General features: G+C 34.4%; 4 protein-coding genes across 4 annotated transcripts; 2 read left to right on the forward strand and 2 right to left on the reverse strand.

The window, feature by feature from the left end:
* Positions 1–5,714: 5,714 nt before the first annotated feature.
* Positions 5,715–14,909, reverse strand: LOC132553781 (uncharacterized). Its single transcript, XM_060218057.1, has 14 exons — positions 14,798–14,909; positions 14,157–14,366; positions 13,236–13,475; positions 11,912–12,072; positions 11,359–11,481; positions 10,810–10,921; positions 9,891–10,048; positions 9,279–9,380; positions 8,681–8,755; positions 7,671–7,794; positions 6,991–7,100; positions 6,546–6,722; positions 6,131–6,236; positions 5,715–5,797 (listed from the first exon to the last, which is right to left on the reverse strand). Exons 1-14 carry the CDS (start codon positions 14,907–14,909, stop codon positions 5,715–5,717), a joined length of 1,893 nt encoding a protein of 630 aa, XP_060074040.1.
* A 7,821-nt stretch (positions 14,910–22,730) lies between these two features.
* Positions 22,731–29,938, reverse strand: LOC132553780 (uncharacterized). The gene is made up of 4 exons (XM_060218055.1): positions 29,914–29,938; positions 26,909–29,499; positions 23,934–25,243; positions 22,731–23,055 (listed from the first exon to the last, which is right to left on the reverse strand). The coding sequence occupies exons 1-3, from the start codon at positions 29,936–29,938 to the stop codon at positions 23,948–23,950; spliced, it is 3,912 nt and encodes a 1,303-aa protein (XP_060074038.1). The 3' UTR covers positions 22,731–23,055; positions 23,934–23,947.
* A 3,025-nt stretch (positions 29,939–32,963) lies between these two features.
* On the forward strand, positions 32,964–49,622 carry LOC132553777 (carnosine N-methyltransferase-like). The gene is made up of 8 exons (XM_060218053.1): positions 32,964–33,049; positions 33,779–33,980; positions 34,471–34,640; positions 36,083–36,223; positions 36,641–36,819; positions 37,956–38,069; positions 40,109–40,212; positions 45,550–49,622. Exons 1-8 carry the CDS (start codon positions 32,964–32,966, stop codon positions 45,649–45,651), a joined length of 1,098 nt encoding a protein of 365 aa, XP_060074036.1. The 3' UTR covers positions 45,652–49,622.
* Positions 49,623–59,041: 9,419 nt separating this feature from the next.
* LOC132553776 (multidrug resistance-associated protein 1-like) lies at positions 59,042–82,514 on the forward strand. The gene is made up of 30 exons (XM_060218052.1): positions 59,042–59,211; positions 59,476–59,604; positions 60,008–60,130; positions 60,755–60,816; positions 61,336–61,476; positions 62,496–62,756; positions 63,375–63,561; positions 63,991–64,132; positions 65,346–65,524; positions 66,288–66,425; positions 66,911–67,057; positions 67,348–67,432; positions 67,998–68,067; positions 68,244–68,370; positions 69,086–69,262; positions 69,887–70,054; positions 70,474–70,663; positions 71,216–71,254; positions 72,891–73,002; positions 73,961–74,126; positions 74,678–74,909; positions 76,042–76,352; positions 76,917–77,116; positions 77,916–78,039; positions 78,805–78,906; positions 79,083–79,229; positions 79,482–79,640; positions 80,041–80,207; positions 81,134–81,328; positions 82,062–82,514. The coding sequence occupies exons 1-30, from the start codon at positions 59,128–59,130 to the stop codon at positions 82,207–82,209; spliced, it is 4,512 nt and encodes a 1,503-aa protein (XP_060074035.1). The 5' UTR covers positions 59,042–59,127; the 3' UTR covers positions 82,210–82,514.
* Positions 82,515–107,680: the final 25,166 nt, after the last annotated feature.

Raw genomic sequence — 107,680 nt, forward strand, 5'->3', positions numbered from 1 at the left:
CATTTGGTTGTATTAACCTTTACTCTATAGACCCCCTGCAATCGAGATATATCTCAATTATTTCTAATTTTCTTTCTGTGTATCTCCGATACAAATCCTATGTTATTCACAAATAGGGGAAATATTCCTATTACTTACGTAACGATAAGTGATCTTAATTAATCATGAGTTGAATTACTGAACATAATAGATAGCGTTATTCAAACAAACCTCATCTTACATAGTTCTTATCAGTAAACAATGTGTACACTAGTATTGATAATTTTACGTGTACAAAAACGTGTGATATCTTATCTGCTTTACATAGTGTACCATCAGGCGATGTACAAATATCATGGCCAGGTCACTTAGCGGACCTGTGTATTCCTAAATACATTAGCGTGTTTGAATTGAAGTTAACGTAGACTTCGTTTCGTTTGCCTTTTCAACGGACTTGTGAACATTACATAACCTTACATTTTTTCTTTATCTACAAGGATTTTAATATCTATATATATATATATATCCTTTACGGTATGATGAATGCAAATGCGTGATCTCTATAGAGTTAGGTTTACAGACCACCCATCGCAAAAAAAAACCAACTTCCATATACAAATTTCAGACATGCTTATTTTCATACACTCAAAACTCAGAGACAAGACGACCTCGAAATTAATCCTACACTAAAAATAAGCCCGAATATTCTTACTGAATAAATCTGCATCTGCCTATAACTAAAACGTATAGCCACCGTCTTATTTTCAAGATTGTGAGGTATACAGTATTTTATAAACTTCAGTTGACTCTATCTGTGCGCGGATCACCTTCACTCATCCTATTTAAACCTGTTTACCTCCATCCCCAACCCACCCACACTCCACAACCCTAACCCTAACCCCTGTTAATAAATTGTAGATTTATTTTGTTCGATATTTGTTTTAGCTTGTTTGCTTTGCTTCCGTTGTGGAATACATACGAAACAAAGTAGCCATTTAAACTTACTGTAATGTCCTCTAATTAAAATAAATCTCGGTCTACTAATAGGATACTAGATATAACTTTCTATGAGTACAATGTATACGAGTTGATAACGAAGTTTAGAGACTGTCTAACCGTAGTTTGAAGTAGACCGACTTTTCCACGTACTCCGTGTATAAGTAAAGACAAGATTGACCGAAGTCAAGGTTAATGTGATATCTGGATAGATTAGCATTACGTTATCATTATGTCAGTTTAGTAGTCCAGACATGTCTTTTTTCAATCCTCCTTTTTCATTCATACAATAGTATTATCAGGTTTTTCACATATATACAACTGCCAATGCTCTACACGCTAATTGGTATAAAATGCATTAAACTGTTATATATTCATTATCTCAAACCCGGTGGGGCCATGGAATATTTCGAAATAACCGAGTATTCGATTTAAGTGAGAACGAATGTTGTTTGTAAAGTTAGACAGGGACCGGCGAAATACTCTGAATTGAACGGGGTCTTCGAATTATTGAGTTCGAGATAGCGAGGTTCAACTGTATTGAAAAACTAATTAAGCTTATCTTTATAAAGAAAGCAACTGTGAAGCATCGAACACAAACGGATTTACTCTGTTTACCCTATGAACATTTGAAACGGTTCTTACGTGAACAAGTAGGTCATCCTTTTTTCCGTGAATCGAATTCCTTTAAGTACCACCAACAGCGTCGAGGTTGAAAAGAAAGGTTTCTAATTCATCCTTAAACAGGTTTTTATATCTAGTTTGCATAAAGAAGTCTTTTGGACTTGGACTGAAAAGAACAACAAGAAGGAAAATCAGGACTTAAGGCCCCGGAACGGTTGCATAAAGAAGTCATTTGGACTTGGACTGAAAAGAACAACAAGAAGGAAAATCAGGACTTAAGGCCCCGGAACGGTACAAGGAGGATATGACCATGTGTTAGAAAGTTAATAAGCAACGTCTTCATCTACCACACCTAGCAAGCAAATTTCAAGGCTGAAACATGAATTAATTATTCCCCGTTTTGTTCAAAACACATATTCATGGTTGCACGAAAGCAAGTGGGATAGCAAACGATAGGTAGGATGGCATAGTAGGAGCACAATCAGACTGATCAATAAGCCTTCATTAATCAGTCTTCATCAATAAGCCTTTATCGATACGCCGTTATTAATCAGCCTTTATTAATTGGTTTTCGTCAAAAAGCCTTCATTAATCAGTCTTCATCGATAAGCCTTTATCGATACGCCGTTATTAATCAGCCTTTATTAATTGGTTTTCGTCAAAAAGCCTTCATTAATCAGTCTTCATCAATAAGCCTTTATCGCCTTTATCGATACGCCGTTATTAATCAGCCTTTATTAATCAAAAAGCCTTCATTAATCAGTCTTCATCAATAAGCCTTTATCGATACGCCGTTATTAATCAGCCTTTATTAATTGGTTTTCGTCAAAAAGCCTTCATTAATCAGGCTTCACCAATAAGCCTTTATCGATACGCCGTTATTAATCAGCCTTTATTAATTGGTTTTCGTCAAAAAGCCTTCATTAATCAGTCTTCATCAATAAGCCTTTATCGATACGCCGTTATTAATCAGCCTTTATTAATTGGTTTTCGTCAAAAAGCCTTCATTAATCAGTCTTCATCAATAAGCCTTTATCGATACGCCGTTATTAATCAGCCTTTATTAATTGGTTTTCGTCAAAAAGCCTTCATTAATCAGTCTTCATCAATAAGCCTTTATCGATACGCCGTTATTAATCAGCCTTTATTAATTGGTTTTCGTCAAAAAGCCTTCATTAATCATCGATACGCCGTTATTAATCAGCCTTTATTAATTGGTTTTCGTCAAAAAGCCTTCATTAATCAGTCTTCATCAATAAGCCTTTATCGATACGCCGTTATTAATCAGCCTTTATTAATCAATCAGTCTTCATCAATAAATCTTTATTAATTGGTTTTCAATCATCTTTCATCACTAAACCTTCATCAATAAGCCTTTAACAAAAAGTCGTCATTAATCAGCCTTTATCAATCGATTTTCGTCAAGAAGCCTTCATCAACCGCTTTCATTGAAAAACCTTCATCTACAGATTTCATCAATAAGCCTTCAGCAACCTGTTTTTATCAATAAGACCTCATTTACCGATTTTTGTCAAAAAACCTTCAGCAACCGACTTCCATCAAAATGGCTGAATATATTGATCTGACATGAAAAAGGTTTCGGTTATCTTCACTACTTCGCGATTTGTTTTTCAAATCCATTCGAGCAAACAAGATTAATTAATACAAGTCTTGTTTCGGCCATTAGACATTTAAACATTTCGCTGGACAGATGTTTGGTCCAAGAGATAGGTACATTTTGTATCTAGAGGTAGGTTGTTATATCCCTTAACAATGATATAGGTATGTTCTGATAAGTATACCTCATAAACATACATTTATAAGTGTGTCACAGATACGAAATATCTGTTAGACCCAGATATCAATTTGTACATGGAGATAACTTTTCTCATATCAAAAAAGATTTTATCGATATACAACCTCGCCAATTTACTTTTCTGTAAGATCATACAACATGTATACAAGCGAATAGCAAATTTACGTATAAATAAGACTCAGTAGAGCCCATCCTCAATACTCCAGTGGTTACTCTTACCGTCGCTCTCTGCAGTCCTTAAAATTTTGTGGAAAAACTGAAGAAAGAAAAAGTTATTTCATTAATCTAGATCGGGTTTCAGGTGAAACAAAACTGACCAATCACAATTCTGATACGCTCCTTTGAGGACTGAAAGGAGTAACGTCAACGCAAATACAACATACTGTTATGCTAACCCGAAATTCGTTTGATGAACATCAAAAGATCAAATTAGTCCTGTCCAGAAGATGTTCCACATGAAAATTGTTGCCATGAAATGTTCCAGAGGTGCTGAGAGCAATAGTAAGCATAGCTATTGTATGGAAGATGAGTAGAGCCAAACAATGTAGACGAAGAGATGCACTAGCCTGATAATCTTATGGATTTAGTAATTTTTACATACCAGATAATTTAGAACAACTTCATGTACAAGTGTATATTATGTACCAAGTACTATGCGACTAAACTGAGTTGTTTCGTCCTTCTGTAAATTCAGATATAAAATTTGATATCAATGAAAACGAATGTAATTTTAAATATATCTATTAGCAGAGGTGTTAAAAAAGACATATCTCACATTTATTTTGTGTTTTAATGAATTATTTGGTTATACCGTGTATAGTTTGTGAAATTGTGTTTTAGTATATTTGTATCACGTGGTTCTTTTTCGTACAATCTTTACTCATCCGATAGCTTTGAGATCTGAAAAATAGTATTAGCACTTTATCGGACCGGAATATGAAGTGTTTTGTCTTTTAAAAGTTGAAACATTAACAGTCATCCTACCTTGAAATTTATTATAATTTTAAGGAAAACATGAAGTACCTGGTGGATACCTCAAAGGAGACCCATCGTGTGCCATGTAGAGCAATTACTTTGCCCATGGACACAACCAGGACACACAGATCTGTTCGTCTCACAGTTTTCAAAAAAATACCTGCCACAGGTACATTGTACATTGATGAAGCTCCAAACCACGTAACCCAAATCCTTACATGGTGTTACGAAGCGATATGTCACTGACTCGATAATTTTATGTCGTCACGTTAATAGCAAAATCAACAGAAACAAATGATATAAGAAACATATATTTTTTATTATCTCTCCAATTGTTTGAATAATTGATATATTAACAAAATTTTAAAACATTAATTTTTAAAGTTAAAGTTAGCAATATACACAACAGTGCTCAGTCATCCCCTTATAAAATACCTTAGTAGGGAGCTTAAGGAAATTTTATAGAATTGCAGTTTGACACACAGACCTACATCACGGAAGAGCTTCTAGTTGAAAGTTTTAGAGTAGCTCTCTCAAAAACAGTTTTCATTTCATTTACACAGAAATCTGCAACGGCTACTTATAGAATTACTGACATACCACATTTATTTGAAATATATATTTATGAACACTATTATTATCATCATAGAGCAGGAATAATTTTATAAGACGAAAGTAAAAATACACGATCACATTGGAGATATCGCAGATATTCTCCTTCGCTTTGTCATTACTTATCGGATATCCTTTTAACACACACTCAACACACGCGTTCGACTATGAATGAGGAAGTCATGTTTCAGCAATATCGATGTCAAGTCCCATTACTAAATTAATTATTGCAAATATTGTTTTTGTTGATAACACACCATTTGGGAGTCTTTAACACGCTGTGTAAAACCTGCCAGATCCACGGTTTTGATGTTGTTCCTATTGCAATGGTTTCAAGGATGAAGAGTCTGGTATGATGGCCTTCCTGATCACTGACAATCTGTTAACAGGGAAATATAACAGATGATTTTTCCTCTTTTCGTATTAATTTGTTTCAGTAAAATGGACACAGGACATTCTTACGATTTATCTAAAAAGAAATTTTGAATTTCTAAAAATTCCAAAGAAGTATGTTTAACAGATAACTGTCCATGGTAGCCAATATCAAATATTGTACATAAGACACAACTGAATAGCACAATTTATATAAATAAAGAGTCTAATAGAGTAGAACAAAATAATGCGGAATATCAAATCAGATACTGTTTATTCGATGTAAAAATAGTTTTTAACAATTAACCATTTTATAACTTACGAATGAATGTTTTACCTTTTATTTAAAGAAGAAGAAAGCAAGCACTCCTCCAAAAGCTGCTGAAACTATTGGAACAACAACTCCTACAGCTGCCATTACACCTATAGATAAAGGAGAGAATAACATTTGGTAACATGTTCATATCTTCTATAGAACGACCTAATATTTTCGAAATCATTAAATCATTAAATTGATTGACAATTAAGTAAACTATAGCTCATTTTTCATCAAAGACCACAGAGAATTTACAAGAATAGAATCAATCGAGGGAATTTTTTTCATCGAGGACGACCGCAACGTAATTTAATCAAAGAAATGTCACGTTCCCAAAATGCAAGCAATTTAGATTGTATGGAAGTTAGGGTTAACCCTAACCCTAAGACAATGGCTGACGATATACATCATTTAATTGTGTAAATTGCGATGGATCTGACCTGCTCCGTATCCGGACGATGACTGAGGAATGGCTTTTCCCGTCTGACTGTTCCACAGGTAAGTTGTTTCAATCAAACTCTGGGTTTTAGGTATCATACCTGTAAACTGTTACCAATAAACAATACACACACCTGTCAGCTATAAATATACAATAAGTACAATGCCAGCATAGTATAAACAATAGACAATTTCTTACTATAAACTATGACCAGTCACAAATAGGTGAAAAATTTACGATATCCAAAACGCATCAGATCTGTAAGCTATTTACAACGTATTATCATATTTCACCAGTATTTGGAATATGTATGACACACTCATGGTCGTTTAAAAATTGTTCCAATTAACTTATTGAATTAATCTAGAACAAACTATGTATATTAAAATTTAAAAAATAAAAGACATTATTCTTACGGACTGAAAGTTGTCAAAATGCATAGCAATGAAAAACTGTCCAGAATTGATTTTATTAATCAGAGCGCTTGCAGCTTGGGCTAGAGGTGTTTCCGCCTTGTATTTCGTGACATCTCCCTTTATTGGGGCCACGTCCAAGACTTCAAAACTGACGACGATATCTTTGTCGAAAAACACCTGGAAAACACAAGAAAAACTATTATAATATTTATCGACGCCGCATAACTCGCCTCACATCATAGTGATATAATTTCGCTTTATTATTATGTTTTCAGACAGAAATAGAATACAGTAATTGGAAATCCAAGTCCTTTCTCAGCATTTAGCTAGCTTAAATGAGTAATTTTGTACTGACGAAATGTCATTATGCAATATAGCCTTTCAAACGTATGCAAGTTTTTCCTGACTTCATTTCCTGAAATGTTATGGTCAGGGAAATACTTACCTGGATGTTTGAAACTCTGAGAGGCGACACAGACATGGTTTTTGTCAATGATACCAGGATGAAATATTTGAACTGATCAAGGTTGGAATCCACAACATGTGTGTATTGACCTGACAAAATCAACATATACTGTAAGTTACGTTGTATTCTATGTTTATTTATTCATTTTTTTGTGCTAATATTTACAACTAGGCACTAGTATCGCAATCCAATTGATTTTATCGATTAAAAAAACTGAATTATCTCAAAAGTACGTCAAGTTGTATATGCTGAACAATGGCGATGTTCGAAAGGATTGAAAAGTGATTATGTTTCTAGAGCTCAATGACCATTTGTAGATTGTTCTGACAAATCAGTGAGGTTGAAGAAGAAATTTGCGATTTAATAAGATGATTTTTCAGCTTTATCTAGAAAATTTTGATTACATAATAATGCTGGATCTCTGCAATGTATTGTAGATAATGTAATTTTCGATATTTGAAGCTCAGAATCAAAAATAGGATTAGATTACAAATATCCGGTTCCTTCGGGTGAATTTGACAAGAATAAACCACAATGATATATTACAATACAATTTTCAGTTTTGTAAAGAATCAGAGATCGTACAGTAAATTTGATTCATGAAATCGCCATGATCTGAGCATTTTGACAATCGGTGATTTCGTGACGTAAGAGCTTACCAGGAAATTTCATTTGGAACATCCTCCTGTCACGGCTGACATAACAAGCACTAACATCATACTTGAGGAGGTCTGGTACGCTGCTTTTAAAGTTAAACATGTGGTACTCGTAGCTCATACCAGCCTGTATAAATGCAAGAACCGATTGATTAAAAAGAAAAGGAATATCATACCAAGAGGAAAATACATGACAAAAAGATTTTTTCGTAGTCCATTCAAGCAGAAAGTTTGGTATGAGTAGACGAATTCCGGAGGGGAAAAAGCATCGTTAAATTTAACCTAATTTTTTTCAAATCGTTCAATATTTTCGCTTTATTAACGTATTTATATGTCCACGAAATAGTAAAGTGTTAGAACTGACATTATTTCTGTATAAGGAGTTCCCCAAAAAAAATAAAATGCAAATGAAAAAGTATTTTCTTAAATACCCTACCAAAATATAAGATATCACCGTACTTTACAGATTATATGGAATGTTTCATGTAATTTGGATCACTCAGTGATACATATCTACAATGCAACTTATCATCTAATTCTGATAAATTAGTAGTTAAAGGAATAAATTGTAAATATGATCCTTTATACAGTTACACTTATCAAAGGAAAATATTGGAAGGTATGAACAGTGAATTTCACACAAAACGCTATGTTTTTATACGTTAAACGTTAAAATATAGATTAAATTCAATATTGGCAATGTTCTCAACGAATTGATCAAGAGAAGGTAAGTGACGAGCACCTTGCAGTATATGCAATCGTGCCTAACCTGTCAACACTGAACTGATGCAAAATCCCCCTGGGTCGAAACATTGCAGGGTTAAAGAAGGAAAGATTGCTTACTGCATCACCCTAGAATTTGTTTTCTCTATATTTGAATTTTGAATGTAAATCTAATTAATTTGATTAATTAATATGCGGTGTTTTTTTCATAATTAAGATTAAATGACTCCAAAGGTTGTATTATTTCAGAAAATGTGATATATATAATAGTAAAATAAAAAAGTACTTACATTGGGAGCATCGATGTTCATCTGTATAGGAACACCTCCTTGTGACATTCCAGTGTTAATCTCAAACCAGTTATCCTGATACGAAAGAAAATCAGTTGTTGACCAATGTATGTTTACAATGTTTTATTCATTAGTAGTATAATTTGACTGTGAACGACAAAATTTAATGTTGAAATATAAAAGAGGTTGCAAAACCAGATATAGCTTGAGGACTGAACATTTAAATCATCAATTTGAATTAAAAATTTCCAATGTTAAAACTTTCTTGAATGATTAACTACGTTGATTTATCGGTGAAACACAGACAAAATATTAGATTAGAATGTGTTAAACCAATGAAAAACACCTAGACAAAAACGAAGGAGAGATAAGAGAAAGCAAGATAACAAGGTGCAATGATTCTAAAACTGAACTAAATTTTTAATATGCACGCTTGGTAAACATTAAAACATGCAACGAATCAACACACAACAAGTCTACGTAACAAAGAATCGAGTCATGTTTTAGGAAATCATTTCAAATTTGCTATGTTTTTAATGTTGACAGTTTTAACACCGAACGGTCTCGACTTTGTTCCAATACTTTTTCACAAACTTACCGTGGCAAAATACCACTGCCAAGTGGATGAACCTCCACTACCAGGAGGGTAGTTTGGTCGCTGTCCTACCCACGTGTCCGCGTCAATAAATCGAATCTTATTCTGCAATATAATATCCATTCTTCAAAACGACAAATAAAGAAGACGTCACATGATAAACAGATATAGAACGGTTTGTGGGAGCAGCACACTGCCAAGTAGCTGAACTCGTGGCTATAAAAACATCAAGAAAATGCCATCAAGTGAAGATAAATATAATCCAATTTCAAATTCAATAAAACGAGGGCAAAATACGAACACAAGAAATATTAACTTGGAGACTCCTGAAAAAGGAGAATAAGACCAGGTGTTCCGGAAGAGTAAATGTCTTCTTCCTCATTGACGACACCCGACATGTAAATCTTGATCACTCAAAGGAAGTAATGTCACGCTCTCAAATAAGAAAACACCTCAATAATCAGATGTCGTAAAAAAACGATCGAATGGTATGCAGCAGCAACGCCAGACTTTTTAGAATAGTAAGACACATCCGCAAAAGCAACATGCTTTGTAAACAGAAAGAGGAGGAGGAGAACTCAAAAAATAACTTTCTTTTCCTTATCTAGATCTTACCACTCCTTCATAGGTAAAGTTGATAGCGTTAAAATAGAAAAATTCTCGGGAACTTCTGAGTCGTAGTGTAGAGGCGCTAGCTTTGGATCCGTCAAACGTCAGGTTTATCGTTGTCACTGTGCAGTTACCGTGCGATTTATCCGTAATATAAGCAACCCCTTCAAACAAACAGAAATACAATTATATTATCCGTAACATTAGCTATCATTCCAAAAGAAATCCAATTATATTATCCGTAACATTAGCAACCCTCCCAACTAACAGAAGTCCAATTGTATTATCCGTAACATTAGCAACCCTCCCAACTAACAGAAGTCCAATTATATTATCCGTAACATTAGCAACCCTCCCAACTAACAGAAGTCCAATTGTAGTATCCGTTACATTAGCTATCGTTCCAAAAGAAATCCAATTATATTATCCGTAACATAGGCAATCCCTTCAAACAAACAGCAATCCAATTAATCCGAATTAATCCGTAACATAAGCAACACATTTAAACAACCAAACATTGTTATTTTTCAGTAACATAAGCAACCACTTCAAGCAAGCAGGAATCCTATTATATTATCTGTAACATAGGCAACCCCTTTAAACAACCAAAAATTATGTTTTTCATCAATAACTTAAGCAATTCCTTCAAGCATGCAGAAATCCTATTATGTTATCAGTATCGAAGGCAAACCCTTGAAACGAACAGAAATTCTATCAAACATTTTGTGCTCCAAAGTGCTATCAACTTGGCTGTATGATAATATCTAAGAATGTTACATATCTAGAAAGGCATATCATATGCCCTTTACAAAAGGTTTAAAACTATGTATATTTGTAAAGTCCATAATCAACACGGTTTTTTATCGTTTATTTAAATGATATCTAAATCGGCCTTGTTCCAATGATTATGGTTGTCGTAACTTACCAGTGTTAAAATCGTGCACTTCTATAAGGTCGTTGGTTCCGTATGGACTATTTTCCATGGGTGAAGGTCGGTGTGTATATCTCACAAAGTTGTTGATGGAGTCATAATATTCCTGCAAATCATTTACAATACAATTTGCATACGTAAGTATCACTTGCATATGCCAGATTCTAGAAATAGGATTTTTGTTCATAGAAAAGGAGATAGGAACCTGAATATGAAAAAAATAGAGTTTTCGGCGATATATGCCGTTCTATATATGCTGACGTCATCATTAGTATGAAATCATGCGTATAACGCTGCCAATCACTGTCCCCTCCATAAGTGAGGATATTACAATATCAGGTCGATACATTCTTATGAGAAAAAATGTTGAGTCTGAATATTATTTTTAGTTTCTTCTTTTCACGCTAAAGAAATTCAAAACTATAAAGTTCAATAACAAAATGACCCGGCGCTTTAAAATTTGTAATCTATATCACCTGTATACTTAGATAATAACCGTGATGCTTTGCGTCAGTTGACATCAGATATTGGCGCGCTACTTACCGTCATGTAGGAGACAGTACCGAGCGTTTTGTCCACTACTTCCACAGTAAAGCTGAACGCGTCTGACACACTCGGGACATGTTTTGTATTCACACGGTTAGAACAAAGCACTCCTGGGGGAGTCTGAAATCCGATACATACATATCTACAATTAGTATACATGACACAGGAAAATATCAGGCGTTTCCAGTGTTCGTCTTTCGTTCTGTTCTCGTCCCTTTGATATCGTGACCAGACATTATATTCCGAAATCATCCATTAAAAATGAGTTTGAAACAAAACCCTTCGGACAAAAGCGCAATTTGTACTCGAAATAGATATCGAGGCAAAACCCCGAGTTATGTTCATAATTGTAGATGAGGAATATCTATTTCGTGAGAGTGAATATCAAGATAGTTTACGTAAGAGTTTGTATGCCAGTGCTTAAGCCTTAGTCTGTATGTCTGTCTGTATACGTCTCAGCTTACTTATCTCTTACTAATCTGTCGAAGGTTTCACTAACCCTTCTGAACTACAAATATTACAACAGGAAACAAAAGTAAAAAAAAATTACCTGGAATACCACGTCAGGTGGACTTCCAATCCTGAAATGAAAAATATCATAATAATGTTCAATTGGTCGAGGAGAAGATGTAGGCTTGTCCCATACGGCTCCTTTAATGTATGCACCCACAGGTACTGCTTGACCGACAGCTGTGTCCCATTCTGACGCCGCTGTAACGAACAAATGATTCGTAATATTATCACAGGGGTCGTTAAAACGCAATCAAATCTTTATTTTACAGAATATCAGACGACCAAGTTGCTACTAGTCCATCAGGCAAAAGACAAGACTGAGGATCTCTATATTCCGACAAGCACAGAACAATTGGCATTTGGCACTTTTTGAAAAGTAAGAGGCCAAGAGCCTTCGCAAAGAAATCTAAATATCCTGATCAATCACCTGCCTGATCAGTCTGTGCTACATGATTTTATCTTATTTCCTTAAATCAATTTTTGTATCAATGTAAACATTACACCAAATCTGATAACTCTCTACAATTTCAGCAATTCAAGGTATAATTATCTTTAAAAATGCATAATTTAAACTCGTGTCTTAATTGCCTTTTTATTTAATATGCAAGTCTTGTTTAAGATCCTATATTAATTTCAATATCTTCTTATCTCTGATCTCATTTATTGCTGTGTTGTTGTACTCTGATAAAGTCTTTGTATGACTGTACTGTATTTAACTCTAAATTATCAAAAGAAACTTTTCACCCGTATATTTATTGTACAGTCTCCGATTTAAAGTCGTTTTCATACCACATCTTTGAGGTAATTATAACTCACACGAATTCGTGTTCTTTGGTAAAATAAATGTATATATAACGTAGAAATGAAGTATCTGCTATTTGGTGTGTTGTATGATAACTCTTACAGTCTGTTAGAAGCAAATCAGATGGTGAAGTTACCGTAAAAAACTTTAATTTTCGTGGGAATATATTTTTGTTTATTTCAGTTAATAAATTATCTTAACCCGCCAATTCTTATATTCTCAAAATGTTAAAATTCGTTTAATTTGATTAATTCAACTATATTTATGCCAGAAATGAAGAGTACAGAAGAATTTTTTATCTATTTTTTTCATTTTTGAGATAAACAATGAAATTCAAGCCCAACAAAAATAGTAATCGTGTAATTTACAATATAGGGGACGGTAGTTTGAGATGTTTAAGCGTCAATAAACTAATTCAGAGAATAAACTTTGGCCCTTTCCTGAATCGGTTGAAGGGAGATTTAACAATCGATATTTTGGGGAAAAAATGCCATCGTACAAGACTGCATTAATTAATATTACTAATTTGTAACTATAAGAAATCATTATTAGACTGCACCTGAGAAATACCAGTAAACGGTCATTGTGGCGTCAAACGTGTCCCAGTATTGACAAGATTTCCATACATCGACAGCAATCCCTCTAACCATTGACCTGCCCATGTAAACCTCTTTAGCATCTGTCGTGAAGTGAAGAGCTTGACCAGCTGAGAATATATGTCCAGACGAACCGGTCTGTGTCTGGTATCCAAACAGGAATCTCTGGTTAGAATCGCTCAATTTTGAAGCCGTACAGAGAGCTAGAAAAAAAGGCTTATTTCAGAGATGTTCCAGTCTGTAGTAGTAATAGTACTGCTATGTATTCGATGGTTAATAAGCTATTGAGAATAAAACATGATTTCTTAATTTCTCATCAGACCTATCTGAACAAATTTTAATTCTTGATTTTAAGTTTAAAACTTCACTAATTAATCTTGAGAGACCTACATATTAATATAAACTTTCGTTAAGGTTCTCAAGTAACCACACTATCTCTTTGGAAAACATTCATCACGCAGGTCAAATAATTTTGTGCGCTATAAGCCATAAGCTATATAATAGAAGACTTTCATCTGCAGATCGGTTTGTCTTAGAGTTTTGTTCTGTATAATACATTCTGTATCAGTTTATGTATTATTGATTTATCTATTTAGTTGCTGCAAATCAATAGATTTTGAGAATACTTTTTTTCACGCACTTACCTCTTCAGACATATTCGCGTATACATGATTTTGCTAACGATGATTTAGAAATGACTTTCAGTTCACAAATGATGAGCTATTAGACATATGTAATCTGATATCGATAAAAGATTTTTTTCTGTACAAATAATCGCGAGGGATTTGAATTCGTGATTGACTCTCTTCTTTTAACGCGAAAATAAAACCCACGCGATATACAAGTAATTTACAGTATTTGTTTGTTTGTTTATCTATACTTACATAATGTTGGAAAGTATGAGATGAATTCATTAATACTGTAGTCGTACCACGCCATGTATGATTCGCCGTCCTGGTACTGAGAGAGAGCGCCTCTGTTGTTGGTGTTGTCGAAAAACTCGTGCATGTCAATTGTCATATTCTTATTTTTAATCGTACACTCTATGTTAGCGCTGAACTGTTCAGGAATGGTAGGCTTCGGCACGGGAATAACTGGTAATATATTTAGATAAACAAAATATCTTAACATATACCACATCAGGTTGATATTTACCCATTAAACAACCTGATTTAAATTTGATTTGCATTGAAAAAATAAATCCTTTATAAAATCGATTTCGAATAAAGTAGTTTATTATGGATTAAAATCAGATGTAGTAGTCTGTATATTTTATTGGTTCGTTTCGACATTCAATCAATCAGTTTCCATTCACTAACTCCATACCCAGTTTGTCACTGGCTTGTCTCGTCAACAATCCGGGAACTTTTCAGGTGGTTGTAAAGTTGGTGTTTTTTTTTATCTATTTATTTATTTATTTATTTCTTCCGGTAGGTGCTACCAGATCATGGTTTGCCATTGGCCTGTGCCATCAACAGCCAGTTTATGTCTTTATCTGTTTATTTATTTATATAACATTACTTACCACCCGCAGGTGCCACCGGATCTTGACAAATAGAGCTATCTTTGCCATGTTTCGCCACTTGTCCAACTACGGCGCTCACCACGAATGCCAGTAATAATACTCTGGTTACCATGGTGATAGTCTGCTGTTGAAAATGAAGAAAGAACAGGATTATTTTCTTTGCCAGAGACATATGCAGATCTTACCAAGTGTATCTGGTTTTGTTTAACTCTTTACTAATTCGGTTTAATTGAAGAAAAAAAAGCAATATATCTTTACATGTTGTAGTATGGTTCACAGCGCACGAGGGGTCTTATTGTGAGAGAAATCAGATGTAGCCGTGTTGAAATCAACAAAGTCGGGTCGATGACTACATTTTTTTCACTTACGATCGCGGAATCGAACACATGACCGCGTAGGTGACAGACTCGGTACAACTGCACCACCCGACAATGTGAATGGTACCAGCAGTGGGGACTTAGATATTTCAGTAGCTGTCTTGATAGAAACGTTGAAGACATTTCTAGATGCACTCAATTACCAAAGAAGATATAAAGTCACAGTATTAAATGTCGTACGTAATGGTTACTTGTGTTTTGTAGGATCCAGTCAGGTTTTATCAACCAAATATTTCCGTACTGAATGGGTCGATTTCATGTCGGCCATGTTAGATCTAATCACATGCTGTATTTTCGCTAAATACAATAGACATGCATATGATTATACGTATTATTATGCCGTGATTAGAATATCAAAAATGAACAATATGAATATATAAATTGACATTTGATTGATGTAATAAATTGATGATGTTAATATACAGAATAAATATCATATATTGACTTACCGTGTCTCTGATGGTTCGTTTACACCCCAGGCGCCGTACCAAAGTCCAACTACCCGTTTATCAAGAGATCGTGACGCATCATTCAGGTTCATATTGTAGTTACATTCTTGGACACGCACTTCGCTCGTTATACAAACGTATCAATTTGATAAGATATCGTGAAAAGCTATCGGATGGTTGACAACATTCAGTCTGTCGAAGGTGTGAACCTAAATAGCGCAGATAGAATACTCGGTTTTTTCCACGCCTGTTTCGAATGACCAATGCGATCTTATGCCGTAACACGTTGTCCGTCCTTCGTCCGCCGACTATTTAGAATCCTTCTTCTCCTGAACGAATAAATGTTTTGTCAAAATGTGGTCCAGAGGGGCAGGGCCTTAAAAATCCTTAAATCGGCAGTAAATTCAGTAGATAAAGCAGTTTCAGATGTATCATTTGAATGATACCGGCCCTTTCGGCCTCTTATATATTGTCCAGCATCCCATGGTCATTTTAAGTATAGTCTCCACTATATGTGTAATGATCTGACGTGTCTAGTATGTGTTATCGGAAGGGTGCGGTTTGTTCAAGTAAGACTCCAAGCGTGGGCACGGTATAGGTTAGGTTCTGGATTACGGAAGGCGTACATTATTCCCCGAATTCTTTTAAGGAAATATTGCTGATAGGGCATCATGAAATTTATCCAATATTGGGGTTGGTGTCCACCATATCTTTTTCACTGGGGAGTCCATTAAGGATGAAACAGCTGTATGATGCATTTTAATTCATTGTTTGGCTCTACTGTACCTTACTCTAAATCTGTTGAGAGATTTTCTGTTTACATGATTGTCTTTTGCACGATCTATCAGATATCATGTGTCTTTATTAAAAAGCAATCACAAGAGGCACAATGGGCCTGCAGCGCTCACCTGGTATATATGTACCAGCCACGTATCATCTAGTTCACAAGAAGTCATTTAAAGGTTTTAACAAATTTAACCTCTGTGACCTTGAACATCGGTCAAGGTCATCTTTTTTTTCAAATTTTGTTGGGGTTCATCCTAGGAACATACCAGTCAAAAAGCATGCCTCTAGGACTTTTAGTTCATAAGAAGTCGTTTAAATGTTTTAATAAATTTGACCCCTGACCTTGAATACATGTCAAGGTCATTTGTTTTCCTTAACTTTGACGGGCTTCCTCACAGGAACATGTGTCTTTATGATAAATCAATTAAATTTTAAAAGAAACTGACCAAAGACAGACATGGGATTTAACAGTTAAGAATAAAAAAGGGCATTAACTCTTCCTAAAATTGTTGAGTTTACAACACCCATGAGAGCACAACTTCATGCTATGATCTATCTTTTTAATCTCTCTGATATAGAGTAGAAAGCTTAGAAATAAAGGGTGATAACTCTTCCAATGATTGTTTAAATGTCAGTCTTTCATTTGCTTACTGTGCTGATTATCAAACCTATCAAACTTCAAACAGGTCATCTGAAAACTTGAAAGACGAAATTTTTAGACAAAGTTTTAAGTTCATCATAGGGACAAATGGAAAACACTCTAAAATGTCCTGTCATTTCTTGAAACTTCTTGGTACTATGACTAGAGACAACTTTGGCTACAGGGAAATTATATATTTGTGGTCTGCTATAATCACGTGTAGTTTTGAAGATGTGTACTGCTGACAAGTTTTCTCCTGTCCTCGAAACTCTAGAGGTTACGATCACTTTCTCTCTCTGCACCCCTGGAACATGTCATGCAAAACTGAAGGTACAAGCAAAGTAATTTGATTGATTCTAAGAGAAAAATACTGACCAATTACAGGTTCCATTTGAAGATTACAAAGGAGCACACCCAACTTGTTACAATATACAGTTTTGTTTGATGTACATTAAATGATCAAACTAGTCTTTTTGTCTTGTCCACCAGGTGTTGCACATAGAACCCTCGATTTTGCCATGATGTGTTCCAGGGGTGGGGGGTACAGAAGTGATCATTACTCCTACAGTATCAAGGATGGTTTCCTTAACACCATCTTAACACCTTACTAGTAATACCACTATGATAAAATGAGAAAAAACTATGAAGTAAAATGGAACAACAGTTTTATCTATAAATTTCTCTTTTTATTGTACTTTTATAGGAAAATTCAATAATATTTTCTGTTCTACAGATACAACTGTAGTAAAAACTGTCTTTTTAAAACAACATGATGGTGTGATTTGGATTTAACCAACTGTATAACATCAAACATGTAAAAAATCTCTTGGAGATATTAAATTACATTACTAAATATGAAATAAATTTGTATTTTGAATACCACTAAATCTTATCTTAACAGCACACTTACATACATCTGTTATATAAACAATTAATATATGAACCACAGACTTAATACATCTATATCTAACTCCAGCCTTAAACAAATTAAAATGAGACAAATGATGCGTAACCTGAATCAATCGTAAAATAAACAAATTTGATTTTAATGTGGAAGAATATCAGTAAACTTTTCTGTTCAAAATTGATGGTGATAATTTTGAATTCTAAATATGAATATTTTAATGAAAGTGTTACTCTGATTGCTGAAACATTACAGAGAACTTTCACAGCATTAAATACAAATTATACTCCAGGTTCCACTTTACAATAATCATTATGGTCTTACTATTGCAGGATTTTCAGTCAGAGAAGAGGCAAGATCATTTTTAGGCAAAGTCTCTATATTGCAGTTGGTGGCTTCTTCTCTGAACAACATACAGGAGGCCCACCACAGGTCATCTTGAGCAATCAAGGTTGAGTGTCTTGCCCAAGCACGCTGGACTGCACTGCCTGTTTCTCAACTTCCTGAGAAACACATACCACAAAGATGGGGAAAGTTAAAACAAGTACCTTCAATAATAAGTAATATTTATTTTGGCCTACAAGCTATCAATGCCTATACATCAACTGGTTTCATTGTAATTATAAACTGTAACATTTTATCAAACTGCATTGCATATATTATAACTTACTATACAAACTGATATAAAAATGATTAGTTATTGTTACATGGCAAAAGTTTAATATGATATGGATATTGTCAACTCTTCCTTGTCATATCACAAGCTTAAGGTATTGAGACACAGTATTTGGTTATTCCTCCAATAAAAAAGGAGTTGGAATTTCTCTGCCATTTTACCTGACTTGGATTTGCTTTCATTACCACATGAAAAGTGATGATTTAGAAAACAAGAATGTTCTAAAAATAGTAACAGTGACCTTGACCTTAGAACCATTAAATTCAAGGACTCTTCAAAAGAGTAAGAAGTTTGGTTTAAAAAAATTGCTGTAAGAATGAAAAGGCTAAAGTACTGATAATTTGGTGTGATAATATATAGATGTACTGTATGTAATAATTGGACCATCGGGTACCATTCCTATTTCCCTCTAACTTGCAAAGGGGATAAACATGTATTTTTCATGCTTTATCTATCTATAAATACATCGTGACATCCTCGAAAGTTAATATTGATCCCGAAACCTCTTGCCATTGAGATGAATATTTGCTTATGCCTGCAATAAGTAAACACAGTGATGGGAATCACTACAAACAGTATCACATGTATCAATTAGTGCCATTTGAGAATTTCTTACTAAAGATATTATTTTGTGATTTTACCATATGAGCTTTCCTTTTATTAATTAATTCTGAATTTCTTACAAGTGTGAGATTTTTGCTTGATCTAATAAATCAGAAATTTAATCATTATTATTTTTTTTTGGCAGTTGAAAATTTATCAACACCTCCAAATTGGCTCAAAGTAAGGTTTAAAAGACTCCAACACTTTCTCAATTTATAGTACAATGCTGTCTGTGTTATAAGGCAACACCACTACTATATAATACCTGTCAATAGAAACTAACATACATCCACCATCAAAATACATATAATAGCAAGCCTAAAGGGTCTGTATTATTCATCCTTTTCTAACATTTAAAAGAGAATACTTTATACATACTACTTTCATTATTTACCTAAATCATACAGGTATTTCCGTGTATGAAATTAACAGTCATAAAACACTTGGCCAAATTTAAGGGTCACTAAAACTACCTTCTTTGTAGTTGTATAGATCTGACTACACTTACCAGAAACAGGAAGTAAGGTCATTGAGTTGAAACTAAAAAAATTGGAAGAAAAAAACCCCCAGATAGTCCTTCACTACAGAATGCTACTGGACAAATATAGACTTCTTGGTTTCTTATTTTGTTTTTACTTTCAAACTGCTCAAAGGTTTGATCCCTATGACCTTAAAAGCAGGACAAACCATTCATCTGAATAAACATGATAGCCATTCGAAGTTCAACTAAGTAGGCTTCTTATGTATACTGACTCCATGTAATGACAACAGACTGTTTTAATTTCTATTCAGATATATTTGTGTGAAATAAAAGCTGACATCAGACAACAGATACCATGCTACAGCAGTCACACTATAGCATAACTTACATGACAATATACACCTCAACATTGCATATTTACTTCTGTATAAGAAAATTTACAACTGAAAAATACTTTTACAAATGAAATTTATTTTAAGACATGCTACGTATCTCCAAATCATTACTGAAAAACAAATAAAAACAATCTATATTTAGACTAGGGTAAACAATTTCACATTGTGTGGTGCATTGTAATAGCAAATTATTACATGTATATATGTATAAATAGCCCTGTTTCTGCATTCATGGTAATGTTAAAATGTACAAAAGCTAAAACCCAGTTGTTGGCTAAGTAGCAAACACTATTCAGCAACTTTTAAGCCCCAGTATAACCATAATTTGGCAAAATTTACTTGTTTCAAGAAGTTTCTGAAAAACTACCACTTGATATGTATGAACAGATAATATTAATAAAGACTTCAGCTGTGTCATATATAAACAATTGGTGAGCATATCAAAATAAATTTTTAAAAATAATTTAAAGAGAATACCATTTAAAATACAAAGTTCCAAAAGACACCATAAAAATAATAATGGGACCAGTCTAAAAACTCTGAATACAAGAAAAAAGCAATGTCATACCTTCTGCACGCTTTTCGTGATATCATATCGCAGATAATCTACCAGTGCATAGTCATTCGGCAATGATCGTAAATGGAATCATGTTTACACTTAGATAAGTTAATTTTTACTATATCTACAGTATATAAATAGATTAATTTTTCTCTTAGATTTTTTCTTTAAAGTTGTGTGTACTGGGAGATTGAGCAGTATTTTTCAATATATCTTATAACCGTATGGGTGGGCTTATTACATTATTAAACACTGGATGTTTGCCAGATAAGTAAGATTTTAACCAGTAAATACTACTGTTTGCACTGACCCTTAAAGGGCCATTAAAATACACCTTTCAAAATCCCTTAAAAACCCCTTAAATTCAGCGCTTAATATTGCTACATTTAAAGACCATTACATTTAAGGGGTTTTAAGGGTTTTGGTGTACAGTAGTGAAAGCCGAGACATATTTCTTAAGCCCTATAATCCTATACATGACAAAGAACAAAATGGAACCTGTGATTTCTAAATAGTAAGTAATCAAGTTTTTGAAATGATAATCCTAATTACACTGTCATGACATATTTGTCAATATTCCTAAACGTCATGTTATAATGCTTTGTAAGTTTGTATAAATCACAGTCACAGGTTCATTGTTTTCATCTCACGAACATCACAATACCGGTCTAATATGCAAGTCATCCATGAAGATATGTTAGGTTGAAAGGTTAAGCTTCTCTGTGCCGGCCAAAAGTTGGGAATGATGACCATGGAACATGGATGCCCTATTATGTAATCCCTGAATCTCGACAAAATCTGTGCAGCTCCAAATGTGATGTATGTTCTATGTCAGAATGTACCGATTAATAGTCTCCAGTATACACCATGACCAATACATCCGTCACCTTTTTTGGTCAAGGCAAGGTCAGGTCAGGAGTACCTTACTTGCACAAACTGTCCTGCTTGACCTTTGCATTAAATGACATTTCACTATATATGATATTAATACATGTATATCTCTATGGCAACTGAATTAAACATTGAGATTTAAAGTATGAAATCAATTGATATCATTAATTATAAATTGCTATTTATCCATGTCAGTTTGTTACATTCAATGTATTAACAAATTGGTAAATGTAGTTTCATGAGGAATCCTGCCTTGCTAATATATTTTTAACAATGTTTAGTCTAGTTTGATGTTGACTCTGAAAGTCTGAACACAAGTTTTTCTTAACAAGCTTCTAAAGTTTGAGATTTGAAAGAGATGAATTGTCTACTGAGAATTGGCTAGAAAATGATGGATTATCTGTTGAGAATTAGCTAGAAAATGATGAATTATCTGTTAAGAATTAGCTAGAAAATGATGAATTATCTGTTAAGAATTAGCTAGAAAATGATGAATTATCTGTTAAGAATTAGCTAGAAAATGATGAATTATCTGTTAAGAATTAGCCAGAAAATGATGAATTATCTGTTAAGAATTAGCTAGAAAATGATGAATTATCTGTTAAGAATTAGCTAGAAAATGATGAATTATCTGTTAAGAATTAGCTAGAAAATGATGAATTATCTGTTGAGAATTAGCTAGAAAATGATGAATTATCTGTTGAGAATTAGCTAGAAAATGATGGATTATCTGTTGAGAATTGGCTAGAAAATGATGAATTATCTGTTGAGAATTAGCTAGAAAATGATGAATTATCTGTTGAGAATTAGCTAGAAAATGATGAATTATCTGTTGAGAATTAGCTAGAAAATGATGAATTATCTGTTAAGAATTAGCTAGAAAATGATGAATTATCTGTTAAGAATTAGCTAGAAAATGATGGATTATCTGAAAATTGGCTAAAAAATGATAACCTACTGAGAATTCATTTGAAAACGGATCATCTACTGAGAAAAGCTACATGTTGACAGTTTATTTTATGTGAAAAAGCAAGAAGTTGACAAATGATCTTCCATGAAATCATGTCAAAGGTTTATCAATATACCATAAGAATAAAGCTGGTTTGGGAAACATGTTACTGTTGACTTATTGTTAATATATTTATATAGAGATTGCACCTATAATCAACAAACAATCTATGTACATCTGCTTTTTTCCAATTACATGAATTTTATATTAATTTTTCAGAGACTTAAATAAATAAATGCTAAAGCATTGTCATAATAAATAAAATGTCAAGAAGTAAATTTAAAGCAGAGGTGAAATGTTAAAGAAAAAGGCGCAGGAGGTGTTCACTTCAAATATTTTGCATGTTTCTCATCTTGTTAAATTCATCTTCACAGGAAAGATTATACATGTCTCTCGTGTAGACAAGGCATGCTCTGTTGATCACTAGAGAAGTTCAATCTGGCCTGACATTAACTTGATTGCTGTCCCATTTCCTCTTCAATCATCACCTAAAATAGAATGAGAATATGCATGCAAAACATTGCTTTGAAATATGGCGGCATTAATATTGTTTACAGTGTATGACTGCCACTAGATGTCACTGATGTTAGCACATTTCCACCAATCAGAAAGGTAGGATTGTTTAGTAACAGCTAATTCTAAAGGTTGTGACTATTGGCTAAAAATGTAACTGCATTATGTTAGCCTACAAAGCGAAACCCATTATTAAGTATAAAGTGTGTCTATCCCATTAAAACCAGTCAACCTTAACTTCAATCTACATTAAGTATGAAGTGTGTCTATTCTATTAAAACCAGTCAACCGTAACTTCACACTCAATTAAGTATGAAGTGTGTATGTTCTATTAAAACCAGTCAACCATAACTTCACACTCAATTAAGTATGAAGTGTGTATGTTCTATTAAAACCAGCCAACCTTAATTTCACAGTAATTTGAGTTTAAAAAGTGTCTGTTCTATTGAAATCACTCCACTGTAACTTCACAGTCCTTTGAAATGACTTAATATTGAAAATCATCAATGACTCTATATCTACATCATGTATTTTGATATTCATTTCAATCAAATTTGATAATACTTAAGGCTGTTATCATCACCGACAATTGACAAGCCATACCGGGATGAAACAGCTGTATGATGTATCTCAGTTCATTAGTATGTTCTACTGAATCTAAATCTAAACTTGTATTAGATGGTTATATTGTCTTGTATAGCCATTTTAAATCCTTCAGCACAAGTTTTTTCCAAGACAATGTTAAATGTCAACTAAGAGAGGAATATTTCATTAAAACAAATCTAACATCATGAAAGAATATACGAATGAATCTTAAGTATTCATAGTCTATAATAATGGTTTATAAACATACCTGTTATTTGTTAATCATTGCAGGTTAAGTGAGTTATATCCCTTGGATGTCACATCACTTCCTGTCTTTAACAGCTGCATTATTTCAGGGTAAAGTCTCCGTTTTTTGATTGGCGATATTGCACTATTTTGAGACGAGGATTTCTCTCCATTGTAAAATCTGTCATTTCCCTCAGAGCCACTACTACCATTGTTACAAATGCCGTTGAATTCTCGTCGCTTATTGCGACCAGTTCCTGTGTCAGATAGATTTAGTTCAACTTGAATGTATGCTTTATTTGAGGGGATATTCCCATGGTTCAGCGGGACAGACTCTGATCTTTGGAAAGAATCACGATCATTGTCAGAATGGGGTTCATCACTGTTTGAACAATCACCCATTTTTTCCAGATCCTGGGCTCTTTCACTACAGCCATTAAGTTCAGTTTTCACGAAAGTTCTGCCAGTTAGTGTTGTAGAAACTTCCGTATCAAGATATGATGCTTGATGGTGTGCTGATATAATTTGTTGTTTGAACTCTGAACTCTGACCACTGATTTCATTAGAATCTTCATGTCTATTGCCTATAGTGTCACTGTTGTCAGAATTTGTAGGATATGGATGACCCTTGTCTACATCTAGATCATTTAAATCAGATTCTGTCTCCCTTTGGTATTGATATGGATGACCTTCACCTTTCTCTGGATGACTCAAATCAGAATGATATGGGTGACCTTGACCTTTGTCTAAATGATTGAAATCAGATCCTGTTTCCCCCATATTTAAATCCAATGCCTCCTTCTTGATGTCACTTTCATTAAGATTTTTCCACTGGCCATTCACAGTATTGCCTGGTGGTTTTACCCGACTGCCATTTCCCAAGTTCTTGTTACTTTCATTATCATCAGCAAACTGTCCCATCCCTTCATCAGACTGACCTGCCCCTTCATAAGACGACTCTAACTTTTCATCAGACTGTGCCATCTCTTCAGGATACCAGTCCCCAGGTTCATTCTTAATCACAAATTTCTCTTCTCCACTATACATATCATCCCCATCAGATATAACAGACTCATCGTTGTCGTCATTATCATTAGAATCGCCAAAGTCACTACTAGTTTCACTGGACTGTTCCTGGTCTGTTTCACCTACCCTACCATCTTCTCGTAATTTTTGGAACTTTCTCAATGAAGTCTTTGAAGTTAAAGATCTCTCGTATGTGTCAAAATGGGTACACTTGATGTGGTTCTGTAGGGTTCTCTTGTGTTCAAACACTGAGTCACAATCACTGCACTGATACCCTCTTTCTCCAGTGTGAAATTGCATGTGGTTCTGAAATGAGATAACAAGCAAATGTGATGATGGGAGATTAACACCAACAACAAAATTGAACAAGATGTTTATGATCTAATCTTTACAAAAATAATTCAATTAATTGAAAATCGTTATTTAACTTATCTCAATATAGTAAAACTGACCTGATTTGTATGTTATGGCCCGTCAATAACGAAGGTAATTTTGTATATACCTGATTAAGTAATGAAGTACTGGTTGATAACAATACTTGTACTTAAGTGTCTTTTCTCATGTTCCTTATAACTCACATAAGAATATCTGTAATTTTTATCTTCATGTTTTATTAGTGGTTGTGTTACTTTAACATGAATTTTGATTCTGAACTTGGATATTTTCTTACAGAGAATACAGTAGGTATTTTCTTTGGACTTTTTAGGCTAATCTTGGGCCTTGTTATGAAATGATATCATTTAGTACACCTGTGTTATTTCCCTTAATGAGCCTTGCATTAACTAGCACCTGCAGTCTGCTTCCCAAATAAAGTATGACTGCTCCACAGGACACAGTACAGTATAAGGATCAAGTACAATATTTTCCATTAGTATACACATAGAACTCTTGCTTTTATAGATGAGGTATAATAATATTCTAACAAAAGATACATATGAATTATACTTTTTAAAGTGCTATAGTATTCTTAAATGATACAAAGGTAAGTGTGTTACCAGATCAGAGAAACAGGTCAAGGGAGACAACTCTTCTTCAATATGTGAAGAAGTATCTGAAACCTCATTTGACAGTTAGGTGATGAGATATCACTAGGACCATGCAATTGAGATAGAATAGGCATGTTTAGTATGTTATCATATATATGCTAATATTACATGAGCCATTAGTCAAATTACAATGATGAAGATATTGCCATGATTTTTGGGACTCCAACTTGTCAGTCCTGGACTCATATTTTTTTCTGTGGGAATCACTCAAATTTTGTGAACTCTCTTTAACTCGACTCATGAGAAATTTTAGAATTCATTCTTTGTAATCATCAGAGTAAATCCTACAAAAATGACTATGTTGTAAATGATGTCCAATCAAGCCTTAGCCAGTGGACTATAAATTCAGTTATATAGCAATTTTAATGACTCAATGTACACTTGAAATTGCTAGAGGTTCTTACTGTAAAACAAGTAAAATGTTAGGACAGAGGTCAGTTTTAGTGGTCGTAGTGTTAAACTGATCATTGTCCATCCTGAAGTAAAATGATTTTCTATGGAAGAAATTGGGAATGCTGATGGGAGACAACTGTTTATAAACAGGTAACCACTCGGGCTGTACAATTAATCAACAGAAAATGCACAGTTTTTATTTTCTGCAATAAGCCACAGAACCTAGCACATAACCTCGGACTAAAAATTAGGGGGTGGGCTTTTTACAGCAAAATGTCATATCTATTGAGTATTCTACCATCCAGGAATAGTTTTGTATGTATTTTCCTGTGGAACTCAATAAATTTTGAGAACCCAATATATCTTTTGGTATTGGGTCATATCAAAGTTCTTGAATATGTATTCAGGACTTCCTCGAATTACTGAGGATGAGAAATCATAGATCAGTCCCAATGATAGCTTTTAAATGACAGGGTTTGAAAAGTGCAAATGGGCTAATTACCATATAATACAGTAATATAATAGTTAATACCTTTAGATGTGTCGCCTGATTATACCCTTTTCCACACAGATCACAAACATGATCTTTCTTCTGGTTGTGGATTTTAAAATGTGTGGATAAGTTAAATTTGTCAGTGAATGCCTTCCCACAAACGCTACAATGGAATGGCCGCTCTCCTCGATGCCACCGCATGTGTTTTTCATAATGAGATTTTCTTCCAAAACCAGCCCCACAATTCTTACAATTATAGGGCTTTATTTCACTGTGTGTTATCATATGTAGATTCAGGCCGTTACTTTGGCGAAACGTTTTCCCGCAGACTTCACATTCATAAGGTTTCTCTCCTGTGTGAATTCGCATGTGGATTGCTAGTTGTGTTTTTCGTGTAAATCCATTACCACAAGTTTCGCATTTGTAAAGTTTTTCTCCGCTGTGCATCCGAAGATGGATCCGTAAGTTTTCGCTCTCACTGAAACTTTTCCCACATACATAACATCTGTTTAGATCCTCCTGTGACTTCTGACTAACCAAAGGATTTTCCTGTTGTGTTGGAAGAGCCTCCTCACAGTGATTATTGCCGTATTCTTGGCGATGTGTTCGCATGTGTATCAACAGATATCCTTTCGCTGAACAGACCTTTCCACAAATATCACACTTAAATTCTTGTTTCTCCATGCTGTGTGTTCTCATATGCACTTTTAAAGTTCCTTTATGTGGAAAGGCTTTTCCACAATAATCACATTTGTAAAAATTAAGGAAATCTTTTCCAGGAAGAGGTAACTGTGCTACCAGTTCATCTCGGGGCTCCGCCAGACTCCTCTTCAATGTTTCTAGCAGGAAGGCCTCACGTTCCACTTTTTCCTGTTCCTTGTGAATTTTTTCTTTCACAAGAGCTTTAAGTAAAGATGGTCTCTCTTGGTGCTTCTCTTTCGTCAACTCCTGATAACGGTTCTCTGTACTTGGTGATGGAGTCATATGAGGAGGTAACTCTGTTTCAGATAGTTTACTTCCTTGTATAACTTTATCCACCAACATGGAAGAAAGCTTCTCAATAGTTGCATCAAGTTTTCCTGTTGTTTTACGTTCAGTATTTGGATGAGGACCACTAAATTTCAAACATTCTTGAAAATCTGACTTTAAATTTGACCTATTGTCTACTTTTTCAACAACTTCATTTTGTTTCCGTCTATGTAGAAGTTTTAAAAGTGCACTAGAAGTGTTATTATGTGTTGATTTTTCTGTTAAATTTGTAGTATTTCCCGATTTTGTGTCTTTGGTTTCTGTATCAGATGCCTGGCTTTGCCTGACATACCCACTGGGACCTATAGTAAGAAGTTGCTGGAGGAGGACACTATTATGCTTATTGTTTTTAATCATCAGAGCTACAGTATTTGGGTCAGAAGAGTTCTGTGTATCATTTGTCTTTACAGGAGCAGAAGAGATGGTTGATGAAAGTGAAGATGACGAAGGTCCTGACAATAAATCTGATAACCTTTTATGTGATTTCTGAAGAACACTGACTGATGAGCTGGTGTTTGCTCGAGTCCGATGAGGAACTGATGGCAGATATTCAGCATCATCTTTACTATCCACAGTATCCAAAGTATATGCTCTACTTCGATGTCCTCTTTCTCTTGTTTCCATAGTAACAGGGTGGTAAATATTGTCCTGGTAACCAGATAATTCCACAGGAACAGGTCTGGTGTGGTCTTGTTTACTTACAGTGTCTAAAATTACAGGAACATGATTATTTTGATGACTGATAGTATCTATATTATTAAATGAATTTCTATAAGCTGGGCCTGATTTCAGAAGTGAGAGAATTGAGGAATTTTTCTGTGGACGTGACACTGTTGAAGATTTGTCTCCATGAACACTATTTTGTTTCTCAGATAGACACGGTTTGTCATAGCACTCCTGGTAATCATCTTCATTCTCAGTTTTGATGTACATATCACATGTATCCATATCAGTCTTTGTGTGCATTCCATTTTCAAGTGTTGACACCAAGGGTTTACTTTGAGCATCTGTGGTTTCTAATGCATCTTGTGATTGACTATTTTGAATGTTTTTGGTTCTTAATGCTGAAGACTGTTCTCCATATTGCCTCTCAGTCAATTCAAATCCAATCAATGATTGATTATGGTGTTTGATAGTGACTGGCGATGTGTTCAATGACTGGCTGCTTTGTTGAAATGAAGAACTGAAATGACTGCTTGGTTGGCCAGTTCTATTTGATTGGGTTGCTGATTGGCTGCTTTGCTGGTGATTGGTTTGTAACAGTGCTGGTGATTGGCTGCTTTGCTGGTGATTGGTTTGTAACACTGCCAGTGATTGGCTGCTTTGTTGGTGATTGGTTTTTAACAGTGCTGTTGATTGGCTGCTTTCCTGGTGATTGGTTTGTGACCATTGTACAACCTGACTATCTTGGTGGTTAAGTGTCGCTTGTTGGCTACACTGTTCAGTAGTGGTCTGTAGGACATATTTTGGTTTGCTGGCCAATAGTTTGCTCAGATGAGAATAATTGTTTGAACTATTAACAATTTCTTCTTTTCCAAACAGCAGTGTTGTTAACCTGGGGTGCTTCCGTTTAGGTTCATCTCTTCCTTTGGATCCATTTCCTGAAGAACAAAAAGAAAGAAAAGTCTTGAAAATGACAAGACAGAAATTTGAGATATCAAATAACTGAATTTCAGGACAAAGCATTTTTTTTATAACTTAAGATACTGTACACTAAATAAAGGATGGAGCATCAACACCACGGATTCTGTGATCAGTAGTTTTATTAGGTTGATAACAATACAGTTCATTACACTATACAATTATATTATATATAATCTATAGCTACCTTTGTTCCTTTACTTTATATAGTGTAACAAACTCTATTGTTATCATCACCTGACCAAGACAATGCGTTATTACGTCACAACTGAACTGTAATTTTAATCTTAGCTATGCCAATACATGTACCACTGTTCTGATGATGGCTAGCCTAGCTAGCCGAAACATGTCAACCTAATAAAACTACCGATCACGGAATCCTTGGTGTTGATGCTCCATCCTTTAGTTAGTAGTTAGAACCTATCGTCTATGTAGCTCTGCTGTTATCCTTTGGATCTACTTAGGATTCTTTTACCGATGCATCTACCAACTAATACCACACAGGATGTTGGACTCCTCCACCTCTTTTTATTTTCCAAAGATACTGTAGTGTACACTAGAATTTCACAATGGTGATGTTATACATTTTCACATTAATACCTCTGCCAGGATTCCAACCCCAGACCTGTGATTTACACTCGACTGATCAAGCTAAAAAGATATTTTTAGTGTAGTATTTTTTTATGACAATTCTTTTCCATTCACTCTAGTCTTTTAGTGGTAGCAAATAGAGATCTAGTGAAACTTTCTGTTTAAAACTTCATCATAAGACTGTTTAAACATCCTGTTGCAATATAATTGTCAGTTACTCCACTGAATAAATAAATACCTCACTGATGAAAAGAATAAAAAATAATAAGCAAAAGACTGAGTATTTTGTTGTAATGAAACTAGTACCTTCAGTTATGAAAAGTAATATAAATTTATATTGACTTTCTATTCCTATTATATATATTGTTTGTACAATTTGTGAAAACCTTTCTCCAATCAAAATCATTTATCATGTACATTAAACAATGTTGGATGTCCTTAAACCTGAACAAAATGTAGAACACTCACCAGGTGTGGTGTATGTTGATGAAGGGGGAGATAACTCATACCCACTGTCATGTGGTTCCTGCTTAATAGAAATAGGTAACTCCATAATTTCTCTGAAACTTCCATCAAAACCTGAAAAACAGAGAGTGAATTGTTGTATTAGGTGTATTATATAATAATTTGACTGAGGGCTCAGATAAAATTGGAGTTTATGGGAAACACCCAATTGTCAATGATTCCTACCACAATGATAACTGATGCTCATTTCTATATGTGGATAACCATGGCAAGTTTGTCCAATTTTAATTTCATTTTTTTAACTCTGTGTGTGTGTAGTCTTTGTAAATTTGGTAGATTTTTTTCAGATGGGTTGAGAACATAATTTCCACTGTTTTGACAAGTCCCATTACTTAGAGACCAGATGAAAATCATGAGTTCTAAAATTCACTGAGGTTCCCCGGAAAGCAAAAAAAGACTTATACTATATCTCCATCTTTATCTAACAGACAAACAACTGTATTCAAATAGTACAACTGTTTTAATTATATAAAAAGAAAAACTAAGCCATGTTTTTAATTGAGAGAATAGCTAATGACATTTTGAAAATCTTATCAATATGCTACTTGTATATTTTAATTAACAAGATTCAGAAAAACTAATATGCCATATTCAGTTATTTTTAACGATTTTTAAAAGCTGAGTCCAGAATACCAATTCCAAACTTTTCTAAGCGATATTAAAAATTGGATTGATTCCCAGACCCAGACTTAAACATCTGAATCCCAAAAATCATTTATAAATAAGCAGAGACGTATATATCACATGTGATATATACGTCTCTGATATAAGGTATAAAATTCAATAACAAACAATTCGACTTTTAGGCCTATATTATCTTTTTTATTACCAACATTATTAATCAAGTGAAGGCAAATGTGTCTTCGGTGTGGATTGGTATTATCACAAAAATCGGAATTTTAAAAGTGGAATTAGAGCAAGTTTGCTGGGATAGTGATATTGTGAGCCAGCCCTTTATTACTATCAATATCTTCTCAGTTACCTTCACTTAGAAAACATCCATGTTCCTCACCTTAATCCGTTCGTCAACAAATCATGCTGATTTTCTTACAACATAAGTCATTTAAAAATTAAAAATTATCAAATAAGTTCGTCACAGTAGTTGGTCATCTGATGATGTATGTCACATATTAAATAATTAACTCAAATCTTGTCTGCCAGGGTGACACGCAACGAGATTGTGTAAACAAGACACTCGAGGCTAAATCAAGGTCAAGGCCGATAGTCGGACGATTTGTCTGGAAACGTTTTCCGACCAAATAACTCACTTACATGATCAGATCTCTCCGGAACAAAAGCGCCAAAACATCTCAGACTATTAGATGAGTAGTGTTCTAGTTTATTTTCGTCTCTTCTGTACAGAAATCGGCTTCATACGGACCGCTCTTCTTCTCGGACGAGTCACAATATGGCAGGTGCAACCTACTTTTTTTTTAGAGCGAAGAAGAGTTCCAATACATACTGTAAGAGTAATCTCCCTTCGGGCACCTGTTAGGTAGTGATTACTAAATGACGCACACGAAAACAGTAAGAAACTAATCGATCTCCTTGACATTTGTCGGGTCCACATAAGAAAGTTTACCATGAACTTGAGTAAAATCATTGACTCGATATTTTTATATATTATATATTTTTTTTCAGTTTCGTCTTAAAAAGTAGGGATAAGTAACAATGCAAATAGAAAAAATCAGGGACGTCCCTGAAAAAATGTAAAACTAGAGACGTATATACAATGTCTCTGTTAAAATACAGGCCTGTATTTTGAATTCTATTTTGGACGGACCAGATTCTCAAACAATCATTTAATACCATACAGAAATATCCTACAAGTAGCAACGGACTTGAATATCAAAGCCCTTGTCCTTGCTGCATTTTCGTAGTATTGTGATGATTCTGAGTAAACTTTAGTTTAAAAAATGTTTTTCATACATTTCATCAATTTCTTTTCAACTCCTATCATTAACAAAGTATTCAACAATTATATATATGCTTAATTTTCTCAAGAGGTAGACATTTTCTTGTGTTATTTTTTATTATTCGAACTAATATTTCTTGATAGTGTCCAAGAATTTCATTTTGCGACAATGAACGATGGGAAATGATAGACATTACTATACAGACAATCATCATTTGTTAATTGAATATTAATAAACAAAAGTATATGTTTTTTTATAAGCTTGTTGTTTATCATTGAATTTACTTGTAATGAAACGTCTTACAGCACATATCATATTATTATTTCATCTGCGTTGTCCTTTTGGGAAATTATGTGAGCTGGGAAAGGTCAACCGGAAGTAATCATTTCAAGATGGCTGACAACAGTACACAAAGTATTGACGATCAGCTTGAGAAACAACATTTTATCCGTGTTTGTAATGCTTTCAAGTTCTACAGGTAATTTAACATGTTATATTGATATGAGTTCACCAACCATTGAAATCCGTGCCCATGACTCACGGGTTTACGCATTCATTTAGGTACAACAGTGAAAGGTAAACCGCCGGTTGTTCGAATTCATCGTGTCCTAACGTCATGATTCTGACAATGTTACTTCTCGGCACCATTTGAATCATTATGGATTTTATACTGTTTGTTGTATTCTTTTCCATTTTCTTAAATTCGGAATTTAGCGTTCTATATTATCAACTGATTATAGATATATATTGCTATACAATACCAAATTGCCGAAAACGGTATTTTCATATAAACATGCATGCACATTAAACTTAAACATTACCAATAACAAACTTCAAGGGAGAATGAAAAATAAGGTCGTATGAGTTAGTGATCATGGATCCGGAAACACGTGTGTTTTTATAAGCATGAACTGTTGAAAACATTGCTGAGATCATTTTACACATTCAATTCTTTTATGACACGATGTAAATAAATCGTATATAGTCATTCTAATAATTTTGTAAATTGAAAGCAAAACCATTGTACATAAATGATATGAAGCAAGATAGAAGCTAAAAAATTCCAATATTCAAAGTTTTTTACTATTACTTTGTAAATAAGATTTCCATATAATGTATGTAGTTTTCCTAATTTTGGACCCTTCCCTCTTTAACATGTTTTCCAGGTCTGCTACTACGCCTTATATATTTTGTCTCACTTTTGTAGAACTCACTCTCACAGACGAATCAATGACTCGGAAATTTCCTATAAAGCTTTACCAGAACTTCACCAGGAAATGGTTCCTGACTTTTTGGACAATCTAGAGACCATTCGGACATGTGTTGACCATAACTATGAAATCATTAAGCTTATATTACAAGATGCAGAGTACATGTTCGAAAACCAGACACAGGATACCATAGACGATGTAAGGTCTTCTGCTGTAACAGCATGATATTTGTCATATTAGAGATAGAATTTAAGCAAGGTTTGACTTTATTTGTGAGAAAAATTATCAAATCATTCAATGTACACAAAAAATAGTGATAAATGTAATTTGAAATGTAATTATTTAAACGATGCATATGCCTGATTTAAAAAGGAACTGCAATAGACCAGTCGGTAGGGCATTGATCTGTAGAGCCTCAGACGGCAATCCGAGGTGCATAGTTTTGCACACCCTGCCCTTGCCAGGCTGTGTTTCTCAGGAAGCTGAGAAACAGACTGGTGTTTTGCTGACTTGGTTGTGTCCTTGTGTAAGACACTCAAGTATGGAGCTCAGTGAAGGTATAACACTAGCTGCTACCAGAGCTTGACCCCACATGAAAATTCCTTTGGCAGTTCACAGTGTGATAAAAATCTAGAAATCAAATAATTGAGGAAATAGATGTAAAATACTAAAAACAAAATTCTTGCAGTCAGAAGAAGACATGAAAAAGACAGTCCCCACATCAGCTGACATGGACAAAGTACGGACAACTCTAAAGCAGTTTGTACGTGACTGGAGTCCGCTAGGCCAACAGGAGAGAGATGCATGTTATAGACCTGTAATTGAAGAAATCAAACACAGGTTCCCATTGCATGTATGGTAAGTACTACTCTGTTGTGGTAGGACTTTATTTGAGTATTGGACTCATGCTTTCCTGTGGGACTCCCTCAAATTTTAAGAACCCACTATATCACCATGTAACTTGATTCTTCAAAACAAAAACTGGAAATAGTACTCTGGAGCCAAGGAAAAAATCCTTCAAAATTACTGCATGATTTTTTTTTAAATAATTGTAATCAATTTTTTGATCTGATATAGTCAAAATAATGTTCAAATATAACATCGAATATTTTCTAAATACAGATGTGATAAAAATGAAACTGGTAATATAATCTTTTACCTTTAATGAAATTGATTTCAGATGGCTTTGCCATCTTTATATTGTGTTAAATACAAAGAGTTTGAAAGGAAATTCAGTTGAAAAGCATGAGATGTTTTACATTTCATCTACCAGTATTGCATGATCAGTGTTCAAGTAAGATTTTCAATAAAAATACCAAAATTATTGTTACTCATGCATGTGCATTTAATTAGCCTGACTAGACACCATTTGATAAACAAATGAATTGATGAATGAATTGTTTCTTCTGCAGAACACTTGAATTTTCTTTCTTTTCTATTTGAACATAGATAGGGAAAGAAAACATAATTTTATTTGAATGTGGATGTATACAAATATGTAACTCTGTATCAGAAAATTGAAAGAAGTATTTTGCATCTGATTGTTGACATTTTTGGCCGGGTTGCACATACTGCAAATCCGGGTAACACTATGGTGAATGTTGGGCGGGCGAGCGGATGGGTGGGCAGGGAAAAGGGGTACCAGTTCTGTAGAATCAGCTCCTCCTAGAGGTTTTGACATAGAAGCTTGAAACTTTGTAGGATGTTTATGTATATGTTGAAGATGTGCACTACGGACCTTTTTCTGGATTTTCCGGGCTTTGGAACTTAGTTATTTTCCACAGTTTTGCAGGGAAAAGGGGTAACAGTTTTGTAGAATCAACTCCTCCTCCCCCACCAAATAAAAACACTTTCCAGTACAAAGATAAAGAACGAGGCTGTTAAGTTCTTAGCCCACCATCCATAGTGGGCTGATCAAATCAGCAGTCGTTCGTGGTCCATCATCTGTTGTCCATTTCTGAAACTTTTCTTGTTATCACAGTTTCTCAAAAACTACTACAAGAATCTTTCACAAATTCCACATATAAATCACCTTGGGGCCCTAGATTTCCATTGTCTATTTTTTTAACATCTCCAAATCAAAAATGGCTGCAACTTCTTTCTTCTCTTCAAATGCCTTTCTTTAGCACAAATTCATAAAATACAACCAAACTTTCTCTCTTAAAACAAATATTCTACATACTCAAAAAATGAAACACCCTTAACTGTCTTATAAATACCATATAACAGTGTAACCCGGCCAAGTGTGGCTTAGCCCCACTTTTTACATAGTTGAATTAATGATGGTAAAAATATTGCAGTGATCGTTCGTCAGTGAAGGTGTTGATACCAGGAGCTGGACTAGGGAGACTTGCCCTTGAGTTTGCTAAGTTAGGCTTCACATGTCAGGGAAATGAATGGAGTCTTTTTATGTTATTGGCATCAAACTTCATCCTCAACAAGTAAGTAGGGATCAAAGGTGAAATCTTTATGAAATTCAAAGGTCAAAATATTCTATGGGATCATGGAATCAAGTCACATCATTTTCTGGATCAAAGGTCAAATTATTGTGAGGGTTCAAATGTCAGTTTATTGCAAACGCTCAATGTTCATATTGTTGTATAGGATTGAAGGTCATATAGTTGAAAGGGATCAAAGGTTGTATAATTTTAAGGGATCAAAGGTCATATTATTTAAAGGGTTCAAATGTCAATTTATTGTATGAAATCAAGTGTCAAATTATGTTAGAGTTTGTATCCAAGGTCAAATAATTGTAAGGGTCAAATATTATAAGATCTTATCAAGATCAATAGTTAATACGGTCTTGCTTGACTTGTATGGTAAACATTTGTGACACATTTTGTGAATATTTTTGACAGATGTCGAGAAGAAAACAGTCTAAGGTTGTATCCCTGGGTACACCAGTGGTGTAACAATAAATACACAGATGATCAGACACAATCAGCACAACTCCCTGACATCAACCCGGCACAGCTCCCAGAGGGCTCAAACTTCTCCATGGCTGCTGGCGACTTCTTAGAAGTTTACAGAGAACCAGGTATGGTTTGTTTTCTTTTTAATTCAAATAAGTAGAAAAAAATAACCATAAAAGATTGTTATACAAACACATGTTTTAAGAACAATTAGATATTCTTTATATAGATGTTGTTTTATAGGTATCCAGTAGATAACTTAGTGATTTGAAGTTTACCAAGAACATTAATCTGTAAAAATCTGTTCTATATTTAGAATTTTCATTCCCGTTTTTAATTTGCAGAGATTAACTTTATTTTCCTCACAAATTTCAGGAAAGTAAGTTTGTGCATGAAATGATAATGATTTGTAGTGAAGATATCTTTAATAAATTTAGTTTGTCGGTGATTTTTAGGACTCAGATATTTGAGATTTTCACTATGATTTCCTTGTGAGACTCATTCAAATTTTGAGAATCAATGAAATTTATTTGTGAAAAAATGATCATCAAAATTTGGGAAATGGTGCTGTGGAATCAGTAGAGAACAATTCATAAGAAATTGCTATTTTGTAAAATTCAATACTTACTGTCAGATTTGTGGTACATGTACTGCACATTGTATTTTATCTCTAAATATGACATATGTTTCATTTGGTCACATCACAAATGGTACATTGTCTTTGGTATGGAATATATATAAAAAGATAGAGTTTGAATACTTAGCCTACCATCATCAGGCAGCCATCTTGGATTTCGATTTTGAAAGTTTGTTATCGCTATTTCTTGCGAACTACTGCATAGATCTTTCTCAAATTTCATTTATATGTTCCTCTTGGTCCCTAGTTGTGTCCATTCGATTTTGGGACTGACAAGAAAAAATAAAATGGCTGACAGGTGACCATATTGGATTTGGCAGATAAAGATTGTTTTCAAATTTCTTTACATTAAGAGTAAAAACAAAGAGGATAAGAGAAAAGAAGAAAAAAGATACAACTTTAAAAGAACAAATAAAGATCAAACAATGGTGAACACCAAGATCCCTGTTTGATCTTTTATTTTCAGTAGATATTTGTAAACCTTAAAAACTACCAAAGATAAATGTCTTATATTGTTAAAGTGAACATATAGATATTTACCATTTATCGTAAAAATATGCCATACACTTTAAAATGTTTAATAATCATGTTTGTTGATCTTGTTTTTGATGTCATTTGTTTCAGAAGAATGGGACTGTGTGGCAACTGTATTTTTCCTGGATACAGCACGCAATGTGATAGCTTACGTTGAAACAATATGGAAGATACTACAGCCAGGCGGATACTGGGTGAACTTAGGTATAGACAGGTGGATACTGGGTGAACTTAGGTATAGACAGGCGGATAATGGGTGAACTTAGGTATAGACACGGGGGCTACTGGGTGAACTTAGGTATAGACACAGGGGCTACTGGGTGAACTTAGGTATAGACACAGGGGCTACTGGGTGAACTTAGGTATAGACACGGGGGCTACTGGGTGAACTTAGGTATAGACACAGGGGCTACTGGGTGAACTTAGGTATAGACACAGGGGCTACTGGGTCTATTTACATGTAGGTATAGACACGGGGCTACTGGGTCTATTTACATGTACTTAGGTATAGACAGGGGCTACTGGGTCTATGAACATTAGGTATAGACACAGGGGGATACTAGGGACACGGGGGCTGAACTTAGGTATAGACACGGGGGCTACTGGGTGAACTTAGGTATAGACACAGGTGCTACTGGGTCTATTTACATGTAGGTATAGACACGGGGGCTACTGGGTCTATTTACATGTAGGTATAGACAGGGGGCTACTGGGTCTATTTACATGTAGGTATAGACAGGGGGCTACTGGGTGAACTTAGGTATAGACACGGGGGCTACTGGGTGAACTTAGGTATAGACACAGGTGCTACTGGGTGAACTTAGGTATAGACACGGGGCTACTGGGTCTATTTACATGTAGGTATAGACAGGAGGCCACTGGGTCTATTTACATGTAGGTATAGACACGGGGGCTACTGAGTGAACTTAGGTATAGACACGGAGGCTACTGGGTCTATTTACATGTAGGTATAGACACGGGGGCTACTGGGTGAACTTAGGTATAGACACAGGAGCTACTGGGTCTATTTACATGTAGGTATAGACACGGGGGCTACTGGGTGAACTTAGGTATAGACACGGGGCTACTGGGTCTATTTACATGTAGGTATAGACACGGGGGCTACTGGGTCTATTTACATGTAGGTATAGACACAGGGGCTACTGGGTCTATTTACATGTAGGTATAGACAGGGGGCTACATGTAGGTATAGACACTTAGGTATAGACACAGGTGCTACTGGGTCTATTTACATGTACTGGGTCTATTTACATGTAGGTATAGACACGGGTGCTACAGTGAACTTAGGTCTATTTACATGAGGTATAGACACGGGGGCTACTGGGTCTATTTACATGTAGGTAGACAGGGGGCTACTGGGTGAACTTAGGTATAGACACGGGGGATACTGAGTGAACTTAGGTATAGACAGGGGGCTACTGGGTCTATTTACATGTAGGTATAGACACGGGGCTACTGGGTGAATAGGTATAGACACAGGTGCTATGAACTTAGGTATAGACTTAGGGGGCTACTGGGTCTATTTACATGTAGGTATAGACACGGGGGCTACTGGGTCTATTTACATGTAGGTATAGACACGGGGGCTACTGGGTCTATTTACATGTAGGTATAGACACGGGGGCTACTGGGTCTATTTACATGTAGGTATAGACACGGGGGCCACTGGGTCTATTTACATGTAGGTATAGACAGGGGGCTACTGGGTCTATTTACATGTAGGTATAGACAGGAGGCTTCTGGGTCAACCTAGGTATGAGCTAGGGCTATTGGGTCAACCTACTTATGGAGAGGGGTCATTGAGTCAACCTGAGTAATAACAGGGACATCTGGGTCAATCTAGGTATGGACAGGGTGCTGCTTGGTCAACATAGGTATAGACAAAGGCTACTGGGTCAACCTAGTTATAGATAGGGACCACTGAGTCAACCTCAGTAATGATAATGACTACTGGATCGTTTTCATGGACAGAAGGCTACTGGTTAAATCTAGTTATGTGTAGGGATACTGGGTCAACCTACATATAGTACATTGACCAACAGCTTTAGGTATAAACAAGATTTGTTTGCTTTTGTAAGAGGAAGACCAGATCATATTGTTGATATCTATTTATGTTGTAACTCTTTCTTACATTTCTATCTTTGTTTAAAATGATATGAAACAAAAACAATATTTTTCACTAATATAAGGTGATTGGTTATGTCCCCTGATTGTAATTTCAGGCCCCTTGCTCTACCACTATGCAGACATGGCAGACGAACACTCAATAGAATTAAGCTATGAACAAGTCAAGAAGGTCATCCTAAAAGTAGGATTCCAATATGAAGTAAGTATAATGTCCTACAATCTTATACTTGTTCACAGTCCCTACTTTAGGAAGGTGACCTCCCTTTAACAGAGGTTCAAAAGTTGAATTCCAGACAAGACTGTAATGGATATTTTGCTTTGATTTGACCTTTGACCCTTGGGAGAAGGTCACTGTGGCTGCTTCTTCTTTGAAATTAAAGTCTAAAGTCTTAAACAGGAGTGAGGTATACTATAGCAGGCTTTAGCAAGCCAGTAATAAACAGGGACGAGGGGGCCACAGACTCTCACATATCTATGACAAAGTGTTTAACAAAGTGTAGCCAAATAGAGTACAGTACATTGTTACTATAGTGTATATTTTTTGGTCTGTAACCTGTTTAACAGTTTGTCATACTATTTTTGACCTTACTGTACAACAAATTATATAGTGCAGTCAAAACGTTGGCCAGTTCCTTACCATCTCGTACATTATATACAGCAGTGCTAGTACACTCCACACTGGTCATCTGTCTAACAAAGGTGACCGGGTAGTCCTTGATAGGTCACGCTCAAATCTTCCACTGGTTATGTTACAAGAACTTTCATTCTGTTGACATAACCAACCTGAAGGAAATGTTCTGAAATACAGAAGTGACTCTTAATCCTCCTGAGGACAACTCGTTGGTATTACATAGGAATTTAGAAGTACTGTCAGATATTTAATGGAAATAATATCAGTTATATAGGAATTTAGAAGCACTGTCAGATTTTAAATGGAAATATTTGTCTCAGTTAAATAGGAATTTACACTTTTGACTTACCTGATACACCTGTCTAAATCATGAATTTTGTTTTAATTTACTTAATGTAATTCATCAAACATTTAACTTCTCACTGATATATGTATTAAAATATACCAGATTGAATACAGAAACCTTGAAAGTAAATGATATTTCTACACATGTGGTGATTATCTATAATGTTAATCAAGAGAGTATTTAAGATACTCAATAATATTTATCTGATGTTAACAAAAATAACAATATATAAATGAAAAGAAATAAATAATGATGTTTTCTAAAAGCAAAAGTGTCTCAGTGTTAAAGTGTTTCATTATACAACATTAACAATTAGGAATTTATAAACAGTTTCCAATGTGATTTGAATGTAGCTCCTCATTGATGTTTCAAAAACATCATATAAAAGTATAGTTAGTTATCATATAGGATCTTATAAATGATTTCAATATCATATGAAATTATGAAACAAATAATAAATATTCATATTGTAGCAATTACCTTGCAAGCTTAATGCAAAATTGTGTTACTTTCATCAAATACATATGAAATGGTCAATTATTTGGCTGATATTGCTGGAAGCATTTATATTTTTCGTGACAAATTTGAAGTTTTTTTTTTGTAACTTTTTATTTTTTTCCAATTTTCAAACAATGCATAAATATAATATACAACAGATATTACCATGTATAACTTGCATACTATACCACTCATTCATCAAACTTAGCTTTAGCATGTATACATTTTGTAATTTCATTTAAGGAGGGGAAACTAGTGCATTGTTTATTATCAGAAAGAGAAGAAAGAAGATACTAGTAAAACTAAAAAAAAAAAAAAAAAGCAAGAAAAGGGAGGAGAAAGAGAGAAAAAAATAGCAAGAAAAGGGAGGAGAAAGAGAGAAAGGCTAACAAGAGAGACCAAGACTTTCAAGGGAGGAGTCAAAATCTTTAAAGAGAGAAAAAAAGAGCAATAAAAGGGATGCTGGCATGGAGCCCTAAGAGAGAAATGAAGAGACTTTCAAGAAAAGGGAGTCAAATATGTTAAAAGAGAGAAAAAAATAGCAAGAAAAGGGAGGAGAAAGAGAGTTTATTCAAATGAGAGAGCACCCAAAAGGGAGGGGTCAAATAGAAAGAGAAACAAAAAACAAGCAAAAAAGTGCTGATATTGGGTAAGAAGAGAGAACCAAGAGAGAAGAACCCAAGGTTTGGCTTGAGAAAGAGAGAAAAAAATAGCAAGAAAAAACAATGCATAAATATAATATACAAGAGACCATGTATAAGAGAGCTTTAGCATGTATAAGTAAATTTAAGGAGGAGAACTAGAGAGAGAAGAGAGAAGAAAGAAAAGGGAGGAGAAAGAGAGAAAAAAAGAGCAAGAAAAGGGAGGAGAAAGAGAGAAAAAGAGAGCAAGAAAAGAATGTGGAAATAAATTACCAGAAGCATGGAGATGGTTTAAGCTATAAACATACCATAAAAGATTTCTAAAACAAAGATAAAGGTGATACAATGTAATTTTTTTCCTGACAAGACGAAAATGTCAAGGTTATGTAGATGTAAGTAGTCTGTCCCATTTTTTCCACTCATTATTAAGTTTATGTACAAAAGTGTCTCCCTTCCCTATTGCTGAATATCTCTGAGAAAAGTAAGTATCTTTAATTAGATTTTTCATTGCTGTTACAGAAAGTGTTGTTTGCAAACATCTTGATCTATATATAGTATTTCATTAACAGAATGATAGTATTATCTACTTTGCTACTACAACTATTTTGATTAAAAAGCCCAAAAATTAAGGTTTCCTTATTAAATGCAAATGGGATGAACAGTGCATCTAGTAGAAATTCAGAAGTTTTGGATTTCAGTACAATCCCATAATGTATGAACTATTGTTTCTCTTTCAGTTTTACAGAAGTGGCAAGAAGGGTTGTAAACAAGGCCTAATTTAAATAGATGTGAATTTGTGGTCAATATGTTATTATTAATTCTGTATTGCAGCCATAGTAATTTTGTGTCTGTAGTAGCTTGAAAAGGACTTATGTATATTGATTTCCAGGTTTCATCATTTAATTCAAAAAGTTCATTCCACTTGTTTATCCCTGTGGCTGTAGAGCTATTTTTACAGAGTATGTTATAAAAATCTTTCATACCCCTTTTATGCTTAAAAAAAATTTCTAATATTTTCGGTATATATGGGTAATTTATCACTACATTGCAGATATCACGTGGCATATATTTTTTTATAACAGACACAACACCTTGGTATGTTATGAAATCTGTATTAATTTGGAATTTTTGCAAAAATTCATTATAGGAGTAAAGAGTGTTAGAATCATGTTCTTTTATTAAGTCATTAATAATTACAACACCTTTACAAAACCAATCTCTACAAAAAATAGTCTTGTTAACTATCTTAAGGTGTTCGTTGTACCAAATAGGTGTTATTAGCATATCAACCGTTTCATTTAACATACATTGCTTACTAATTAAAGTTCTCCAAGACTGAAATACGTCTTTCCAGAATAAATTTTTACACCTCTGTTGTACAGTTGCTAAATATTCCAAACCACAGTTTATCAGGACATTCCTTTATTTGCCATTTGCCTTCTGAAGTGAAAAGTCTACGAACCCATGTGAGTTTCAATGAAGTTATAAAAGACTTGAGATGAACCATTTTGAGACCCCCCTCAATATAGTTCTTAATTACAATATCTCTTTTTATTTTGTCCACTTTACTTTTCCAGAGGAAGCTATATAATTCTGAGTTCAATTTTGAGATAAAACTATCATCAGGATTTGGTAATGACATAAACAAGTGGTTTAACTAGGATATCAGTAAAGACTTGATGACATGTATTCTCCTAATTGGTGTTAAAATTCTTCAAATCTAGTTCTTTAATATTGTGTTCAGTTTCACTAACTTTTTGTCATAGTTTAATTTTTGTATCAAATGTAAATCAACATGAAAATCTAGACCTAATAGAACAAATTTACATCTTCCCCACTGCAAGTTCATTTCAGGAAAAAATCTCTCCTCACTATATTTATTGTCCCCTATCCATATGACTTGTGTCTTACTTTTATTTATTTTCAGGCCTGAAATTTTTGGAAATTTTTCTAGTTCAACTAAAGATTCTTTTAAAGATTTTTTGGTTCCATCTAAGATAAGTGTAGTATCATCAGCATATTGTGATAGCAAAAGTGGAGAGTTATCTACCTTTATACCTTCTATACCTTTGTTATTTCTAAGTTTGATTGCCAGTATCTCAGCACATAGTATGAAAATATACGGGGCGATTGGGTCCCCTTGACGACAGCCCCTCTTAATTTCGAAGAAAGATGAAAGATTGCCCCCTTGATTAACTGCAGACATAGACTCGTTATGAAATATTTTGACCCAACTTCTAATATCATGACCAAAGTTAAAATAACTCAGAACTTTATCAATAAAACTCCAGCTAACAGAATCAAATGCCTTTTCAAAATCAATAATTAGAAGCATCCCTGGTATATTACTTTCTTCTGCATATTGCATGATATCATATATTAATCTTGAATTTTCACCTATAAATCTGCCCGAAATAAATCCTGTCTGGTCTGTACTGATTAATTTTTCTAAAATTGTTTTAACTCTATTAGCAGTGGTACCCGATGCAATTTTGTATACAATATTTAAAAGACAAATGGGTCTCCAATCTATCAAAAACTGCCTTGGTTTATCCCCTTTTGGTAGACATGTAATTATCCCCTGTCTTTGAGTAACAAAAATGGAGAGGGGTCATTGAGTCAACCTAGGTCTTTCTATATAGTTTCCATTGTGATGTCGCAATGAAAGTTGTAAAGTGATATCGTGTACTTATCTACCACTGACGTCGGAGTAAATACTGGAAACATGTAAATTTATGTGTGGGGGAAATTTGCACTTAATTAGTGATTCAGCTGTGTTAATTTTCCCGACATGTATAATTTATGACAATTTACATTGAAATAAGCATTAGATATGCGAAGGTATACTGATCGTGAGAATTAGATTTGTGCATATAGTTAGACTTCAGAAATAGCGAAATTGTCTCACCATGGAAATAACCAGGTCACAGTAAGTCACTTACTAACATTGATTCATCACTGAATTAAACGGTAGTCATGTTATAAAACATTTTTGAAATCATTATCAGTGCAACAAACCTGTAAATATTTAATGTTTTAGGACTTCTTTACAATCAGAGGTTACAGGGTGTTACCAAGGGTCATCCAGGAAAAACATGTTATAATCATTTCTGTGGTGTAGAATTCACATTTGTTTTTTTATATGATATTTCATGGTTTGTTTAAACATTACTTTGACAATATTAGATTGGAAAAATTTGTAATAAAATTCTGAATCAGCAGTAAGGAAATATTCAGTGTCTTCAGCATTTTTCATAAATCAAGCGTGTCATGATATGGTTCATATCTTGTCGGCCAGAAGATCAGCTAAGATGACGACATTGCATTATTTCAAATATGTACGCTATTTGTATATAGATAAAAATTAAACGTAAATATTTATATGAATTTTGATAACCACTTTTGTTTACTTTTTAACAGAAAGAAGAAATGGATGTGAAATCGTCGTACACACAAAGCGTTGATAGTATGTTCCAGTATCAGTATAACAGTGCTTTCTTCGTGGTTCGTAAACCTCTCTGACACATGGAATCTTTAATCTGCTCTTTCGTCCAAGAAACTATTTTAAGTGAGATTATGATAATAATTTCCTCTGAAAACTGTGAACAAGTGAGTATACACCATGAGATGGGACTAAAACACATTCAGGAGCTACAGGAAGGACATTATTTCTTTTGTAGGTTTTTTTATTTGTATTTTCAAGGGTTTGGTTTTTATTCTCAAGTGTATTAATACTATAATTTATTCAGAATTGTCCTGTCATGGTTATTAAAAATATTTTTCATTCAGATATGTTTAATCTTAAGGAAACTGCAGTAGTATTGTAAACTTGCCTTTAACTATCTCTAAAATGGTTCTTATCAAGTGTTGCTATTTTTCATGGTCGATTCAAAATCCAGTATGGCTAACAATGCAACTCTATTGAAAAACACATGTGTAATTCTCAAGTTCCACTTCCTGTTCCACTGAGCTGAAAATTGGTGGGAATGTTAAGGAAGGAAAGCAAGAAAAGTGTCTTTTTGTTTTACAATTTCGTGATAAGTTCAATATGGCAGCCGTGGCAGCCATTTTGTAATAGGATTGCACAATCACTGTCTGTCAGAACTGCATCAATTTTTAAGTTCTTTTCATGTTCAACAAGTTAGATTTAGCTGAAACTTTCAGGACATGTTCTTGATATGTTCCTGACCAAGTGTTGTAATATTGTAATATAATGGTATTATGTGTTGTTGTTACAATATTGTGACACCTTAATAGACAATACCACACAAGTTTATAAAAAAATATAGTAACACATACACAGCCTTCATGTAAAATAAACAAAATGCTGAAGAAAAGAATGAAAATTTAGGAACAGAAAATCCAGACATACTTATGTTAATGCAGTACTATTGTCTCCCACTAATATTTCATTGGTCAACATCTTATACATTAAACATTCTTGTCCAATATTTCATATTTTTCCTGGTGTTGATAATTATTAACAATATGAAGTGAAAAGTGTAATTTTGCCATGGACATTATGGAACAAACCACAAATTCTGGGCAATTTACATTGGAGATATCTATTTTTTTTGGATATTTTGTGTGTGTTTTTTAAAAAATCCATTCTGTGATTCAGGAAAGGAAAAATAAGACCCTTAAAATTAATAACATTAAACATAGATATTCATCAACATGTTCAGTGTAGTTCAGGAGCCTTTGTTTATTTAAACATCTTGGTGCTGCATTTGTGTTAGTTCCTAAAAACTCTTCATTCATTTACAAATTATTTGTTTATGTTGTGTGAGATATCTGTATTAATGAGTTTTATAGGATGTGTGATTGTGTATGCATGAAAAAATGTCACTGAAATTGATCATAAATCTCATCCAAGCTGTATACCGTATTTTACCACAAATAAGCCCCCCCCCCCCCCCCCCCCAGTTAAAAAAAGACTTGTATAAAGAGGGGAGGGGGCTTATTTGCGGGCAATCCCCCTTTTCACAAGATGAACATGTGTCCGCCATCTAGGATTTTTTCTTCATAAGGAACAATAACTTGGCCTATCTGTCCTGGCAAATTGGAAAAAAAAGGGGGGGGGGGCTTATTTGCGGTGAAATACGATACTCTGTACCAGGAAATTTTTGCCCCGCCCCCAAATTTCATTTTCGTCCTTTTTGATAAGGGCCAAAATTTACTACATTTATGTGACCCTTTTGTATAATCCTTTTAACACGAGTCAAACTCATGTTTAATGGTACCAGGGCAAAAATATCCAGGATACAGTACGTCATTGATTTCATTGGTTATATCAAAAGACATAATTTTATTATGAAAAATGCAACAGACCTAGAAAACGTTGATAACTTAGCATTTAAACATTTTACGTTGTGAGAGATTTTAGTTACTTGTTAAACACAACAGATGATTGTTAACAAAGCATTAGTACATAGATCATTAATTTTTGGTTTTACTCTTCCATGTTGTTTTTCATGTAAAATAGTTTTAAAGCAATTAACTCGTCTGCAGAAGGACAATCAATGTGCTTGGTTGTCTGTAACAACAAATTAACATCCGATTGCTGCTGAAATAGAAAAAAAATATTCACTATGTACAAAATTGAAGCTTGTAGCTGAACGTGAAAAAGTCTCACATGCGTTTTAACCGATCATAAAGTGGCATGATCTTCAGATCATCCTTGTGAAATTTATGTGTTGAACTAATAAGGTTAAACAAAAATAGATCATGTTTAAATTAGTATGCCGTTTATGAAGCCCACGACTCGCGACAAAAAGAAAGCCAGTAGAGCAGTGAGAATCTAAACACATTGCTATGATACCGTACCATTGTTATTATTTGATAAAGATATCAAACAGCATGCCAACGATATTACTGGGATTCATTGTATATTGTGTTGACATGATACGGATAAAGAATACACATTGATTCATATTATCATAATGGCTACTTAAAATCTGAGCTGGAGGACTTAGCAATGACTCATGCTGAATATGAAACTTCTGCGTTGTATTCTTCATCTTTTTTCATTTGTGTCTTTACTTCCATTGGGCAACAGAATGCCTCTAGACCTTCTCTAAACACAACCTCGGCTTTGACAATTTAATCCTAAGATTAGAGGACATTTTATTTACATTAAACAACATTAAATGTTGAATTTTTCTCAAATAATGGACACTTCGTAGGCAGCAGACGAGGAATATGACAGGAAAGACTTATTTATAAGCATGTCTGTTCACATGGTGAACCAAATATTCTAATCTAGATAAATGTAAATAATAAAATATTTTTTAAAAGTTTCACATAAATTTACACAAACCTCTGCATATACTTTACATGTACCTTGATTAGAGACAACTAATACCTAGCCATGTATTGACCTATGAGACATTTAATAGTATCACATGCCAGAACCAGCATATCATAATTACTTCAACATTATTAGTTAATGCTCAGCATTAAGAGAGGTTTTATACAATAAATTTCACCTTACATCATCAATTCATTCTCGGCTTAAAGAGAGATTTCATACAATAACATTCACCTTGACACAAATTTATACGCAGCTCAAAGAGAGGTTTTATACAATAGCATTCACCTTGACATAAATTTATACGCAGCTCAAAGAGAGGTTTGATACAATAACATTCACCTTGACACAAATTCATACGCAGCTCAAAGAGAGGTTTTATACAATAGCATTCACCTTGACATCATCAATTCATTCTCAGCATCAAAGAGAGGTTTGAGAATAAATTAATTCCTAGTTACCTACATGATAACTTTCAAGTTTATATCTATAGAAGTGTTTTCATCATCAGGATTTTTATATGACTATAGATGACTGAAATATCTACACGTTTCAGTTAGAATACAAGTTTCTTTCAACACTCATCACGCTGTTATATGCCATCTTCTGTAAAATATGTTAAAAAAGACTAGAGGCTAGCGTTTTAATATCAGTCATTTTCATAATCACTTCAAATTTGTCTTCACTGTCCAAATAATAAAATCTACAAATAAATTATTCATATGTAAAAACATATGATACCTTTATTCTGAATAAAATTCACACCCCAATAAAAATGTTTCTTATATTCAATCACACACTATTTACAATATTTACATAGCCTTTGATCCAGTTCTACTGCAACTGGTAGATTACTACAACGAAACGAACTAAGGTTCTGTGAAGGGATCTAGGAATAAACAATTTGGAGACAACTCTTTCTGTATAATATCCTGATTTATTTAACCTGCGTGACACTGGTAAGGTATTTTGCTTATATTCTCAAGAATTGCGGTCATCTTTAAAATGATTGGATGTATTAGCTTGCCCGCGTTGTGCTTCCATACCTAGATAATATTACATACACCCGTATGGAGATGATCATTACAAATCATCTTTTCATCCTTTCTGTTTTTCATGAAATAAAATCTTAAATTGTACAAGGCACTTAATATACAGCAAACTGTATTGTACGAATGAATTAAAGGAAAAAATGATTTTCAAATGTTTTCCTCATGTTGTCATTCTATTTTTTCGGTTCCTTATCTTGATTGTTTTTATACAATAGTCCTGATTGTAAGACAGGAACTGGAAATAAGTTATAATTATGGCTATGTAAGTGCGTGTTTTGACCTTGTATATTAACTTGGTTATTTCCAAATAGAAAACAAGTCCTTGTATACCCAGGAAAGTCACTGAAGGTGATACCAGGTACCAGAATACCTCATTTCTGAATTATACGCCCACTGGGCCAAGAAAACTACCAATCTCTGACCTGTTATCAGCTGTGGGCCGAAAAAATACCAATCTCGGACCTGTTATCAGGTGTGTTCCAAGAAAACTACCAATCTCGGACCTGTTATCAGGTGTGTTCCGAGAAAACTACCAATTTCAGACCTGTTATCAGGTGTGGGCCGAGAAAACTACCAATCTCGGACCTGTTATCAGGTGTTGGCCAAGAAATCTACCAATCTCGGACCTGTTATCAGGTGTGGGGCAAGAAAACTACCAATCTCAGACCTATTATCAGGTTTGGGCCGAGTAAACTACCAATCTCGGACCTGTTATCAGGCGTTGGCCGAGAAAACTACCAATCGCGGACCTGTTATCAGGTGTGTTCCGAGAAAACTACCAATCTCGGACCTGTTATCAGGTGTGTTCCGAGAAAACTACCAATCTCGGACCTGTTATCAGGTGTGTTCCGAGAAAACTACCAATCTCGGACCTGTTATCAGGTGTGTTCCGAGAAAACTACCAATCTCGGACCTGTTATCAGGTGTGGGCCAAGAAATCTACCAATCTCGGACCTGTTATCAGGTGTGGGCCAAGAAATCTACCAATCTCGGACCTGTTATCAGGTGTGGGCCGAGAAAACTACCAATCTCGGACCTGTTATCAGGCGTGGGCCGAGAAAACTACCAATCTCGGACCTGTTATCAGGTGTGGGCCAAGAAATCTACCAATCTCGGACCTGTTATCAGGTGTGGGCCAAGAAAACTACCAATCTCGGACCTGTTATCAGGTGTGTTCCGAGAAAACTACCAATCTCAGACCTGTTATCAGGCGTGGGCCGAGAAAACTACCAATCTCGGACCTATTATCAGGTTTGGGCCGAGTAAACTACCAATCTCGGACCTGTTATCAGGCGTTGGCCGAGAAAACTACCAATCGCGGACCTGTTATCAGGCGTGGGCCGAGAAAACTACCAATCTCGGACCTGTTATCAGGCGTGGGCCGAGAAAACTACCAATCTCGGACCTGTTATCAGGTGTTGGCCGAGAAAAGGTGTGGGCTATGCTTGCGGTATACACGCCTTCTCAGAATCACACTTAATCCCTTCAGTTGACACAGGACCATGTCATCCCACTTTGAAATAATACATTTCCCAGGCTTCAACATAGACATGTTACGTTGAACGCCATGGATTCTAGCCCGCGATCTTTTAGTGCTTCAGTAAACGCTAAACCAAACGTGAACTATTGTGAAGTATATATGTTTTCTAAATGGCAAGAACGCGGTCTTGAATTGTAATTACATTGTAATGAAACACATTAACATGTAACATGTTACATTTAAATGTAACCGAAACATTTGTGAAACCAAACCAAATCTGTCACTAAACATAGATAACACTTTGATGGATTTCATTTTCATAATACTATAATGTAATATACCTGTAGTTTATGTTATTCAACAAACGCGTGTGAATGAATTAAAGACAATAAGCTATCGCAAGCTCAGATGCTAATTTAACGAGTAAATATATTTTCAAAAAATTCTATAAATTATGAATGGCTGTAATTGGAACATTATGATATTAACACTGAAGTGATATCAATATAAGCACCCGGAGGAGAATTAACTAGCACCTGTTCTATACCCTAATACAGACGAAGAACAGAACTATATCAGATATAGAATTAGGAAGTCAATTAAAAAATCGTTTATCGTTTTGGGTGGAACAAAGTAGCAAAACGAAGTGTCAGACGAATTTCCAACTGTTAGAGCACATTAAAATGTTATCGACCTAATTCTTGACAAATAATTCAAATTGGATGCCGCTTATTGTAATGTTTCCAGTGTCACGCTTACTGTTCTACAGTTAGGTGCGGCGTAGGTATTAATTTATTCTGAACAACGTTCATTTATTAATATGACACTAAAAACGTTCGTGTTGCAGATATGTTCATACATACTCAAGTGTGTATGACTTGAACGATATATTCACTCGCCTCATTTTCAAGATGTCTGAAGGTAATGCTCTAACGGAGTTTTATCTCTTTCAGGACATATGTGGAGATTCGCCTTTCTGGGTAAGTAATGAAAGTCTGAAGCAATTTTCACAAGATCATTTCGATATAAAACTGCTTGTTGTAAAATTACATGATCACGGGGATTCTAATACTTTCAATGAAATGATATATTACCATATACTGTGTAAGTTTATAATGAAATGTTATTGATACGAAATACAAGGAAGTATGAATTTTAATAAGTCGTCATCTAATTATAATGAAGTGGTTAAGAAGCATATATATTATTGATAATTATAATTAAATACTATAGAATAATTATGTACATCTGTTGACTACTATATTATCACAAACAGCACAAAATTATATTCCATGAATCATGGAAATATCATAAACTTAGTATATTTAACTAAAATACAATATCACAGCTTTCCTGTAATACTTCTAGTTTTAATTCCTTCTGGGACAACTAATCACAGGTATCAGAGTTTCAGTCTTTCCGTTTGTCTCGTTGGGAGTATGTTGGGCTCCTGTTTCTGAAGTGACAGAGTTACAAGCAATTACACTATTCCTTCCATATATAAGATATCAACAACTAGCATCTAGCAGCATAATTCAATATACATATCTGGCCTGTTTCATATGACTCCGAGTATATTTACAGTTACTGAGTATACACACACAAAAAAGAAACTGATGTGGCTACATGTTGCTGAAAATCTTTTTTAAGACCGTATCAGATTACTCACTTCCTGTCAAAGGTCAATTTGCTTGCCCTTCATGTCGTTTCATCTCCAACATGACGCATATTAATTGCCATCCCTCTGTTTCATACATAAACTGCGATCAATGAGTAGAGAGAGTATAGGCGAGCCAAATTGTTTCAAAGAAGGAAACAAATGCATGGTATATAACAGTTAATAAAATATCATAGTTTTACAAGGAAGAAAATCTATTTATTTTTTATGTTAATGGGATTTTTTTTATATCATAGCTAATAAACACAAAATAAAGTACATAATATTTACATTATTAGTAGTTTCCAACGAAACACACTCTGATTGAAAGATACCCACCGAGTTTAAATATGGAGGCCAGGGTTAGTATGTGGAACGTGAGACGTAGAGCAATATGTTACAATTTTATACTTGGACCTGTCGCGGTCATGGGGCAGAACCTGGGACGTTTACCACAATCTTTTGCAAATTCCATGACAGAATCTGTAGACAGCCTCACGTGGTCGGACGCGCTAGATCACTGCTTAAATGGAAGAATTGCCAGGCGAAGAATTAGGAAGTACTATTAGAATAGACATGAATATCCGAATTGTAAATGCACGCCTTGATCAATGTGGATAGTTTATACATTTTTCTCCCATCCTATAGGACCATTCTGCCCTTTTATTTAACACAAAATAACACTAACACCAACCGGCACACCAATCAATACATTGAAGATGAAGTTTATTGTAAAATATAACCTTTATGAAATATAGCTTTACGAATGGATCAGTGCCAACTTTGGCTTTTGGTGACTGTATCCGATAAGTTTCATTTTTTACATCAATTCCAAGGGATTAGAATATGACATGAAATTAATGCAACGCCATAGACATTTCCTAGTTATGAAGACGGGGTAAACCGAGAGGTCATATTCATAATTTGTCAAAGCCTGACGAACAAACTACGTGATATTTTTAAAGTCTTCATAATTTTGATGCAATGAGTAATTTCGAAAACGTAGAAAATAAATCTGATATTAACAACTAGTCATAAGTTGGAAAGTAGGTCAAGGTGACCTAGTTTATTTTTGTACATATTAGTACACTAGATGTATCATGCCATGTTTTCATTAGAAACATTTTTACATAGTATCAAACATGGAGAATTAATGGCAAGGGGAGGGGGTACTTCTGTGACATTTTAGGACCTAGCAATTGTCTATGCTGACGTAATAGATGACTGAAATAAAGTTACCGACGAAATATAAATGGATGTAATGCCATCCCCTACATACCAGCAGTAATTATAATTAGTAGTAGTAAATATTCACTTATGTGATAGTATAGTATACATTTATTGACTGGGTTTGAGGTCAACTTTGATATGTTGAAACAGAGACAAAACTGTTTGGTCCGTGATTTCACCATAACACATGTTAACCGAAAATCAGTCTACAAATGTTGTTATATTTTCTACCGTTGATATATAAGAAAACGAAACATTATACATAGATATAAATGATAAGACAACATTTCATCAATTTTGATTCTGAAATAAATTTCAACAACAGCAAGGATGTGTGCTATTCCTTAATGGCGGAAATTGTCGAGTAACGACCGGGAATTACCGGACAGTAATGAGCGTTGACGTAATCGGTGAACACAGAATGTTGATCGGTAACCATTGTTCTGGGGCAAACTTCTGGAATTTCATACTTTATTCACCATAGAAAAATAAAGAGAATAAACAGTTAAGGTATAACAATCATCTATCTGAAATATAAAACATAAAATGTTTGCATTGTAGACTATTCTAACTCCATTAAAGCCGTTGTTTTACCTTAAATGTTACATAATTATAACAACAACCACTCTCTGTCCCAACCCAATCCATCACTTACTTCCTAATGACTATAAACATATTGGGAAATACAACATGACATGAAATGCGTATTAATCCTGTGTAAATTGAGACACGTAATACTTTTAGGTTGCGAGCTATGTTTTATTCCTTTCCATTTTCTGACGTTTCTTTTAATTGCGTAATGCATCAAAATAACTAGCATGTCGTCATATCATAGTTCACATCGTGACGGCCTTATCCAAAGTTATCAAACAAAAAGAGTAAACTTATCGGTACAAGTCACCAGAATGCGCAATGTAAACATCGATCCTTTGTACAAGTAATGGAAATTTTGAGGTAAATCAGCTTTTTTAATTTTACCTTTGTTGACTAATAAATTAACATATCAATTTCGAAAGAAATCAAGATTCGGGATATATCTAATTCATCTATCCCGGTTATATCAAAACGTACATTGTTCCCAAAGTTATATGTCTGTAGAACGTGGACTAGGTTACATACGGTGAAAAATTTAGTGGTTTGGTTGTCCTTTAAATACTCACACTATATATATTTCAGAGTGCAATTCGGCTACGTGGCAAAATATGTATTCGTTTGGAATTAAATGCATATTATACAGAGAAGGATAGTAGATCCCAGCATATAATTTACAATACGTAAATATCTTAGTGTCTTGTAATATACCTGGCTTATTGTATACATGGAGTCTTGCATATTATATTTGAATGTCATTTATAATAAGATTCGAATCATGTTCATGTACGTGAGATGAAATAAACGTTGAACTGTTTCTTGATATAACTTCCTTTTACAGTGTAACACACGTTACCTTTCATATTTGTTTTTCAAGACCTATGACCTTATTTTCCGCTCACCTCTGAACGAACCACAAAGTCATTTAAATTGTATGAAGTACTGATAACCGAACGGAATAAAGGATGTTTATCAATGATTTTTTTTTTCGTATGAATAATTATCGTTTATTGTTAGAATTTCAACCGAACATGAAATAATCGAAATCATTTATACAGGAATTTATATCGCAAAATGATTTCTGTTTTTTGGCCATAATATATCTAGATATTAAATGTAAAGTGTACCATGAATGAAAATAGAAATTATTAGCGAATTACAGTTTATTCTGCTAAAAGAATCAAAATCGACCAGCCCAATACCGAGATATTGATGTGTAAAGTGTCTGATTCTCACTTGTCCTATTAGTCAGCTGAAAGAGTAGATGGTTTCCAGCCGCCATGTAGAATTTGCCAGAATTTTCAGACAGTGACCGATTAAGGAATACTCATTTTGAGCCTTAGAAATAATATACATGGACAAAAATAAAATTTGTTAATTGACATAATGAAGTACTGCACATGTCTGAAGATATTTGAATTAAGGTCTACGGTAAGATGAAGATTTCCGAACAATATTGAACACAACGTTTGAATAAGTACAGAACGTGTATACAAAATGCTAAATAAGGACTTTGATAAAGAATTACAGTTATTTCGAAAATATAAATGAACTGTGAGATTTCATTTTGGTTACAATAGTGCAGTTTATTTCCATTTGTTTAAAAATGACGGTTGCCCTTTCGTTAATATGACTGAATATTTAATCGGGTTGTTTGAATACATTAATGGTTCGTCGTAATTTGTAGAGACCAATTGATGATAAGTAATATATTAACAGTTTCTAACTTCACGCATTATGAAAACACATGTTTTCAGACACCCACATTCAGTACCTCTTTATCTCACAAAAAGAAATGATTTATTGATTTATTTAACTATATATCACATTAGAAGGCATCATATAAGTAGCTAAAACGCTCGCACATCGAACACACGATGGAAGCAACCTGGTATATAGGGCTGTTCCGACAGCCTTGAACTTCTGACGTCACAGATGTAAACTACCCATATTTAGCTACGGCGTTCGAATTATATTGTGTAATATGAAGTGAACCTAAATATAGAAAATAGCTAAATAGAACAAACTGTTAAGGGTACACTATTTCACACAATCGAAAATTGATATCACCGGATATTGGCCTTTCTAAGACCATGATATATTTGAATATTGAATGTAAGCATCATCTGCATATATCAAGAGGTCCATATCTTGGTTTAGGCTTAACAAACCATCTACTGGGTATAGCATTAGTGTTAATTATAATGCAACTTTGTTTTTAATTTCAAAGTGTTGAATAATGTTTGATCGTTAATGATATTGAAGGACGATGTTTGACGATATGACGGACAAATAAACTGAACAAGTTGCATTGTAAACATTTTTGATCAGATATGTTGGTATTTAGTGTTCAGCAATACAGCTGGGTTCTCCAGTGTTATCGATGACTTTGAGAAATAAAATTTGTGGAGTTCTAAAGTTCTTTCCTCTGCATAAAATGGACAGTGTGCTTAATTTAGTTTTGGTTGACAGTTGAACTTTCTACTGCAAAATTTCACTTTATTTGTCATATTTGCTAACCAAATAATTTCTCTGCATATTCACTAATTGTATAGCAATCTATTGATAAGACTAATCTATAAACGTATACTTAATTAACTATATTTCCCTCCTATATATCCAAAACATCTGGACTCTTATATGTGGCGTGTTGAACCTTGCGGTGTGTTGAACCTTGCGGTGTGTTGAACCATGCCTTTGCCATAACATCCTTTATTTGACAAAGGTTTTTGAGAACATAATCTCATCATGACGATCGATCTCATCAGTGATATGCTGTAAATGTGACTCGTTTAAAATGTTTCAGCTATATTTCAAGGTCGTGCGTTAACTAATTAGAAAGCGTAGTGACATTTGCTCCTTTAACCTTTAACACATTAAGTGATACGTAGAACTTTTGTATAGATAAAATGGATTGGTATGCAGTTCTAGGGCTGAATATAATAGATATCCTGTGTTCAGATTCTACTTTTATTTTCAGACAAATGAAGTGCTCAAGTCAGAATCGCCAAAGTTTACGTCATGCTTTCAGACAACAGTATTAGAGTGGGTTCCCTTTGCATGGCTTGCTGTCATACTTCCGATATATTCGGTTTGTCTTTGCTATCGCCCAAAGACGTTTCCTCTTCCACTGACGGCATTTAGTATTACCAAAACGGTAAGTAATTCGTTTGTCGTTTCAATATCATTAAATGTCATAATTTTGAATATCAAATATGTTATTTATATAAAGTAATAGACGGAAGACTCGCATTTTAATACTTTTCTTCATCTCCGAAGAAATAAGTTGAATGGCAAGGACACTGCCTGTTCTATGAGTCATTTTCAAAATGAAGGGAACATCTTTTAAAAGTTTTTGAGATATCTCATCTATGTTGATGAAGACGGATAGACCAGTTTGTTTTCAAAAATGATATAACTGTTTGTCGAAAATTTGCCAGAAGACGTCCAAGTGTACAGCGCCTTTTAATGCAAATTCAGAGTCGGATGCATAACAGCAAAATAATGGATAAAACAATTGTTGTATTTGCTTGATAAGAGACATTTCATAACAAGATTTAAGTAAGGCAAAACCGCCATCAATAGAACATTTTATGAAAATTTTATGTAATATCTAGATACGTTACATATCTTCCTGAAGTATCAAGGTATTGCATATCATCGTATACTTGACAGGTGATGATTTCAATTTTCTAGAATTACAACATATATTCCTGTTGGATGTATTTGAATTAAGTGAGAAACTGACAAGGTTGAGTACATCAGCCTTTACATATCGCCGATACAAAATGCTTCTTGTCACATCCTTAATGTGCATTTCGTTCCGTTTAACATTTTGGAGCATTTATTACGTTCTGTTAGCCTCGCACTGATTTAAACCAGGATTATCAGTGGAACTCATGAATGTCCCCTAATAATGGATACAAAATTATAAAAAAGGACAATAACTCGCTATTTAAGGGTCGCAGACCCTAACATTTGTACACTGCACATTGTCTTCGTGTGATCAATGTACACATTTAGTTTCATTATTATTGCTTTACTGTTGGCAAAGTAATGTTCCGGGCAAAAATATTTTGGATAAGGGCAATAACTTTGCAATTGAGGGATCGAGGGCCCGGAATTTGATTATACTTAGAAAATAGATTATACCTCGAATTTGAAACATTGCATGTTGTAGCATGATCAATGCATACACCAAGTTCCTTAATCCTAGTTGAAGTGCAAGCAAAGCTAGTCTACGGACAGGAAAGTAACTCTGTAAATGAGGGGTCAATGGTCCTGAATCTGATACACTGCAACTTACCTAACTATTACTAATGTATACAACAAGTGTCATGATCTTTGATTAACCGTGGTCAAAGTTACGCTACAGAAACGAAAAGACGGACGGACAAACCGGCGACTATATGCTCGCCCAATTTTTTTCGGGGAACATAATAAAGGTAATGAAACTAAGTCATCATTCTGGGTAATTTGGTGATACTTTTTGTACAATTTTCACTATAATGGATATATTTGCAAAATTATATGCTACGTCATTTTATATTTTCAGGTGGGATGTTTTGTGTTGTTGGTTTTAACACTGCTTCAGATTTTGGCAGTAAAGGAAGAGGGCTGGAAAAACGTAGGGGATTTAACGACGCTCGAAAATGTAACCCTATCTACCAATATAACCATGCCCCTTAACATGACGTCAACAACACTTGACCTTCCTCCCGCGTCGTTTTATCTCGGAATTATATTACGGGCAGTATCAATGGTTAGTACAGAGCTGTATTCTTCTATTATTCCAAGGTCATAACAATATTTTAAAACAAGATATTCTTCTAGACGTGTCATAGATGTTAAAAAACGATCAAACTGAGCTATCCTTTCATAGGTATATATGTATGATGTAATTGTTAGGATATAATTTGTCGTTATAGTAAATAAAGATATATATATATATGTATGTAAGATTAAGATCACAGTTATTTGAACGAAGTGACTTTTGTAATTAATTTTTATTCGCTGATCATGTCAGATTGTCGTTGGAGTATTTATCCAGTATGTCAGATGGTCAGGAGTCGTCTGTTCTGGAGTTTTACTATTCTATTGGACATTGTTATTTGTTTGTGGAATCATACCTCTTCAGTCTGCAATATCATACATGGTAAGTTTAATTTTGTCTGAATCATTTTATAAGCATACCAAGCTAGCAAGTAATTCACACTGTGGTCAAATACTATCATATTATCATGCCCTACATTTCTTGTGTTTTCCTGCAACTGTATAGCCATGACCATGGTTCCCATAATTACCAATATCAACGTTATTAGTCATTATTATTTTCACCGTGACTATTTTAAGCAGTAAAAGTTATTAATACAATTACCGGTTTATCACTTCAAATTTGGTCATTAGGATTAATTGCTATTGAAGAGCTGCTTAACATGCCTTGTCTTTGTCAAACTGAAGTTCATTTACCAAAAATATCATTATTCCTTTGAGTAAACAAAGTATCATACATGATTTTCTGTATTGACTGTCACGTGACTTTTTTCTTTGACTGTTAGGCAGATTCCATGAGCAGTATCCTGCAGTATATCTACATGGTATTCCTATTGGTACAACTTATCCTCCATTGTTTCGCTGATATCCGTTCTAGACAACTCTATCAGCAAATTGGAGAAGACGGCGTATGTAAATCCATTTGAATAGAATTGTGGACACTTCTCGTGGGGGAAAGATAAATCTATCTTACTCTTAGTCAACACAAAACAATTTTGCGGGATAAACATATAGGTACACCGTGCATCTTTCTAGATCTAAAAGAAATGGATGCTCAAAGGGTAAAAACATTCGTTATTATAGATGTGTATATCACAGTATATTGTAATCATGCCGCAATACGACTAATATTTACGCTGTTGCCAATACCACTAATAGCATTAAACAGATTTACACGTACACCATGTCTATTACATTGTGTTGTCCGAGTTTACGGGACCTGCAGGATCTACAATCTAAGAAGTAATTTTGAATGTATCATTTCGGGAAAAAGTACTTGGAAAAGCCTAATACGTGATGGAGATATTGTTCCGGATCTTGCTAATGGTTAGGAATATAACAGTTCTCTGGCCGAAATGTTCAGAAAATGATACATAAAATATATAACTTACCAATCGAAAATACATAGAAATTATTGCGAAATTGGTAATTTGCTAAAATGTTTCATTAACCAAAGACAAAGAACGCATGTCAATTGACGAAATAAGACGAATCTAGATATGTAGTTTCTTTATTTATCTATTTCCTTTCAGCCACCGTGCCCGGACGAACACGCGTCGGCATTGTCTTTGTTGACCTACTTTTGGTTATATCCGTAAGTATTGAAATAATCATCATCCGTTTATTTTGATTTGAAAGTTCCAATTGAACCAATCCAGAAGATAATAAATATATAATAAAGAAAATTAAAACTAGCAATAACTATTCCATTATATTTCTGTTGAGTTGTATATCCCGCTATTTTAAAGGGAGGGTTATATTTTGTTACTAATTCCCGGCCGTCTCGTTACGTCCTAGCCAGAATCAGTGTACCATCTTGAAAGACTCACAAAATAGTTTGTTCATATCTTCAACGTAATATCAAAAGATCAAATCCTGTACCTGATCAGATAGGTTGCAACGGAGCGGGCAATGCCATGTCATATTGACGAGAACGAGGAATGTGTTTCACTCTTTTCGTGTTGTATTTGTTGTTACTCCGTGTTCTTTAAAATCTATATCAAAACATTTACGACAACGTATTTGATACTTTTTATGACATTTGTCGACCGAATTACCATTTCTCTGTTGATTGATTGTTATTGGTAATCTCTTTTTTCCCCTTTCTCTCCAGTATTATTGTTAAAGCGTTTAAGACAAAAATGGGTAAGGGTGACCTATGGGAGCAGACACCACGACTGAAGTGTGAAAACTCTGTGTATGAGCTCGGTAAAGCATGGGATGCAGAACAACTCAAGGCGAAAATTGCAAACAGGTAGAGAAATCCTATTAAATGGAACATAAAAAGACATAATAGTTTAGAATAAGATACATTTCGTCAAACATTCAAGACTCATTTGTTTTATTATGCTAGAGGCCAAATCGAAAATGTGCTAAACATGTACTATGATTTGATAAACAGGGACAGGTGTTATCATTGTATGATTTTATCTGACAATCCGGGAGCGGGGTGCACGATTGTTTCTTTCCTTTTTTATTTAATTTTTTTCTATGTTAATTTACATTGGGCGCTATTATGGTATTGTGTACGGAAATTCAATGTGGTTGAAAGTAGCCAAAGAAAAAATAATCATACTACACATGTGATAGGCCTTTGAGAGCTTGTTAACTAAAACTTTCTGCAGATAGGGCTGCGGAATTCTGACCTATGGATTTGTTAAAAAACAAATATTAATTCACACATTCATGTGATAGAAACATACAAAAATATTCTATTAATTTAAGCAGATATTTAAATGTAAACATTAAAAATCATACCCACCATGCCAAAACAAATATCTAATGTGTGGTTTCAAATGCGGGAGATACTTAGACATATAACGGTACAATATAGTACTATAATAAAGGAACAGAGAAGATGTACAACAGCAGGCAATCCTCTCCATGTATAGATATGTTATCGCTAAACCCAGTCATCACCATCATGTATGTCATCAAATTTAGGAAATATATACGTATGTGGAGATAAATCTTAGTTTTGGAAATGCAAAAACAAAAATAGCTTTTTAAGACTCATAAAACAATATCATTACTATTCTCAATTCTCTCGCTCGTAGGCCGTGTCTATTTCCTACTAAATGGTTGTAATATGTTGGGGTCCCTTAGATAAATATTAACCTTGTACAGGATCAAACAAAGATTCCCGTGCATCATCTGTACGCGATAGTCGCTGTTACCGTAACCCTCATTGTTTCCCTCTGGATCGATCAACGGATGAATAATATATCTATTTAAATTCGTTTTATCTTTGATTTTTGCAATATTTTTCAACAGGAAAGCAAATAGTGCAGCTAGACGGAAAAGTCGACATAAGATTGTGGCGAATGGATTTGCTAGATCAGGGGAGGACACGCCTCTCCTGAATTCAAACCAAATCACAAGTGATGATATCTATTCTTCTCCCGACACATCAAAAATGCAAAGAGCATCTATGTTCTTGTCTTTGTTTAAGACATACGGACCCCTGTATATCGTGACGGTTTTCGTTAAACTTGTAAGTGACATCATAGCTACGCTTCAACCTGTTGTACTTGGGTAAGTGATTCTGATGATGCCAGTGATCTATCAATTTGCTGAAATACAAAAATTAAGAAAGAAGAAATAGAGCCTGATTTATGATATAACGAAACAAAGTGTTGAAAAATTGATAAAAGTCAATTTTATGGAATGACACTTCGAAAATAAGTGATATTGTATTCTGTTAATAATCCCTCGACACTTATTAGTGTCAATGTCAAATATAAAAAAAATTAACCTAAAATTCAACAATCCAAGTAAGTAATGTCACATTCTCAGATCCGAACAATGCATACAACAACGGCACCAACAGGCAACCCGACGAGCACCGAAAACTCGCAATCACACATCGCACCAAGAAATAGAATATTTTTCACCATGGCGACCATAAAAGTTCCCCCACAATTTTCATCCCTCCACAACGAACCTGTCCGTCAGTTGACGAAAATAACGATTGAATATTTAAAACGTGCAAAAAACAATTAAAGACAAGAAAATATATTAAAAAGGAGTAAATAGACTGTATAAGGATTGCTCATTACTTTAAATAGTGATCATACCTAAATTTTGACAACCAAGAAAAGTGGATAGAAAAACATTTTGTCATTCCGTTCGTCTAAACCGTATCCATTTCAGAATGATTGTATCTTATATCGAGGCTACTGGGAAGGATCGAGATCCCGTATGGGTGGGGTATGCACTTTCGGTGTTGTTTGCCGTTATGGGGGAGGTGGAATCTGTAGCATACAACACGTCACTTCATCTTAACATGTCTCTTGGTATTCGAGTCAAATCGGCTCTTATTGGGGCCATCTACAAAAAGGTAAATGTTTGCTTCACACTTAAATCATCCTTAAGGATAGGTATTTATCAATTGTTAATATCTGTCAAACATTTTTGTCATTAAATGCATTTCCTGAAAGCAAATCTTGTTTCCATTTCTTTGCACTATACGGAACATGTTTAATGCAATTAAATCATCTCAGTGTGTCATAATTTACAGTTATGGAACTTGTACTCAATTACGGGTACCAACATTAAAATAATGACGACGACTTTACAGATTTATATTCTTCTAAAAATTATACAAGTACCCCAATACAAATAAGAAATAAAGAATTTACGTTTTATTTCCTATCATTGATACTTGTGTAAGGAAATATCATCTCTTGTAGAGATGTTGCTAAATTCGAAGACATAATTTCCAATGTTAATACATGAAAAAAAACATTTGATATATTTTTGTTAACAGTCGCTAAGAATGAGTAACTCGGTAAAGAAGGACTTTACGATCGGAGAGATAGTAAATCTAATGTCAGTGGACTGTCAAAGGATCCAGGACGCCTTCGCCTTCCATCACTGGATATTCTCGTTTTTCTCTATCACAGCACTAGGTACGTAACGCTGATATTGTACATTACCATTATGCTATGACGAATTGACCAATGATGTGCCTTTGATTGCCTTGAAGTTAATGCACATTTACTACGTCAACCAATACCCACACATTTTGTCCAAGTGATATATTTTCTATTAAACCATGGTCAGAGTGTCAGTATGGTAGGCGCATATCAATACATAAATAAAATTAATAAACACACTTTACTTTACAATTACAAAACAAGTTTTTCCAACTTATATCAATCACTCTGGCTTGCCCGGATGGAAGCGAGTAAGGACTGTTACGAAGGTAGGACACCTGAGTATCCGGGAAACTCCACGTGGTGGGGCAGGTGACCCCATGCCTTTAAACGTCCGTTATAGGAATTGAACCCCGGATAACTAGGTGAAAGGCAAGTGCCTTACCACTGCGTTATCCGGCCACCCCATTATGGTCGACGCATAATATAGAGGCAAAAGGATGATTTCATTTAACGTTTGTTAGCTTCATATATTCTATGAAATGGTAATCAAAATGACCATAAATGATCATAACTGTTGATAATGCGCGAAATAAAACCACACCTCGCAACATCTGATGTCGTATAAAGACAGTTGTCAAAAGGGACACCAGAGTTGAGAAGTAAAGCAAAGAAGATGAAATACACAGAAAGTCGCAATAGGGATGGTAATGCTATCTTGATCCCATCTATATACCCATGGTATAGAACATAGACTAGAAAGCCATGTCGTGAAGGACACCAAATTTTAGATGTCTCTTTCGACTTTGCAGTGGCACAGATCTCATTCTTAGACTCCCCGATGTCCTCGAAATAAATTATTCGGTGTTTGATCTCCTGATGAACTGGGACTGTTCACTAAGGACATATGACAAATCTCTGTGCATGGTTTGCGTGCCGTAAAAAACATGTGTTTTGTAAACATCATTTGTAGACGAATGACGGATAACAAGATAGCAAGGGCCAATAGACTGCTCATTTTGAGAATGTCCCATTACTTTATTAGTAAAGATTTACAATAAAAGTGGCATTAAACAAACAAAAGGCGCTTACCCGTTTGGACATCTTGTCTCATTCCTTTGTCCTGTTTTTAAGTTTTGTTTTTGGTATGTTTTCATTTTCTATACAGTTGCTCTCTATTATTTATATTATGTACTTTGGTTTCTATTTTGTTGATGGCTCCATACTCTCATGTTGTGTTATACAGGTCTTTATCTGGTGTGGGATTCCATGGGAGACGGTATCTACGGCTGTATTGTCATTGTTATCATTTTCACCATCTTAAATATCTACTTCGGCCAGCTTCAAGAAAGATACCAACAAGGTCTTCTCCAACTCAAAGGCAACAGAATGAAGCTTCTTAATGAGGTTTTGGGGGGAATCAAGGTAAGAACATTCATTAAACATTGGCATTTATAATCATTAATAAATGACAAATCTTATTACCCACGTCAGACTGATTGTCTGATTTACTTGATTTTGATATAGATTGTTTATGCTGATTAAGGGATACAGAATAAATGAATAAAACTGCATCGCTTAATTGGTTGTCCTTCGAGGACTCGTCCGCACTGAGGGCCGAATTATATACCTTGTAGGCAAATGGAGAATATCCAAGTTGCCTAAAATTGTTGTAATAAGTCCAGATAGGGAGATACATCATCACCAAATTTCAATTAACCTCATGGTTTTAGATACTCAATTAATTTTGACTTGCCATTGAATTATTTCTGTTGATCTCAATTTAGTAGTAACTATTGTTAATCGTCTGCATTCTCTTTCGCATTATTTCATTAGGGATAACGTGATAATACACGATCGCTCCCTCTTTTACCAGTTGAATTCAACAGACAAATATAGGAAACCAAAATAACTTTGGTCGTATCGATTTCCAGTTCGTAACAAATTCTCTTCAATTATACTTATAATAGACCGTATTATCGATGAGTCTGACTTATAGAAAATTTGTTTCTATTTTCTGCATTTCAACTACAAAATCAATTGTCATTAACAAAAACGTTTCAGTTGAAGATCACGATGTAGCTCTTGCTAGTCACTCATAATATTCAAGAAAAAGTGAATCCAGCTTCATTTTGTAATACATCACCAATGTGGATGACACTTAGTGATCTAGAATATCAAATTACAGGTCCTTAAAATGTACGCATGGGAAACAACGTTTACAGATAAAATAAAGATGATACGGAGCCGAGAGATGAGCTTTCTCAGGAAGATTGCCATTGTAACTGCTTGTTCTGTCCTTCTAGCGGTCCATAGTCCATTCTTTGTATGTATACAAACACCTTTGTGAATGTCTTAATAAATGCATTTTTAAAATTATGTGCGCATCAAACATGACAAAACTTTTTCCCCATAACTTCATATTGAGCATTTACAGATTGCAAATAAAATATTTTCTGTTCCTAAATAAGGGACTCTTTCGATGTTAAGAAACAATTAACATTAACGAAGGTGTGTATTATACTAAGTGTCATAATTTTTGAGATCTATGAAAAGATGCTGGTTCTGTTTAATGCTCTTCATTTAGATTTTTTTAACTGAAATTAGATCGGTTGAGATTTGTATTATAGTCATTTGGTTAAATTTGCATTCATATCAGTTTTAATGGTTACGGTTTTATTCGCCGACAAACAAGCATTATCTTGACAAATTAATCTTGCGCATATTTTTATGTGTTTGCATCATACTAGTTGTAAGAAGATAAAACCATCAGTACACATCATATGCATTTGTCTCGTATCCATTTTCCAGATGAACATCGCAATCCTGCTTATTTACATGCTATCCGATTTGTCACGCTACCTTGATGCCACTACAGCCTTTACAATAATATCTGTTGTCAACGTCATAAGATACCCGATAGCGTTATCTCCCTTTGTTATCACTTCCTGTATACAGGTAAATTATTGCATGACGCGTTTAATTATATTATATATTGGTTTTGTTTGTATAGTTTGAAAAAAAGGGACAAAAATTAAAGGAAAAATAAACGTTATGATTAAGGTATAGCAAGAAATTATGTCAGGGACCAATAAAGTATAGACATGACAAAATCATATTGTCGTGACAATTGAAGGTTTGCTTACATTTTTCAATTTATTTTCAGTTGAATGAATAATTTTGAGATGCTTAAATAAAATATATTATCTGCCATTTCATAATGCTATTGAACATTTATTTGCATTTAGACATATGTTTCCGTGGATCGTATCCAGAGATTTCTGTGGGAAGACGATTTGGAAAGTGATAATGTAAAGCGTGTTACTCAGGGCGGTAGGTATTTGAGATAAGTTTGAAATATGGTAACATTTGTTGGTGCTGCTGATCGTTTGTTTATATTTTTAACCGCTGCGTGATCGTGTTCAGGTGCACCAAATCAATTACATAGTAACAGTATAGTCTTTGCATATATCACTCATACCTATAATACATCTAAAACAGCCTAGCTGGGCGTCGTATACATCATCCCTACACCTAAATAAAACGATGTGTATGCCGCTTAACACCCCGAGAGTGGTTTGAATATATTCTAGCACACTGTTTAAATGATATATAAGTACAATTTGTTCATAAATTATAGTCGTATCATGATAGTGACCATGCAAAAAATGAGAGTCAAAATCGTAGTGTACATGACATGAATATTTCCTTACATAAATATTTACATAACAATGTATTCTTTTAATAGTATTCTTATTTGGATGTTTGTATGAAGATATATCTCATAACAAACATTGTGATACTAAATCGCATGTTAACATAATCTTATATTAGTAGGCCAGAAATGTTTTCGATTTAGTTATGTAGATAATTCAGCTTTTGTTTTTTATATTTCAAGACCATGCTGTCAGTATTCGAAATGGTCGCTTCACCTGGGATTTGGATGATCAGATAACAACGCTAACAAAGTGGGTGCATGCCTAATTATATTCAACTTTGTTTAAATGATATTATTGGCGGAAGTAACTGGAACATTTAATAATGACCAAACATTGACATTCTACATTTTATAACATTATTTGAGTGTCAAATGTCATGCAAAAATGTCGGAATATTTACTGAATTCTTTGTTTCTTATTTCAAGCATCAATATTAATATACCAGAAGGAAGTTTGGTGGCGGTGGTGGGAATCGTCGGATCAGGCAAATCCTCACTCATTTCAGCTGTATTAGGAGAATTAGAGAAGCTTGAAGGAGATGTCACTCTAAAGGCAAATATTATATTTTATGCGTTTGTACATACACTCCGTCTCCAATGAAAGTAGACAATATGGGGAAAGGTTACTTTCATTAAACAGTATTTGTAATGATGATTTTTGGAATACAGTTCACAAAAATAGAGGGTTAATTAATTATTCCATTCTTCTTAAAATTTTAATGGTCGTCTTAGGAGTAAGGGATATATTGTCTGTATGTCTATAAGTAGAGGAAACGTGTGAACTGACCTCAATTAAATGATAAAGAAATGTTGGAAACCATGCGCAGAAGTATATAAAGGTTTTTGCATAACGACCAATAGGTATTAGTCCTTAGATAATTTTCGATGAAACTTTATCAAATTGTATAACTAGGCCGATATTTAGGAATTTGTCACATCGGGTGTCCTCGGAACCTTTAGTATGGAATCATAACGAAGGCATCTAAATGAGATATTGTACAAGTATGCTGACAAATGATATACAAGAGAATTGAACATATTCAGGGATATTCAAGGTCATAAATAATACGCTGAGGTCATTCAGAAGTCAACGTTAACATATCAGATAAACATTTTAGACGCAACTGATTATGTTAAGAAAATATCCTTACATTAAAATAATGTTTCAATCAGGCTCTGACGGTTTACGCCATTTTACCATGATTTTCGGAGATGGTACTTGAGATTGAGATCAATGTATATGAATTTCTCGCTTCAATCTGAAATAGGGGTCACTTGCGTACGTACCTCAGGAGGCGTGGATACAGAATATGACTTTAAGAGACAATATATTGTTCGGAGAACCATACCGTGAGAAAAAGTATCAGAAAGTCTTGGACGCTTGTCAGCTTATTCCTGATCTAAGAATACTTTCCGCCGGAGACCAAACAGAGATCGGACAAAAGGTAAAAAAATAGGGAAATACCATTTGTAAAAACAAAGACATGTTGGTTTCAATATTCCTCTTTTCGCTCTCTTCCAAAACGTTTGGTTTTGTTTGATTAGTTTTTTTTCAAGAAAAAATGTTAAGGAGAAAATTTAATATCTATATTTGGTTTGATGTTGTTTCATAATCTGTAAATTGTTTTCAGCTTGATATCTGCGTTCTCTTAAACAATTAATATTTGTCTTAACCTGTAATGAATAGCATTCACAAATCAAAACTGAAAATGAAAAATAATTATGCAAGGAAACTTTACTTATCTATGATATTGTATTGAAAGGACCATGGCACAAGTTTCAGGATATGTTTCAATAAATTCAGATTATCTTTTTATCAAAATCGAAAAATGCCTACAACAAGAAACTTTGATTTTTTCTATTATCGTTTATCCGTGAGCAAAAATAATAATTGGTTAATGCCATATTTTCATTAAGATATAATTGTACCTTATTTTAAAACGACGATATATATATATATTATGTACATGTGAATACTAACCTGTATTCATTCACGTATTAAAGAACAACGAGAGTACATTCAATGGCAGGAAAATGATGTATCTGACTTTTTCCTGATTTCTGCTAAGGGTATCAACTTAAGCGGAGGTCAGAAGCAGAGAGTCAGTCTGGCTAGGGCTGTTTACAACAATGCTGATGTTTATCTACTTGACGATCCGCTTAGTGCTGTTGATAGTCACGTGGGGAAAGCATTGTTTGAGAAAGTAATCGGCAATGCCGGATTGCTGAAAAACAAGGTAAATAACAAAACGTAGACATCAGTACAAATATCAAGAACGGGACAGAAAATGCAACAGTTTTCTGTCTAGCAAGATGGATATATACAATATTCAAACCTTGATGATATATTAACAAGACAATCATGGAAGATCATGTAACCGTTTTGTTCCTTATATCACACATTACAAAACATGCGTAATTACAACAGGTATTAGAATATCTAACTAAGCTGTGATTAGTTGGGTTGTATACGGAGTGAAAATGAGTGTAACAAAATTTTGTTTTAATGAATGCCTGCAAGCGTTTCAAAGTTAACATCAGTTTACATTTCAAAAACGACAGTTAATTAAGACCGGTAGATATAAGTTTTCAAATACTTAAACATATCAGTAAGATATCTTTTTTCTATTTATTGTAAACAATATATCGCATGTAGACACGTATTCTGGTGACGCATGGAGTCCACTGGTTGCCTAACGTGGACAGGATAATTGTCATGGATAATGGTCAAGTATCTGAGGCAGGCACTTACGAGGAGTTGCTACAACATAATGGACCGTTTGCTCACTTCCTGCAAACTTTCCTTCTACAAGACGACGATAAAGAAGAGGAGGACGATGATCAAGGTACTGAAATGAGTTTCTAGTCGGTGTGCCGTGCTGCAACAACAAGATTGGAGAATATATTCTTTGGTTTTCTCTGCAGCACAGTCGATCAGCTTTATATCATGTAGCCCCCTTTCCTACGCCTAACAATAAATGTTCCACTATTTTTGCAAATACTTGGATGGCGATATGTTGACATTCACAATATGACGTAAATAAAACACAATGTCAATATTTACATTTCCATCATTTAAATTTTCATTTCGGATAATACAAAAATCTTATTGCGAACTGAGTGATAATTAAATGCATGTATGGGTAATTGTTTGCAACAGACTGCAGAAAAAAAGTATAAAGTGTCTGAACGCGTGTGGCATCCTTTAAAAAACGGTTGTTTTGTAAGATATATGTTGTATTTACCTCTCGTAATGTATGGTTTGAACATTTTAAAATTTTTCCGTTTTAACACAAATATAAGCTATAATGCGAACAAAAAAATGAATCAATTTATTTCTGATGCAATGTAAGGTCAGTGCTTTAAAATGATCTGTTTCCATTTTTATCATCTCTTAGTAGAACCAAGAAATACCCGACGGCGGAGGACATTATCTGGTAGCTATAGCTGATAACAGTAAAATTGTTGAAATTCCACTGTATCTGCCTTTCTTGCTTGGATCTTCATAAACCTTGCCATCTGCATGTAATGAATCTTAGCTAACCCCGTTGCAAATATAAAGACCGATTGAAATGCTGTTATACATGTTAATACCAGGAAGATGCCATTCATAAATTATTTGACTATTTATTTGGACTATATATTATGGGAAATAAATATTAGCAATCAAGAAAGGAAATAATAACAATATTATGTAGCAATGAACATATGGTAGATTGATATGGAATAAAAAGCCACATAAGCTCAACACAACAGTCACAGTGGCTTTGTTTGTGCCATGCTTGTGCAATCATTGTTTTCCTAGGGATAAAAATCACATTTTAAACTCATCAAGGTCCACCGTGGGGTGGTAAAACTTCCTGAAATGAGCCTAACATAGCTCTGACCATTGTTTTGTTTGGTTTTTTTATCGTGGTCCAAATGGCACCCATCTTGAAAAAAAAACACATTTGTAAAACTAAATGGTGTCATCGGGCTGACAATGTGAGAGCACGTTAAAGGAAAGCCGGAACCCTTTTCCCACATTCATTTTGCAACATAATTAATCATTGTTTTCCAAACATAAAATAAATTGAACTACGTGATTCATGAGGGAAATGCCAGTCCTGAAATGATTCCGAGATGGTCTTGACCGTGCGTTCGTATTTTTCTAATCAATTGATTGGCCTCCATCTCGAAAAACAGTTCCACCAGTGCCATGTAGCTGATAATTTGGAGGACTTGGAAACTCTAAAATGACCTGTTTCTTAACTGCCGATATATTGCTAGAATCATTTCATGATGCTTGATATTACCAATACTACTGTTATTACTATTATTATTAATAATAAGCCTTTATTATTTTGATGAAGGCCCGTGTGCCACTTGTTTGATAACGAGTTTACCAACAGTTTACACTGGTTCCATAGAAATAGAACCGTGCAGAAAGGAATATCTCTGCTGTAAATCACTGCAAGTTGTAGGACTCGAGAAAGGGGCACCATTGTAAGGTAGCCCCAGAATTGCTGTAGACTACACTAAAAGTGGGCTACTTGCAGAATCCGTTTTTAAACATGTATTTGATAGGCTCTCCCCCTGCAGTACTTGGAATTATCCAGCGTTTTGATCACTACTTTCTAACTTGTTTGCTTTTTATAATGCTTTTTACCCTCTTGACTTTATATGACCCTTTCTGCTGTGACGGCTTTAAACCTCTAAAATGAAAAACATTTTTATGTTGTGATACCCTTAGGAACCCGCCACACTTCATCCTACCTATCCCGTATTTACTTGCTTTATCATATAAATCCCACTGTGTACCGATATATATCTATATGTGGGTGGGATGGGGAGACAATACCATTAATATGACATACAATTAAACAATTGAATTAAATACGATATTGCTGTGTATTTCAACACATTTTCATATCTAGTTTTATCGGCAAATTTCACGTACCTGTAAGTGATTTTTACATAAATTCTGATTATCATGTGACAAAACATATCACATTTGAAGAGCAATCTTTAAACTTCTACACCTGATTGCATATTTAAAATGTTACGAAATAAGTCATGTCTGAAATGTTTCAGTGCAAGAAATCAAAGACAAAATGTGGGAGCAAGTGGAAGAGATTGTGTCGGATGGTATGACCTCGGATGACAACCTTACTATAGAGGGGCTCTCGCGGCGGAAAAGCATAAAGTAGGAAAACATTACCTTGTTATTAAATCTCACAAACACAGAAAAAGTCGTTATGACCAAGAAATTGTGGACTAACAGAACCAAATTGAAAAATATCAACACCAATGAACGAGAAAACTGTTAAAAAACCACCATACATATAGTTTCAAATAACTTTAAGAATGTCTGTTATTGCGAGACATTTTGGATTTTGCTAGCTGGACATTGTTAACGCTCCTTTCTGGGAAGTACTGAAAAGGTACCCCCATTAGCTCTAGTTGTCCGCTGTCATTTTTTACAATTGATGTTTGTTGTCATTATTTCTTGAGGGTGCTGGAGCGGAATTTACTGCTTCATCTTCCCTTGTTGTGCTCATTCAGTTTTGAGCCTGATCGTCAAATTGACAACCATCTTGATTTTGACAGTTGAAGATTGTTATCGCTATTTCGTGAGAAGTACTGACAAGATATTTCTCAAACTTGGTGTGTAGATCACATTCAAAGTCATACATGTCAATTTTGCGTCTGTCCAAGAAATCAAAATGGCTGACAAGAGGCCATCTTGAATTTTGACAGTGGAAATTAATTTGTCCTATCTGTCATCAATTTCATTTGTAAGATACCCATATAATTGAATATTAAGAGGAAACGGGACTAAAGAAAAGATCGGTCTTGCATAAAATACCAAACGATGGTGGGAGTCAAGCTCGCATGGGCTCTCGTTTTTACGACAAAATCTATCGGGAAAGAATGAATTATATCATATGACTGAAAAGGCGTATGAGTCCTTAGTTTCCATTTCGAAAGAGATTAGACTATATCAGGTGTCAGTTTAAAGTCTATTGTGACTCATATGTCGACAGTTCAGTAATGATCAACAAGTGATTAGAATCAAGAACTGTTTAATTTTAACAAAAGTAACTTTTTTATCCAATATAATTTCTATTCTAACATTTTACAATTTTGTACTACTCTTTCAGAACAATATCCAAGAACGGTTCATTGGTTCCATCAAAAATGCTGACTAGAGCGATATCTCGCCAAATGTCAAGGTCGTTTTCTCGGTCAATAACAAGGTCACTGACAAAAACAGACGACAACTTAATTGGTCAGCTGATTACGGAGGAGGGAACAGAGGAAGGCGCGGTATGTTATACTCATTTCTGAGATCTATATCTTTTCACTGTTCTGATAGATATCTACTTTAACTTCTAGAATTATACGCAAATGAAGTATATTAGAAAGAAGCGTTGAAATTAATTATCCTATTACCCTATCATGACGCCAAATACGTTTTCACAAAAGGTCCGCAAACATATCATTGTCATGATTAGCAATCTATGTTCGGATATAAGTTAAACTATAGATGATGAAATCACTTGGTATACACACAAAATACACTATTTTCATTTGAATCCATTCTATTAGACGCCCAATTTGAGTTTCAGAGTTGTAGATGGGGTCAAGGTCGCTGTTACGATTTTAGGAAAATCATTGTTAGCGTCATAGCAGCAAAATTGATAAAAATAAAAAAAAACATCACACACTTACAAACGACCATACAATCTTCTTGAGTTTAAAGGTTGTTGTATATGTCAATACTAACGTATTGTTTGGATATGCTGGCAATTGTAAGTTGTTCCCTTTGTACGATTCTCTCTTAGATACTAGTAAAGTATAACACGCTGTCTTTACAGGTAAAGTGGGCCGTGATTTGGGCTTTCTTGAAAGCCATGGGAGCTTTTGCTGCATTCTTTGCCTTGTTCATGATGGCTGTATTCCAAGGTGTAAACATGTACTCAATTTTCTGGATCACTGACTGGACATCGGACGAGTATCTCGTTAACACGACTAACCAGAGGAATGACGAGTACACTAACAAAAACATATATTATCTTGTGATATATGGAGTGCTTGGAATTATACAAGGTAAAAATAATCTGCATTCAGAAAACATCAAGAGATTACCAACATGGCAACATAATCATAATTCAAACTTCATAAAACTAGGGCAAATTATGAACAAAAGAAATATTTACACGCAGACTCCTGAACAAGTACAAGTAGAATAAGACCAGGTGTTCCGGAGTAGTAATCGTATGCTGCTTCATCGACAACACCCACCATGTAAACCTTTGTCGATCCAAGTAAATAATGTCACGTTCGCAAATGAGAACAGGATATACAACAACGGATCCAACAGGCAAACTAACGAGCATCAAATACGTACATCTTCATGTCGCACAAATTAATTGAATATTTCTCAATGAGGTCACTTTGGCGACCTTCAGTATCTCGTATTGGGGAAAATAATAAATAAGACCTTCATGAAAGTAATACAAAAAGCGTTTATTTCATTTGTTGTTGACAATAAATATAATGTTCTTTCCAACATTTATCATCGTAATCGCATTGTAATAGCTTCGTGATTTGTTTTGACAATACATACATAATACACTATTGAGATGCAATATTTTTGTAATGAAATATGTCTTTCATACTCAGGTAGTCGCTCTAATCGGGAGCATCATATTGATTCTGCAGATCAACTGACGATGAAGGAATAAGTCGATTTTCAATTGTGATTATCTACAATTTCAATTATGTGCTAATACCTGTTGGGATTTTTCGAAAGTAACTTCATTTGGGGAGTGACTTTTGATTTCGTGGCATCTCGTCATGAGCTGCTGATTTGAGCGCGACGAAATATAATGAAATGCTGATCAAATCATTAAAGCAACTTCAGTGCATCCACAAGTCATCTAAACAACTTTAGTACATCCATTTGTTTACCTAGGACAGTAAACAAACTGTAGCTTGCAATTACGTTTTGCCTATCTATTACATACTGTATAGATTTGTATTTTTAGGTGTCAATTTTTGCTGTTCTTCTATTTAATCTTTTTGGTAAAATGTCAAATTGTAATTATTTTCTTATCAACAATGTCAAGACTGCAGTAATATAGACACGTTGGTTACTTGAATGTGTTTTACCGTTATAATAAAACAGATTATTATATTTTTAATTAAGTAAATATTTGTTTCCTCTATTCATTTACAGGGATATGTCTCTTTTTATTCGCTCTTATTTCATTGTTACGGATTGTACAAGCCAATGGACGTCTTCATTCAAGGATGCTAAAATGCACTTTCCGTTCTCCGATGTCCTTTTTCGACACGACACCTATCGGCCGTATCATGAATCGTTTCTCCAGTGATATAGACGTACTAGACGACCGTATGTCACGGACGTACAGACTGCTGACAATATTTGTTTTTGTGTTGGCCTCTACAGTCATTGTTATCTCCATCACAACTCCGACATTCCTGATCGCCCTTGTTCCTGCTGGTGTTGTGTACTTCCTCTCTCTGGTATGTTGAACATTCTTGTTAACTCTCTCATTGATGTTAATTGCACAGATGTATGCTGTGTCCAATGCAAGAATGATATGACTTTGCTTCTTTGTTTGATGTGGATTTACTTGTATGGTTCCTGAATTGATATGTGTTACTTCTACAACCCGCTTGTAAATATCAGACACAACAACCATCTTTTTCATGTTTAAAGATTTGTGGCTACGTATATCATACACATTCTAACGGTTCCCAAACATCCGTGGGGTGATCCCTTGTACAACGACCTTTGTGAAAATCTTTCCCTCATTTCTTGCATTAATTTAACCGATATTTAATTTCAATTAAGAATCTTTCTAATAAGCATCATTTTTCTTGTATAAAAATTGTCTATAATTGGATGTCATGAATGTCGCCAAGTCCACAAAATATGGTTCTAACCTGAAGATCATTTAAAGGGTAAATTAACCCGACATGGAAACCATCGTCTAAATCAAGGACACCCATTATGGAAAATCTTGTCAATTTAGACGAAGTAACGTTTTCAATAATAAGTTCTCTAAAACCATTTATTTTTTATAGGCATTCTACCTACCAACTGCCCGTCAGTTGAAGAGAATAGAGTCAGTGACTCGCTCTCCCGTATATAACCACTTCAGCGAGACGATCACGGGCGCAAGTGTAATCCGGGCCTATCAGGCATCAGACAGATTTATAGAGGAATCACAAAAGCGGGTCGACAAGAATGCCGCCTTCTACCACGCTGCAAATGTCTCAGCAAGGTATAGATTAATTGTCAGTTTCAGTGAGTACAAAACCACACACAAGTCATGTTTTAGATAGATGTAATGTTGTTTCTTTTCTCAACATAGTTTTATTTGATAGTATACATTGTAACCAATTGATAACAAAATGGCGTATAAGACTCGTCGGAGCTTTTTCTGTCATACGATTGCCTCAATAAAATCTAATAGCATGATTTCCGCAATGTAGTAATAAATATAGAGTTGAAGTGTCATAATTTGACTTAAACGCAAGATTGAATATATACTAACGTTTTGGCAACAATGATACTATTTTCAATCAGTCAGTCTACCAACTCAATCTCGGGTAACACACCGCGTTTTCCAGGGAGCCTTTAACCTCTATAGCGGTTGGATAAGTTTTCCTTACAAAAATACCGACATGTGATCTTTATCAAAATTCAACTTCGATAATATTAGGGAAAGGAAATATTCAATCGGAGACCCATGAATGAAGAAAAAGATAATAAGACCAGGTGTTCCGGAAGGGTATACACCTGCCTTATTGACGGCCAATCCAGGAAAATAATGTCACGTTTCCAAACGAGAACATACTAAAGGACAGCTAAACCCTTAACATTGCACAAGGAATATGATATCTCTCAATTAGATCATTACGACAACCGTAAATCTTTCCCATAATTTTCATAAACAATATCTCATTTAAGCTTTTAACAGAGTGATAGAAGCGTTCACATTAAAACCAATACCTATCAGGAATAGCAATGTTTCGAAAACTGCGGGCCATTGAACCTATTGAAACTCTTCTGTTTTAAAGGTGGATAAGTGTGGTTGTGGAATCTATCAGCAACATCCTCGTATTTGCCGCTGCAATGTTAGCCATCGTTTCACCGGAATTGACTGGCGGGGACGTTGGCCTCTCCCTCACGTACTCATTACAGGTTATTCGACTCATTTCATGTATAAAATTATTGATACATGCAAATTGTTTTTCTAAATTTCATAATATTCGTAATCCAATCGTTTTTCTAATCCACGAAATGATAAACAAATGGAAAGTAGCATAATGTTTTAGTAAATTTGTGTTTGCTATCAATATATATCTATTTAAATTACGTGACAACAAATCAGATGTTTGTAACGATCACGAAATCGGAATCCCATATTAGTATTTGATCAAAATATGAAACTGATGTTTCGAAGACAGTTAGGCAATTAAAAGTTTTGACATAAGTGCTGCAATAATACACAATATAAGGAAAGTGCAAGTGTGTGATTTGTTCAGTTGTATACAAGATTTTTGCTACCACTAAATTAGTGTTGTGATTTTCAAGACACTCGGACGTTTTTAGACAATGCTATTTTATGATAATCTTTTACGAATGGTCGGCTCTAATCCCAGAATGTTTGTCTGCATTATATCCATATGAAAAGCGTCAGAATGTGTTCAACGACATTTATTGAAAAATAAACCGGATTTATTGATCTGCCTACTTACATGCTATCATATGTGTTAATTTGTCTAATAAGCGTTATAGGTCGCCCTTCATTATGACACCATACATTACTTATTGGTCATAAAAGGAGGAAGCAGCTACATGATGCAGGTGTCGTAACAAAGTATCGAAAGATGCAATGCCTTCATAATTTAGTATTTTCACTAGATTTACGGTCGTAAGTTCTAATTGTTTGTTATGGTTTTTCAGATTGTTGTTGGTTTAGCGCTGGTCGTGTTTGGCGTTAGTGAGATGCAGATGAACATCGTCTCTACAGAACGCGTTGTGGAATATACTGATCTTCAATCAGAGGTTTACCTCAATATTCTGAAAATACTGAATCAATGTAGAGGCTAATGTGAAAAATGATAAGCACGGATATTTTTAATACCAAGAGTATGTTGAGTATGAAGAGTATGTTAAAATCACTTTCAGTAATACAGACCCTCCAAATCATGTAAAATATGATTTTGATTAATTCGTGGCAGGCTGAATGGATCAGAGATGACTTTCGTCCTCCTCCAATGTGGCCTCACGCCGGAAATATCAAGTTTGAGGGATATACCACCAGGTACCGACCAGGTCTAGAACTGGTACTAAGGGGCATAGACTGTGAGATTCAAAGTGGGGAAAAGGTACTATTGTGGCAATAATGTATTAGTATGCATACATTCCGTGATTTTAGTTTACAATATGTCCTTTCTGCTTTAAACTTGAGTTAGTGTGTTTTATAAAGGAATTTTCATTGAAGCAAGTAAAAGCTTTGGAATCTAGTAAATACCGTCCGCACTAATAAAAGGACAACCTCTTTCTTCTGACATTACATGAGAATCATCAAGGAAACACTCAATACAGGGCTAAAATCGGCAATCACTGTTAACATTTAGATTGGTATAGTTGGAAGAACTGGAGCCGGGAAGTCCTCTCTGGCCGTGGCTTTATTTCGTCTTATTGAATCGGCATCTGGATCAATATCAGTAGACGGCATTCGAACTTCAGACCTTGGACTTCATGACTTGAGGCCAAACATCACAATTTTACCACAGGTGATCAGATGAAATACATCCAATTATCATTGTTTTAAATCTAAAGTATTTGCGAAAAAAATCAAAACTTTAAATGATCGGCACAGATGGATGTTTTTCACGGGGGACAAAAAAAATGAATGTCTATAGGAATTAAAGTGATGAACGCAGAAGTATGATTTTGCATGGCTGGGGTGGGGACTGGTTTCATGGAACAATTTTTCATCGTGTCATATCGTGCCTAAATACAGTTTAGACATTACAATCACGAACGCCAAATCTAATAATTTCGTAAACACATTAAATTATTATATGAGATGCTATATTGTGTCATTAACGAAGTTAAATTCTTACCTCAATTATTCTGTATCTGTTAATTTAGCACCATATTGCCCGTTACATATAACTAGTTTTTATTCAGGACCCTGTGCTATTCTCCGGACCATTGAAATCCAATCTAGACCCGCTTGGAAAGTTCACAGACTATGAAATATGGAAGGCATTAGAATCCGCTCATATGAAGTCATTCGTTCAGAACCAACGAGATCAATTGCATTATGAATGTGGAGAGGGCGGTATGAATCTGAGGTATATTGAGTTACCTAATTAAAGATTTTAATTTCATGCTATTAGCTTTCATGTATTACAAAAGTTTAATACCATACAGTCATCATGACAATCTATGGATGGATGTGACAAGTGGATGGGTCATTTACTTTTCATGAAAACTCATTTAGCGACCCTATCACGTCAATATGTATGACTATATCACTCACTGTTGATTTGTTCTGAAGTAAGACATTTTTAGATATATTGTCTGGCCTATTTAAATGGGTCACAACACTTTATATCTGCATTGTTACTTCATTCAAGCATATTTGGTCGTACAATTACAATCGGAGTAGACACAAGTTATCACAACTAAGAATTGCATTTTCCGTGCTAAATTATTTTTACTTTCAGCTGCAGTGACAAGTAATCTTGCTTTTACGATACATTCCTTTAGTTACTTTTTTGTAAAGATGTATATGTATTATTTTTCACCACAGTCATTGTACAGAGCATTGGTTTAAAAAGGGATAGCATACAATTGTTCGTTTTAATTTTACAAAACAGATCACGTGTTGATATTTTCTCGCTGCGCATACTTTATGTACAAAATATAGACAAAATAACAATTAAAACAAGACATGAATCTGTTTTGAAAGGGCAAGCGTCTAATACTTCATTAGGTTTGAAAAGGTAAGCGTATTAGACTCCATTTGTTGCGAAAGGGTAAACGTCATGAACTCAATTTGTTTCGAAAGGGTGAGTGTCGTTTACTTCCGCCATGTAATGCAAGGCCTATGTAAGTGGCAATATGTTAATAAAAATAACGAAATTTCAACACATTTTTCTTTAGAAATATGAAGCGAGTCGATAGCAGATAAACAAGTTTGTAATATTTGTTTACTAATAGATTAAAAGCCTCTGTTGTTCTGACACAATTAATTATCCCCATATGTTTGTTACAGTGTCGGACAGAGGCAGCTGCTGTGTCTCGGACGAGCCTTGCTCCATAAAAACAAAATTCTCATCCTGGACGAGGCCACTGCCGCTGTTGATATGGAAACTGATGAACTTATACAACAAACGATACAGACCGAGTTCAGTGATTGTACTGTCCTTACCATCGCCCATAGACTTAACACTATCATGGAATATGACAGGTTAGTTATGTATGATAAAATATTTAAGTTCATTGAAAAATCTCCTTGATTACATTCATATTACTGTTTAGGAGGAAATATTCTCCCAGGATTATTTCCGCCCTTGAATCGAACTTTTCATTTTCGCTTAGCATTAAATTCGCCCCAATATCTTAAAATGTCTACAACAACCAACATTAGCCCACTTATTATTGTTTTCGCCCTATTTCTTAAACGGAAAACAGGCGAAAAGTTTCAAATCAGAGAGATAAATACTTACCATGATTCTTACATTTTGTTCGTTTGATGTAACCATGCACAATTAAATTGGACCAGCTTTGAATTAGCGATAGTTTGCAAAAGCAACAGTGTATACGTAAAGATAGTAACACTTATCTGCCTTTAAGCTATTGTAACACGTAAACCATTGTGTTTGTTTACTGTTTTCTCGAACTTGAAATGGTGAGGTCGGTTGTCAAATAAAACCAGCTTAATAAAATGTGCACACAACGGCATTTATCTAAGAACTTACTGTCTACAAAATGTATGATACAAATGACACGTACAATATAAGAATATGGTGATCATGAATTGAGTCAAATATTGATCACAATAACATAAATACCTCCATTTTTGTTCATATCGGAATGCAAAAAATGGATCATGAAAACTTAAGAAACACAATTTCCATTTTTCTTTTTTAATATATTTTTTACTATTGTTATTAAGGCAATTTTCAATTTGTTTTTGACAGGGTGATGGTTCTGGATAAAGGTCTCATTACAGAATTTCAAACCCCGCGGGTACTTTTACAGGACAAAACAAGTGTATTTTACGGAATGGCCAAAGATGCGGAACTAACAGACTGGTTTGAGAATGAAAAATATGCAAAGAAACTGTGAATGAGACTATCGGCATTAAACAAAAAAAAATACTTGCATTAAATGCGTTATTTCCGATAAGGTTGTATTGCAGCATACTTAGAGTGTGTGAATGGTATCAGAATAAGTGTTATATAATTAGTCAAAAGATTGACAAAACAGAGTGAAAATATGTTGTGAAAGTTATGACGGTGCGCCTATATCATGCGGCGGCTATGAGGGTGTCAACATTTGTGTTTATCTCGAGTGCGATCATCACCTAACTTGTTCTATATAAGCAATCGGATCTTTGTACAAGTTATCAGTTATTTACACATAATTGACAATTAATTGGACTGTAATTGACTTTGATATATAAAGTTTTGCTCTACATGGAGCCTTATTGCATACTTATAAATATACATCACCAAAAACACATTTTAGATTCAGAACTTCACTAAATTAAAATATTCAATCTCCGATAACTCACAGATGAAGTTTTAATGGAATTGTTTATTCGTTCCTGACCAAATTTTTTCTTTTAAGTTTTGATGAACCCAACTGTTCCTCATCATCCTGTCAACTTCGAGATAACGACGTTTGGTTATATCTGTAATCAACGATTGAAAGCTGAGTCCAATAGTTTCGTTGTAGATAAGGAATGTAATCAATGAATACATGTCAACCGAATACTTTTATCTATTCATTTATTTTATCGATGCGGCCATAATCAGAAATTGATGAAATTATTATGGTAATGACTCCAGTAATCATTCTTTTATTATGATCTACCTTTTTTTATGGAATTAGATTCATGCATTTTCTTCATCTTTTTATGAAAAAAAAGGTTTATAATAAACTGCAATTAATTCACTTTTAAATGGAATGTTTATGAAACGAATCGTGGATATGTATGTGAAAAAAAACCTCCCATAGCAAATCATTTGCTTAAACATTCACTTCTACCCAGATAAACTCAGTTTGAAATAAGAGAAAAATATCTGTTCAATCATTAAATGAATTTCATGTGCCTTAAAATGCCTTCAATGCCGACAACAGGATTGACAACAGTCACTGTTTCGATATTTATTTAGTAATGATGCAGACATTTGACAAGGAAATACATAATATATTAATGTGTTACAACAAGTAAATTATTGCTATGGAAACAGAAACATGATTTAGCAATAGATATTACCAAAATGATTTGTCTCTATGTTAAATTAATTTTTATGTATGTGGTATCATTTCCCGAAACATCTCAAAATTTCTTTACGAAATAGTTTTATATTAGGCAAGAAAAGAAACCGTGGCTTGAATTGATGATAATGTGAATAAGGGTTTGGACGATATGGTTCTTGAAGGAAAATAGATCCATAACGGTTGATCTAAAATCTAGACTATTTCACATCATAATTACAAATATAACTTGAGGTTTGTCAAATCCCACGGCATGTAACACCAATCTAATCTTTATCATGTGCATTTAAATTTCTAGGCAGTTTTCGAATTCAACTAGAAAAAAGTTCTAAATTATTTTAATAATATTTCAAATGCATTTGAGCAGGCTAGCTTGATAGCGAAGGATACCATATCTATACATTAAACAATCTTTCGAAATAAGAAATACTGGCTAATCATGCTTAAGAATAACAATCATTTAAATTGCCTACTTATGACAAGGAACTCCATTGCTTATAGTGAATTCCTTATTTTCACAGGAATTAATGCAAACAATGTGTTATTGCTGTCTCATGTAGTTGCTAAACCTTACTTTTGACCAAATTTCTTCCCGCCATTGTTATCATTATAATATATGGAATGCAGTCTTGTTGTGATGTTGTTTACTCCAGATGTGGAATAAATGGTATTTTGAATACCTCCAAAGAGCTTGGCCAATCTTCAGCACCCTCTTATCGCTTATTGTTTCACTCTGTACACCACCGTTCCAAATCTTAAACTGAAAAAATGTCTTCGTCCTTTTGTTGTGGGTCTATATTTTCTAAGAAAGATAAACGTGGTGTAATATATGGTTGTGGACTACACTGAAGCGTATTTCGTTTCAAATACTTCTAAATGAAAGAAGAAATAAACGAAGGGCGAAATGAAAGAGATGATCGAGGTACTGGTTGACTTGGGGTTTGGTGGTAATACTTTCCTACAGACTATTGGCATTGGAAACTAGTCGCGCGGACCTCTGTTTGCGGATTTAATTGTATTTTCATACCAGGCTAAACTTATCGAAAAACTCTTTAAAACAGGTGACAAAGACCTTGCAAGTTCTTAATATTACTTTCAGATATTTTGACAACATCTTGCATTTTAGTGAATATTTGGATCGCTGTGGTTTTCACCGGTTGATGGCCCTAATGTCCATTTATGTGTTGACGGACCGTTAAGAATGTCATTATACTAATGATTGTCTTCAAATATTAAGGACACGACAGACACGTTTACATTATCCATTTATCAACATAGACAGTTTTCAACCAAGCTGTATGACAAGTGAGATGGCCTCATTTTCCTTATCGCAAATTTTCTATTTCTTGAGAGCAACACCCGTGCAGTCAACCGATGATGTTAATATGTCATAGTTGAATATTCAAGGGCATGTAACCAACATTACGATTATCTTGCATGGCAAATTCTTAACACAGGTTCTCAAGATACAGGGTGATGAGAGTTTAGGGAAGTTGTACGGTCGTCATAGTGATATTCATCGATAAATGTTGAATTTTCTTTATGCAAAATGAAGCTGGACGTGTTTAATGCTTGTTAGTTTGCCTGATTGTTCCATTTGAGAGCAGCCTTACATTGCTTACTTTGATTGAACAACTTGACCTGGTGGGTATCGCCGGTAAAGGAGAAGGCGCTTACATTTCCAGAAAACATGGTCTTATTTTCATTCTACCTTTTCATGAGAATTCGCAAAAAAAATTCTGTATACATTTGTATTGAATTGTAGATTGAATTATGTTGATGTCCACATGTCATTTTGTAGTATTTGCTGAACCTTGCAAATACTTTGCTAAATCAAACGTGGTATGCAGGTTTCAACAAATCTCAGCAACTGAAAATCAACCAGCAGTGTCTGTCATTTTTTATCTAGAAGATAGTACAAATTGATAGCTCCTTTCTTTCATTAGCAAAACTATTATAACATACTGAGAACGTTTGAGTAAGTTTGGGCTTCGTCTTTTTAGTTCATTGGCACTATACAATGACGTTGAAGCTGATAACATTCTGCGAGTAAACTTATATGACCTACATGTATCGATAAGACCTTAGACGTAGCACAATAAAAACCTGCTTTTGATATCTGTGCTGACTTATCATAAACCAAATATAAATTTGGCTAATGGAAGGTAGACATGTCCATTACTGCGTCAGCCGAGCAGTTCAGGAAACTTGCTCGAAAAATATGATGAAGCTGCCTCGATATTGCGAATCCTTTTTAAACAAAACTGCACAAATGTTACAACAGTGTATAACACTTTCAAGTACAAATTTAGAATTAGATAAGCAAAATAATGTACTGACTTATCATGCAGCTTTGTCATCAGCATACGAGCTGACGGTGATGTTAAGGACCATTAAGGGCCATTTGAACTATTTTCTTTTTTTTCTTTTTTTTTTTACACTCAGAAAATAGCAAATCAGCAGGTCTCACATAGTTACATAGCGACTCAGTTTATGCTTTTTCATGTTTTGTTAGTATCGCTGTACATATTTTCTGAAAAATTATTTCTCTCTCTTCTCCTTCTCTCTCTCCTTCTCTCTCTCTCTCTCTCTCTCTCTCTCCCTCTCTCTGTCACTCTTAGTTCTGTCTTTCCCTCTCTCCCCTCCTTCTTTCTCACTCCCTCTTAATCTTTCCTTTCCTGTCTCGCGTCTTTTCTCCTTTCCCTTTCCTCTATCCCTTTTCTCTCATCCCCCTCTCTCTTATTCACTCTCCCTCTCTCACTCTCACTTCTCTCTATCTCCCCCCCCCCCTCCTTCTCTATCTCTCCCTCCCTCTCTCTCCACTTCTCTCTCCTCTCTCTCTCTCCCTCCCTGTCTTTCCTTTTCCCTCTCTCTCTATCTCTCAATCACCCTCTCTCTGTTTCTTTCTCTTAACTACACAAATCGAAGATCAAAGATAACACATTTGTTAACATAGTATGGACGTTATAAAAAAGAAATATATAAAAAAAGAAATGAATTATTTTGGTTCACTTTAAGATATATTTTAAATCACCAATTTATTGTTTTTGTGTAGAGAACGATGTCGCTGTCACCATGCTTGCTGAAATTCTTTTGGCTTCATTTTCATCACAGTGTGTTCCTTTTTTTTTTTTAATAGCATTGTAACTACGTGAACGATTATTCAAAGTGATTCGTCACGTTTGCTGTAATCATTTTTACAAACATAATTTCAAGTAAGTCATCTTTTGGTAATACTTTAAACATAATTTTCTGTTCAATTCATACTTAAATAGTTTTACTATGTCCACGTACTTTGTCCTTGAATCACTTTGGTGATACCATTTATATATAACAAACCCAACCAGTGATAACAAACTATTAATCCAGTCATACGCAGAATAGGTTATTTTATATCCAATAACTATATATTTCAAACATTTTATATTTATGGTGTAGCCTATTCTACGAAGAGATTCTTTTACGTGATCCCAGAGTGGAGTTATACAAATACACTCAATAAAATAGTGAATATAGTCATCTTTAACTTTACATACTTCGCAATTCTCGTGTGACTTAATATTCCATCTTTTTAATAAAACGCCATTGGGAATAATATTACTGAATAATTTCCAACGAAAAACTTTTTCGTCGTTCTCCCTTACAACCTTAAATACAAATTCAAAAAAGTTGGTAAACACGCCTCTACTATTTTCCTTGATATTAAGTTTTTCTTTCCAAACTTGGAAGCTATGTGTAGTATGGGATTTTTTACCCCTTAGAATATCATACATTTCCTTGTTACACATATTTTGCAATGACTTTGTTTTGTATGTTGTTGTATTAAACACACAAACATCCTTCCATAATATCTGAACGACCGATTTAGATTTTTCACTATGTAATTCTTCTATCCAACATCGTGGTATTGCTTGTTTTACAGATAAAATTTCAACTAACCAGTTACTTTTACAATGCAGTTTATCATATATAAGATTATCATCTATTTTTCCATAAATTCCCACAATATCGTTTATGTAAATCAAACCAGAATCTATCCATGTTTTAAACCATAGAGCCTTTCCACCCAATGTTATATGTTTGTTGCCCCATATCACCTGTTGTTTTATTTCCCTGTAACTTTTTATATTACGATTTTCCTCCTGCAGTGTAAACCACGAACTAAGTAAGTCAAAATAAAATTTCGGTAATTCCTGATATTTTGGCAGGAGTATAGTTGAACATGTATTCATTTTAAAAATTAAATTATTTGCTCCAAATTTATCATAATAATAGCGTGGCAAAATTTTCCAATTGGCTTCAGTGTGGTTAAGTAATCGCTTAATCCAAGAAATACGTAAGACATTAATATGACATTGGATGTCTCTTATTTTTAGCCCGCCATTATCAAAATCACAGATCATAGTATTTCGTTTTACTCTATCAGGCTTCCCATCCCAAATAAAAGCGTAAATCATCTTTTCTAAAACCTTAATCGTGTCATTATCGATTCCAATTGCACTAACGAGAAAAGTAATCATTGGAATAACTAGACTTTGTATTATTATCGATTTTCCAAGCAAGGTTAACTTCCTTTTTTTCCAATTTTTCATTAATTGGTCTATAGATACAATTTTGTCTTTCCAACAAAGATTGGAGCATACTTTACTGTTCATACCAAAGTGAACACCCAGTGATTTTGCCGTTTTCACCCATTTGATACCTGCATGACAATTGTCTTTATTTTTATTTGATCCAACAAAAATACCCTCTGTCTTATCCTTATTCAATTTTAATCCTGACATTTTTCCGAATTCCTCAACTAATTTCAATGCCCTTTTAACCTCACTATACCTCATGAACAATGTAGTATCATCTGCTAACTGGGATATCTTTACATATTTATTATTTAACTTTACACCTTTAATATTTGTATCAGAACGTAGTTTGCATGCCAAAATTTCTGCCGCTATGACAAATAGTAAACAAGAAAGAGGACAACCTTGCCTTATTCCACGTGATATTTTGTAGCTTCCGGTTAACCAGTTATTGTTCTTTACACAGCCTTTGATATCAGTATACAAAGTCTTAACCCACTTAATAAATGAGTTCCCCAAACCGAATTTTTCTAAACAAGTAAACATAAAATCCCACTCAATTGTATCGAAAGCCTTTGAAAAATCTAGAAAAATTATACATGAATCAATGTTGAACTTTTCCGAATAATCAATAATATCTTGAATAAGCCTGATGTTATACCCAATAAATCTATTGCGTATATACCCGTTCTGATCAGTATTTATGATTTTTGACATTACTGGTTTTATCCGATTAGCCAGAGAATAAGCAGCAATTTTGTAATCAGTATTGAGTAAAGAAATAGGCCTCCAATTTCGTAGATTGAGAGCATCATTTTTCTTATAAATTAGAGAGACGATTCCTTTTTTTTGAGAAGTACTCAATTCCCCCCTCCTGTATGAATCATTTAAAGCTTCAACTACCGTTTTACCTATCTTATTCCAAAATGTTTTATAGAATTCAGCCGTCAGCCCATCACTCCCTGGACTTTTATTTAATTTCATGTTTTGAACCGCGTCTTCGCACTCTTTCAAAGTTAACTCTCCTTCGCAACGGTTTTTCTCCTGCTCATTAATTACATAATCTATCTTGCAGTTTTTAATATACTCTTTTATACCAGTCTTGTCAGGATTACATGATTTGTAAAGTTTTGAATAAAAATGTTCAATCTCTTTTAAAATTTTTTCATGATCCTTTTCTATTTCCCCATTCTCCATTCGAAGTTTCGTAATTGTATTTTTGACTTGTCTTTGTTTTTCGAGCCCTAAAAAATATTTGGTATTCTTTTCCCCATTTTCTACCCAGTTGACCCTTGCTCTTATTTGAGCTCCCTTTGCTTTCTTTTGATATAACTCATGTAACTGATTTTCTAGAACATTTATTATTTCCCGCGTTTCATTGCTAGGACATTCGTCGTATTTTGCGTTCTGTATAGTGACTGATTTTTCCAACAAAGTTATGCTACTTTCATTTATTTTATTTTTAAACTTACAGTATTCAATAGTTTTATGCTTAATCATTATTTTACAGTAATCCCACAATTCCGCTTTATTCAAAAAAGGGGAGTTACTCAAGACATCATCAATTACATTTTCTATTAGGGTTTTGTATTCATTATTTTCTAAAATACTATTATTCAATTTCCAAATTCCATTGCCTTTATTTATCGATCTATTGATTCCAATTTTTAATGACACTGCCATATGATCTGTAAATTTTATCAGTGCAGGTCTTATATCACAGCTTTTTATATCAGATATACTATTTTCAACTAAAAAATAGTCCAGTCTACTTGAATCCCCAGAAGTTTTCCTCCTCCATGTAAACTGTCTTTTGTGTAAATTACTTTCTCTCCATATATCTATCAAATGGTTATTATTTGCAAACTGTTTTAGTCCATAAGTGTTTTTAAAGAGTCTGTTTGGGTTTCTAGAAATTCTATCTGCATTTTCCATGACCTCATTAAAGTCACCTCCTGTGACAATACAGCCTTGCTTGAATTCGTTTAACTTACTATTAATAGCCTTAAAAAACACATTTCTTTTTTTCTCATCATTAGGTGCGTATAAATTTACTAAAGTATAACAGCTTTCCTCCACCTCAATATTGATCATGATGTATCTACCTTCTTTATCTGACTCTGTATCAATTACTGAAACAGGTATTTTTTTGTTAATAAGGACACTCACACCCCTACTGTTTGTTTTACCAAAACTATTATAAGCATAAGCAAAATCATATATCTCTCTGTTAATTTTATCACTTAACTCGTCATTGAAATGTGTTTCTTGTAGAAACACTATTCCAAATGATTGAGTTTTAATCCATTCATATAGCCTATATCTTTTTTCCTTGTCTCGTAATCCTTGTACATTAAGCGTTAATATGTGTAGGAAATCCATGTCTTACGTGTTACATGTTCTAAGTTTTTTCATCTTTTTTCCTTGCTTTTTTGTTGTTGTGTTCCTCCGCCGGCGTAGGTGGTGATCTCTGTTTTGATAAACTTCTGTCTCTTGTCGCCCTGTTTGGTGTTTGGTTCTTGTGTTGATTTACTGTCGTGAGGAAACGATCCATTGTTCCTTTTCCCGATTTCTTCTCTGGTGTACGACTACCTTTATCCTTGTTTTTAGCTTGTTTAGATTCTTTTTTCTTTAGTTCCGTTCTCTGTCCTTTGTCTTCCTCTCCATTGTTGTCCGTCTCATCTTCTTCTGTGTTGTCTGCCGAGTCGTCAGCTGCAATCCCATTCCGCTCGCACTCATTCTGTTTGTGTCCAACTTCATTACAGTAGTTACAGACCCAACCCTTTGTACACTCATACGCCGAATGACCCTCTTCCTTGCATTTTACACAGGTAATTGTTCTATCATTGCTCTGTACCGACACTTCCTTTGGTTGGCCGTAGTACCAAAGTCCAGCATTGTACTTTCCAACTCTAAGAAGTCTGGGGAGATGATTGGATAGTTTTTCAACTATGACTATACGATCCCCAGTATCGCAATTAGTTAACTTATTGTTCACCCTTAACTTTTCACGATACAGGTCAACGATTTTACAGTCTTTAAGTGTCAGAGCCCGACGTATTTGCCCGTCATCTGCGGACAAAGGTACGCTAGAAACCCGTAATTTGGTAGTCATTGTGGGATCATACTTAGGTCTGTTGGGGTTTTCAGGTAGTAGCGTGACATCCTTACCCCGAATCACCACCCCTTCAGTCAACAACTTAACTCTGTCATGTATGTTATCCACGTACAATCTCCAGAACCTACCCGTACGTTGAATGCCACTAATGTGTTCAAGGGAAATAACGTTTCCCAGGGAAATATATATTTCCTCATGTTTAAGCCACATATTTCTATCAATAATCCGATTACCAAAGATCTCATATTCACTCAGGAAAACGGGCTTAGCCTCACCGTATCCCGCCGGGTATACGATATTCGCATGTTCAGTTTGTTTTACAGCAGCGTGCTCAAAAACATGATTATTTTCGACACCAACATTACTTACCGGTTTTGTTGTTTGTTTTGGTATGAGCTCCCACTCACCTGTAGCGAGGAACACGCGCACAGACTCGGGTACTGAACTGTCCAGTGTGTTACCTACCCGTTCCGCCTGACTAGCTCGCACTTGTTCACTATTCATCATACCAAAAGTTCTGTTACATATATCTCCAAAATTCAATCATTCCACCTTAGACCAACCATTCGGTTCTGTAGTATGCTTCTTTATCTTCGACTGTGCCAAAAACCAGAAGTCAACACGTTCTAGAAATATCACCTTACGAAATTTTTATCGGAGCACGATTTATCAGACCATACCGTAGTCAGGACCGATAACTCCCCCCATTATATTTCATATCCTTCCAGAAAAAACTTAAAAAATTCTGCTGGAAACCCATCTGATCCAGGACTTTTTCTATTACTCATATCTTGAAGAACTTTACTACATTCATTAATTGTAATAAGACCTTCACAACTTTCTTTTTCTATCTGACTTATCATTTTTCTATGGTTAAATAGTGGAGACTCATTATCACAATATTTTTGTGTTGTATAAAGTGTTTTATAAAATAGTCTTTCTTCCTCTAATATTTCTGTTATGTTTGTTAAATGTTCACCCTTTTCGTTGATAAGCTCATTAATCGTTTTATTAACAAAATTTTGCTTTTCAAGACCACAAAAGAAATCTGAGCATTTTTCACCCTTTTCGTACCATGTAACCTTTGACCTAAGCATAATTCCTTCAATTTTCTTTTCTCTTTCCTCTGATAATAGTTTATTTTCTTCCTCTAATTGTTCATATACTTCATTGGAAGGCTGACTCTTCATTAACTTTTCTAATTTCTTTATATTTTCTGTAATAATGTTTTCCCTTCTTTTTCTTTCTTTTGCTGCTTTAATAGAGTATTCAATTGTTAGGCTTCTAATTTTCATTTTAATTATTTCAAACATCATTTGATCCTTTATTCGTAGTTCAACATTTTCTAATGTTTCTGAGTCCCCAGAAATCCTATATTCATTGACAGTGTCTTTTATACATTGATTTACCAAATTAACCTAAGTTTTATCTTTTAATAAAGCCGTGTTAAATTTCCAATACCCTCTACCCCTGTTACTTTCTTCTTTCATACAAGTCATAGATATACATGAATGATCCGTCTTATAGCCTGGTGATATTTTGGCATCTGTAACTGTACTAAAAACATCTTGTGAGATAATAAAATAGTCTAAACGACTTTGTTTGATTGGGTTTTTTCTGCGCCATGTGAATTTTCTTTTTTCAGGATTGAGAACTCTCCAAATATCAATGAAGTCTAAATCTTCCATATTTCTTATGATACACTCTCTAGAAAATCTATGATTATCTTGAATAATATTGTCAGTATCTTGTTTTTTGTCTTGTGTTACATTCCAATCCCCTCCTATTACAATTTTTGTGTTTGAGATTAACCTGACTTTTCTAAAGATATTTTCAAAGAAATCAGGAACATCATTATTAGGTCCATATAAGTTTGCTAAAGTGATTCTAGCTCCATTAATTGTAACATCTAATATAATGTATCTACCGTTTGGATCTAACTCTCTACTATGTATATTAGTTTCAACTTTGTTTCCAAAAAATATCGCAACCCCTTCACTTGATGTACTACAGTGACTAAGTATTCCTTTTCCTCCCCACTCATCTTCCCATTTAGTCTCAATTTCTACACAGCTATGTGTTTCCTGTAGGAATACAACAGTAACATTTTTCTTTTTTAATCCAATTAAATAAGTCTATTCTCTTTTTTTATTTGAATGGAGTCCCCTGACATTTAGAGACATTATTTGTAAATCATCTATACCTTAGTTACTAACAGCTTAATTGATTAGCCTCTTGGAATAATTCCCTGAAGAAACCTAGTCCAAATAAAAATGTTCTGGGCACATATTGGCATGTAAACTGAATATGTGGTGATAATGCAAGTATACACATATTACATTAAAAACAACATTGAACATATAACCTGTATAAATACACAAATCAATTTCATGACAGGATGATCAGATCGCTTTATGCAAAAAAGAAAAAAAAACATCTTGATAACTGGTCTTTGACATATGTATGTATATATATATATATATATATACATTCTATCTACTGTATATATATCTTCTTTTGGTTTGCAGGGATAGGTCAATTTCAATTAATCGCGATATTATACTAAAAAAATAAATAAATAAAAGCCACTTATATTCCTGATTCGAGACTCTTACATGTGAAGTCAACAGTTATTTGTTCATTTTTTCTGTATGTAGATCTACTTGTAGGTTAAAATTGAGCTTCTGAAGCGTATTTAAAAGCGGGCCCTTTAAAAGCAGCATACTGTAATTGACAAACCCATAGCGTACTAACCGTAGACCTAGTGTAGTATATATATTCACGTAAGGTGACTATTGAGTGTTACAAAAATGTTTTGCATATATGATAAAATTACGTGATATTGCTTTTTCATCAGAATGTAATTTTGAAAATTACGTTATTTTGCTTTGATACTGAAAAGGCTATCATTGTCTGCCTCTGGACGAGTATCTGTGACCGGTAGCAAGCTGCAGAGTACCTCAGTGCAAATAGGCCTAGTATTTGATTTCGATCAATACTTAACAGTATTTCAATCATAACATAGACAATATTTTATATAAAAGATCTGTTTTAACCCATTACGCTACTGATTTAACTTTAATGCACTTCCTCCGATGAAAACTTAAAAAGTTGACCATATTATCGGCGCGACTGGTGGATTTTCACCGGAAGTTCATAACGTTACACTAATTTCCGACACATCGGACTATAGATGTATTACACAACACCATGAAATGGCCAAAGTTTCTTTTAAGCCTAGGGCCTAGTAATTTTGAAAATTTTGATCTTATTATTTTCGTATACGATATAGTATTTTTTATTCTTAATCTGAGAAAAAAAAATAAAAACAGTGTGATGTAAGCTTCCGGTTCCGGTGTCAATGGCGACGGACGCTATTGTTCTCAGCTCAAGCTGAACGGAGATATTTTTCTTGTGTTTAACGTCCCTATGTAATAGACTAACGTCACTTATTGATTCATTAAGTTCTACAGGTTGTCTGTAATACCTGTACGACTTATAATCAGAATAGAAGCTGTCTAAAGTGGGGAAATTGAAATATGTCGGCTGGTAGTCAAGCTAGCCGTAACGTAAACAAACAAGATGGCGAGAAAAAGACGGTAAGAAGACAGTCCGCAAGGGCGACGAAAGGGTCAAAATCGAATCCCCAGCAGAACACAAACGATGCGGATAGTGATGGATGGACATGTAATGAGTGCCGTACTAATTTCCGAGACGCAAATGCGAAGGTGTTGGAATGCCAAAGATGTACCCTACATTTTTGCACGAATTGTCTCCAGAAGTCGGATAAAGAATACGAAGTGTTAACACACTCGGATTCTATGTGGTTCTGTCACGGCTGCAAGCCTGAGGTAACAAGAATCATAGCCACGGATGTTGAAATAGAGGAGAGGTGCAAATCTTTCATGGAAGATTATGACAAAAGAATCTCGCTCCTAGAAACCAGAATGTGTGATGAAAAAAGGGTAAAGGAAATCTTTCGAGAGGAAAGCCAAAAGCAACAGGCCATAGCAAGCAAGGGAGAGAGTGTAACCCCTCAGAACAAGGACAAATCGATAGGCATATCAACTCTTGTTACAGAGATAAATGAAAGAAAACAAAGAGAGTCAAATATAGTAATATATGGGATTGAGGAATTGGACTCAAGCAAAAGAGAGGACAGAGTCAACCACGATACATTGTCTGTATTAGAAATTCTTCAGGAGTGTAATATACCAGATGAGGAAGAGAAATGTATCCAGAAACTAATCAGACTAGGAAAATACAAACAAAAAGAAGGGGAAAAAACAGACTTGAAGCGACCATTGCTCGTCACATTCAAGGATGTGGAATACAAAAAGAAAATTTTTAGGAACATTAGAAATCTACAATCTAAGGAGAGTCTGAAGCTTATCCGAATAAGTAATGACTTAACTAAAACAGAGAGAGAACAGGAGAAGAAATTGTGGCAGGAAGCGAAACAAAAGAGTCAATCGGGGGAAGCAACCTACAGAGTCAGGGGACCTCCCTGGGCCCGCAAAATCATAAAGGTATCAACAGAGAAAGCAAACGAATAGGCAGAAACACGTCCAAGAATGATCATTGCGAAAATGAATCAATGTGCGAAAAACTTTTATGTATGTATACCAACGCAGATCAGCTAACTAATAAACTCACGGAATTCAATATAAGAATAGATCAGGTAAAACCGGATATAATCGGAGTAACTGAAGTCAAACCAAAATATTGCAGATTCAAACCAAACATAGCAGAATTCTCTTTAGATGGATATTATACCCTTGGCAAGAACATTGAAAACAACATAGGAAGGGGAATGCTCATATATATAAAAAATTCCCTCAAGTGTGACATAGTTGATATGAAAACTAATTTTGAAGAAAACTTATTTGTTGAAATCAAAATAAACAACAAGGATAAGCTGTTGCTCGGATTGATATATAGATCAGATAGTGGATCTAGAGAAAACAACAACCAGTTATGCAATCTTTTTGGGGAGGCAACAACCTTAGGATATTCTCACCTCATGGTTATGGGAGATTTTAATTACCCCGATATCAACTGGGAAACGTACAACAGCAAAGGAGACAGCACTGAAACAAAAGAATACAAGTTTGTGGAGTGTATACAAGAGAATTACCTATTCCAACATGTAAAAACGCCAACTCGGTGGAGAGGAGGAGACACCCCAAACGTCCTAGACCTAGTTATCACCAATGAGGAAAACATGATTACAAATATGGACTTGCAAAGCCCTCTTGGTAAAAGTGACCACTGTGTACTGGTAATGGACTTCAATTGTTATACTATCATGAAAAGCAAGAAGAGAACAGTGGTTATGTATAACAAAGCTAACTATGGAGCGATAAATGAGGACATCAGAAATACTGATTGGAATGCTGCACTCTTGAACACGAACCCAATTGATGAGAACTGGGATATCTTTTATAACATGATCAAGGATATAGAAAGCAAACACATACCCACAAAGACCGTTAACAATAATAGAAAAGTAAAAGGATTCATACCATTAGACAATGCAACACAGGATATCATAAAAAGGAAGCATTCACTTGCAAAAAAAGCAATAGCAAACAAAGACCCCCTAGTTCAAAAGGAATATAGAAGGGCAAGGAACCAGGCAAAAAAGGCCACAAGAAAATTAAGAAAGAAATTTGAAAGAGACCTGTCTTTAAAGGCCAAAGAGAATCCAAAGGCAATCTGGAAATATATAAAGTCAAAATCAAAAACTAAAGTGCGTATTGGAGATTTATATACGGATCAAACAGACAGAACATCCCCGAAAACAAGTAGTGATAAAGATAAGGCAAACATACTGGCGGAGTTCTTTAAAAGTGTGTTTGTTGAAGAAGATGGAAATATACCAGCAATGGAAGTAAAAGATATGACAAGTGAAATGCAAGACATGGTAATAAATGAACAACAAGTTGTGAAAGTACTGCAAAAGTTGAAAAAGGATAAATCCCCAGGACTCGATAACCTACACCCACGAGTTCTACGTGAAATTTCTTCATCGATAGCCTCGCCGCTTACTTTATTATTTAACCAATCTCTTCAACAAGGTACTGCACCAGAAGCATGGAAGAAAGCTCAAATAACGGCCATATACAAAAAAGGCGATAAAAGCGAGGCTGGTAACTATAGGCCAGTTAGCCTCACTTCAATTATTTGTAAAACGATGGAAACACTGGTAAGAGATCATATTGTAAGCTATATGAGACAGAATGATATGTTCACACCACAACAATTTGGATTCTTGGCAGGGAGATCTATTTCATTGCAGATGCTTGAAGTTTTGGATAAATGGACAGAAGCTTTGGATACAGGCCGTTCAATAGATTGTATTTATTTGGATTTTAAAAAGGCTTTTGATACTGTCCCCCATAATAGACTATTGAGTAAACTTAAGGCATACAAATTCTCAAACCAAATTTTAAACTGGATCAATAGCTTCCTGAACAACCGAATGCAAAGGGTAACTGTAAATGGTGAACATTCAGAATGGACTAGAGTGTCATCGGGTATACCACAAGGATCCGTCCTAGGACCAATCCTCTTTGTCATGTTTGTAAATGATCTACCGGACTCGGTCAATTCGTGCATGTTTCTATTTGCGGATGATACGAAAATATTTAGGATCATAGAAAATGAAGAAGATAAGGCAATTCTCCAAAAAGACTTACAGAGCATGGAAGAATGGAGCAAAAGATGGCTTTTGCAAGTACATCCACAAAAATGTAAACATATGCGCATTGGAACTATGGATAAGGAAGAATCAACATCATATACAATCAACAACCAGGAATTAATACAAACAAATAAAGAAAAAGACATCGGTATCACAGTAGATCATAAGCTCACATTTGAAGATCATTTAAGTGAAAAAGTAAACAAGGCCAATTCCATGTTCGCCATGCTTAGGAGAACTTTTGAATACATGAACAAACAGACATTCATACCATTATACAAGTCATTAGTAAGGATTCATTTGGACTTTGCCAGTTCTGTTTGGTCGCCTTACAAAATGAAGGATATTGAAAAGCTGGAAAGTGTCCAGAGAAGATCAACTAAGCAACTGCCAGGAATGAAGGATATATCCTACCCGGAAAGGCTAGTTAAATTAAACCTTCCAACGCTTGCATATCGACGCATAAGAGGAGATATGATCGAGGCTTACAAGATTATTAGCGGAATATATGATCAGGATACCAACAGCATCTTAAAACCATGGAACAGCGCAGCAGCGAAAAACAGCAGCAGAGGAAACTCTAGAAAGATATTCCCAGAGAGATCCAGAACAAACGTTAGAAAGAACTTCTCCCAACGAGTGGTCAATGTATGGAACAATTTACCTGAGAATATAGTATCAGCACCAAATATTAACACTTTTAAAAATAGACTGGATAAACATTGGGCTTCTCAAGAACTTGTTTATAATTATAAAGCTTCAATTATTTAGGAAAAAAAAAATGTTGCTTCATTGTACTTGAAACCGATAAAACAAACGCAATATAACAATTATGATAATCTAACTAACATTTATTGATGAGATGTGGAAACACATATTTATGAACATTGTATTCAAATGTATATATTTGTGTATACATGTATATATATATGTATTATGGTTGGAGTCTGGTGTAGAGGGTCGAAAAATCGAGCCTGTACCAGAAATAAACTTAACTTAACTTAACTTAAGCTATGAACTAAATTAGAGATCGTCCTGTTACCTATAACGGATAAAAGGGGCAGACAACTCTGTATATATATAGTGATACCTATGACACATCAGTAGTCATATAGAATAAAAACATATGGTTTTATATATATATATATATATATTAAATTTTGTGTTGAAATTTTAAAGTAAGACCTTCGTAACCTGCTTTTTCTCTTTAAATTCTGAAGAGTACATTTTTTTTTAACATGCCTTGCGAAAAGTTGCATATATATGTATATACTAACTATTGAGCAATCATGCACACTGCCTCATCATAATAAAGAAAAACATAAAATCTTCCAACAGTTGATTTGTGTTTTGATAAAGAGGACATACTCTTTTCTATGTTGCACATAAAAAATTGACTCTTTTACTACATGTATCTATTGTATATCATTTAATGACAAGTACAAGTCTTCACCAAACCGGATTTTTGCTGGCAAAGTACCTTGCCGAGCTCATCGGGATCGTGAAAGGATCTATATACTTATTTACTTACTATAGAATGATATTTGATATTTGACAATTGCAATATAATATAACAACTGTATGTCGCATTGGTCACCTCCTCTTGCTAGATTTTAATGAACAATGAAAATGGTAATGAATAGATACATATATCTGCCTTATATCTGTACTTGCAAAATGTCATTATCATGCAGTATACAAATAGCATATACAATAGTGTAATTACTTATCATATTACAGTTTCACTTTTACTGCAACTAGAACTATATCGTCGTTTTCACTGAGAGAAAAGAAAATTATCTTAAGCCACGAAAGTTGACATATACTAGATAAAAACTGGTACAAACACAGAAACGGCTTTACAAAAAGTTAACTTACTTACATTGTTATATGTATGAGTGTCTCTCTCTATTTTCTTTTAGCGTTCTCCACATCCATAACGTGTTGTCTGACCACTTCTTTAATGTCGTCGAAAAGATCGAAGCGTACCTTCATCTCTGTGGTCTTACATTTTCCGTATATAGCACAATTGTAGTACCATGCATATTCAATGTCTCTGTGTCCGTTCAGTCTTTGTATAAGGTCTAGGTTGTCTTTCTTGATGTCGTCTTACATCTTCAACCCACATTTTTCCTTGATGGTTATTTTCCTTCTCATGCATGTACTCTTCACTTCGTTGTTGTGAAATTTGACGATCAATGGTCGAGGTTTTGCCCTGGACGGGAGTCTGTGTATAGCTACAATGTCCCTTTTGCTGATGTTTACTCTATCCCTGGCCTCCTCATCCTTTGTTGCTTCCTTACATGTCTGTATAAATCTATCTCTCAGGTTATCTGCTGTCTCATCAGTAACCTCTTTCATCCCCATCAATCGTATATTGCATTTCCGGCTATACTGTTGGCTGTAGTTTGTGTTACACTGTGTCAATTTAACCACATTTTTAAGATTTTCAATTTCTTCGTCTTTTTATTTTATCTGTTCTTTTAACAAGTCAAATTCCATGAGACAACCATCCACCTTTTCCTCGGCCTCCCTCACTCTATTTTCGACTAAGTTTTTTGTTTCTGTTAAAATCTCATCTTTAAATTTTTTTAGTGCACTGCCCACTATCACTTCAATTTCCTCTGATCTTGCCAGCGTGTGTAGTATCTTCATTTCCTCCCGCATATTTTTAAGTTCTTTTTGCACAAATTTTAAAGAAACATCTTCTCCAGCATCTGAACAGCGTGGGTGCATAGCCTGTGATGACTTAGAATTACTGGTCATTCTGGTCCGTACACCACTCATTAACGACTTTTCACGCAATAGTCACTGGACACTAGACACGAGCTAATACAGAGCAGGTATTGCACGCTTACCTGTCCACGGGTAAAAACCGATAACAACAAAGGAATGTATAAGTCCATGTATAACACAGCTATTTATAGCACATGTGTTTGTCCCAACTGAACAATACTCATCAATATAGTAATATATACTGACATAAGAAAAATAAAATTTTCCGTAAATGTCTCCAAAATACGTCTTGAATTTTGTTATGGTTTATCACATGTTAATCACTGTTCCTTTACACACATTCTGGTATAAAATATGTCACAACATTTTCCCTAGTATTGGACCAAATTTACTTGAGCTGACTTACGCTCGACTGGTTAGTCCGATCGCCATCTTGATAATCCTTACCTACACCTCTTCTGTATCATCACTTGTTCTGAAATCTCTTCACTCATCCTTACTCTGTGTGATCCCTTTTTTTCTTTCTGAAATCTCAACACTCACTCTCTTACTACAAGTCCAGACCTGTTGGTGTTTGTGTATCTCCAGGACTATATTATAAGACTAACGTATCGCCATTGCGTGAGCTGGATTTTTTTTCTTCTGAAACCTCTTTAAAGTCTTACAGGTTCCAATCAGGCTGCTTTTTTTTAAAAACTGAAAACTTTTCTTTTTGCGACATTTGATGTTGAATAAAACAGCGACTGATATATATCTGCGAAACGGATAAATCTTATTCTGGAAATCCAGCGAGACTTGTTTTTCTCTTACGTTAAGACAGGTAAATGATATAGTTTTCTGTGAATAAGGTGTAAGACATTTTCTGTTGTTAATGAATTTCTTGTTTATTATTTAGCTAAATTAACTAATATGGTCACGTAATATATATATATATATATAGATAAAAATAATTTTTATCTGTCATCTGGATTTGAGCGTTTTTTAATTTTCGTCCGTTCGTTACACAGCATACACTCCATCTATTGCTAGATATGTATTGCTTCTTGTTAATGCATGGAACCTTTATTCAACCCGTTAGCAAATGTGGCAGTATTTTAATCGAAACAAAGTCTAATATAATTTTGCCTCATTTGAGCCGCTCCGATTCAGTCAGGACTGATCTGGTCTGAATTTGACTTATTAGGGCTGCTCTAGTCCAGTCATAATCGACGTGATCTGATTTTAGCTGACTTGAGCTGACTGGTCTAGTCAGCACTGATCTGGTACGCTTTTGGCCGATTCAGCTGCCCAGTTCCAGGTATAACAAAAATGAGCCTATCATATCTGGTCTTAAATATTACAGGATAAGGAACCGGCCATTAATATCAATATTAATAAATCTGTACTTGTTGAAGGTAGTATTCATGTAGATATGCATGCACTGCAAGTAATAAATATATATATATATTCCCGAAAAGTCTTTCGTTGGAGGTCGCCAACTTACACATGAAACATTTTATCGAATATATTGTCCTTACGATGTGTACACTATCCAACGTTTTGAAGTAATCACTTATCATTCTTCCCTTATTTTGGGTTAATTTCCTGACAAAGCGTCACCTAGCAGCTGTGGCTGTTAAGCTATAAGTGGCGATTTTAATACTCGTCCATGGACCGGATTATTTGTTAATCTATCGAGATATGAAACGAATGTAGGAGTTCATGTAGTGTTCAGTTATAAATGTTAATTAACACTGTGGAAACTAATATACTATTCAGCAGGCTTAGTCTTTTTACAGGGTGAAATAAGTTTTGAACTGAAAAATTCCTCGGAGGTCGGTCTGAATATTTTGACGTTTGGCACTTTATATCGTATTGCACGCTTCGGATTATAATTGTTCCAATCTTGTATCAGGTTTCCTTGTCAAAAATCTCAAATTTGATCAGCAAATATGTCAAGGCTACTGATATTGTTTACACAGTAGGTTGAGGGGAATAGCTATTCAGTTTGTTCAAGTAAATGCACTTGCCCCCTTTCAAGGTTACTGAGATCAATCATACGAAAATATTCTCGACTTCTAAATAACTAAAAGCGTCAGGGTGCTGATAACAGGCCTGTAGCGTGCTAACAAAATTGTTCCAATGAAAGACATGACTCAGATTCAAAGTTACAAGGGTCAAATGTGTTAAAATATCTCAACCGTTTCTCAATAACCAAAAGATCCAGCTCACAGTGTATGCTCCCTCCGGCAAATGACCCGATACCATGGAAATGACTGTAAACCCGCCTTTGCTTTTAATAGGTATACAAGAACCTGGTATTATTATTATACTTTATTATATCTATTATACTTTACTTTGTAAAGTCATTAAATAAATCCTAGCTACACCATCAAATTAGATGACATTTTTACCCTGTATTCAGTTTATTACATAGCGTATGTCAAAATACACAACTACAGACACAGATTTCTTGAGTAAAATGATAAAATATCTAATAGACTAGTCTAGTAATATCAAACTATTCCAATATCATATGTATTTCAATTTTGGGGGAAAAAATAGAAAAGAATATTCTATACTTAAAATGAAACCTATATATTCTACACATAAATCACCGACTTCAGCAAAAATTTTATTATCTACATAAAGAAAAGGAGCGAGTTACCTATGTAACATTAATGTATTGGATAAGCAACAGAGCTATAAATCTTTGTGTATCCTTGTGTATAACACATCAAATATAGTCTGTTTACATAACCTCAAAACATCATTGTCTATTACACATCAAATAAAGTTTATTCAAATAACCTCCAGACATCATTGTCTATAGCACATAATATATAGTCTGTTTACATAACCTCTAGACATCATTGTCCATAACACATAATATATAATCTGTTTACATAATCTCCAGACTTCGTTGTCTATAACACAGGCTGTTTACATATATATAACACATAATATATAATCTGTTTACATAATCTCCAGACTTCGTTGTCTATAACACATGAAATAGGCTGTTTACATAACCTCTAGACATCATTGTCCATAACATATCAAATATAGTCTATTTACATATCCTCTAGACATTCTTGTCTATAACACATCAGTTATGGTAAGTTCACATAACTTCCAGACATCCTTGTTGGCGCTCTGCATTAGAACATGAATATTTGAACATTTCTGTAAATCTTTACATACACATTCAAAGTCACATTGAGGAACTGCAGAATTGGAACTTTGTGACAACATCCTACAGAATACGATATCCGATTCGGTGCTGCATTTGTCATTTTTAGAAGGTACTGATGTTCCAACCTGAAAAACAATTGCTATACATAGAACATTACTTCGACAAACAAATATACAAATCTTAAAATGATAATGTTTTTGTATTATGCTCCATTGCTCGGAAAATGTGGTTAATGCGCCATCAACTGTTCTCGAAACAAGGTCAGAACAGTTTGATACAGCTTTAAAGACGAAAAATTCTAAGATCCCCTCCTGACCTTTATAATGCCTAAAACTTTAATAGTATTTTAACAATAAAGTCTGAAAAATACCTGAAATTCATTTCGTGACATGACTCTTATCTATAATGTGAACTCTTATTCACGAACACTACGACCTCTTTATCAACAGTTTCTTTTCCTAATCAATATTAAACAATCTACCTTTCTAATATTATTCACACTTCACTGATTAATCACCTCAGTGCTAGTTTCAGTATCAGTAAAATATTCTGAGTCAATGCTGCCAACGTGAATGTCTGCACATATACATGCTAAATTTACATAATTATAACTTACATGTAAGGTTTTTTGTCCCACTCGAGCACACTCTATGTTTTCACCAGTCACGTGAACTACAAATTTCCGTGACGTCACATTGAACAGACTCAAATCTTTAATAATCAGCCACAACATAGGGGGTGAATTCCCCGGCACTGGCAAATCAAAGCAAGTGTTCAAGTCCTGGTCCAGGGCATAAGGTAGCATTTTTAACAATCTGTTGTTGTCATCTTTCATTACGGTAATATGGTGTTTCACTGTAAAAATACATAGGAAACATAAGTATGGATTTCAACCTAAAACCTAACGAATTCTAGAATATATATAATTCTCAGCAACGTGTTATTGTCGTCTTTTATTACTTTGATATATTTTTACTGAAATAGAATGGTATGCTTTTTATTTAATTCTTAACACTCTTCATTTGTCGGTGAAGAATTTATCTTTCCGAATTTTGCGTATTTCGCCGACACGTATTTTCAATTGCTACTATACGCATTGCACAAATATCTACATTTTTAATGTCATGCTAAATTGTAGGGTATATAACTGATTGGAATATCGATTTTTAATTTTTTTTCAAACTGAACATTTTTCTTTGAAATCATGGCAAAGTTATCAACTAGTTCGTGTGAATGTGTTCTGGTATTTTCTTTGTATTTTTAACAGAATCATGCATGAATTATGGACGTCTATCTCATGTGAAATAAGAATGCAGTCAAAAGTGTAGGCATGAAAATTGAAATTATACATGGATACGTAGTCATTGAAGATCAAGGTCAAAGGTAACTACAAAACAAAACACCCAATCGCAGTCATTGCAGAAACACATACATTCAAATTAAACTATCTGGAATAATGTTACACCATCTTGATAATAACGGTAGAAATTACTTTAAAAAATTATCTATGGAGTCTTTTTGATTGGTGAACATCAAAGAAATTTAAAAGAATCACTTGAACTGTCATCCTCGAACATGAAATAAAATTGAAACTGAAGTATCAATGAAAAGTAGGTACAAATGGAATTATATTGAATGATTATCATCCAAGGAAACCAAGAAGTATTACATTGAACAATCATCATCAACGTAAATTAAAATCGTGGTAATAAAATATAAAATATGTATTGAATTACGTAGAATAATCATATCCAAATAGAATTGAGTGAAGTTACGTTGAAGCAAATGATATTTATCACCAAGAAATGCGTTTTAGATGTGACGATTTCGTTAATTTTATTGAAAACATGTTATTGTAAGCTACTATATATTTTTTCTGGTTTCATCTTTGAGTTGATTGAATCTGAAATTACCATATAAAGATATACTTACGCGGGTCCCATACAGCTGTCAAATTGCAAATCATAGTACAAGGAGTGGTCGAGAAATAGAAGTAAGCTATAATCTTTGGAGATTCTAACACATACACGTTACTGTCGTTCTCCCACTGCATGAAATAAACACGTGTATTTACGAAGTCCATTTATTTTAACACAGCATTGCTTACAAGTAATTTTCTTTATAATAAATAATTCGTTTTCATCTCCTTTTTTATTGATATATTATGAAATATTCAGTCATTTTTCGTGGAATCAATATGTCCCAATAATAATTGATCATGTATCCCTGAGTCTAGCTCCACATTCGCAATGAATAATGGCTTAGCGTGCTTCAGGATTACAATTATTCAGATTTCATATGATCAATATATACCTCCCTCGTCTATATAAGAATTATAAACATCACAATATGAACAATGATTAAATGCTGAATCGTCCCTTTCTTGACAACAACATACCTTCATTCCCCACCTTTAGTATTTGATAGCAAATAGTTGGATATTCAAAAGTTTATTCATAATATCGTGATTTCCGTACAAGATGTCAGTTACTGAAATACAAGCTCAGAACATATAGTTTAGAATGAAGCAGACTGATAAAGATTACGGTTGAGTTTTACGGTCGTCAGAATGATCTCATCGGAAAAAAATTGTGACTACATTTTTAAACCCAGATTTTGACGTTTGAAAATAGTTTAGCTCCTGGCACATACATATAAAGCCTAAATTTGTTAGACATTCAAACTATCAAGTGGAACATACACCAATAATGAGGGAGAACAAGGAACAAATATTGACGAAATCAGATTCTGATAATCAGAGGGAAATCACAAGAAACTTACGTTATTTAACATAAAGAAAACTATGTGCCAATTGTAATATATATAAAGTATTTAAAAGGAATGGAGTATGTTTGTTAATCGGTTCTAATTTAATACTTTCAATATCGTTCCATCGGTCAGTATTCAACAGACTCCTTACTGTAGTAAACCAAAAACTTACTAGTAATGCCTCTCGATGGTAGTAGCTACCAAACAGACTATAGTGGTACCATATGCTCTGAGGGTCAACATCAGCAACCTTCACAATTGCTTTCAGAACTTTAAAATCGGGATGGTATTCCTGGCAAGAAAAGAAGCCAACCTCAAAACTATAAAGCATCCATACAAAAACAGAACGGATATATATTGGAATCCATTGGTAAAAGACAATCTTGTACGAGATATCATTGTAATTAGTTATATCTAAACACACCTAATGGATATTATAACGTTCATCTATGATTGCACGAAATTTGATTTGCAAACCTTTATCAATTTAACTTTAAATAATCTCAAACTCCACATTTATTCACGAATAGTGCAAATGGCGACTTCGCCATCTTGTTAGAAGATGATATCTTATTGTGGTGAATATTGTTGTAAGGGTATATAAATATAAGGAGAATGATGCGTAAATATGTAGTACAGAACAGGTCTGTATGATATAGTTTGCAATCACACCGAGAGCGTGGAAAACACGTCTATTCTCAGGTATTATCGGGTGCAAACTACACTCAATATTGTAACGCATCGTCGCACATCACCTTCGGGACGAGTTGACATGATCGAGCGTGTCGCGATGGCCAACTCGTCAAAGATAACGTCAACACAATGTGCATCCAAAGATCCTTTTCCACAACAATATTGCTCTCGATGTCAAGCTTAAATGCATTAGTTAAGCTCCTCCAAGTATCATAGTAATTATGACGTTATATATTTCTAACGTAAGCATCCTGTAACATAATTGCATGTATCATTTTATCCATTCCAGTAAACAATGATTGCCGAAAATGCCCCTGTGTATATGACCAAGGTTTACATGGCATGTGCTGAATCGTTCGGAACTGCTGGTATGATTTTCTATGTACTGAGTAATCTGCGTGTAATTGAAATTATATACGAGTACGATAATATTGACATGTTTGTATTTTCTTGTTGTTTAAGTAACATATTTCCTATTATGACACGGATCAAATTTTCATGACCAGGTTAATGTCACATGAAATAATGAAAACATCATC

The sequence above is a fragment of the Ylistrum balloti genome, unplaced genomic scaffold, assembly GCF_031769215.1.
Source record: "Ylistrum balloti isolate Yb309-2 unplaced genomic scaffold, AGI_CSIRO_Ybal_v1 Utg370352, whole genome shotgun sequence".
NCBI classification, from domain to species: Eukaryota; Metazoa; Mollusca; class Bivalvia; order Pectinida; family Pectinidae; genus Ylistrum; species Ylistrum balloti.

What these genes read in the sequence shown, in the direction of transcription:
- LOC132553781 (XM_060218057.1), bottom strand. Translation starts at nt 14,909, where the DNA reads ATGGTAACCAGAGTATTATTACTGGCATTCGTGGTGAGCGCCGTAGTT. An exon ending in GTACTGTCTCCTACATGACG is followed by an intron (nt 10,922 to 11,358) that starts GTAAGTAGCGCG and finishes AATGATTTGCAG; the next exon opens with GAATATTATGACTCCATCAA. An exon ending in GGCAGTGGTATTTTGCCACG is followed by an intron (nt 8,756 to 9,278) that starts GTAAGTTTGTGA and finishes CTTTCGTATCAG; the next exon opens with GATAACTGGTTTGAGATTAA.
- LOC132553777 (XM_060218053.1), top strand. Translation starts at nt 32,964, where the DNA reads ATGGCTGACAACAGTACACAAAGTATTGACGATCAGCTTGAGAAACAA. An exon ending in TCAAACTTCATCCTCAACAA is followed by an intron (nt 36,224 to 36,640) that starts GTAAGTAGGGAT and finishes TATTTTTGACAG; the next exon opens with ATGTCGAGAAGAAAACAGTC. An exon ending in AGAAGTTTACAGAGAACCAG is followed by an intron (nt 36,820 to 37,955) that starts GTATGGTTTGTT and finishes CATTTGTTTCAG; the next exon opens with AAGAATGGGACTGTGTGGCA.
- LOC132553776 (XM_060218052.1), top strand. Translation starts at nt 59,128, where the DNA reads ATGCCCCTTAACATGACGTCAACAACACTTGACCTTCCTCCCGCGTCG. An exon ending in AGTGCTTGGAATTATACAAG is followed by an intron (nt 74,910 to 76,041) that starts GTAAAAATAATC and finishes ATTCATTTACAG; the next exon opens with GGATATGTCTCTTTTTATTC. An exon ending in ACATCACAATTTTACCACAG is followed by an intron (nt 79,641 to 80,040) that starts GTGATCAGATGA and finishes GTTTTTATTCAG; the next exon opens with GACCCTGTGCTATTCTCCGG.
- LOC132553780 (XM_060218055.1), bottom strand. Translation starts at nt 29,938, where the DNA reads ATGGAGCATCAACACCAAGGATTCC. An exon ending in GCATCAACACCAAGGATTCC is followed by an intron (nt 29,500 to 29,913) that starts GTGATCGGTAGT and finishes TTTGTTCTTCAG; the next exon opens with GAAATGGATCCAAAGGAAGA. An exon ending in ATCAGGCGACACATCTAAAG is followed by an intron (nt 25,244 to 26,908) that starts GTATTAACTATT and finishes ATCTCATTTCAG; the next exon opens with AACCACATGCAATTTCACAC.